At 44.2% G+C, this 130,173-nt stretch overlaps 1 protein-coding gene across 1 annotated transcript; it reads right to left on the minus strand.

Moving 5' to 3' along the window:
- Window positions 1–53,210: 53,210 nt before the first annotated feature.
- Window positions 53,211–108,139, minus strand: EEIG1 (estrogen-induced osteoclastogenesis regulator 1). The gene is made up of 12 exons (XM_073639992.1): window positions 107,994–108,139; window positions 95,594–96,371; window positions 74,775–74,895; window positions 73,450–73,479; window positions 70,286–70,402; window positions 69,065–69,111; window positions 67,541–67,683; window positions 62,354–62,458; window positions 60,925–61,114; window positions 58,897–59,018; window positions 58,304–58,373; window positions 53,211–57,282 (listed from the first exon to the last, which is right to left on the minus strand). The coding sequence occupies exons 2-12, from the start codon at window positions 95,737–95,739 to the stop codon at window positions 57,237–57,239; spliced, it is 1,137 nt and encodes a 378-aa protein (XP_073496093.1). The 5' UTR covers window positions 95,740–96,371; window positions 107,994–108,139; the 3' UTR covers window positions 53,211–57,236.
- Window positions 108,140–130,173: the final 22,034 nt, after the last annotated feature.

Below are 130,173 nucleotides of genomic sequence, written 5' to 3' on the forward strand. Positions count from 1 at the left end.
GCAAAAATAGATATTTTTATAGTGCAAATTAAATACTATGCGGATGTAGTATATTGTAGTGTGATTTGATCTCTCGGCTTGACAGCTTGACCTGACCAAGAGGGATAAAGTGTCACTTCCATCACTCCAGCTTGACGTTCCCAATGTATTTCCGTCTGTGCACTTCCAAAATAAATGGTAAAAATAGAAAGATTTTAGTAAACGTAAAAATCTGTTTCTAAGCAACTCGAGAGGAGGTGGTGGGTGTGATGTTATAATTAGGCATTTCCTGGATCATTACTGAATCACTATGGAAATAAGAATTACGTTTTACTCTAATTCTTGGAATATTTTATAATGTTTTTATCTGTTTGATTTTTTTTTATTCTTGCCAAATTCAATTTTTGTTGAAATAGAACTAATTTTATTACTCAAGTGTTGTAGTGTATAGTGGAAATGATCACAGATTCAACTGCACAAGGGGCAATAAAAAATAAAGATTAAGAATAAAAAATAAAAAAAAATATATATAAAAAATATATATGTATATACAGTACAGACCAAAAGTTTGGACACACCTCATTTAAAGATTTTTCTGTATTTTTTTTTTTTTCTCAAACATCATTTTTATTTGTTTTTTTAAAAGAACAAATCATAGAAAGACATATAAAACAAATAAATCAAAGCCAGGATGCACAAAATAAGGTACCTGTACACAGATCATGCACAATGAATAATCAATAAGTTCCGGTTAGCTGGCTTAACCCTAGAACGCATGACCATAAAAATCTACTTTTTCACATACCTGGGGCCTTTTAGGCCCGTGTGCAAATAACATGGAATAACTCAAACAAAAATGACAAACAACTATATACCTGAGGAATACCTAGAGTTTCAAAATTCTAACTAAAGTAATCTTGCAGAAAATAGAAAACGATTAACAGGGCGGGCCTGCGAGGCCCCAGGTATGCGTTCTAGGGGTAACAAATAGACATCTAAACTAAGTATTAGCAAGTTACAGTCATCTACATTCAATGGAATTAATTAAATAACGATAAATTGTGATGATTTTCTCCCCTGCTTTAGTTAACACGTACAGTAAGAGTCCTAGGTTATTATTTAGATCCTCCAGAATATACCATTCTGTAGAAGTAAATGGTTGGACAATTTTATTCTTTTCAGACAGAGAACAGCAAGTTATAATAAACTGTTCCATTTTGATAGAAATTTGCCAGCTTGCTGTTCTTTGTTACTAAGGGTATCTAATTGCTCTACTCCCATAAAATGTTTCATGTGGATTATTAGCTCTGCTATAGGGGGAATGATAGGATCCAGCCAATGTTTAAATAACAGTTTTTTTGCCAGGAAGAGTAGAGTATGAAGCAGTTTTGGGGGGCCTTTTGATTTTTGGTTAGGATTTTCTGGGTTATTCCAATGATGTAGTATGGCTACATATGGAGAGAGAGTGTATCCTGGGCCCCATATAGTTTTTATCACATCTGAGACTTGATTCCAGTATACTGTTGAATCAGGGCAGGACCATATGCCGTGCATAAGATCAGAGTATGGGTGATGACATAAGATTTTTCTGTATTTTCATAACTATGAAAATTGTACATTCACACTGAAGGCATCAAAACTATGAATTGACACATGTGGAATTATATACTTAACAAAAAAGTGTGAAACAACTGAAAATATGTCTTATATTCTAGGTTCTTCAAAGTAGCCACCTTTTGCTTTGATGACTACTTTGTACACTCTTGGCATTCTCTTGATGAGCTTCAAGAGGTAGTCACCGGAAATGATTTTCACTTTACAGGTGTGCCCTGTCAGGTTTAATAAGTGGGATTTCTTGCCTTATAAATGGGGTTGGGACCATCAGTTGTGTTGTGCAGAAGTCTGGTGGATACACAGCTGATAGTCCTACTGAATACACTGTTAGCTGCTTTTTTCTTGCCATAATACAAATTCTAAGTAAAGAAAAACGAGTGGCCATCATTACTTTAAGAAATGAAGGTCAGTCAGTCTGAAAAATTGGGCAAACTTTGAATGTGTCCCCAAGTGCAGTTGCAAAAACCATCAAGCGCTACAAAGAAACTGGCTCACATGAGGACCGCCCCAGGAAAGGAAGACCAAGAGTCACCTCTGCTTCTGAGGATAAGTTTATCCGAGTCACCAGCCTCAGAAATCGCAGGTTAACAGCAGCTCAGATTAGAGACCAGGTCAATGCCACACAGAGTTCTAGCAGCAGACACATCTCTACAACAACTGTTAACAGGAGACTTTGTGCAGCAGGCCTTCATGGTAAAATAGCTGCTAGGAAACCACTGCTAAGGACAGGCAACAAGCAGAAGAGACTTGTTTGGGCTAAAGAACACAAGGAATGGACATTAGACCAGTGGAAATCTGTGCTTTGGTCTGATGAGTCCAAATTTGAGATCTTTGGTTTCAACCACCGTGTCTTTGTGCGACGCAGAAAAGGTGAACGGATGGACTCTACATGCCTGGTTCCCACCGTGAAGCATGGAGGAGGAGGTGTGATGGTGTGGGGGTGCTTTGCTGGTGACACTGTTGGGGATTTATTCAAAATTGAAGGCATACTGAACCAGCATGGCTACCACAGCATCTTGCAGCGGCATGCTATTCCATCCGGTTTGCGTTTAGTTGGACCATCATTTATTTTTCAACAGGACAATGACCCCAAACACACCTCCAGGCTGTGTAAGGGCTATTTGACCAAGAGGGGGAGTGATGGGGTGCTACGCCAGATGACCTGGCCTCCACAGTCACCAGACCTGAACCCAATCGAGATGGTTTGGGGTGAGCTGGACCGCAGAGTGAAGGCAAAAGGGCCAACAAGTGCTAAGCATCTCTGGGAACTCCTTCAAGATTGTTGGAAGACCATTTCCGGTGACTACCTCTTGAAGCTCATCAAGAGAATGCCAAGAGTGTGCAAAGCAGTCATCAAAGCAAAAGGTGGCTACTTTGAAGAACCTAGAATATAAGACATATTTTCAGTTGTTTCACACTTTTTTATTAAGTATATAATTCCACATGTGTTAATTCATAGTTTTGATGCCTTCAGTGTGAATGTACAATTTTCAAAGTCATGAAGATACAGAAAAATCTTTAAATGAGAAGGTGTGTCCAAACTTTTGGTCTGTACTGTATGTGCAATAAAAATTATCAAAATATCGCAGGTACTTCAAAATGTTATCAATAAAAACGCCAGCTCTGCACACAAAAATACAAGCCTGAAAGTGAATATGTCAGCAGGTTTTGGCTATGCAATCTGAGAGCAGCATGGTGTAGGGGCTGAGACCCTGATTCCAGCGATGTGTCACTTGCTGGGCTGCTTGCTATCATATTGATGCAATCCCAGCTTTCTCTGCAGTAGATCTAGCAGTGCTGAGTTCTGTGTAACCCCGCCTACACCACTGATTGCCAGCTCTCTGTGTACACTGTATATTCAGAGCTGCTAATCAGTGGTGTTGGCGGGGTTACACAGAACAGGAGGCACTGATAATCTCCTGCTGATAAAACACTGATTTTATTGAAACAGCAACAAACAGACTAGTAAGTGAGACATAGCTGGAATCAGGCTCTCTGCCCCCACATCATTCTGCTCTCAGATTATAGCAAAAACCTGTACATATATATACACATATATGCTTGGTATCATCGTAATCATACTGAGCTGGACAATCATGTTGTCAGATCACTTTTTTTTATATAATTCTTTGTTTAATGAAAAGATTCAGACAAACAGATTTACAGCACAACCAAAATATTGATCAAGGATATAAAATAATTCCAATATTACAATTTAGCTGCGCTTGTAAAAACATCAGAAATAAGGCATCTGTCACTCTGAACTTCTCAAAAATGTTTCAAATATAAAGAGAGAGATAGGAAGAAGGGGAAGAAAAACGGGAAGAAACCAGTGGTCAGTAACTGACTAAGAAGGGGAGAAGAGAGGACAAAAAGAAAAGAGAAAACCCACCAATAAAAAAACACATACGAGCAGACAAGTTTTGACATTACAAGTTTGACACATGATAGGTGGACAGAGAACATACAATCAGGTCACACTAAATCACAGATCAAGGTACTAAGATGGCTGTTGGAATTCCAACCATTGAAACCAGGTATTGCGGTATTTTGTGTAGGAGTCACGTATGGAGGAAGTCAAGTCTTCCATATATAAAATCTCATTAACTTTTGCCACCCAGAGGGAGATGGGGGGGCAAGAATATTTCTTCCAAAAAATTTCCCCGGTGAAACCAGTAACTTTACGAATGACATCAAACACTCCAGACTAAAAAGGAAGGAGTATTTTATTATTATTATTTATTTATATAGCGCCATTGCTTCCATGGTGCTGTACATAAGAAGGGGTTACATACCAAACACAGATAACACTTACAGTAAACAAACTGACAATGATAGACTGGTACAGAGGGAAGGGGACCCTGCCCTTGAGGGCTTACATTCTCCAGGAATGGGGAAGGAGACAGTAGGTTGGAGTATGTTACATTCCCAAAAGATATGTAAAAATTGTAGCGCCAGTGTCCCTGCACATTGCCTCCGTCTCCTGGCAGAGACGCCGACTAACTCACTGCCACAGCCCCCGTCCCGTACTTCCTTCTCCTTCCCCCTCTGCTGCTGTCCGGGATAAACCCACAGCGTGCAGATCCCCGGGCAGTATGCTTAGGGTGCGCACTCCCTCCTTCTTAAAGGGGCTGCACGCCGTCCTAAAGTGTTCCCAGCCAATGGCTGGGAGACACTTACTATTTAAGGCACCTCCACCTGCATGGAGGTGCTTGAGCAACGTCGTTAGTCTGTTTCCAAACACACTTGCTAGTTCTCAGGTCCCCAGTGCTTGTATCTCAGTATATTTGTCCTGTATATCCACGCCTGCCGTGCATGCCTGTGTTACAGTTATATCTTCCAGCTCACCTTCCTGCCTGTATATCAGCCGTGCCCGCCAGCACCTGCCTATCTGTGTATCAGCTGTGCCCGCCAGCAGCAGCCCGCCTGTACCTGTATACCAGCCGTACCCTCCAGCACCTGCCTGCCTGTATACCAGCCGTGCCTGTCTACCTGTAAATCAACCGTGCCCATCAGCACTTGCCTGCCAGTATACAAGCCATGCCCGCCAGCACCTGCCTGCCTGTATACAAGCCGTGTCCACTAGCACCTGCCTGCCTGTATACCAGCCGTATCCGCCAGCACCTGCCTGCCAGTATATCAACCGTGTCCGCCAGCATCAGCCTGCCTGTGCGTCAGGCATGCCAGTCACTATACCTGCCGTGTCGGCCTGTACTTGCCAAGTCTATCCATTCCTGGCCGTTCCTGCCTCCTATCCCTTGGGGGTCAGCTGCCGTGCACCCGAGATCAGTCCTGGTGTAACACCTGGTTCCGCACAGTGGATCCACCACCTAGTCCGTAACAAAAATGATCCCTCAGCCACACCACTCCTCCAGCATGTGGGATCAGAAGAAGGAAAAAGTACATGGAGGCAGGATGGTACTCTGTATTATCTGGCGAGTATCTTATATCTAGCCTCCTGAAATCTAGAACTGGTAGAGGACTTATGTGTGAGGGTAAAGATACGAGATCTTTGTTTGGAGGTAAATTTAATATCAAGATCATTCTCCTTTTTTAGGATAAATAGGAGATTGGGTTGGTCTAGGAGGCAGTTCAACATGGCGCAAACTCTAGACAGAGTATGCCTAACTTGACCCGTACGAAGACAAGACAATTGAAATTGTGTTTTAATTTGCAAAAGTGTTTTCGTTGTAAACATCTCCAGTGACCCAATAGAACCGGCTCTACTAGTCCCAATAGATATTCAAAAGAGGGCCAGTCGTTGCTGCCACTGAAAAACTCTGCTCGGTCTTTCCCTACGTTAATCCATGTCTTGAAAATGGGATCTAAGTGACCCGGAGCAAAATCTGGATGGCTAAATGTCACAAACCGATCGGAGCCACGTGCCCCTGATCCTTCCTCACAACTTCCGTGAGTTCCGGGTTTAGGATAATGTGAAGCGAGCTTATAAATTTTATAGATTTATTTACTCAAAAGAGCGATGCAAGGTACAATATATCCAAGCGGTTACAAGATATATATATATGTGGCACCCCAGGGATCTGGTTTCCACAGTAACAGCAATGTTATGTCTGAGAGCAGGTGGGAGGTCTCTTGGTCAGGAATCCTATGCATGCCACACCTCCTGCCCAGTCCTGGGAGGGGAAGAACTTCCCCTATATAAACCTAGGGCTGAGGCAGGGTTAGTGAGTAGAGAAGAAGTAGAGACAGAGAAAAGAAGCAAATATAGGAACAGAACATCAGGAGCTCTGTGGGAGCAGTATTACAAGGAGTCAGGGGCTGGCAGCTACAGAGCTCGCCCTGACTGAGAAGATTTCTTACCGGACCCGGAGTCCGAGGCTGTGGGGACTAACTCCTACCCAGCAGCAGAATCCGTCAGGCAGGGGATTCCAGGTCCTCTGGCCAAGAAACCCGAAGGCCCCGAGTCACCGGCCATACGGGTGAGCACCACACGGTACACTCAGGGACGTGGGCTACTTATATCCGCCTCTAGCAAGGTAGCCAGAAGAGTACAGTTAGTTTGGGAGGCCTACAACTCCGCCTGGCCAGGGGAGATCCCATCTGCTCAAGGACTGACCAGGCCCCAATCGCTAGCCAGTACTCCGGGAGGGTCTATCTTTGTCACCAGTAAAGACCCTGAACTACACCGTACCGTCTCCGAGTGGTTCCTGCTACCCCCATCATCCACGTCGGCTGCCCTGAGGCCATACCCCTCCCGTTGGGGGTTATACTATCACGCTGCACAATCCTACCACCGGCCTCAGCGGTCTGCCCTGCAGCAGCAGCTCCTTAGCTGTACTCAACGGGTGGCGTAGTCGTCCAACATCTACCACTGACACATCGCCGCTCAGTTTGACTCCCTGGGCACGGACCGGGTCACCGCCACGAGACTACAACCCTCAACAGATCCGGCTCCGGGTAAGCTCCTGCGTGCGCAACGCAGCGCGACACAGGCCCAGGGGCGCGTCAACTTTTGGCGTAGTCGGCAGGATTTCGTGCCCGCAACCACCGGGTACTGCGTGCCTGAAAGAGACTGTTCAAACTTACCTGTGGTGAAGATTCCCGCCATCCGGCGCCATCTTCAGCCTTCTTCCCGCCATCGGTGAAGATTCCCGCCATCCGGCGCCATTTTCAGCCTTCTTCCCGCTTTCCGTGGAGTTTTCCCGCCGTTGGACGCCATCTTGAAGACGTCGCGCGGGAAGAAGAGGGGCGTGGACTCCGAAAGCGCGCGAGAACTGAAGCCCCGCCTCACGTCCGGACGTCGCGTAAGGTCCTGGAAGGAGCCCAGCAGACGCCGACGTCACAGGAGCGCGACGGAAGGTCCTCAACCCTGACGATCTACTGCGGAGCCGCGGCCTACGGAAGAGGATCATCGCAAGGTAGGCCACGGTCCACTAGGGGGGAGGAGGATGTCGGATACGGAGAAGAGCTTCACTGCCTCAACCCCCGCCAGCACCATCGCTGCTGCAGTCATGCCTTTCACCATGCCCTATATCCCGGGAGCGGCCTGGCTACCCCAGTACTCAGGGGAGTCACATACCCTGCATGACTTTAGAGAAAAGCTGGATAGCCTCTTCCAGGTGTACCCCCTCACAGAAGAGCAAAAAGTGAGCATCCTGGTGGCCCAATTAACTGGGGCAGCCCGAAGGGAGGTAAAGTCCTGGCCACCTGGGGGGAGGACTGTCGCAGGGATACTAACCCGGCTGAGGGACACCTTTGATACCCGCACCTCAGCCGAGATCAAGCTTAGATTCTACGGGTGCAAACAGCGGGCACATGAGAGTATAAGGGACTATGCCCTGAACCTACAAGAGGCCCTGAGAGCCATTAAGCAGACCGACCCTGACGGCGTGGGAGACGAGGACAGGCTGTTGACTGAACAATTTATAGAGGGTTTATATTGCAATGCCCACCGAACCCAGTTGCGGGCAATGGCCTTACAGGACCCTCATCTGGGATTTGCACAGTTCAAGGACAGAGCCATCCGGGTGCTCCGAGAACCGGCACCAGGTGGCGTTGTGACCCACAGACGCCCCACTACTACTTACCACCAGGAGGCGGCGCCCTTGTCGGCAGGGCCTGTGGGAGCTGATGCGCAGGCTTTGAGCAATGACCCGGCTCCAGACCTGCACCATCAGGTCCAAGAGCTAGCTAAAAGCGTTGCTGCGCTAACCCGAACTGTGCAGTCTTTACAGGTTTCTACTCCAGGGAAGATCCAGCTGGCATCCGGACCGGAGGACATCCCGTGGCGTCGACCAAGGAGGACCCCACCGGCCAGAGGAAGACCCAGCGACCGATACAACGAGGACGGACGACCCATCTGCCGCCGCTGTAATCAACCCGGACATATGGCAAGGTACTGTCCTTTAAACTGGCACAACCTAGGGTAGAGGGCCAACCCCTAGGAAAAAGATCATCAGGCCCATCGAACTGGCGCGACAAATATGTGGGAGGACGTCCAGTCTTGCCTGTGGTACTGGATGGCATTCCTATGAGTGCCCTACTGGACACCGGGTCACAGGTCACCACCATCCCGTACGTGCTCTTCAAGCAGTACTGGAATGACTCGGATATTACCCGCTACCCTGACGACGACTTGAGTATCATCGCCAGCAATGGTCAGCCCGTGCCACAGATCGGATTTAAAGAGGTGACCATTAAAATTGGTAGAGTTGAACTGGCAGCACAGGGACTGATCATTGTAGACATTGACAAACACGAGAGTCACCCAAAGATAACTCTAGGAACTAATGTAATTGAAAATTGTCTTGCAGAGGTGATTTTCCTTTTACAGCAGGTTGCCAAGAACGCCAGCTCCGGCGAGCAGCGAGTGCTCCAAAAAGAGATCCGGGCACTGATGCGACGGCAACAGGTGGAACTCTCCGGCGGTGAGATTGGTAGCGTGAGAATGTGTGACCCTTTCCCTATTGCCATGCCCCCAAAAAGTGAAATGATGATTTGGTGCCGGGCAGCTATTGGTCTGAGAGGTAGAGATTACCAGGCAATGGTAGAACCAGTTTACTCAGACAGTAGGCCCACCATCTTGACAGCACGGGGGGTGGTTAATGTACGCCATGGGAGGGTGCCCGTTCGCATAATCAATATCGGGAAGAGGGAAGTGTACCTGCCCCGGTATGCCACGCTAGCCAAATTATATACCATTAACCAAAATGCTATACAATCTGTGGAACCCTTGCCTCCATCTCACCCGGAGGAAGGTAACGGCTCTAAGAAAACAATGGAGGACTGGTGTCAGCAACTACATTTGGGTACTGACTCCACTCCCTCACACCAGAAACAGGGAGTCTATCGGGTGGTTCAAGAGTACGAGAGAGTGTTTAGTAAACACCCGTTAGACTTCGGGCGAGTCAAGGGGGTAGAACACCACATCCCCACGGGAGACCATCCTCCCATAAAAGAGAGGTATCGACCCGTACCCCCTGCACACTACCAACACGCCAAGGGGATGCTTAGAGACATGAAGGAGGCTGGGGTGATCAGGGATAGCTGTAGCCCCTGGGCAGCTCCACTAGTCTTAGTCAAAAAGAAAGACAACACCATGAGGATGTGTGTAGATTACCGGAAAATCAACCGTATCACACACAAGGATGCGTACCCCTTACCAAGGATAGAGGAGTCTTTGGCTGCTTTAAGATCTGCTAACTTCTTCTCTACCTTGGATCTCACTAGTGGGTACTGGCAGGTTCCTGTAGCAGAGGCGGACCGGGAGAAGACCGCATTCACCACCCCGATGGGACTTAGCGAGTTTACCTGCATGCCGTTCGGACTCTGCAACGCACCAGGAACCTTCCAACGATTAATGGAGTGCTGTCTGGGCCACAGAAACTTCGAGACGGTCCTGTTGTACCTGGACGATGTCATCGTATATTCTAAGACTTATGAGGACCACCTGAAACACCTGGCGGAAGTGTTCGAAGCTCTGGCAAGCTACGGCCTAAAGGTGAAACCCTCCAAGTGTCACCTCCTGAAACCAAAGGTGCAGTACCTGGGACACGTGGTGAGCGCTGACGGAGTGGCTCCCGACCCTGATAAGATCACCGCAATTAAGGAATGGCCAAGTCCCTCCAGTGTAAAGGAAGTGCGGCAGTTCCTCGGGTTGGTAGGCTACTACCGCAGGTTCATCCCTGGTTTCACCAAAAAGGCAGCTCCTATGCAGGACCTCCTGATAGGCCAGTCCCGGAAGGCCAAGAACCAGAAGCCGCCCTTCAGATGGGAGAAGTTGGAAGAAGAGTCCTTCCGCCAGCTGAAGATGGCCCTCACGGGGGATGAAATCCTGGCGTACCCGGATTACAGCCAGCCCTTTATCCTCTACACCGACGCAAGTAACATCGGGCTAGGAGCCGTGCTGTCCCAGATCCAGCAGGGGAAAGAGCGAGTAATCGCTTACGCCAGCCGAAAACTGCGACCCACCGAAAGAAACCCTGAGAATTACAGCTCATTTAAGCTAGAGTTCCTGGCAGTGGTGTGGGCAGTCACCGAACGCTTTAAGCACTACCTCGCTTCTTCCCGGTTCGTCGTGTACACGGATAACAACCCGTTGACACACCTGGACACGGCAAGACTCGGTGCCCTAGAGCAGAGATGGATGGCCCGCCTGTCCAACTACGAGTTCACCATCAAATACCGGGCAGGACGCTCCAATACCAACACGGACGCCCTGTCCAGGATGCCAAACCTACCGGACGTAGGAGAAGATCCAGACGGACTGGAAGAAGTCGAACTCCCCGCGTTTCACCGTCATGGGACTATCCAGTATTCCCATCGGGTAAGGAGTAAGCAAGGCGCTACGCTTAACCCCTTACCTCACTACAACTGGGCGGAAACGCAAGACAGTGACCCTGCTGTCCGGCTGGTGAAGGAGATGCTGACTCAGCCAGAGGCTCGCCTTGACCCAGACGCTCCGGAGGAAGCCAAGCAACTGTGGGCAGAAAAGAGTAGACTGTTCCTTTACAAGGGGAAGTTGTGCCGCAGGATGGTTAACTCCCGGACGCATGAACTAATCTGGCAAGTAGTGGTGCCACAACGAGACGCAGCCATGGTGATGGAGGCATACCACGATGGAGCTGGGCATTTCGGATGGAAGAAGCTGGAGTTCCTGCTGCGCGGGCGGTTCCATTGGGTAGGCATGAGGGGAACCATCGAGAGGTGGTGCAGAGACTGTGGCCCGTGCAACCTGAGGAGGAAGGACCGTGCCAGCCAGAAGACTCCCCTGCAGTCCATCGTCACCCGGCAGCCGTTGGAACTGGTAGCCTTGGATCATGTAAAACTGACCCCAAGCAGAAGTGGCTACGTCTACGCGTTAACCATCGTGGATCATTACTCCCGGTTCTTGGTTGTCGTCCCCGTCAAGGACTTAACGGCTCAAACAGCAGCTAGAGCCTTCCAGCAGCACTTCTGCCGTCCACACGGGTACCCGGACCAAGTGCTGACGGACCAGGGACCTGCCTTTGAAGCGGAGGTCTTCCAGGAATTCTGCAATCTGTATGGCTGCCGGAAGATAAGGACGACACCCTATCATCCGCAAACTAATGGACTTTGTGAGAAAATGAACCAGGTGGTAATGGATCTTCTGAAAACGTTGCCCCTGGAAGAACGCAGTCTGTGGCCTGAGAAGCTGCCCGATCTGGTGGACCTATACAACCACATCCCGGTAGGTTCCACCAACTGTACCCCGGCTTACCTAATGAGGGCGAGACCTGGTAAGTTACCTGTTGACCTGGAAATGGGAGTCCTGACACCCGAGGACACTTCACCAGAAGCAGACTGGGACACAGAGAGGCAGCAGCAGTACCGGAAAGTACAGGAGAGCGTGGAGCGAAGTCTCTGTCAGGCTAGGGAGAGACAAGAGAAAACTTACAACCAGTATGCTCCCGCTGTTCCCCTGGTGCCCGGAGAGCAGGTCTTGAAGAGGAAAAGACGGCTCCACAAGTTGGACGACCAGTGGGAGAAGGACCCGTACACCGTACTGCCCTCAAGCCACGAGAACCCGAAGGTCTGTACCATCAGTAAAGACGGAGGGGAGACCACAGCCATTGTATCCCGGGATCACCTGAAGAAGTGTCCTGAACAGCTACGGAACCCTGAAGAGGAACAAGAAGACCATCGACCCGTAGAGGAAAGGGAAGATATGGTTAGTACTGTGCTCGGAGACTTCCCTCGGTCTTGGACTCAAGTCAATGGTGCAGTTGTGGTACCCGTACTCACCTTCCTCCAACCAGCATCCCAAGCACCTACGGAGCAACAGGTAGAGCTGGAAGAACAGCCGGTCCAGGAGGCAGAAGACCCCACACCAGCAGACCAGGAGGATCAACCCTCTGCTTGCAGTGAGCCTGCCATATCCCTAGTGAGCCAAAGGGCCCGTAGACCGCTGCCCAGTTTACCCTTAACAGCTCCTACACCCTGTAGTTCAGGGCCAGACAGTCAGCTCCGTAGGTCCACTAGGGCCACTAGAGGCCAGTTACCCGCACGTTGGAGGATTTGAAGTGTATAAATTGTTTTATTTGTGGTTACCTGTTTTTCTTGTTGCTTGTGTATAATTATGTGTTTCTAGTTGTTTATAGGAGTCTTTGGTGGATTTACCGGGAATCCTGTGTACATAGTTGGAGCGTAACCCAGGACGGACTAAAGACTGTTAAGGACTCGGGGCAGGACAGACCCCTACCTGGTTACGTCTCCCTGTTTTGGTGAAATGGACACCTTGCTTTCTTCAAAGACTGCACCCGGTTACGGACATGCCGTGACCACCTTTATGTGTTTCTTTATTGTATTGTTATTGTTATATCTTGTTATGTTTTTCTAAAATATGTTTAGTCCCGGAGTACTAAATTTCACTAGGGGGGAATGTGGCACCCCAGGGATCTGGTTTCCACAGTAACAGCAATGTTATGTCTGAGAGCAGGTGGGAGGTCTCTTGGTCAGGAATCCTATGCATGCCACACCTCCTGCCCAGTCCTGGGAGGGGAAGAACTTCCCCTATATAAACCTAGGGCTGAGGCAGGGTTAGTGAGTAGAGAAGAAGTAGAGACAGAGAAAAGAAGCAAATATAGGAACAGAACATCAGGAGCTCTGTGGGAGCAGTGTTACAAGGAGTCAGGGGCTGGCAGCTGCAGAGCTCGCCCTGACTGATAAGATTTCTTACCGGACCCGGAGTCCGAGGCTGTGGGGACTAACTCCTACCCAGCAGCAGAATCCGTCAGGCAGGGGATTCCAGGTCCTCTGGCCAAGAAACCCGAAGGCCCCGAGTCACCGGCCATACGGGTGAGCACCACACGGTACACTCAGGGACGTGGGCTACTTATATCCGCCTCTAGCAAGGTAGCCAGAAGAGTACAGTTAGTTTGGGAGGCCTACAACTCCGCCTGGCCAGGGGAGATCCCATCTGCTCAAGGACTGACCAGGCCCCAATCGCTAGCCAGTACTCCGGGAGGGTCTATCTTTGTCACCAGTAAAGACCCTGAACTACACCGTACCGTCTCCGAGTGGTTCCTGCTACCCCCATCATCCACGTCGGCTGCCCTGAGGCCATACCCCTCCCGTTGGGGGTTATACTATCACGCTGCACAATCCTACCACCGGCCTCAGCGGTCTGCCCTGCAGCAGCAGCTCCTTAGCTGTACTCAACGGGTGGCGTAGTCGTCCAACATCTACCACTGACACATCGCCGCTCAGTTTGACTCCCTGGGCACGGACCGGGTCACCGCCACGAGACTACAACCCTCAACAGATCCGGCTCCGGGTAAGCTCCCGCGTGCGCAACGCAGCGCGACACAGGCCCAGGGGCGCGTCATATACAGCAGTCAGACAAATACAGTAAGGAAGCAGTAATACGATACAGTAAAATTGAAAGGAATAAAAGTGAATATACCACACTTTCATCAAAGGTCTCTGGACACGGCAGGAAGGGTGCTGTCATGGGTCCATGGCGGTTCCTTGTGTCGTTCTGCCCATCTGTAGCGACAGGTGACCCTCAACAGAAGACCCCTCCTCTCTCACAGAGGGACACATTTATACGTAACTTGGGCAGGGCAGAAAATAGGCGATTTACATGTAATCTCCTCTTCCCTTCTATCAGACATTTCATAATCCATTTCCCAGCAATATTCTCATTGTAAGGTGCGCATGGTAATTGATCTAACACAGGAGCTTCCCCTGACTTCAGAGGTAATTCAATTAGCTATTCCTCATTGCCATGATTCAATTAGCTCCCCCATACTCTTGCCAGGAATAGGCGTTTGCACTACAAAGGTATATATCCTAGCTGACCTGTATTCAATTCTCTCCTGGGGTCCTTTGAAGTCAGACAGACTAGCATTCCTGCTGAGACCTTCATAACTTGGAATATGAAGTTCCCGTCCCTGGCCTCACCACACTTAGTATTGGAAATAATGCTGAATATTTGAGGATTGCAACATTACCAACCACTACATTACTACAACAATTTAGAGTAGGGCCTATTGTCGGATGTGATTTCAAATAATTGGGAATAGAGTTAGCCAACCACGGGAGGGCACGTAGTGGAAAGGGACAAAAACTTTGCTCCATGTGAAACCTTACTTTGACCATTTCTGAACCAATCAATTATTCGCGTTAAATGACCAGCCAAATAATATAATTTAGTATCAGGAAAGCCAATACCACCTCTATCCTTAGGTCTGCAAAGGATAGAACGTTTAAGTCTGGGAGCTTTCTTAGCCCAAATGAAAGCGTTCGGTATCGAATAAATTGTTTTGAAAAATGCTTTAATGGGAAGGGCCTGCATAAGGTACTGAATTCTTGGAAGAATATTCATCTTAAAAAAATTGGCACGTAAAAGTCGATTTTGACCACCTGTCACAATCTCCTCATATAAAGTTAATCAGATCTGGGAAGTTACAATAATATAAAGATTGGAGGTTAGCAGAAAGATGTATACCCAGATACTGTAATTCAAATTTCGATGGGCCCGTCTAAAATGAAAGGAGTTTTTTAGGTCTTTTATGAGAGTCTCAGGAAGGTTGATATTCAAAGTTTCTGATTTTGGCGAATTAATCTTAAAATTAGACAACTGCAAGTATATCTGAAATTCTCACATTAGGTTAGGTAGGGAGATTTTAGGCTTGGTAATAAAAAAGAGAAGATCATCGGCATAGGCCTCAATTTTATGAAAATTTTGGTGAATTTTGATACCCTCAATGTCATTATTTGCTTTTACATGTCTGAGGAAAGGTTCAATCATTAGAATGAAGATTAAGGCTGTGTGCCCACGATGCGTTTTTTAAGCGTTTCCGCAGCGGCAAAAACGCTGCAGAAACGCTTAAAAAACGCATGGTAGAAGGCCTGCCATGTTCCCCAATGATAATCCGCATGTGCTGTGCACATGCTGCGGAAATTTCCGCTGCGGATTATCATTGCGGAAAAAAACGCAGCACTACCAATTATTTTGCGGAAGTGCTGCGTTTTCGCCGCCATTGACTTGCATTAGAACGCACCAATTCCGCAAGACTGCATCTGTACTTGCGTAATTGGCGCGTTCTAATGTGCGGATGGTACCCGGGTGTGGAGGACAGGAGACTCTCCTCCACACCCAGGTACCATTAAAAGCTGTAAAAAAAAGAATAAAATAAAAAATAAAGATTATATTCACCTTCCGACGGCCCCCGGACTCCTTCCCTGTGCTTGCCTACAGATCGCGCAGTACTGAAGGACCTGCGGTGACGTCACAGTCATGTGACGGCAGGTCCTTCAGTACAGCGTACTGCGATCTGCCGGCAGCCAGCACAGGAGCGCAGCAAGACTGCAGGGGCCATCGGAAGGTAAGTATAGGTTTATTTTTTATTTTTTGACATTCTCTCGGGTCACACTATATAAATCCATGCTGTTTGCATGGATTTATATAGTGTGACTGAGTTGTCAAGCACTTTCCAAGTGATGCTAAAATCGCTTGGAAAGCGCTTGACACCCGCATGCGGAAATGCAAGTGAAGAACGCTTCACATCCTCTTGTCCCTGACAGGAAAACGCATCTACTATCCGCATACGTTTTTTTCTGCCAGGGAGATGCAGAAACGCTCAGGAAAAAATCCTGAGCATTTCTGCATCGTGGGCACATAGCCTAACGGAGAAAGAGGGCAGCCCTGCTGAGTGCCATTGTAGATATTAAAGGAATATGAGAGAATTCCGTTCACATTAATATAACCCTGGCCGAGGGAGACGAGTATAAAGACAGGATCCGTTGAAGCATCCTATTTCCTAGGCCTGTCAGATCAGATCACTTTACACACAATGAGTATAATAAAATGAAAACTTAAAAAAAATAAAATAAAACAAAACAATGGCAAAATTGCTTTTTTCACCATTGCAACCTACTTGGAACTTTTTCCCCGTTTTTCAGTACATTTTATGCACAATTCTGTTGATGCAAAAATTATACATGCCCCCTGGGATAAGCATCATTGCATTAAAGGGACTCATGGGGGTGTCCCAACTCTCCCCTGATGACAGTATAAGGGGTGAAGATGGATCAGACATATTGGATTACAACATGCTCAATCCTTTGTTGTTACAAGAGGTAAGCCAGCACTAGGGATGTCTGACAGTGGCTTATTCCTCTCTCTCTGCTTTGGAAGTACATGAATACTCGTCGGAGTTGGTGGTCCTGACTAGTAACCATTTTTTATACATCTACTGTATATATTTCCACAAGTGTCCAGAGACCCATCACTGTCCGTGGTTTGTATTGCTATTCGATGGACTGAATGTGTTTTGTCGCCAGAAAGTGATTTATTATTGTGTCTCAAGTATTTTTAGGAAATAATATTTAATAGCATATTTGATCATTAGCGGAGTTTCCCTTTAAAATCCTGTAAATGATAATAATAGCAGAACAGGCTCCCTTAGATGCAGGGCACAAAGGGTGGAAATTACCTTCTATTTTCCCATCACAATGTACATGGTATTTTCTGATCCTTTCATTCCAGCCGACTCAGAATAGCACGACATGTCTCTACAGTCACAACCCGGTCATTATGTTTATTTCCAGTTGTGGATGGCATTTAAAGCAGAAGTGTCCGTACTATGCGATTCTTCTCTGTAATCCCGCTACACAGCACCTATTCATCTCACTTCCCTGTAATTTTGCAAAAAAAATTCACAAGTTCCCTTTATGGGGACGATAAAAATAAACATGAAAGAGTCTTTCTTCTTAGATGTGTTACAAGACTTTGGCTTGGAAGAGAGAAAATGAGAACTGTGACACCCAGGTACATTTACGAAGGTCCTATAATTTGACACCTGACGGTTCATGTGTCAGTGAGCCTTTAGGACCGGAATCTAATGGCGGGAGCTGGGGATTCAGATCAAGTAGCCCTCCAAAGCGAGCGCTGTCAATCATTGTGAGGCCACGGCCCCACTATCAGTATTTGGTCAGTATTTTTTCTCAGGAGTGGGAGCCAAAACCAGGAGTGGGTGATAAATGCAGAATTGGTGACTTGTTTCTATTATACCTTTTCTCTGATTGTTCTTCACCTGAGAAAAAATACTGACCGAATACTGACCAAATAATGATAGTGGGGCTGTGGCCTAAGGGGAGGAGTGGAGTGTAATAATTGGGGAGGGGAAGGACGCATCAAATGTAAACAGCAAACAGAGCCAGAACATCAAACCTCAAAACAGCTGATCAGTAATGTTCCCGGGTGTTGGACCGATCTGATATTGATGACTTACTGTATCCTAAGGTGATCAAAATAATAAGCTCAGACAAACCCACTCATACATACACAATACAGGCTCAGCCTCTTGGCATTTCTCCAATACAGGTTCAGCCTCTTGGCGGTTATACCATATTACCCTCACCTACTGTATCCTCACTCATCCCTTGTAGATTGTGAGCCCTCGCGGGCAGGGTCCTCGCTCCTCCTGTGCCAGTCGCCGTCACGTTTTGTTCAAGATTATTGTAATTGTTTTCGCTATGTACACCCCTTTTTTCACATGTAAAGCACCATGGAATAAATGGCGCTATAATAATAAATAATAATAATAGGTTCAGTCTCTTAGCGGTTATACCATACAGATTTAGCCTCTTGGCGGTTTTACCATACAGGTTCAGTCTCTTGGCGGTTATACCATACAGATTTAGCCTCTTGGCGGTTTTACCATACAGGTTCAGTCTCTTGGCGGTTATACCATAAAAGTTCAGTCTCTTGACGATTATAACATATAGGTTCAGTCTCTTGGCAATTTATACAATACAGATTCAGTCTCTTGGCGATTTATGCAATACAGATTCAGTCTCTTGGCGGTTTTACCATATAGGTTCAGTCTCTTGGCAGTCATACAATACAGATTCAGTCTCTTGGCGGTTATACAATACAGATTCAGTCTCTTGGTGATTATACAATACAGATTCAGTCTCTTGGTGATTATACAATACAGATTCAGTCTCTTGGTGATTATACAATACAGATTCAGTCTCTTGGCGGTTTTACCATATAGGTTCAGTCTCTTGGCGGTTATACCATACAGGTTCAGTCTTTTGGTGGTTATACGATACAGATTCAGCCTCTTGGCGGTTATACAATACAGGTCCAGTTTCTTGATGGTAACACAATACATTTTCACCGGCAACACCACAGGGATTGCTCAGCACCCCTCTGGTGTAAAATTTGATAAAGAGGGGGGAATTTATAAAAGACTGGCATTTTTATACTCCAGTCTTGAATAAAGAGCCGCTGTACTATAAGATGTGGCAACTGGTCTACAGCCAAATAGGTTCAGAGACAAAAATAGTTGAACTCAACTAATTTTGTGGCGCTGAAAAGAAATTTGATGGTTAAATTTGCTGATTGTCTCTAATTTTCAAGATCCAGAGGAGGTTGCAGTTACTTATGACACCTTTCATGCAGGCTTATAGAAAGATTGTGTCTTTATTATTTCATCATCATTTTTGCATTGTTAGTAGCTCTTCTAGTACATCATCTATTTAGTCTATTGAGCCTCCAGTATTCCATAATCTTAGGGTGACCAATCAAACAAAGCCAACTCCGCTCCGATTATGTAATCCTAATTACAGTTGTATCACCTACTTTTATAAATTCTCTGTATGTAAGGTATACAGTTTTGGAATTTCTAAGCATATTGACATGTTTCTATATGTTTTTTTCAGATATGCCACCTGACTGCTTCACTTCCTTTCCACTGACATCCCCACTATCATCATAGGCGACTTCAACATCCCCATTGACACTTCCCACTCATCTATCTCTAAGCTCCTATCCCTCACTTCCTCCTTCGGTCTTGCTCAATGGTCTGCTGCAGCCACTCACAAAGATGGCCACACACTAGACCTCATCTTCCCCCGCTTCTGTTCCCTATCTAACCTCTCTAACTCTCCTTTCCCTCTTTCTGACCACAACCTACTTACATTCTCTGCCCTCTTCTCTCCAGGTCCAATCCCCACTCCGCAAACTTGCACACCCTCGCAGAAATCTCAAACACCTTGACTTACACTCACTCTCTGAATCCCTCCTCCCTCTTAGACATAAATTCTTTACACGACGCAGATGTTGCTGCTGCTTTATATAACACCACAACAGCTGCAGCTCTCGATTCGGTCGCCCCTCTCACACATACCAAAGCTCGCACATTCAATAAGCAACCCTGGCACACCAACCTGACTAAAGAACTGTGACGGGCCTCCAGGGTTGCTGAGCGGAGATGGAAAAGGTCTCACTCCAATGAGCACTTCATCACATTCAAACAATCCCTCACTATTTTCAAGTCCGCACTCACTGCAGCAAAACAAACCTACTTCTCATCTCTCATATCCACCCTCTCCCTGTCCCACAACCCCAAACAGATATTCAACACTTTCAATTCTCTCCTCCGTCCCCCAGTGCTTCCTCCCTCTCCTCTCATCTCAGCTGAAGAGTTTGCCTCATTCTTCAAGCAGAAGATCGACAACATCAGACAAAGCTTTAGCCTAAAGTCCCCTCCGCCCCTCCTCATATCTACTCAACCCACCTCCTACAAAACCAATTTCTCCACCATTACAGAAGATCAAGTTTCCTCTTTACTCTCCAAATCACACCTCACCACCTGCAAACTTGACCCAATCCCGTCCCACCTCATCCCTAACCTTACCACAGTTTTCATCCCAACCCTAACCCACCTCTTCAACCTGTCACTAATAAACAATGTCTTCCCCTCATGTTTCAAACATGCCTCAATCACACCCATCCTCAAAAAGCCCTCCCTCGACCCATTCTCTCTGACTAGATATCGCCCCATATCAATTCTTCCCTATGCCTCGAAACTACTGGAACAACATGTCCACTGTTAGAACCTTGCTCTTAGGTTTTTTTTTCCTTTGCTGGTCACATGACCTTGTTGGCCTATTTATGCCTGCTCCGCCCTTCAGGCTTTGCTGGACTTCATTGTATAACTACTTTCTAGCTAGCCTGTGCTCTGTATCTAACTCTGTTAGTTTGCTTGGTCTACGGACCTCTATGTTCTTTATATTTTGTTTGTTCGTCTGTCTGCTACTATTTCTGTTAGGAGGTGTCCCATATTCCTCCCAGTCCTTAGTACTTGTAGGGATTCCTTCCCCACATCTATAGGTCTCCGTACAGACTAGCTTAGGACTTTAGCAGGTCTGATCGCAGGATCAGGTTCCCTGTTACATCGTAGGGATTCAGCTGAGTTCTATCGTAGGGACAGATCTCCTCTCTTTCCTTAGCTCTGGTAGCAGAACATAACAGTAAGTCCAGCCTGCAAATTCTCTAAGGAAAGATTTTTCTGTTCCATCATGGTGTCGGTTCAGGATTTGGCTCATCGCCTGCAGGGACTCTCTCTGGAGGTGGCCGAGCTCCATCAGCACGTGAGTAACTGTCCTGGAGCACATTTCTTGGAGCCTAAGGTATGTTTGCCGGATTTATTTTTTGGTGAACATCGAGAATTTTTTTCATTTAAAAATGCTTGCTTATTGTATTTTCGTTTGAGACCCAAGTCCTCTGGGGATGAATCCCAGCGCATAGGGTTCATAATGTCACTTTTGCGCAAAGAGCCTCAGGAGTGGGCCTTTTCTTTGCAACCTAGTGATACATGCTTCAGATCAGTGGATAGTTTTTTTTCTGCTTTGGGACTATTATATGATGATCCTGACCGTGTTGCATCAGCTGAGACTGAGTTGAGACGTTTGAAACAGGGATCAGGTAATGTGGAAAAATATTGTACTCATTTCCGTCGTTGGTCTACTCAAACAGGGTGGAACGATTCTGCTCTGAAAAGTCTATTTCTTGCTGGGCTCAGTGAAAGGGTTAAAGACCTGCTAATTGCTTATCCTACACCTGAAGATTTGCAACAGGCTATGCAATTAGCTATACGGGTGGATAGGAGACTGCGTGCAAGGGTTAATGAGAGCAAATCCTCTGCTATGTCAGTTTCTGGTTATGAGAATGTGTGTACTAACAGTGGTGAACCGATGGAGATTGGATCGGTGGCACCTCGTTCTCAAGAAAATGACCGTCGATTTTCTGAAGGCTTGTGTTTCTATTGCGGAAAATCTGGTCATTTGATTAAAGGCTGTGAGCTTCGTATGAAGAAAGAAAAAAAAATGGTCAGTCATGCCCGTATTGCCTGTTTAAATTCCAAGGGTGTATTTTTAGCTGCTTCCACGATTGCTCAGGAAAAATTAATGGAATTTCGGGTGTTTGTTGATTGTGGGTCTACTCTGAATGTAATTGATGGGGGATTCTTGGAAAGACTCAATTTAAAACCCGAACCTTTATCATCCCCCATTGCTGTAGTTTCTGTGGATGGTTCCCCTTTGAAGAATATTACTCTCAAGGTCTGTGAATTTCCTCTCACTATTAATGGTGTTCACCATGAGAAATTGGATTTGGTAGTTTTGAATAACTTGCCTTCTCCAGTAATATTGGGATTGCCCTGGTTAAAATTTCACAATCCTGTACTGGATTGGTCTACCAATGAAATTAAATCCTGGAGCCATAAATGTTATGACAAGTGTTGTAACGGGCGTATTGCAGCTTTGGATAGGGGAGAATTGCCTGTTCCTATTCAGGATTTTTGGAGAGTTTTTTCTGAGAAGGAATCGCAGGTTTTGCCTCCCCATAGAGACTATGATTGTTCTATTGAATTTGTCCCTGGAGCGACTCTTCCTAAAAGTCGTTTATTTAACCTTACTATTCCTGAGAGGAAGGCTTTGGAGGAATACATACAGACAAGCTTGGCCGCCGGTCACATTAGGCCCTCTAAGTCTCCTGTGGCGGTTGGATTTTTTTTTGTAAAAAAAAGGACGGCGGTTTACGTCCTTGTCTGGATTTTCGTGAGATTAACAAAATTACTGTACGCAATCCTTACCCACTGCCATTGATTCCTGATCTGTTTAACCAGTTAATGGGGGCCAAGTGGTTCTCTAAAATTGACCTTAAGGGGGCATACAATCTGTTGCGCATGAAGGAGGGTGATGAATGGAAGACTGCTTTTAACACTCCTGTGGGTCATTTTGAGAATCTGGTTATGCCTTTTGGTCTTACTAATGCTCCTGCATTTTTTCAGAATCTTATTAATGACATCCTGAGACCTTTGATCGGCAAAAATGTGGTTGTGTATTTGGATGACATTTTGATTTATTCGCCGGATCTGGAGTCTCATTGGCGGAGCGTACGTGAGGTATTACAGTTGTTAATGGACAATTCGCTTTTTGCTAAGCTGGAGAAATGTGAGTTCGCTGTACAGAGAATTAGTTTTTTGGGTTACATTATCTCCAGCGAAGGTTTTGAGATGGACCCGGTTAAAGTTCAAGCTGTACAGGAATGGCCTAGGCCTATTGGTTTGAAATCGATACAGAGGTTTTTAGGTTTCGCCAATTATTACAGAAAATTCATAAAAAATTTTTCTAGTATTGTCAAACCTCTGACCGATCTCACCAGGAAAGGTGCTGATGCGGTTCAGTGGTCTTCTGAGGCCATTGAAGCTTTTGTGTATCTCAAGGAGGGGTTCACCTCTGCTCCCATCCTTATGCAGCCTGATGTGACTAAGCCGTTTTTGGTTGAGGTGGATGCTTCCTCTGTGGGGGTTGGCGCAGTATTGTCTCAGGATAACGGGGATGGATTACATCCCTGTGCCTTTTTTTCAAAAAATTTTTCGGAGACTGAACTGAATTACGATATTGGTAATCGGGAATTATTGGCTATTAAACTCGCATTTGAACACTGGCGTCACTTCTTGGAAGGTGCGGAATTTCCCGTTCAGGTTCTTACGGATCATAAAAATCTGATATATCTTGATGCTGCCAAGCGCCTGAATGCCCGTCAGGCTAGGTGGGCACTGTTTTTCTCGCGGTTTAATTTCTCCGTTACTTACATCCCTGGTACTAAGAATGTTAAGGCGGATGCCTTGTCTCGCAGTTTTTCTCCCATAGTCGGTGCTGAGAAAGAGGAGAACATTTTACAAGAAGGTGTTGTGATAGCTGCTTTGGACTCCGTTTTGGAAGATGAGATTCTTAAAGCACAGGAGAATGCCCCATCTAACACTCCCCATGGGAGGTTGTTTGTGCCTGGGACCTTTAGGAGAGATTTATTTGTTGAGTGTCACGAATCTCGGTTGGCAGGTCATCCCGGAATCTCTGAGACCAAGAGACTGGTGAGTCGCAGTTTTTGGTGGCCTGGATGGCAGAAGGAAGTCATTAAGTGGGTGCGTCAATGTACTATATGTGCTAGATCTAAGTCCTCACATACTCCTGCTGCGGGGTTGCTTTGTCCTTTGGAGGTTCCCAGTGCTCCTTGGACACATTTGGCTATGGACTTTATAACTGACCTTCCCCCCTCTGAGGGTTTTACTGTCATCTGGGTGGTCGTGGACCGTTTTAGCAAGATGTGTCACTTGGTTCCCTTTGTCAAACTACCCTGCGCTAAAACTCTCGCTAAGGCCTTTGTCAAGGAAATTGTCAGACTTCATGGCGTTCCTACTGACATTGTTTCTGATAGGGGTCCTCAGTTCGTGGCTCGTTTTTGGCGTGCCTTTTGTGACAGGTTGGGAGTTCATTTATCGTTCTCGTCCGGATATCATCCTGAATCTAATGGCCAGACAGAAAGGAAAAACCAGGATGTTGAGCAGTTCTTGCGTTGTTTTGTGGCAGACAATCAAGAGGGGTGGTCTGAGTTTCTGCCACTTGCTGAATTTGCTCTGAACAATCATACATCTTCTTCTGCTGGTTGTTCGCCTTTTTTTTGTTGTTCTGGGAGACATCCGTCGTTTGGGTCGTTCTCCAAGTTGGGATCTGCCGTGCCTGAGGAGGAGAATTTTTCCGGTGATTTGGAGAGAGTTTGGACGGATGTGCGTGGTAATCTTCAGGAGGCCAACAGAAAATCTAAGGACTACTTTGATAGGAAACGACAGGAGGTTTTGTTCGCTGTTGGTGACATGGTTTGGTTGTCCTCTAGGAATCTGCGGTTGAGGATTCCTTCTAAGAAATTGGGTCCCAAGTTTGTAGGGCCCTTTAAGGTGCTTCAGGTTGTCAACCAATCTGCTGTTAGGTTGGAGGTTCCTACCTCCTGGAGAATTAATCCGGTATTTCATGTCTCTCTGTTGAAAAAAGCTGTTGTATCGGATTGTGACGCCTCTGCCTCTGTTCCTCCGGTGGTGGAGGACGGGGAATATGAAATTTCTCGCATCCTTAACTCTAGACTGTATAGAGGTAGTTTGCAGTATCTTGTGGCCTGGAAAGGTTTCGGACCCGAGGATAACTCTTGGGTGAGGTCGGATGATGTTTCCGCGTCCAGACTTATCAGAGCGTTTCACAGGAGATTTCCTGATAAGCCTGGTCCTAGGGGATCCGGAGGATCCTCTTAGAAGGGGGGGTACTGTTAGAACCTTGCTCTTAGGTTTTTTTTTCCTTTGCTGGTCACATGACCTTGTTGGCCTATTTATGCCTGCTCCGCCCTTCAGGCTTTGCTGGACTTCATTGTATAACTACTTTCTAGCTAGCCTGTGCTCTGTATCTAACTCTGTTAGTTTGCTTGGTCTACGGACCTCTATGTTCTTTATATTTTGTTTGTTCGTCTGTCTGCTACTATTTCTGTTAGGAGGTGTCCCATATTCCTCCCAGTCCTTAGTACTTGTAGGAATTCCTTCCCCACATCTATAGGTCTCCGTACAGACTAGCTTAGGACTTTAGCAGGTCTGATCGCAGGATCAGGTTCCCTGTTACATCGTAGGGATTCAGCTGAGTTCTATCGTAGGGACAGATCTCCTCTCTTTCCTTAGCTCTGGTAGCAGAACATAACATCCACATTGAACTGTCCTCCCACCTCTCCTCATGCTCCCTCTTCGGCTGCTTACAATCTGGCTTCCGACTGCATCACTCCACTCAAACTGCCTTGACTAAAGTCACCAATGACCTACAGTACAGACCAAAAGTTTGGACACACCTTCTCATTTAAAGATTTTTCTGTATTTTCATGACTATGAAAATTGTACATTCACACTGAAGGCATCAAAACTATGAATTAACACGTGTGGAATTATATACTTAACAAAAAAGTGTGAAACAACTGAAAATATGTCTTATATTCTAGCTTCTTCAAAGTAGCCACCTTTTGCTTTGATGACTGCTTTGCACACTCTTGGCATTCTCTTGATGAGTTTCAAGAGGTAGTCACTGGAAATGGTCTTCCAACAATCTTGAAGGAGTTCCCAGAGATGCTTATCACTTGTTGGCTCTTTTGCCTTCACTCTGGGTTCCAGCTCACCCCAAACCATCTCGATTGGGTTCAGGTCTGGTGACTATGGAGGCCAGGTCATCTGGCGTAGCACCCCATCACTCTCCTTCTTGGTGAAAGAGCCCTTACACATCCTGGAGGTGTTTTGGGGTCATTGTCCTGTTGAAAAATAAATGATGGTCCAAATAGACGCAAACAGGATGGAATAGCATGCCGCTGCAAGATGCTGTGGTAGCTATGCTGGTTCAGTATGCCTTCAATTTTGAATAAATCCCCAACAGCGTCACCAGCAAACCACCCCCCACACCATCACACCTCCTCCTCCATGCTTCACGGTTGAAACCAGGCATGTAGAGTCCATCCGTTCACCTTTTCTGTGTCGCACAAAGACACGGTAGTTGGAACCAAAGATCTCAAATTTGGACTCATCAGACCAACGCACAGATTTCCACTGGTCTAATGTCCATTCCTTGTGTTCTTTAGCCCAATCAAGTCTCTTCTGATTGTTGCCTGTCCTTAGCAGTGGTTTCCTAGCAGCTATTTTACCATGAAGGCCTGCTGCACAAAGTCTCCTCTTAACAGTTGTTGAAGAGATGTGTCTGCTGCTAGAACTCTGTGTGGCATTGACCTGGTCTCTAATCTGAGCTGCTGTTAACCTACGATTTCTGAGACTGGTGAATCGGATAAACTTGTCCTCAGAAGGAGAGGTGACTCTTGGTCTTCCTTTCCTGGGGCGGTCTTCATGTGAGCCAGTTTCTTTGTAGCGCTTGATGGCTTTTGCAAGTGCACTTGGGGACACATTCAAAGTGTGCCCAATTTTTCGGACTGACTGACCTTCATTTCTTAAAGTAATGATGGCCACTTGTTTTTCTTTACTTAGAATTTGTATTATGGCAATAAAAAAAGCAGCTAACAGTCTATTCAGTAGGACTATCAGCTGTGTATCCACCTGACTTCTGCACAACACAACTGATGGTCCCAACCCCATTTATAAGGCAAGCCATCCCACTTATTAAACCTGACAGGGCACACCTGTGAAGTGAAAACCATTTCCAGTGGCTACCTCTTGAAGCTCATCAAGAGAATACCAAGAGTGTGCAAAGCAGTCATCAAAGCAAAAGGTGGCTACTTTGAAGAACCTTGAATATAAGACATATTTTCAGTTGTTTCACACTTTTTTGTTAAGTATATAATTCCACATGTGTTAATTCATAGTTTTGATGCCTTCAGTGTGAATGTACAATTTTCAAAGTCATGAAAATACAGAAAAATCTTTAAATGAGTAGGTGTGTCCAAACTTTTGGTCTGTACTGTACTAACAGCCAAATCCAAGCGACACTACTCCGTCCTCCTACTCCTGGACCTGTCATCTGCCTTCAACACATTGGACCATTCCCTGTTACTACAGACTCTCTCATCTCTTGGCATCACGGACTTGGCCCTATCTTGGATCTCTTCATACCTAACAAACCGGACATTCAGCATCTCCCACTCACACACCACCTCCTCATCTTGCCCCCTATCTGTCAGTGTCCCATAAGGCTTAGTTCTAGGGCCCCTGCTCTTCTCCATCTACACCTTTGGCCTGGGACAGCTCATAGAGTCTCACAGCTTTCAGTATCACCTCTATGCTGATGACACACAGATCTACCTCTCTGGACCCGATATCAACTCCTCACTAACCAGAATCCTACAATTTCTGTCTGCTATTTCATCCTTCTTCTCTGCTAGATTTTTGAAACTTGACATGGATAAAACTGAATTCATCATCTTTCCCCCACCTCACTCAACCCGCCCCATCTGACCTATCCATCAAAGTTAATGGCTGCCCACTCTCCCCAGTCCCACAAGCTCGCTGCCTCGGGGTAACCCTTGACTCTGATCTCTCCTTCAAACCTCATATCCAAACCCTCTCGACTTCCTGCCGACTCCAACTCAAAAATATCTCCTGGATCCGCTCATTCCTCAGCAAAAACTCTGCAAAAACATTAGTGCATGCCCTCATCATCTCCCGCCTCGACTACTGCAACCTCCTGCTCTGTGGCCTCCCTTCTAACATTCTCGCCCCCCTCCAATCTATCCTAAACTCTGCTGCCCGACTAATCCACCTGTCCCCCCGTTATTCTCCAGCCTCTCCCCTCTGTCAATCCCTTCACTGGCTCTACATTGCCCAGAGGCTCAAGTTCAAGACCCTATCCCTGGCATACAAAGCCATCCACAACCTGTCTCCTCCATACATCTGTGACCTAGTCTCCCAATACTTATCTACACACAACCTCCGATCTTTACAAGATCTCCTTCTCTACTCCCCTTTTATCTCCTCTTCCCACAATCGCATACAAGATTTCTCCTGCGTATTCCCCTACTTTGGAACTCTCTACCCCAACACATCAGACTCTCACCTACCGTGGAAACTTTCAAGAGGAACCTGAAGACCCACCTCTTCCGACAAGCCTACAACCGGCAGTAACCATTGCTCCACCATACCTCTGCACGACCATCTGTACCCTCACCTACTGTATCCTCACCCATCCCTTGTAAATTGTGAGCCCTCGCGGGCATGGTCCTCTCTCCTCCTGTACCAGTTGCTGACTTGTATTGTTCAAGATTATTGTAATTGTTTTTGCTATGTATACCCCCATTTCACATGCAAAGCGCCATAGAATATATGGCGCTATAATAATAATAACATACCTCATTCTTGCATTAACAAAGCGGATAGTTTTTGCTACATACGCGTAGAAGTCACTTTTACGTCACAAAGGCGAAACTTGACTACTGTGATAAGGAAAGCCTACAACCTGTACTTTGGCTGCAGAATAGGAGATCAGGACAAGATTCGGGCTCCGCAGATATGCTGCAATAGATGTGCATCACATCTTACCAAGTGGTTGCATGGGAAAAGGCAATCTGTGTCTTTTACAGTCCCAATGATCTGGAGAGAGCTAACCGATCACACTACCGATTGCTATTTCTGCATGGTGCCCCCCTCCATTAGGAAAGGATTTTCAAGGAAGAAGTGGACTTTACAGAGCATCCGAACCATCCTATCTGCAATATGCCCAGTACCATATACAGAACAACTGCAGTTCCAAAAGCACCAGAAACAATTTCAGTTGAGTCAAGTGAGGAAGAAGAGGGCGCTTGGTGTCATGAAGCATCTTCCTCTCACGATCCAGACTTTTTGTCAGCAACCTCAACTGAACCGCACCTTATAACACAAAGTGAAATGACCGATCTTGTTAGAGATATGGATCTGCCCAAGAGTAAGGCTGAGCTCTTAGGTTCCCGTCTACAGCAGAGGAATCTCCTAGCCCTCGATGTTTGGATTTCTTTGTTCCCCAACTGTGATAAAGATCTTGTCCAAAACTTCTTCATGGAGGGCGATCTTGTGGCATGCAACAACACCAACAGTTTAATGGAGGCTCTGAAGATAAGTCATAATCCAGAGGAATGGAGGCTCTTTACCGATTCTTCCAAAAAGGTCTAAAAGCCGTCTTGCTGCATAATGGCAATGCGCTCCCTTCAATTCTAGTTTGTTATGCCGTCTACATGAAAGAAACCTATGACAACATGAAACAACTGCTGAGGTGCCTGAACTATGACCAACATTTGTGGCCCCTCTGTGGTGGCTTAAAGTTGGTTGCCCTCTTACTTGGTCTCCAGGGTGGATACACAAAGTACTGCTGCTTTCTGTTTGAGTAAGATAGTCGTGCTAGAGAACATCACTACAATAAAAGACTGGCCTCTCCGACATTCACTTCAGCCAGGGAGTAAAAATGTCCTGCATCCAGCACTTGTTGACCCACACAAGATTTTGTTACCACCATTGCATATCAGGTTGGTCCTAAAGAAAAACTTTGTAAAGGCAATGGATAAAAATGCGAAAGCGTTCAAGTATCTCACTGATACATTTCCAAGGTTGAGTGAAGTAAACATAAAAGAACGAGTCTTTATTGGACCTCAGATTCGTACGTTTCTTCAAGATAAGGAGTTTCTCCGTTTGTTGCAGGGCAAGAAAAAGGCTACATGGGTAGCATACGCATTAGTAGGAACAATAATAATAATAATAGTTTATTTTTATAGCGCCAACATATTCCGCAGGAACTAATTTTTTGGGAAACTCAAGAGCAGATAACTATGAAGAGTTGATGGAAAATCTCCTCAAAACGTATAAGGATCTTGGTTGTAACATGTCCTTGAAGATTAATTTCTTACATTTGCATCTAGACTTCTTTTCACCAAACTGCGGAGCAGTGACCGACGAGCCCAGTCAGAAATTTCACCAAGATATTACAGCTATGGAGAAAAGATATCAAAGAAAACAGAATCCATCAATTCTTACAGATTACTATTGGACAATTGTAAGAGATGATCTGATGCAGTAGTACAAGAGACAAGAAAAAAAGAGTCAACTAAACCTTCTCATTGTCAGATTTTAATTCAGGAGGTCAAAATCATTAAGAAATGGCTGACAACCTGACAACTTTTGAAAATGAGTAGAACAGTGTTATCAGTAAGGGGCACACCTCTCTTAGTAAATTTGGCAAATGTTTGCGCTGCCCTTATGCCAGGAAACAAACTCGATGCCAGCTACGTAGATTTCAGTTAAAATGTACACCAGTGTCCTGGGGTACAATATAATTAATTTGATGTGGGGCTGTTATCAATGCTCAGTCTCACCCTGTCACGCCAGGTGTGAGTGCAACACAGAGAGTCACGCCGGGTGTGAGTGCAACACAGAGGGGAAAGGGAGCCCAGACACTAGAGAAAGGGGGAAGAGGTGACCTCCTAATCTGAACTAGCGTCACCCTGTCTCCCCCTAACTTCCCTATACAGCCTCCGCAGCTGTCGCCGATCACGTGCCTCGCCTTACTATCCCTGGCGTAAGGCTATAGCTGGGGGTGGAAGGAGATGAGCACTAGTCAACCTCCGCTAGCACTCTAAAAACAAAAGGGGAAGACAACACAGGGGAATAAGAAGAAACTCCAACAGGGCACACGGCCTCAAGACTCCAAAGAGGACGTGATGCTGCTTCAGCCAAGTTCCAAGTAGAACTGAGTATAACTGGTGACGCCCACCTGGAGAGATCAGATATATATACACCCAGGCCAAAGGGAGGTAGTCGCTGGGTCCTAAAGACAGCCTCCTATCTAGGCAGCTGTCAGCATTGACAAATGTGGAGATCTCCTGCCAACCACTGCAGGACGACTGTCTGTCACCTCTGACACACCCATGACACAACCTCTTTTTAGAATAGTGTTGGGCATAAGCTACATTTTTGTACAAATGCCCCTTCTGTGATCCAACGCCTGGATGGGATGTGAAGGGGAGTTGCTTCACTTAGTCCCATAGTGGCATGTATTTTTTGGGCAAGAGCTGGTATCCACTTGAGCTCAACATAAGAACTGTGAAACTTGTTACAAGTGTTCTGGTGTTCAAGAGACTTAACAGTAACCACAAAGTTCCACATCTTCAGGGACTGCAACCATTAATCTTGTATATCTTCACGTAACTGTAACCACTAAGCTCTGTGCCTCTCCTTGAGAAAATATTTATATTCTTGTTTGTGTCTGTGACATGCCAGTAATGAACAGTGGACCCCTTTCAACACCTCTAAATATCACCTGTAGATACCCCCTAAACAACCCGCCAGCCACAAAAATCCAGATGCCCATCATGAAAATTGTCTGCAACAGAAGCCGAAATTTAGTGTCCGCCACAGGTGAAAACCATCAAAACTATACCATGCAATTATCTAAATAAATGCAAAACTGCATCGAGTCACCCTTCCTAACAGTGAAGTGTTAATATGTGCTGGGATCACTTGTACTATTTGCCACCTATGTGCTATAGATTTGCACTACGTGCTGCTGCGTTGATCCTCCATTATGGCTGCTGGATACATTTTGCTTCTCTTTTGCTTGGAATTAGTTTTGGGGGGCCTGAACGGTTGCATGAAAGTGAACCCCTGCAAGTGCCTAATGAAGGATGGCTCGGGGGTTGTTAATCTGGCTGCATTAGGAAATTTGGAGGGTTTTCTGATACAGGACAGGAAGGTACAACGCGAAGTGGAAGGGAAAATGATGGAACAGTCGGTGACCTTCAGTCCCTGTCATCCCTTCAGTGAACCCATGGCCCTTATGAACTGCTCCTATGTGGCCGTGTGTGTTGTGTCCAGGTAATGTACTGCAAAAGGGGATGGGGGGAGGCTATAATTTATATGTAACCTTGCAAATCTCTGTCCTGATAGCTTGTTACATTTTACCTACCCTGATACATTGTATCAGACTTGGAGGACAATTCACCATCTTGTGTCTTCATTGCAGAGCTTATACATTCCTTGACACCAAGCAGAGATCTTGAAAATAATTAATTATGAAATGATTACTATTTTCTTACATAACTATGCACAAATATGGGTGAAACCCATGGAACTATCATTCTTGATTTTTCTTTGTAGAGACCCAGAGGTAAAAGACGGAGCCCCCCAGTATACAGGATTTGGGAAGCATGACGACAATGAGTTCACTTACAGTAATGAGAGCAAAATTTTGTCAGTCACCTACAGATGTAAGTCATCTATGGCAAAATGTGGGAAAAGCAGATTTTAAGAAAAATGTTGTAATTACTGAAGTGAACATTTAACCCCTTACCACCACAGTCAGTTTTTAGTCCTTATGATAAAACAATTTTTTTTCCCATTTTTTTTAATCCAGTAATTCCAAGTGTCATTACTATTTATTTTTCAACTAAATCATTTTTTTTAAATTAGCTGTAGTTTTTATTAGGACCATTTTGGGGTACATATGATATTTTGATAATTTTTGGGAGGCAAAATGAATGAAAAACAGCAATTCAATACCTGTTTGTTTTTTTTTTATTTGTACAGGGCTTAATGTAAGTTCTAAATTCTATGTTAACTTTATTCTGAAGGTTGATCCGTTTGGTGAGAACAAGGAATTGTACTTTTTTTTTAGATTTTTTTTTACAAATAACATACCGGTAATTTTTTTTTTCTATGCATTTTTTTAACATTTTATTTAACTTATTTTTAGACTTTTTTTTAGTTCCACTAGAAGTCTTTATGAGATCAGGAGTGTAACTATAGTTGGTGCACTTGAGCTTCAGGGGGCCGAAAAGGTCTCTTTGGCCCATATGAGACCAATACTAATAAATCTATGATATTTTGGGGCTCTATTGGAGATTTTGCATTGAGGCCCATGAGTTTCCAGTTATGCCATTGTATGTGACTGCTGGTACAATGTACTGCCAGGCCTAGCAGGTGTACTAAGATGGTAGACCTGGAGGTCATTGTTAACCCCTTTACAACCCAAGGTGGTTTGCATGTTAATGACCAGGCCAATTTTTACAATTCTGACCACTGTCACTTTATGAGGTAATTACTCTGGAACGCTTCAACGGATCCCCCTGATTCTGAGATTATTTTTTCGTGACATATTGTACTTCATGATAGTGGTAAAATTTCTTCGATAACACTTGCGTTCGTTTGTGAAAAAAATGGAAATTTGGCGAAAATTTTGAAAATTTTGCAATTTTCAAAATTTGAATTTTTATGCCCTTAAATCAGAGAGATATGTCACACAAAATAGTTAATAAATAACATTTTCCACATGTCTACTTTACATCAGCACAATTTTGGAACCAAATTTTTTTTTATTGGGGAGCTATGAGGGTTAAAAGTTGACCAGCGATTTCTCATTTTTCCAACAAAATTTACAAAACCATTTTTTTAGGGACCACATCATATTTAAAGTCACTTTGAGGGGTCTTTATGACAGAAAATACCCAAAAGTGACACCATTCTAAAAACTGCACACCTCAAGGTGCTCAAAACCACATTCAATAACTTTATTAACCCTTCAGGTGCTTCACAGGAATTTTTGGAATGTGGAAGAAAAAAATTAACATTTTACTTTTTCACAAAAATGTTACTTTAGACCCAATTTTTTTATTTTCGCAGGGGTAACAGGAAAAAATGGACCCCAAAATTTGCTGTGCAATTTCCCCTGGGCATGCAGATACCCCATATGTGGGGAAAAAACACTGTTTGGGCGCACGATAGGGTTCGGAAGGAAAGGAGCACCATTTGACTTTTTGAATGTAAAATTTGCTTGAATAATTAGCGGACTCCATGTTGCATTTGGGGAGCCCCTGATGTGCCTAAACAGTGGAAACCCCCCACAAGTGACACCATTTTGGAAACTAGACCCCTCAGGGAACTTATCTAGATGTGTGGTGAGCACCTTGAACCCCCAGGTGCTTCACAGAAGTTTATAACATTGAGCCGTAAAAATAAAATTTTCACATTTTTCCCACAAAAATGTTATTCAGCCCCTACTTTTGCATTTTCATAAAGGTAACAGGAGAAATTTCACCATGCAGTTTGTTGTGCAATTTCTCCTGAGTAAGCTGATACCCCATATGTGGGGGAAAACCACTGTTTGGGCGCGTGGCAGGGTTCGGAAGGGAAGGAGCGCCATTTGACTTTTTGATTGTAAAATTTGCTTGAATAATTAGCGGATGTGCCCCTGATGTGCCTAAACAGTGGAAACCCCCCACAAGTGACACCATTTTGGAAACTAGACCCCTCAGGGAACTTATCTAGATGTGTGGTGAGCACCTTGAACCCCCAGGTGCTTCAAAGAAGTTTATAACATTGAGCCGTAAAAATAAAATTTTCATATTTTTCCCACAAAAATGTTTTTCAGCCCCCACTTTTGAATTTTCATAAAGGTAACAGAAGAAATTGCACTATGCAGTTTGTTGTGCAATTTCTCCTGAGTTAGAAGATACCCCATATGTGGGGGATAACCACTGTTTGGGCGCGTGGCAGGGTTCGGAAGGGAAGAAGCGCCATTTGACTTTTTGATTGTAAAATTTGCTTGAATAATTAGCAGATGCCATGTTGCGTTTGGAGAGCCCCTGATGTGCCTAAACAGTGGAAACACCCCATAAGTGACACCATTTTGGAAACTAGACCCCTCAGGGAACTTATCTAGATGTGTAGTGAGCACCTTGAACCCCCAAGTCCTTTACAGAAGTTTATAACATGGAGCCGTGAAAATAAAAAAATCAAACTTTTTCCACAAAAATGATGTTTTAGCCACAATTTTTTATTTTCACAAGGGTAAGAGGAGAAAATGGACCCCAAAAACTTTTGTGAAATTTCTCCTGAGTACGCTAATACCCCATATGTGGGGAAAATACAGTGTTTGGGCGCACGGCAGAGTTCAGAAGGGAAGGAGCCCTGTGTGACTTTTTGAAAGCAAAATCGCCTGCAATCGAGAGCGGATGCCATGTCGCGTTTGGAGAGCCCCTGATGTGCCTAAATAGTAGAAACCCCCCACAAGTGACCTCATTTTGGAAACTCCATCCCTCAAGGATTTTATCAAGGGGTACAGTTAACATTTTGAACCCAGAGGTACGACACAGAATTTGATAACATTAGGTCATCATATTGAATAAGTTGTCATTAGTCTTGAGCGCAAGTGCTCACTACTTGAGTTTGCATCGGGTACTCAGGCATGCACCATGTATCACGGGTGCTCAAGTGAAATGCTCGAGTCCCCGCCCGCATGTTTCACGGTTATTAGACACCCCCAAAAAAACATGCAGGGATCACTCGTGCATGGCAGGCAATCCCCGCAAGGTTTTTTTGGCCGCGAAGACTCGAGCACCCGCGATACTCAATGCATACCCGAGCACCCGATGCAAACTCAAGCAGCGAGCACTTGCGTTCAACACTAGTTGCCATATCGTCATTTTTTTTTTAAATTTTTTTACTTTTGAAAAAAAGCAACAACCCTAACCCCAACCCTAACCCCAACCCAAACCCTAACATTAGCACAACCCTAACCCCAACCCCAGCCCTAGCGTTTATTTTTTACGCCGTTCCTAGTGCGGTATAAGTGATTAGACGACTTTATTCTTCGGGTCGGTGCGACTACAGAAGTACCAGAATCATATCAAGTTTTTATGATTGACAGCTGTTACACACTAAAAGACACATATTTTGTAAAATCTAGTTTTTGCATCGCCATATTTTGAGAGATATAATTTTTCCATATTTTGGCAGACAGAGTCATGTGATGGCTTGTTTTTTGCGGGATGAGTTGACGTTTTTATTGGTACCAATTTCAGGCACGTGACATTTTTTGATCGCTTTCTATTCCAGCTTTTGGGAGGCAGAATAAACAAAAAACAACAATTCAGGAATTGTTTTTTTTTTTTTTTATTCTACTCCGCGTGTGGTAAAATTGATAAGGTAGCTTTATTCTTTGGATCAGTACGTTTACAGCGGTACCACATTTATATCGTTTTTCTGTGTTTTGGCGCTTTTACACAATAAAAGCTATTTTATAGAAAAAATTATTTTTTTGCATCGCTTTATTCTGAGAGCTATAACTTTTTGATTTGTTGGATGATAGAGCTGTATGGCAGCTTGTTTTTTTGCGGGACAAGATGATGTTTTCAGCGGTACCATTTTTATTTATATTCGTCATTTTGATCGCGTGTTATTCCATTTTTTGTTTGGCGGTATGATAAAGCATTGTTTTTTTCTTCGTTTTTTTTTTTTTTTTTACCGTGTTTACTGAAGGGGTTAACTAGTGGGACAGTTTTTTAGGTCAGGTCGTTCCGGACGCGGCGATACCAAATATGTGTACTTTTATTGTTTTTTTTTTTCATAATAATATTTATTGATACATTATATTTTGATTTTTGGTGGATTATTTTTTTTTAATCATTTTTTTTACAATTTTTTTTTTTTGTAATTTTCACTTTGTGACAGTTTTTTTATTTGTATACTTTGTCCCACTATGGGACTTTCACTTTTTTTATTCTGATCGCCTGCATAGCATAGGGATGGAGCACCATCCCTGTGCTATGCAGGCTGTCAGCGCTGCGCAGGGAGAAGATAGTTTGGTCATGTACTGCGCATGACCAAAAAATCTTCCTGCAGTCTGGTGACCCGGATGTTGTCATGACGACTTCGATCGCAGCATTGCGGGGGTTAATGTGCCGGGAGCGGTGCGGGACTGCTCCCTGCATATAGTACCGGGTGTCAGCTGTGACAATCAGCTAACACCCGGCGGCAATCGCGCCCGCACAGCCTGTGTGCGCGCGCGATCGCCATAACGTACTAATACGGGTCAGGCTCTTAAGTCCCAGGGCACAGACGCGTATTAGTACGTCATGGGCTTTAAAGGGGTTAAAGGGAATCTTTCAGCACTTTTTTGCTATGTAATCTGACAGCAGAATGAAGTAGGGACAGAGATCCTGATTCCAGCAATGTATCTCTTAGTTTGCAAGCTGCAGCAGTTGTGATACAATCACAATTTTCTCTGTTGCAGATCTAGCAGAGCTTGGAATGTTGAGATGTGTATAACCTCACCCACACCACTGATTGGCCGCTTTCTGTGTACACTGTACATTGACAGCTACTTATCGGTGGTGGGGGGACACCTAGTCCTGTAGTCATGTTTTCCTGCTAATAAAACATTGATTTTATTGAAACAGCAAACCACAGCCCAGTAAGTGACACATCGCTGGAATCAGGGTCTTAGCCCATACATCAGATTACACAGCAAAAGCTTACTGAAATATTCCCTTTAAGCCCCCAACTTCCATAGTGTCTCAATGGCTCCCTGCGATCACATTGCGGAGAGGCGATTGGACTGACAGTCACCTCCCTTTGTCCAACCCCTGAGATAACAAGGCTACTTTTGACTGTGACTTCTAGGGGAGGCAAGTCTTGATCTTATCTACAATGCTGGCTATTAGCCATTTGTTACAGCTGCGTGAAGTACTTCCGAACATCACTGTGCATGTATGGTGGATTTGAGGAAGGGGTTAAAGTGGAACTCCACCATATCCCCTCTTTATGCGGTGATTCACCTGATAATGTATTTCATGCTTGTAAGCTGTAATAATTCTGTCCTTACAGTAGTGGAAATTACATATCCTTGCACTGACTAATGTAGTGCTGCAGTGTAAAGTATGGGGGAACAGACAGAGCAATTGTGACAATCCCAATAGACAATGCCGCTGAATTTCAAGAACTAAGCTTCTCACTGAAGATACAGTAGAGGGCGCTGTGTCACTACAGGAGGGTTTATAGAGCTCCACCAGACACTTATGGCAGCATTTTACTGCGTTCATGCTTTGTGCATGTGTTCGGTTCTTATATGGGAGTATCTTGATGCCACCCCTAGGCAATAAATAAACTTCCAGTTCTGTGCCCGCCTCAGTACAATTCAACAGTGCAGATTTTCCAAAATTGAAGTTTTTGAGTCATCGGTTCTCATTTCTTACACTTGATGGGGGTGGACGACGTCCTGCCTACTAGACAGGGTAGTAAACTGTACAGGATTTGCGTAAGTTCCAGAGATCATCCGGGGCTTGTAATTCCTTCAGATGCCATAATGCAGGTTAAGACATGATTACAAGGATTTTTTTGGTTAAGTATTTTCTTTTGCAAGGCGGTAAGATAAAACAATGCCCGCCTGTCTGGTATTTAAAGGAGCTTATCCTATTATATGACGCGCCCCCTGGGCCAGTGCTGTTAGGGATACCCGGAGCCGGATCAGATGGGGGTTGTAGTCTCCGAGTGGCTGTGACCCGGTCCGTGCCCAGGGTGTCAAGCTCAGTGTGTGGCAGTCCTTACTGATGTTACTAAAGTTCTTTATGTGTCGACTACGCCACCCGTTGAATTGCGGTCAATACGGCCGCCGCTGCAGCAGGGTCCGCTGAGGCTGGTGATGTATGTGCAGCTCAGGTAGTATAACCCCCAACGGGAGGGGTATAGCCTCAGGGGGTCAGGTGCAGAGGATGGTGGTTGTGGAAGTGCAGGGAAGATGGTAATGAGAGTCAGAGTCGGGTTGTGCAGTTCAGGGTTCTTTACTTACTGCTGTTCTTGTACTGGTCACTCCGGCCTTGAGTGACCACCCGAGCCGTGCTGCGTCCACCAGGTCCTGGACTCGGCCAACCCCCAAGTAGTTCTGGAGCGTGGTTCTGAGCTCCCTTTCTGTCCTGCCCTCGTCTCTGTCCTTCCCCACCAGGGATCCACCTATGTCCGGCTCCCTCGGGCCTCTTGTTGGCGAACCCTTGCCTCTGGGTTCCCTGACCCTATGCGTGGTCTGCCTTCCGGGTGGATTTGGTGGGTGGCCGTGGCAGATGCTGCCCACGGCCTCCGGTCTCTGGCTGAGGTATGCTGTAGCCCCCACCAGTTTGGGATCCGGTACCCTGTTGCCAACTCTTCACCCTGTGGTTGTATTTGGGCTCTCAGAGTTCCTTCTTTCTCCCCCTCTGGGTCTTTCGTTCTCTCCTCTCTCACTCTGGGCCTGGGGCTGCTCTGCTCCTCTGCTTTCTTCCACTGCTCTGCAAAGTCTGATGTCTCACTGACTTCTCACAGACTGACTGACTGACTGACCCTGATCTTAGATGGTGCCCACCTTAAATACTCCCTCTATGTGTGAGCTCAGGTGACCAGCACCCAATGAGCTCCTAACTTTACCCAGGCTGCTCCCCCTATCTGCCCCTACACTACTGGGATGTACCACCCCCCTCCCACTCCAGCCAAGGACAGACTCGGTCGTACCTGCACATTTCTAAGTGGGAGTACCGTTGGTCTGCCCTCCGGAAATGGGATGTGTGTAGTGCATGCAGCCTTCTGAGCTCAGCTCCACACTCCATCCTTACCCGGGAGTGGAATATCACACCTCTGGGTTGAGGTGCAATACCCCTGTAGCAGCCGAATCCTCAGGGTGCTACATTCCCCCCTGGTAAATCACAGCACGTCCTCGGGCTGTAAGATATAAAAAACACTAAAACATACAATTTTTTCATAAACACAAACATATAAAACATATCAGCAGCATAAACTTTTCATATAAACTTTTCATAAAAACATTCTTGTCTCTGGTTCCTCCGGTCACGGTGCAACTTGTGACCGGGTAAAGTGCGACAGTCTCTTGAAGAAAAACAGTTTTCCCATAAAACCGGTAGGGGGCGCTTTAGGAAGCGCAACTATATACAAGGGGATATGGCCGCTCTCAGTCCTCGGCCAGGTATTAGGGAGGATTGACCGCTCTCAGTCCTCGGTCAGTGGGAATAGGGACACACGGGGTTAACAGTTCACTCATGGCTGGTCCCAACGGGGACTATATTTTAACTAGAACAGTTCTTATACCCTGACGGGTAACTTTATACAGTCTCTCTCTACCGTACTTCAACGACGGCGTCCTCCTGCTCTTTCTTTGTGGACAGTTTCAGTTTCAGACCCGTCCGGGTCCTCTTGCTCCTCCTCACACCGCAGCTCCTCCTCCGTCAGGCGATGCACATGGAGGGCGTAGGGTCCTTTGGCACACTTGTGCCGGGTGAAGGTGACCTCGTCCCCTAAATACAGGTCACGACCTCTGTGTCCCTCCGGTAGGTGGGACTCAACGTCTCTTCTGGTCACGAAGACGTCGCCTGGGGTGCGGTGATCCCTGATGAAACCCCACCCATGCTGCAGATTGAACTTTATCACAGTCCCGATGGTACGGGGACCATGCGCTGCACGGGGGTCTCTCCTGGTCCGGCTCTTCTGCTCCGCGCTCCTTATTTGGGCTTGTTGTTCCCGGACCCGCCTCTCTCTCCGCTCCCTCTCAAAGACCTCGAGCTGCTGGCGGCAGCACTCTGCACGCTCCGCTGCGGCTGCCCGAGTCTCCTGAGTGAACCCCATGAGGTCTTCTCCGGTGGGATCCCACTCAAACTGGGTCTCTTCTAGCGGGGGCGAGATCCTCTTTACAGGCTTCGGAACCGGAATCAGGGGTTCGTCTAGGGGTCTCTCTTTCCGGAGTCGGGGATGGTGAAACTCCGGTGGCCATATGAAGGGCTGCCCATCCGGGCACGTATGCTGGGCGAACAGGTCCTCACCCAGGTGCGGTACTTTAGGTGTTATGGGCGCCGTGGTGGTAGCGGCGCCCGGGTTAACCAGGCCTTGCGACCAGGCCTGGGGCACCTTGAAAGTAAAGGGCACCGTAAGAACGGCGGCGCCCTGTGTTACTTGGCCCTGCGACCAGGCCGGGGGCTCCGCGGAGGTAGGGGGCGCTGTTAGTATTGCGTCGCCCGGGGGTACTAGGCCTTGCGACCAGGCCGATGGTACTTCCTGCTTGGTCACGCTCGGGGTCGAGGCGTGTGACATCACAGGGGTCGCGGCTCCCGTTTGAGGCCTAGTCTGCGGCGGTGACGTTGCAGCGACGGGCACGGCAGGGGATACTTCGGGCTCTGCGACGTGGAGTTGGGGCAGGTACGCGGTTTCCCGGCTCGGGGTAGTGACGTCCCCTTTACCTGCCTCCATTCGTTCGACTCCCTTCTCGGCGCCGTCTCCGGCCTTCAGTCCTCCTGCGCCATCCTCAGAGGCAGTCTGTCTCCTCGTCTCGGGTGGCGTGCTCCGCTGACGGGTTCTTGTCTGCTGGGCCATCTCACGGCTCCATTCTGCTAACGTCTCTCGCTGCACCCGGGCCATCCTCCGTGCGAGGCCCTCCAACGTGGTCTGTGCACACTCCCGGTCTCGGGGGAGCTGTGCCAAGACCTCCACTAAGCCTAGTGGAGTCGTTGCTTCTAGCAGGCTCCTGACCAACGGGTCGGTGCTGCTCTGCTCTCCTCCCGTTGTCTCCAGCCGGCCTTCTGGAATGGCGACCGGCAACAGGCTCCTGACCACTGGGTCGGTGCTGCCTGGAGTGGCGGCCCGCATCAGGCTCCTGACCGCTGGGTCGGTGCTGCCTGGCTCTCCCTCCATCTCCGGGTAGGCTCTCTCTAGACTGCTCCAGGCTGCACCCATCTTCGTTCTCTTCTTCTGTCTCCGCCCACATCGAGGGTGGTCCCGGGGCAACTTCAGTTCCAGGGGCAGTTCTCTCACGCTGATGGACACTTCCAGCATCACAGTCTCTGTTGGTGGGGGCGGTTTCCGCTTTTGGCGCCATTCTTCAACCTGGCCCACGATGGGAGGTGGCCTCTTGCCACCCTCTGGCACGCCCATAATGGCGTCCGCTCTTCCAAGGCGGGAAATCCTTGGAAATGGCGGGAATCGTCTCCCAGTGGCGGGAAACTCCATGGATGGCGGGAAAAAGCTGCAAATGGCGGACAACCGGCGGGAAACGACCTGTGATGGGGCCCGATGGCGGGGACCCTCCGGAACCGGCAGGAGACTTCTTTTTAAGGTAACGATGTACTTTTCTTCAGGCACGCAGTACCCGGTTGTTGCGGGCACGTTATCCTGCCGACTACGCCAAAGTTGACGCGCCCCCTGGGCCAGTGCTGTTAGGGATACCCGGAGCCGGATCAGATGGGGGTTGTAGTCTCCGAGTGGCTGTGACCCGGTCCGTGCCCAGGGTGTCAAGCTCAGTGTGTGGCAGTCCTTACTGATGTTACTAAAGTTCTTTATGTGTCGACTACGCCACCCGTTGAATTGCGGTCAATACGGCCGCCGCTGCAGCAGGGTCCGCTGAGGCTGGTGATGTATGTGCAGCTCAGGTAGTATAACCCCCAACGGGAGGGGTATAGCCTCAGGGGGTCAGGTGCAGAGGATGGTGGTTGTGGAAGTGCAGGGAAGATGGTAATGAGAGTCAGAGTCGGGTTGTGCAGTTCAGGGTTCTTTACTTACTGCTGTTCTTGTACTGGTCACTCCGGCCTTGAGTGACCACCCGAGCCGTGCTGCGTCCACCAGGTCCTGGACTCGGCCAACCCCCAAGTAGTTCTGGAGCGTGGTTCTGAGCTCCCTTTCTGTCCTGCCCTCGTCTCTGGCCTTCCCCACCAGGGATCCACCTATGTCCGGCTCCCTCGGGCCTCTTGTTGGCGAACCCTTGCCTCTGGGTTCCCTGACCCTATGCGTGGTCTGCCTTCCGGGTGGATTTGGTGGGTGGCCGTGGCAGATGCTGCCCACGGCCTCCGGTCTCTGGCTGAGGTATGCTGTAGCCCCCACCAGTTTGGGATCCGGTACCCTGTTGCCAACTCTTCACCCTGTGGTTGTATTTGGGCTCTCAGAGTTCCTTCTTTCTCCCCCTCTGGGTCTTTCGTTCTCTCCTCTCTCACTCTGGGCCTGGGGCTGCTCTGCTCCTCTGCTTTCTTCCACTGCTCTGCAAAGTCTGATGTCTCACTGACTTCTCACAGACTGACTGACTGACTGACCCTGATCTTAGATGGTGCCCACCTTAAATACTCCCTCTATGTGTGAGCTCAGGTGACCAGCACCCAATGAGCTCCTAACTTTACCCAGGCTGCTCCCCCTATCTGCCCCTACACTACTGGGATGTACCACCCCCCTCCCACTCCAGCCAAGGACAGACTCGGTCGTACCTGCACATTTCTAAGTGGGAGTACCGTTGGTCTGCCCTCCGGAAATGGGATGTGTGTAGTGCATGCAGCCTTCTGAGCTCAGCTCCACACTCCATCCTTACCCGGGAGTGGAATATCACACCTCTGGGTTGAGGTGCAATACCCCTGTAGCAGCCGAATCCTCAGGGTGCTACATATACATGCTAGAAACAAGAGGGGATATTGTGCCATATTGTCACAAAGAAAGTCAGCAATCAAAATGTCTCATGAATGCCTAGATAAATGTATCAGAACAATCTTTAGCCAAGTCTGACTATATTACAGTGTTTCTTGTCATGGCTACGACTTCATGAACTTTAAGGGGATGTTCATACATACTGTATACGCCGCAGATTTTTATAGTATCCCACAACTGCAGATGCTTTTCTGGTGCACACTGATAGATACAGGACATTAAATTAAATGTCATTAAATGTAACTTGCACCCCCTGATATAGTAAGAGGCTAAGAGGATTTAAGTCTGACTGGCATCCTGCTGAAAAGGACATATGGAAGGAGAATTATGAACAGGTGTTTCTTAGTCACCACCTTTCAGCCAATCAGATTCGTTCCTAATGCTGTTTGTCTAAGAGCAGCTCTCACAGCACAGTATTCTCCATAAATGTCCTTTTCAGAGGAATACCAGGCCGCATAATTTACAAACTTTTGCTTTGGGAGCCACATCATGGACGTTTTTAGCGCCCACCCTTGTATCTCATAACTACATGAATTTTAAGTTAAACTTTTACATATTTTTTTTAGATTTTATAGCTCCTGTTCAATAGTATTGATTGATGGGGGCTCATTAGACTGAAGCTAAGGAACTATAGACTTTCTGTTAAAACTGTTCTACTCATGGTTTTCAACCCAATGGTTTGAGCAATCAATGGGGGTGTCGGGACCCAAACCCCCACTGATCAACATTATTAAATAACGGCTGCTACATGTAAAAAAAAATTGTAAATCTTAGTTACCTATTAAAGAGGACCTAAAAAGTTAAAAGTGGTCACTTGTTGCTCTTATTTTTTTCCTGCTGCTCCCGAGTCTTCTATTCTATTTTTTTTTTATTTGCCATACGGTTCCAGAGTTATGGGCCTTTTTATTTAGTGTTCATTTTTGTAATCTTTACAAGGGGGCATGGCTCACAGCATCCTCTGGGGCGTGTCTTTACAGTGCTGTGTATATTTACCCTGTTAGCCACACCATAAAAATTATTGCTAAATAAAAAAGCCCCATATCTCTGAAGTCATATGGCTGATGTGACGCTGAGTCACTACCCACAGACAAGCTGTGAGACAGGGTAGTCAGGAGGTCCGAGGTGGTCAAGTCACAGTCCAGGGTCAATTGCCAGGAGGGTACGTCAAAATAAAGGGATAAGAGAAATGGCTAGTCAGAGGCCGAGTCCGGGGTCAGGTACCTGAGGTCAGAGAGCATCAAGAATAGTCACGAATAGTCAAGACAAATCCAAGGTTTGGCAACAAGATCAGGAAATCAGATTTACCTTACATTTACACCTAATGTTAAAGAGTAACCGTCGGTTTAATTTTTATCTCATAAATCAAGAGTAGACATGAACATAAGCAACTTTTCTAATGTGTCTTATTTAGGAATTTTACTTCTTTGACCTCCCAGATTTATCTTTCACTCTCAATTCATGGGTAAACTCTGTATTCAGTGAAGACCGATTTCCCCATTACTGAGTTAGGAGATCACAGTTGGTGCTTATAAAGTTCTATGGAGAGGGGAGGAGATGTATAGACATATATTGTGCAGCAAGTTCTCATGAAACAACAGTTACAGTTCTCCATAAAATATTATGAGCACCAACTGTCATCACCTTTTCAGTAATGGGAAAATCTGTATTCGCTGAGGGCACATTTTACCCATGAATTGAAAGTTTTTAGAATAAAGGATCAATCCAGGGTGTGAAAAAAAAAAGATTTCTCTGATAAGATATATTTCAAAGTTTATTATTTTCATGTGTAATATTGATTTATGGGAGAAAACAAATGAAAACGACGGTTACTCTTTTGCAAGCGATAAACTGAGAACTCAAGAAATAAGAATTCATCTAAATCCCCTCCAGAACATTGTGATTGTGTCTCTTCCTGTAAAACATGAATCCATTATGGAATCTTCCAAAAAAGTCTCCGCTTGTGCTGCGATATTAAACGTGAAATCCCAAGTCCATTTATAGCAATGTCCTGATGCTGCAGTATAAATAATAATAAGGCAATAAGTACCTGGTATCTGTCCCATTTACTTTTTTATTGCAGATTGCTTGGCAAAACGACAGGCCTGGCAACAAGAACCGCTGGCTCGCCAGAATGTATTAACGGTCTGCTCTGCTTTCTCCATTTTAATAGCTACTTAGCCCAATTCAGCGACATAATCGAGTGATGATGAAGTCTAGACACGGATTGCAGCGTTGTGCTGTGCCACTAACACAATAATGAGATTCTCAGTGAAGGTCACTCCAACCACATTACCCCGATCAGCTTTGTATAGCTGGTACCGACATATTACCTCCAATAATGTGCAATGTAGATATACCAATCTGCAGCTCGCTAGCTGTTCAAGACTGTGACCGACTTTATGACTGGCAATCAGTGGTGTAACTAGAGTCCGAGAGGTGTAAAATTTGGACCTGCATGTTGGTCAGATGTATGGGCCCTTGTATCGTTCTAAATCCTCTAAGAGCATACGTGTTGCCCACATTATGTAGTAATGTCCCCCATCCTGGGCCCATTCGGGTATATATGTTCCCCATCCTGGTATATATGTCCCTCATCCTGGCCCCATCCTGTTATATATTTATATATGTCCCCCATCCTACACCCTTCCTGGTATATATGATTCTCATCCTACACCCATCCTGGTATATATGATTCTCATCCTACGCCCATCCTGGTATATATGTTCCCCATCCTAGGCCCATCCTGGTATATATCACTTCCATCCTGATATATATATCCCCCGTTTTTGCGCTGTTCTTTAACGCATACAAAATAAACAATTATACTCACCTTGCCCCAACTCCAACACCGAGTAGTGTCCTCTTCTGTAGCCGGCAGCTGACTTCAGCGTACAAGTGATGGGCAGCACATGACGTCACTGCTATGCACCCACAGTCATGGGCACGCCGGCATCAGCTGCTGCTTCTGATTGGCCAGCAGCTTGTACTACAGCCCAGGGACCCGATGGATCTCTGCGCTGCAATGTGTTTCAGTTGAATGTGCCCCCTCTCACACAGGCCCAGTGTTGGTCGCACCCTCTGCGACCGCGATCGTTACACCCACGCTAACAATCTATATGACTCCACTGTAAAAAAAAGGATATAGTGTGGCATATGTTTTTAGTTACTGTATACCTTTGTAAGGAATTGGGTAATCCAAAAATGAAGATAGACCAACATAAAGTATGTTCACCCGGCATAGGTCGAAAGGTCGCTCTTTTGGTGTTTGTTGAGATTCGTTTTGCATGCCTTATGGGAGCTTTTCAAACGTGGGCTCTTAAAGGGTTATTCCAAAGACATGAAGTAATCCGTTATCCATAGGTTAGGGCATAACTTACTCATCGCAGGGGATCTAGCTGTTGGAACCCACCGTGATCCCTAGATCGAGATTCTGGAATCCGGGATTCGGGCTCTTCAGATCATCACCTTGAATGGAGCGGAGATGTGCATGCTTAAACAACCAGCTGGAGTGGAGGTAATCTCCCACAGTCCATGAATGGAGCAGAGATGTTCATGCTTTACCTCCACTCCAGGTGGTTGTTTATCTCCCACAGTCTATTAGACAATGAATGGAGCAGAGATGTTCATGCTTGACCTCCCCTAGAGGTGGTTATTTATCTCTGGAAGTCCCATAGACAATGAATGGAGCAGAGATGTGCATGCTTGACCTCCCCTCAAGGTGGTTATTTATCTATGGCAGTCCCATAGACAATGAATGGAGCAGAGATGTTCATGCTTGACCTCCCCTCAAGGTGGTTATTTATCTCTGGCAGTCCCATGGACAATGCATGGAGCAGAGATGTTCATGCTTGACCTCCCCTCAAGGTGGTTATTTATCTCTGGCAGTCCCATAGACAATGAATGGAGCAGAGATGTTCATGCTTGACCTCCCCTCAAGGTGGTTATTTATCTCAGCCAGTCCCATGGACAATGAATGGAGCAGAGATGTTCATGCTTGACCTCCCCTCAAGGTGGTTATTTATCTCTGGCAGTCCCATAGACAATGAATGGAGCAGAGATGTGCATGCTTGACCTCCACTCCAGGTGGTTACTTGTGTCCCATAGACAATAAATGGAGCGGAGGTGGAGAATGTGCATCTCTGCTCTATTTAAGGTGGGGCTCTGCAGAGTTAGTTTTCCGGGTTCCAGAGGCTCAATCTCAGGATCGCTGGTGGAAAGGATCATGACTGGCTGCTCCTCTACAAGACCTTCGATGTCCTCCCATATAATATTTTATACTTGTGTGTGTCTGCTCCAGGGCATAGACTAGAGCCAATGAAAAAAAAAAGGGGGACTGGGGACAATAATAGAAAATAGAATAGAAATACCCAGTGCGCTTGTCCACTCCAAAGATTTGCAGACATGACTGGTGCGAGTTGTAGAATGGCCATCTGAACCCGGCCTAATGCGGGGGAGACATGGGAGACCCAAGGAGGTAATGTGCTTAAGACACACCTGCATATTTGAATGAGTCATTAGCTGGAAGGACGTCGGTCCTACAAGGCTCCCACATTTTTTAGAAGGAGTTAAGGGTACCCTGCCACAATGCAGTTAGCTTCTTATTAATCATGCAATAGTCCATGTGCCATTTGAAATGAAGAATTGGTTGCCTCTTGGCTAATACTATGGTCCATTCAGTGGCAGGAAAAAAAAAAATGTTTGCTTTGCCAACGGCACTTTTTCGTTACTATGATGTTGGATCCCCTCCCACAGGTTTCTTATTAGGTTAAAGAGTAATGGCCGTGTTCTTTTTTTTTTTCACAAATCAATAGTGCACTTGAAAATCTGTATTCAGTGAAGACAGATTTTTCCATTATTGAGATAGACATTATGCTGCAAGTTCTCCTGAAATGACAGTTACACTTTAAATCTATGGTAAAAAAATGAAAGTGTAACTGTCATTTCAGGAGAACTTGCAGCAGAACATCTCTGTCTGCCCCTCCCCTCTTCATAGAATTTTATGAGCACCAACTGTCATCTCGTATCTCAGTAATGGGAACAATTATATTCACTGAAGACAGATTGAATTGAGAATTTTGAGAATTAAATATCAGCACAGGAGGAAAAAGAAGCAGATTTCTCTAATAAGATATCTTACAAAGTCTTTTATTCTCACATGCACTAATGATTGATAAAAAAAAAACATTTACTCTTTAATGTCAGTGACAATGTGGAGGAAAAGATAAAGCCATATCCAAAACCTGCTGACTTTTAGGCAAGTCCACTCATTCAAGAGGATGTTCCTTAAGGTATTTTAAAACCAAAAACTAGTAAAAGTATTATGAGAACTATGAATAATAGTGTCACACTGATACAAATAAGCAGAATGGAGACGTCACAGTGTAACATAGAACAATCCTCTTCCTCAGCCTCACAAGAGAGTCCGTTGAGAGCAGTTGTCCACTACAACTGCAGCTCGGTCTCTTTGGTCACCTTCCCCCCGGTGGAGGACATTACTGAGGTTCTGGAGATCTCTGTGCAGAGTCCATGCGCCTGTCCAAGCAGCTGCCAGGCTGAAGACGTAGGCCCGGGGAACATCATCCTCATCATTTTTGCTGTGTCACTAATATCATACTTTTTGTTTGGTGAGTATACAGTGTTATACAAACTCTAATAGGCGACCATCAGAGTCTAGCCAAATACAGCATGGAATAGGGATGAGCAGCGCATTAGCCTGTCTGTAACTTGCCTAGTGTCAAAATCGATATCTCCAGCTTTAGGCACAGGCAAGGTTAGAATTAAAAGGGTTGTCCATGATTAGAATTTTTTTTCTTCAGAGAGAGCGCCACATTTGTTTATAGACTACATCTGGTATTGCAACCTTTGCCACATTCACTTGGATGTCCAGACCAGCAATGTAAAAAGTAGTGCAGCTCACTTTCTGGGCACTTGGACCGCAAGATACAGGAGGCAAATCCAGCAATCTAACAAGCATTGTGTTGTTTCTGGAAAATATTAGACCTTTTTTTTTTTTCTTATTCTGGACAACTCCTTGAAATTTTTGCATGCATTGTAAGACTTTGCTTAAAGAAATCAGCTGATCAGCACATGTCCCGCTTCCCTCACTCCTGACAAAGTGTCTATTGATAATTTCTTTCTGTAGGTGCTTCTTCCCTGCGCTCCATGCAAACTCAAGAAGGAAGTCAAATCACCCCTGAACCTCGGATCTGGTGTGGGATTTGTTGCTGGTCTAGGAGAAAGCAGGAAACCATCTTGATAGACAATTGTCGTGAAGACGACTCAATAGATGTATAAATAATACTTCATATATATGTTTTTTTTTATTATTGCAGCTGCAATACCAAACGCGGCCTGCGAAACAGAGTGGCGCTGTTTGTAATCTTATATAGGAAATAATTACTGGATTGCTGACAAATAGTGAATATGATGGTAATGGAAATAAAGTGTGAGTGTGTCAGATTCGTTGACCTTCTTGGATTTCCTCTATTATGACCCCAGGTATCATTTGACCCAGACAGGACAGGTCTTTGTGATAATTACAGCCCTCCGGTCCTTGGCGACTGACTTCCTTTAAACCTTTAATTTACATATTGATAACTCCTTTTACAAATGTGATAGTGATGACCCTTAAATTACAGGGGCACTGCTGTTGTGCTAACAGAACAGGTTCATGGCCCGGGGATGTGCATTGCCGGAAGCTATTTAGGATCACTTTGTACCTGTTCTCCCATGGGCGGGGTGTGTGACCGGCATGTTATCGCTGCCGTCTTCTGCAGTTGCTAACAACATTAGGGCAGGTAGTACAGAAAGCGAAGAGAACAGAACAGCCCGTGGTACAATATTAGCACAACGCACATGGCGGGTTTACATAAAGGGTGCTGTTCTAGTGGGTGAAAAGAATACACGGTGCTTAAAGATGGTCACGTACCTCTGTGATTAAGCATTTTTTTCATAAATAGCGGTGATTCTCCAGCTTTTTTTTTTTTTTTTTTTTAAAGCTGCAACTCCCTGCGTGCCCTGCGTGCAGGTTTCCATGCTGGGAGTTTTCTTAAAGGAGTATTTTAAGACTAATAAATAAATAGATCTATCTATTAAGAACAAGGTCCCCGGACATTTGCCGCCACTGTGAATGAAGAGTTGGTCGTGCATGCGCATCTTTTTTTTCTACTTTAAAAAAAAAAAAAAAAAATGGCCAGGCTTTCACCTCCAACTAATCGTCCAAAGTGCCTGGTAGATGGAAGACAGGGAACCTCGTTCTCATGATTGAAGCACGTCCCACCTCTGGGACCCCCACCTATACCTAGGACAAGGTTTCCTGTCCTCTATCGATGAGCACATCGCTCATTTTTTACTAAGATGGGAGTCAAGAAAATAGCCAAGCATGCTCGGACACCGCTCCATTCACAGTGCCTGCTAGACAAAGGTCAAGGAACCTCGTTCTTATGATTGATGCAGGTCCCTCAACTATCTCTAGAATGAGATTTCCTGTCCCCCATTTTGCAGCCACTGTGAATGTAGAAGTGGCCGCGAATGTGCATCTCTCATTTTTAACTAATACTGGAGTCAAGAAAATAGCCAAGCGTGCTGAGATACCGCTCCATTCACAGTGCCTGCTAGACAAAGGTCAAGGAACCTCATTCTTATGATTGATGCAGGTCACTCACCTATCTCTAGGATGAGGTTTCCTGTCCTCCATCTCGCATCTACTGTGGACGGAGAGGTGGCCATGCATGTGCCGTTCTCTTCTTTAGTTTCTAAGGAAGTCAAGAAAATAATAATAATAATAATAGCTAAGCGTTTGCGGCCACCGCTCCACTCACAGTGGCTGCTAGACAGAGGTCAGGGAACCTCATTCTTACGATTGATGCAGGTCGCTCACCTAAATTTAGGATGAGGTTTCTGTCCTAAGTCTCGCAGCCAATGGAAATCGAGAGGTGGCCGTGCATGCACAGACTTCTTCTTTCACTTCTATGGGAGTCAACAAATAGCTAAGCATGGGTGGCAATCTCACCATTTACAGTTGTAGCGATGTAGATCACTCCTTTGAGACCCACATGATTTTCAAGGACAAGGTTTCCTATCCTTGGTTTAGTGGGCACTGTAAATGTTGAGGAGGCCACGCATCTCACTTCATTCACTTCTATGGCAATCGAGAGTATAGCTGAGCATGACCAGCCACCTTTACATTCAAAGAGGTTAACAGACAGAGGTCAGGGAACCTTGCTTTTGAGAAAGGTGCAAGTCCTAGAAGTGGGACCTTCATCTATCAGACATTTATGGTATATTCTTTGCAGATCAGAATAGTAATGCACCTTTATTTATGAGTGTGGAGTATGTGCATTTCTATTGTTCCAATTAATCTAGAAAAAAATTCAGCCAAGTAGTAATGAAAAATGTGTTAACGTTTTGGGTATTCAGCTCCTATGCAGATCTATGCATCTCCATGGCTGCAAATTAGTGTAGTTTACTCTGATTCTAAAGTCATTTTAGTCTACTACTTCTGTCCCATTTTCTCATTAAAACACACAGACGGTGGAAGAAGTGCTTGGGGGTAGTGGGCAGAATTATCTCTCCTGGTTGATACTGATAAATATCCAAAAGTCGGATCTGCCCCAATTCCTACAGGTGCTCATATACATTTTAGAACTTTTGGCCAAGAGCTACATCTCCGGACTCCCCCATACAAAAATGTATTTGGTAGGATTGTCCGTGCTCCATGAATGCTGCCTTCTACCCACAAATGGATGTTTTGATTCCCTTATGTTTGTACCTACATATAGCAAAGCCCCTGCATGACTGATTATTTCTATATACAGCTGCAGATCGCCCCTTGGAGTACTGGAGACCATGACTTGCTTCTATTCATGTACTGAAACCACTTTGGGTGGAGAGCAAATTGTAACCGACCTCAATTCATGAGAACTTTACTAAGCATGCCAGGTGTTTGAAAAAGTGTTATATAACTTGGGCCAAGCCCTGTTTAGCACTCAGTGCCATATGCTCTAAACATAGAATAATTAGATGGTTGGTACTGACACTGTCAAATTGTATAATTTAAAATAAAAAATAAAGATTATACTTACCTTCTGATGGCCTTTGGTGTTTTCTCCGCTCCGTCTGGTCTGTTGTATGGGTCGCGGTGGTGTGAAAGGACCTGCGGTGACATCATTGAGTCATGTGACAGGTCACGCGACCGCCGACGTCAGCGGTCGCGTGACCTGTCACATAACTAAATGACGTCATGGCAGGTCCTTTCACACCACCGCGACCCATACAACAGACCAGACGGAGCGGAGAAAACACCAAAGGCCATCAGAAGGTAAGTATAATCTTTATTTTTTATTTTAAATTATTTTTTTAACAGTTTCTATGATACCAGAGTCTGGAGGAGAGCACATAGAATCGCATAATATCCGTATGTGCAAATGTGCTGAGACGGATAATATGCGTTTCAGTGCAAGTCAATGGCGGTAATTACGCTGCGTGTCCGCAAAATTAATGGACATGCTGCGTATTTTTCCGCAATGATAATCCACAGTGGAAATTTCCGCAGCATGTGCACAGCACATGCGGATTATCATTGGGGACCATGGGGCACGTATTACCAAGCAATTTTTAAGCGTTTTCGCTGCGGAAATTCCGCGGCAAAAACGCTTGAAAAACGCATAGTGGGCACGCAGCCTAATTATATCTTGATATAAGCAGACAACCCCTTGAAGCTGCCCAGAAAGTTTAACTTTTATTTTTTTTCCATTTGAGTATCACTTTTTTAACCAATCTATGCCTTTTTTAAAAACACAATAAAACAAAAGAAATGTGTTAACCAAACAGAACTTTATTTTACCCAATTCTCTCCCGAATTACACTGATCACAGGGATTTACCACTGGATTCAGAAGAACAGTTACAATGTAACAATCGAAACAGGCGAGATGTAAAAACAATGAAATGTGCTGAGTTTTAGCTCAAACTCTGGAGTACAAAATAATAAAAAAAGAAAAAAATAGAAGCAGAAATTATCACTTTTTGCCTTTATGAAAAACTATAGATTCTTTCTCCAGGCCGATAGATTCTGAATTATGTGTGCCCTTGGACCTTTTCTTAGCAAAAATAGCTTTACACTTTGTTTTATATATCTCTGCATTATAACTTTATTATCTGAGTACAAAACAAAATAGTCTTAGAATTTCTCATTATCCGAATTAAATTCGAAAAATGTAAGAAAAATAGTGGTTATATTATCTAGCGGTAAGAAATACCCTTCAGGAGCAGTTTGGGGTAAGCCAACATTCACATCTAGATTAGAGGGCTTTCATATTCTTTGTTATATATATGTATGTAAAAAAACTAGCTCAATCTCCAAAAAGATGGATTTTGCACTGTGGTAATTTATCTAAGAAAAAATATGTTTAATTTATTTAGAGGCTCCTTTTTTATGTGTGCGCAGTACATCTTTTGACCAGTTCAACGAGTAGCGCTGTTGCTAAGCGGGATACACAGTTCATTTTCCTAATGTTACACGGCTTAAACTGTAAAGTTTTCCTCTATGGAAAAGAATGTGAATAGTGTTCCTTTAGAGCATTTTTCTTTACCTGTTGTTAAAGGGTTGTCCACCTTTGTAAACATTTTTTTTATTTAAATAGATGCATTTCGGCCTAAAAATAATTTTTGCAATTTTTTTAAGATTGTACCATTCGGCTTTTCCAGGCTCTTTGTTTGCCTGTGCGTTCCAAACTTTGATGTGATCTGTGGTCATATAATCAGCTGAGAGGAGCTCAGGAAAAAAAAGAGACTTACAAACTCTACTGTACGAGCTCACTGAAGTATTCTCAGTCTACAACCAAACAATGCTTTTTAATACTATTTATTTCTACAGGAGCGATTGGACCAAAATCTGCTCAGTCCCACTTTAATGGTCATGTGAAACTTTATAACCAAGTAAAATTGTTTATGTCACGTTATTGACTGACGGATTCCACATGGCAATTAAATGGGGCGTCTAGTCAAAAGAGTCCACGTGGTCAAATGTTGCCCTAGCCTGAATTACAATAATTTTTGGATTTTTTGTTTTCTCTAAGAATAGGTAAAAAAAATGTGCAAAAAAATGTTGATAATGTTAGATCAAACCATTAATATGTGAATGTTGGCTCTGCCCCAAACCCTCGTCCTGGTAGCAAGTCCTGAGACTAATTTTGTGTAGTAGAAAGCCATATTAGTCCTATACAAGACTAGCTCCACTGCAAACCGGTGCTGGGTCCACCACTCGACATCGGGGTGCCCGCGACTCAGACCGCACTGCATATGTAAATCAGAAGAACTACTTTGGCACATTAATTTTCGAAGCGTTTCCCCCCAAAAAGCATGCAGGGAAGTATAGATTAATAAAATCATAGCTCGGCTGGAGTGAGCCACAGGCGGCCTAACCCCTGTCACTAGGAAAACTGGTGGTGAAGTAATTGCAAATCACCACACCCTAATAATTATACTATTTTTATCACAGAAGAGTTTGATAAATGACTCAGTAATCCAATACCAAATCTGAGCATTAATCCTTCTGCCGGTCACGGAATAGTAGTAGTATCGAGAAAATGGTGGTTAGTGATTTGACCCCTCATGCGCTTAGGATTCAATTAAGGAATAAATTGCATTTAAATTGGTAAAAAAGTAAAAACAAAATAATAAAAAAAAAATTTACATTAATCTCGAAATTCTACAAAATTTCTGTTCCGTAGAAAAAAAAAAATAGTAGATTTTTTTTTATTTTCCATGACCCCAGGATAAGAAGGGAGTTAATTAAAACACAGACATTTATATTCCCTGCACCATGCCCAAAACAATCATTAAAGTGCCCAAAACATTAGCAGTCGCTTGTGCAGAACGGTCACGACGGCGTTAGCAGCGGAGGGCGCCACTTCTGCGGAACGTTCCGTTAACGACTCGTGTTCAGAAAAAGGTAAAGAACGGGATGATTCCGAAGAAGATGAATGCGGCATTCGAGATGTCGGAGATAAAAATAAAAATGAAATAAAAAAAAAATACAAGAAAAAAAAAAAAAAAAAAAAAAACACACTGCCCTGAGCACCAGATGACTCCACAGAAGAAAAATTTCACATTGAAAAATCTAGAATAGCTACAGGAACGAAATGGAGCACCAGCCTGATGGCTCCGGATATCATTGTGCCGTCTGCACCATGCGACAGTGTGTACAGGTGAAGCGGAAACCGACCAGGACTGGCGCTCCGGAGAGAGACGGGAGCTGCGGCCCGCACAGCTGCCCCCTGGTGACAACTGGCTCTTGGGTATCTCATTTATTGGAATGTTTAGAAGAAAGGTGTCAGAGCAGAATACAGCACCCCCCCCCTCAAACTTTTTAAGGGATTCACCATCCAGCTGTGTCTCCCCTAAAAAAATAGTTTCCTGTGCGTATCTTTACAGCCCTGCTGCTTTACACGTACGTCTTCAAGTATTTCCACAGCTCAGCTGCGGTGGTGACTCCTACCCGAGGAGTCCTAATTACAGACCAGCTGTGTGCCATGACCCCTGCCAGAGGGTGTCTACAGTCCAGCTGCATTGTGTGGCCCCTTCCTGAGGGTGCCCCATTACAGCCCAGCTGTTTTATATGACCTCGTGTGTGGGGGGCAAGCCTCTGTTCTGCACAGACACCTTTCTCCTGAGGAAGGGGAAGATGGAGAATAACCCAGGAGGAAATCAACATAGCTTTACATGACAATAATGGTACCATAATAGTAAAGGTGGAGGAGGTTAATATCACCTGCCTGTGAGGTTGAAATCCGGGATTTTTGCAGCATTATTAATACATTTGATGACATATTATGCGGTTTCTTTCCTATTTCCTGCATACTAAACAACTGGTAGAAATCGAAGTCCAACCCCGCCATGATATTTAGTATGACACCATTTCAATAAATGGAACCTGCTAGAAAGTAGCTTGCAGCATATCCCCCAACTCATATGTCTTCATTGTTAAGTAAGAACTGTAAAGAACCCCCCCCCCCACCTATACTTCAAGAAGCTAATCTAAACCTATAGGGGTAATAAAGTCAAATGCATTGATCACCTATCAAATGGATAATTGCGGGTCCACCATTGGGACCCCCCCCCCTCCCCAAATAGCCAGAACAGTGGACCCTGGTTCTTCATTCTTTCCAACACTTGGCTTTGAATGGAGCAGCACAGCGCAGCTTTGGCTTTGCAGCTGGGAGGAAAAATATGGTATCTTGTGCCCCATTCAGGAGATCACTGGTCAGACCCTCACGATCAATGGATAGGCAGAAAATGCATTAAGCTGGATTACCCCATGGTGCAAGGTTCCCTTTAAATTTTCTCCTGATGCAGAAAAACAGGACCAGTCCTCAGCTTGGATTTTGCACAGGACCGTTTCCCAGGATTACAGCCTCACAATGCAGATATGGCTGCTGAATGTTAGACCCTTACAGCACAGACGTGGTCGACACGAAGATTACACAGACAAGAAACATGCAAAAATAGAATATGGCTGCAGTTGTCACACGGTAAGAAGGGTGTCATGTCTCCTTCCCCGCTGTCACATCGCTGGAATGCCTAGAGTCTGGACCGTCCTCGCCAGAAGCCTGGACAGATTCTGAGTGATGGGAAGCAGACGAAAACATTGTCACATGCTGGAGCGCTCAAACACGATGGGTGTGTGCACACGACAACTGGACACGTGCCAGGATGAGTCGAGAACGGAGGGGACCAGGAGAGAAGTCTGATGAGGGCTTCCAGACCCCTCATGTGGGGACAGTCTCAGCCTTGTAGCCTGGAATGGTACTTTTGGCTCCTAACTCTTGTGTATTTAGTGGATTTCAATGACCACCGGCTCAAACATTCCTGCAGAGACTCTGAAAAGATGAAAGAAAGATGATTACGTAATGTCAAGTATAGGGAATGGCACAAAAATAAGACTTGTGGCCTACAAAACGGAAAGTCGCTGATACTATATGGGCCAACTATTCAATGCAGTTTATAAAAACAGCAGCTCCTATCAATTACACATATGTGTAGAATGCCTCTGGAGATGGCTGATAACAGAGAACAACATATTACATTCATCAATAGGAGAGACTTCGGTCTGGAGGAAGCGTTCCAGCATATATGCCTAATATACGTCTCCATTTGCCATAAAGCCTTCATTGGACTGGTATATGTCCGTATAACTCTATTTTTAGAGTGTAAAAATGCTAAATATTAGACATACGCATTCCCTACTATTGCCACGTTTAAACAGGCCAGAAATCATCCGGCGAATGACAAAACGATTGTTCGTTGTGTACAATGAGTTTAATATTTGCTTAAAAGACTAAAGGCTGCCATACACATTAGATGGCTGTCAACCAATCGTTCAGCCGACAACCATGTCTCCCTTACACAGGAGCGCTCATATGAGAAAACCGCCAACAGAAATATCTGCTAGCGGCTTACCACCGGGAGAACTAAGCGATCGACAGTCCGAAATTGGACATGTGCAGATCGGACATGCGCAACAGACATCTCCCCTGATGATCAGTCAGCCGATGCCCCCATATGTATAACCTACTGATATTGACAAGTTCGACCGACATTAGTCTAATGTGTATGGGGGGCTTTAGTTATAGAGAGTATGTCGCCCCATGTAAACATGTGATCTGCTGTCGATAACATGATATTCTGTGGGCACAGAACGATCGTGATCAATCTGTGACCGTAGAATGTTCGTCAGCCGATATCACCAGGGCAGTAAATGACTGCCTGGCTGCCTGCATACAGCGGATCAGAGGTCATTTAAAGGCCTGGATACCCCCGTATAAAGGAGGCTTTACATAAATATGATTGATAAGGATAGATGTAAGATCATATAATAAACAGACATAAAATTACAGATACCTGTTAGCCATCTGTATTCCGCTAAGAGTAGTTGAGCCATCTCTGCTGACAAACAGCCTCAGGTGACTGTCTGCAAATAGATAACAGAGCGTTATTGGTCATGACGTCTATAGGAGCACAGGGACGCAGTGCATAATGAGAGAAATGTACGCCTGGGGAATGTAGAGGGGATTAGGTGAGGAGAAAACTTAACACGGGATTTATATTCTGTCCTGAAGGTAAAATCATGGCCACGCTTAATCCCCCACAAGTAAGTGCACAATCACTATTGTGGAATATGCAAGTAAGCACTGCCTGCATCTGCGGGGCAGGCACATTAACAGGGCTAGCCGTGTTACGACATGAATTAATATTTAATACGAAAAATAATTGATTATATCTGTGTTCTAAGGAAGATTTTTTTGCATATGCACCTGGTCACGTAAGCATAAGAAAATGAGATGGAACGGAAAAGTGTTGAACGTCACAGAGTAAGTAGAAATACATCGTGGAGGTGGAAGCCGGCATTGTACGCAGCATTTTTGGAGTTCATAGACTAGTACACACTTGTATATCATACATCCCCCCTCACTGGGTACATTCCTCTCCTTTACCTTCATTGTTACTGACGTCCGTGAAGTCCTGACTCTGCATAATCTTCTCCACAATATCACCAGCATCGATCCTGGTGTCGTCCACCCAGGTGGGATGACTTTCCACAGAGTCCTTCTTTCTCCTGAAAGGAAAGGGAAGGGGGATAAGACATCAACACGGAGGAGATGGGAAAGACCCAGACATTGCAACACAATTAGACTTAAGCCCCCGTCTCACATAGCGATATCGCTAGCGATATCGCTGCTGTGTCACGGTTTTGGTGACTCACCAGCGACCTCACCAGCGATGTCGCTGTGTGTGACACTTTGCAACGATCAGGCCCCTGCTGTGAGGTCGCTGATCGTTGCAAAGTGTCCTGGACCATTTTTTGGTCGTTGGCCTCCCGCTGGCCAGCACACATCGCTGTGTGTGACCAGCGGGACCAACGATCTGGCTGGTAACTATGGTAAACATCGGGTTACTAGGGGCACGCGCGCACTTAGTAACCCGCTGTTTACCATGGATACCACTCTGCTACGGTGCGCGGAGGCTCCCGCGCACCGTAGCAGAGTGGTATCCATGGTAAACAGCGGGTTACTAGGGGCACACGCGCACTTAGTAACCCGATGTTTACCATAGTTACCAGCCTGCTCCTGCTTGCAGCAGGCTGGTAACGGGAGCAGGACATCGTGGAACGATTCTTTCCACGATGTCGCTGCTCCCCTCATCGCTGGTGAGCCTGCCTGTTTGACAGCTCACCAGCGATGTATTAGCGATGCAGCAACGATTCCTGACAGGCCGTATCGTTGTCGGGATCGCTGCTGCATCGCTTAGTGTGACGGGGCCCTTAAGACGATGCAAAGCTAGCTACACAACAGAAGACAGGAAGGATTCAGAAGGATATAGATAAGCTTGAACAATGGGAAGTGACTAATAGAATGGTTTTTAACAGGGAGAAATGCAAGATTCTACGTCTGGGCAAGAAAAATTTAAATTACATCTACAGAATGGGAGGAATAGAACTAAGCAACAGCACGTGTGAAAAAGACTTGGGTATACTAATAGATCACAGACTGCACGAGTCAAAGGTGTGATACAGCAGCAAAAAAGGCAAACAGTTCTGAGATGTATTAAGAGAAGCATAGAGTCTAGATCACGTGAAGTAATTATTGGCAGGTGCAGGTGAATAAAGTTACATCATTAGCCACAAGGTCAAGACGCAAAAAATCCAAATTTTTTGCTTGTCGCGGTTGCGGTACAACATGGGTTGCAATGCAACCCCACTTGCCTACATTCTGCTGCGATGAAGCAGCGGCACATAGAAATATTTGGCCCTAAAACCTGTGTTGTGGCCAAAGTCGCAAGTAGTCTCAGCTTTATCTTTAAGTCGCAAGTAGCCCCAGCCTCTCTGAAATATTGCGACATGCTTGTCGGGGATTGCGGTACAACTTGGGCTGGAATGCGACCCCATTGTCCTGCGATGGACAGGCAGAATAAAGTGATTTGAGACCCGATTCACCTGCATTTTGCTGCAATGAAGCAGCGCCTCTTTGGCCGTGGAACCTGTGTCATGGCTAAAGTAGCCAAATATCCCCAGCCTTAAAGTTATATCTCACTGAATGAGCCTTGTAACATGGGGAAGAATAGTCCAAACAGTCACAAATGGGAATTATCTTTAGATTACCAAACAAATCCATTGGCAGAAGCCAAGTAGGAAAATCACGAGTGCAGCAGCGTGTCAGAGGAGCTGGCTGTGGAGTCTGGAGAGACCCGAGCCAACGCTCCAGACTGAGTCAGTCCCGGCTGAGTCACATCACATATTCCATCCCGACATTGGAGAGAGACACTCACAACTCTGTCACAAACTTGACATTTCCAAGACAGAAGTGTTTTTGTTTTGTCGTCTGTTCTCTGAGCTACTGAATAAGAACATCTGTAATGTACCGCATGGACTCTCCCAAAATTAAACCGAGACATCTGCCATTTAAGGGGGACCCCACCACATGTCCACCTGCCCAAAAGTCATGGTGTTGATGCTTTAACTTTACCTGGAGTGTCTTTCCAGATGAAGGGGAGGTCGGATTGGCCTTGGGGGCTTCTCTGGTTTGCTCTCCTTTTCAGCATCGGGCGTGTCTGCAGTAATGCTGATTCCCCCGGAGGCGCTGCTGCTAGTCGATGTGTTGCGTCTATGTGTCAGATCTGACATACTTGAACATCGGGAGTGTTCGGAGCTGTGACCTGCACAAGAAAAAACACAAAACAAATGAGAAGATGAAAGGGATGATGTACTGCACTAATAGAGGCCACACACGTCAACTTTGGTCGTGTGACATGTTGCATACCAAAAAGCGTGCCACGTGCAAGACAGGATTTGCATTTTTTGGTAATATGGTGTCGCAGGTGACATGTGTAGTAACGCAACCACATTCTCTCTCATTATTTGAGATGCTGCAAGGAGACCTTATGCTTTTGGCGTCATGTAGCCCCAACGTAAAGACATATAATAAACTATATTTAAGAATGGCCTTTACGCAATAGTCAAGAGGGTATCTATCGTGTGAGAAAGTCTGTATATCCACATACAATAAAGGGGTTCTCTGTAATTTTGCCACTGATGACATATCCTTATAGGAGTTTTCCACCTTTGGGGTCAATTTTTTTTACGTAAATGCATATATTTTTTGTCTAAAAATCATTTTTGCAATTGGGTTTCATAAAAACTTTTGCACCGTTTGTCTTCTATAGTCTCTGTGTTGCACTGCTGGAGAATGAGCCAACTGAGAATCCATAAGTCAGCACTGCTATGACTGTCTAATGGGGAATTTGTAACTCTTTTATCTGACTTTCTTGAGCTCATCTTAGCTGATTTATGACCACATGAAAGTTGAATGTGCAGTCAAACAAAGACTGAAGAAGCCAAACGATGCAAAACTTTTAATAAAACCCAATTGCAAAAATTATTTTTAGCCAAAAATACATGCATATAAGTAAAAAAAAAAACATCAGCATAGGAAGAAATATCAGATTACCAAGGATCTGTCTTATACCCTCGCTCTCTACCAATCAGGTGATCGTAGGGGCCGCACGTCCTTCAATCTTTACCAGACACAGCGCCATACAGTTTGTAGTGGCTGTGTCTGGTATTGCAGCTCAGCCCCATTCACTTGAATGGGACAGGACAATTCTAGGTATAATAGCAGAAACAGCCACTACAAAAATATAGAAAAATTGAAGAATTACAGCATGTCCATTAACTAATCAGCCATTTATGTAATGCATGGACATGAGTCCTCACAAGTCCTCAAGCTTTTGTCTGCAATGAGCCATGAATAAAAAATGCATTTTTTTTTTTAAATCAGAATTTCCTAAAATAATATTCCATAAAGGTTTTTCTAAACTCTTCAGCGCGTTGACGTGTTCTCATGAATAGTGAAAGCTTCAGAGATGGGTATGTAGTAATACTGGAGGAAGGCCTACCGGATGCCTTGGACTGCTGGCTGGCTTGGCTGGAGTTCCTCGAGTGGCCCGAATGAGAAGTTTCTTCAGGGCTTGAGAGATTTTGATCCGCTTCTTCGAAGACCCCTGGAATGTTTAGGAGAATGAAAAGGCTTAGAAAAGCTTCGGGGAAAGTAAACCGTTCTAGAAGGAAACCAGCTGCTAAATCTGGTTTCTAACCCACTGTCTCTTCCCATGAGAACTAAAACAGATAGCGGGATATTTCCCTGCCAGCTGGAAAACTGTACCTCCATAGTTGAGGTGTGTAACACGGAGCGACGTGTGCTCCTTTTCTCTCATACTATTCATGCATTTCTAGCAAGCTTCTACAAAATCTCTTGCTACACAAGTTGCTTTATGCAGTAATCCTCCTATCTAGGCGTGTTTCTCTTTGCTGATTTTGCCACCACTTTCAACATAAGAAATGTCACAAGTACAAGTGGGTCTTGTTTAACCCCTTAAGCCCCGCGGGTGGTTTGCACGTTAATGACCGGGCCAATTTTTACAATTCTGACCACTGTCACTTTATGAGGTAATTACTCTGGAACGCTTCAACGGATCCCCCTGATTCTGAGATTGTTTTTTCGTGACATATTGTACTTCATGATTGTGGAAAAATTTCTTCGATATCACTTGCGTTTATTTGTGAAAAAAACAGAAATTTGGCGAAAATTTTGAAAATTTTGCAATTTTCAAAATTTGAATTTTTAAGCCCTGAAATCAGAGCGATATGTCACACAAAAGAGTTAATAAATAACATTTCCCACATGTCTACTTTACATCAGCACAATTTTGGAACCAAAATTTTTTTTTGTTAGGGAGCTATAAGGGTTTCTCATTTTTCCAACAAAATTTACAAAACCATTTTTTTAGGGACCACATCATATTTGAAGTCACTTTGAGAGGTCTTTATGACAGAAAATACCCAAAAGTGACACCACTCTAAAAACTGCACCCCTCAAGGTGCTCAAAACCACATTCAAGAACTTTATTAACCCTTCAGGTGCTTCAAAGGAATTTTTTGAATGTGGAAGAAAAAAATGAACATTTAACTTTTTTCACAAAAATGTTACTTTAGACCCAATTTTTTTTATTTTCACAGGGGTAACAAGAAAAAATGGACCGCAAAATTTGTTGTGCAATTTCCCCTGGGCACGCAGATACCCAATATTTGGGGAAAAAACACTGTTTGGGCGCACTGTAGGGCTCGGAAGGGAAGGAACGCCATTTGACTTTTTGATTGTAAAATTTGCTTGAATAATTAGCGGACACCATGTTGCGTTTAGAGAGCCCCTGTGTGCCCAAACATTGGAGCTCCCCCACAAGTGACCCCATTTTGGAAACTAGACCCCTCAAGGCACCTATCTAGATGCATAGTGAGCAGTTGGAACCCCCAGGTGCTTCACAAATTGATTCGTAAAAATGAAAAAGTGAAAAAAAAAACTTTTTCATTGTTACGAATCAATTTGTGAAGCACCTGGGGGTTCCAACTGCTCACTATGCATTGAGATAGGTGCCTTGGGGGGTCTAGTTTCCAAAATGGGGTCACTTGTGGGGGAGCTCCAATGTTTGGGCACACAGGGACTCTCTAAATGCAACATGGTATCCGCTAACAAATTGAATGGAAAATCGGCTCAAATTGTTAGCGGACACCACATTGCGTTTGGAGAGCCCCTCTGTGCCCAAACTTTGGAGCTCCCCCACAAGTGACCCCATTTTGGAAACTAGACCCCCCAAGGCACCTTTCTAGATGCATAGTGAGCACTTGGAACCCCCAGGTGCTTCACAAATTGATTCGTAATAATGAAAAAGTGAAAAAAAAACACTTTTTCATTATTACGAATCAATTTGTGAAGCACCTGGGGGTTCCAAGTGCTCACTATGCATCTAGAAAGGTGCCTTGGGGGGTCTAGTTTCCAAAATGGGGTCACTTGTGGGGGAGCTCCAAAGTTTGGGCACAGAGGGGCTCTCCAAACGCAATGTGGTGTCCGCTAACAATTTGAGCCGATTTTCCATTCAATTTGTTAGCGGATACCATGTTGCATTTAGAGAGTCCCTGCGTGCCCAAACATTGGAGCTCCCCCACAAGTGACCCCATTTTGGAAACTAGACCCCCCAAGGCACCTATCTAGATTCATAGTGAGCACTTGAAACCCCAGGTGCTTCACAAATTGATTCATAAAAATGAAAAAGTGTTTTTTTTTTCACTTTTTCATTTTTACGAATCAATTTGTGAAGCACCTGGGGATTCCAAGTGCTCACTATGCATCTAGATAGGTGCCTTGGGGGGTCTAGTTTCCAAAATGGGGTCACTTGTGGGGGAGCTCCAATGTCTGGGCACACAGGGGCTCTCCAAACGCAACATGGAGTCCGCTAACAATTTGAGCCGATTTTCCATTCAATTTGTTAGCGGACACCATGTCGCATTTGGAGAGCCCGTGATGTGCCTAAACAGTGGAGCTCCCCCACAAGTGTCCCCATTTTGGAAACTATACCCCTCAAGGATTTTATTAAGGTGTATAGTGAACATTTTGAACCCAGAGGTACGGCACAGAATTTGTTTACATTAGGTCATCATATTGAATAAGTTGTCATTATTCTTGAGCGCAAGTGCTCGCTACTTGAATTTGCATCGGGTACTCAGGTATGCACCATGTACAGCGTGTGCTCGAGTGACATGCTCGAGTCCCTGCTCCGCATGTTTCACGGTTATTAGACACCCAAAAAAAAACATGCGGGGATCGCTCGTGCATGGCAGGCAATCCCCGTAAAGTTTTTTGGCCGCGAAGCATATGGGGCAGAGACTCGAGCATGTCACTCAAATACCCACGATACTCAATGCATACCAGAGCACCCGATGCAAACTCAAGTAGCGAGCACTTGCTCTCAACACTAGTCGCCATATCGTCATCTTTTTTTCTTACTTTTGAAAAAAATCCCAACCCCAGCCCTAACCCTAGCACAACCCTAGCCCCAGCACAACCCTAGCCCCAGCACAACCCTAGCCCCAGCACAACCCTAGCCCCAAACCTAACCCAAGAGTTTATTTCTGACGCCGTTCCTTGTGCGGTATAAGTGATTAGACGACTTTATTCTTCGGGTCGGTGTGATTACAGCAATGCCAGAATCATATGGGGTTTTTATGACTGACAGCTGTCACACACTAAAAGACGCATTTTTTGTAAAATCTAGTTTTTGCATCGCCATATTTTGAGAGCTATAATTTTTCCAGATTTTGGCAGACAGTCATGTGACGGCTCGTTTTTTTGCGGGATGACTTGACGTTGTTATTGGTGCCATTTTCAGGCACGTGACATTTTTTGATCGCTTTCTATTCCGATTTTTGGGAGGCAGAATAAACAAAAACCAACAATTCAGGAATTTTTTTTTTTTTTTATTCTGTTCCACGTGTGGTAAAATTGATGAGGTAGCTTTATTCTTCGGGTCAGTACGTTTACAGCGGTACCACATTTGTATCATTTTTCTATGATTTGGCGCTTATACACAATAAAAGCTATTTTATAGAAAAAAATATTTTTTAGTATCGCTTTATTCTGAGAGCTATAACTTTTTTATTTTTCGGCTGATGGAGCTGTATGGCAGCTTGTTTTTTGCGGGACGAGATGACGTTTTCAGCGGTATCATTTTTATTTATATGCGTCTTTTTGATCGCGTGTTATTCCACTTTTTGTTTGGCGGTATGGTGATAAAGCATTGTTTTTTGCTTCTTTTTTTTTTTTTTTTTTTACCGTGTTCACTGAAGGGGTTAACTAGTGGGACAGTTTTATAGGTCAGGTTTTTCCGGACGCGGCGATACCAAATATGTGTACTTTTATTGTTTTTTTTTTTTTTTTTTTTATAATAATATTTATTGATGGGTACATTATATTTTTATTTTTGGTGTATTTTTTTTTTTATAATATTTTTGCACATTTTTTTTTTTTTTTCCACTTTCACACAGTTTATACACTTTATTACTTTGTCCCACTCTGGGACTTTCACTTTTTTTTTTCTGATCGTCTGCATGGCACAGGAATGGAGCACCATCCCTATGCCATGAAGGCTGTCAGAAATGCACAGTGTGAAGATTGCTTGGAGATGCACTGCGCATGTCCAAGCAATCTTCCTGCTCTCTGGTGACCCGGATGTTGTCATGACGACATCGGGTCGTCATGGCAACACCTGGGAAGCCTTTGCAGACTGCGCTGGAAGCCGGAAGAGGAGGTGAGTATCGCCGATCACCTCCCCTTGCCCCCGCAATGCCGCGATCGACTTCGATCGCAGCATCGCGGGGGTTAATGTGCTGGGAGCGGTGCAGGACCGCTCCCTGCACATAGTACCGGGTGTCAGCTGTGACAATCAGCTGACACCCGGCGGCGATCGTGCCCGCACAACCTGTGTGCGCGCGCGATCGCGATGACGTACTAATACGGGTCTGGCTCTTAAGTCCCAGGGCACAGACGCGTATTAGTACGTCAGATGTTATTAAGGGGTTAATGAGAAAAGAACAAGCTGGCCAAACCAAATAGCCTGCAATTAGTAAGTCATACAGATAAATAACAGCCTTTTCATAAGCTGCATTACTTATCCTGTACTGTTCCCGAGTTACACCCTGTATTACACTCCAGAGCTGCACTCACTATTCTGCTGGTGCAGTCACTGTGTACATACATTACATTACTGATCCTGTACTGTTACCGAGTTACATCCTGTATTATACCCCAGAGCTGCACTCACTATTATGCTGGTGCAGTCACTGTGCACATACATTACATTATTGATCCGGAGTTACATCCCGTATTATACGCCAGAGCTGCACTCACTGTTCTGCTGGTGCAGTCACTGTGTACATACATTACTTATCCAGTACTGATCCTGAGTTACATCCTGTATTGTACACTCCAGAGCAGCACTCACTATTCTGCTGGTGCAGTCACTGTGTACATACATTACATTACTTATCCTATACTGATCCTGAGATACATCCTGTATTATACTCCAGAGCTGCACTCACTATTCTGCTGGTGAAGTCACTGTACATACATTACATTACTGATCCTGTACTGTTCCCAAGTGACATCCTGTATTATACTCCAGAGCTGCACTCACTGTGTACATACATTACATTAATGTAGGAGATACAAAGAAGGTACAATGTGGTTCTGATACCTGAACTAAGAAGTGCCTGACGGCTCCGGTTCTTGCGTATTGATGTGCCACTGGTGGAACGTACAGTCCCCTCGCCCTTACAGGTCAATTGCAGAGAGGAATCCTGTCCAGGGGGGGAGACGGTCTTGGCGGTGGATGGAGCACTGCAAGACAAAGAGCAACACACAAGTTACTTACTCCGGCACTGCTAAACCCACAAGACTTAAAAGAACCTAAGCATTTACTTAAGAAAGAAAGAGAGAAATAAAAAGAAAAAAAAAGAAATGGAGAAAGAAAAGCGAAATTAAGAATTAGAGAAAGAAAAAGAAAGAAAGAAAAGAGTAATAAAGAGACAAAGAGAAAGAAATAAAGAGAGAAAGGAAGAAATAAAAAGAAAGTAATGGGGAAAGAAAAAGAGAAAAAAAGAGAAAGAAAGAATCAGACAAAAAGAAAGAAAGAAAGAAAAGAGATAAAGAGAACAAAAAAGAAAGAAAGTGAGGAAGAGAGCAAGAGAAATAAAAAGAAGAAGAAATGGAGACAAAAAAGAGAAATTAAGAGAAAGAAAGAGAAAGAAAGAAAAGGGAGAGAGAATCAGAGAAATAAAAAGAAAGAAAAGAGAGAAATAAACAGAAATAAATAAAAAAGAGGGAAAGAAAGTGGGAAAGAAAGCGGGAAAGAAAGTGGGAAAGAAAGCGGGAAAGAAAGTGGGAAAGAAAGTGGGAAAGAAAGTGGGAAAGAAAGTGGGAAAGAAAGTGGGAAAGAAAGTGGGAAAGAAAGTGGGAAAGATAGAGTGAGAGAAATAAAAAGAAGGAAATGGAGAACGAAAAGAGAAATTAAGAGAAAAATAAAGAGAGAAAGAAAGAAAAGAGTAATTAAAAGAAAGAAAGAAATAGAGAAAGAAAGAAAGAACAAACAAAAGAGGTGATCCCTGCAGGACATTTAAACACCGACAGAACCCTGTCCGACAATGTTACCAGGACCAGAGCCTGTAAGCATGTGCAGTAGCGGCTCCGCTGCTGTGACCTGCAGATGGCAGTACACTATAGTCAGGTTACAGCAGCGGAGCCCCTCCTGCTCATGCTCACAGGCTCTGGTAACATTCTAGGACAGGGTTCTGTCAATGGAACAAGACAGCGGCCGTTTTAAATATACTACATTGTTTACCTTCCTAGACTAAACAAATGTGGTTTACTAATTAAAAAGAAATTTAATCTTTTATTCATAATTACGTTTTGTTTCTAGCACAAAGAAACTCCTTTAAGGTTCTGTTCACATCCATTTTGATCAATTTCGCTATGTTACCCTGTCATTGTAGCAGAAAAACAGAAGTTGACAGCAGTTCTGGACTCGTCACATGACCATGAACAATTGCGTCCAGTAGACCCCGCTAACTAAAATGGGGTCTGTAATTTTACAATAAAAAAATGACACCGCATGCTGCGCTATTTTTCTGGTAAATAAGACACAGAAGCCCCAACGCAGATGTGACCCGAGTATATTAAGTGTTCTTGTCATCATATAAATAAGTTTATGAAAAACACTTACGTTTTGAAGCATGGGTCTCCAGAAAGGAGGGACATTGCAATACTGACCTGCCAAGAAAAGATGCAGAATTATAATGATTCTAATAAAAAAAAAAAATTGTACAGACCCCAATCTGTGGAGAAAAATTGGGCTGAGCACTAAACTTAGAAAGGTCCTGTCAACTTTGAACCAATTAATTAAATCTAAAAAAACCAAAAACAATAAAACCCTTTGTTTTTTTTGTATGCAGTCCCTTTGCAGACCTATGTAAAATGAAATGCAGCAGTTATACATCTTGCTTGCCAGTATCAGACAACGCAGGGTTTCTTTGTAGTCTGTAACTATGGAAACACACCAGTCTGCAAGGAGGCTGTATACACAAAATGGTAAAAACACTTCAAAGAAGACTAATCACTAAGTCAAAAGGGGCTGTTTTATGTTCTTATCTTATTTCCGATGTTCCCCTGAGTAATACGTTTTTTACTTTCTTTTAAATCCACCATACGGTTTCAGAGATACTAATTTCTACTGTCTCTACAGAGGAGGCGTGGCTCGCGGGGTGAGCCTAAAGACACGCCCCCAGAGAATCTCTTGAGTCACGCCCTCTTAGTAAAGACCATAAATATTAGCACTAAATAAAAAGGCCTATATCTCTGGAAAAGTATGGCGGATTTAAAAAAAGAAAAAAAACAAAATACTCAGGGGAGTGGCGGGAATAAAATAAAAAGCAAAAACTGACGCGGTGACAGGTCCCTTTAAGATACACTTGCATGTATCATGTAGCAGACATTATTTTCAAAAGTTCAAAAATATTACAGTCAGGCTAAAGCATCTTATAACAGAAAACAATAGAAAAAAAGAATCAAAGTTCAATTTCTTACTCAATCTGGTTTGTATAATGGGTGAAATGAGGGTGAATTTAATTGCAGGAAAGAGGAAATACGGGATGACAGAGTATAATGGAGGCTGAGACGGTGTGGACAAGCCAACATTGAGACTACAGGTTCATTAGAAATGAAGGCCATCAAAACTTGAGGCACATGATACCACATGCTTCAATATTTCCTGGTAACCTAATATCATAGTGACAGGAAATTATTCCGAATGTCTCCTTAGGTTGATCATTATATGGGATCGTAAATTACTTTAATTCTGGTAATCACTGATTAGTGGGAAATAAACAGGAAAGGGAAAATGAGATTAATACTCAGGTAGATCACTGTAGATATTGAATGCTATTACCTTCAGGATAGAATTATCCTGCCTGGTATTCCGTGTATCATATCCCTCCAGAAGACAGCAGCGTACTGTGGATCCGGAACCGGCAAACTCGGCCAGGTTCAGGTCAGCAAAGCCCAGCTGGAAAGCAGATTAAACCCAGGTTGAAAATATGCACAGACATATAGATGTGTTTAAAGTGGGTTTGTCTACCTTTTTTTCCTACTTAAATGCACATATTTAGGCCTAAAAATCATTTTTACAATTGGGTTTACTTAAACATTTTGCACAGTTTGCCTTCTATAGCCTCTGGGTGGCAATGACCATTGTTGGCTGCATAATGAGCTAACTGAAAATCCATTAGTGAGCTCACTGTGAAGGACAAATGGGAGAGTTTCTCACTCTTTTTTTAGCTCCTCTTGGCCATAGACCACATCAAAGTTGAATGTGCAGGGAAACGAGGAGCTTGTAAAAACAGAACGATGCAACATTTTGAATGAAACCCAATTGCAAAATATTTAGCCCCAAATACATGCTTTTAAGTAAAATAAAAAAATTGTCCTCACAGGTAGACAACCCAATATCTGACTTGCTAGGAAAGCCCTTGGCAGGCTGCACTTCACGTCACAACCATAGGTTGACGACACAGACACATACAATATAAACATCTCCCAACAGAGCATCACAAAATCATGTTTTTTTTTATGCTCCTCACTGCCACTCATCTCGGGATATGTTAAGCCAAAAGGAAAGGTTAGGAAGGATACATTCACATGTAAAGCGCCATGGAATAAAGGGCACTATAATAATAAATAATAAAAATACCGCAACATATGCATCACCCAGTCATGCCAGATATGGTTGCCAAGAAAATTGGCATATATGTACGACAGGCTAGACCCGTCCTACAGGATTCCCTCCACATATTTAAAAAATGAAGCGTGACTTTTCAAAATAAGACTTCGTCATCTTGTTTGACATCTAAGATGTCGTAAATTTAAGCTCAAAGCTGATGATGGGGTTTTGGGGTTGCTCCTACATCTGCTTAAAGGGGCTCTCCACTTTAGACAATCCCTATTTGTTGGAATGGTCAATACAGTGATCACAAGTGTCCTCCTACTGGGATCCTAGTGATCAGATGAAACCTGGCAATAAGTGCTTAATTTCCCAGCAGTGCCTCCAAAGGGAAAATTAGGTATTACACATGTCCATTCATATCAATGGATTGTCTGTGTAATGCAGGACAGGACGCGTCCTCCAGAGAGAGAGATGCTCTTTGTAGCTGCTCTCCACTCCAATAAAGGAGTTTTCTTGATCAGATCCCAAATTGGATATATGACTATCGAGTATAGGTTTTATAAACAGGACAAGCCCTTTAAAATAAAGGGCTAGAAGTTGCTTCCAGATTTGTAGACTATTGTCGCCATGTCGGCAAACAGACTACTTATTGTAAAGACGCATTGCAAGCATCCCACACTCTTCCACTTATCCCTGCAAATCACCAGCTGCTTAACCCCCTCTCAGCTAGCTTTGGAAGATCTTTATCCTGGGATTCGTGTTTGTCGTCCTTCCTTACTGCTTTCCCACTGCATCTAGTGTGCGTCACGTACTGTTATTGGCAGGGGGTCCCAACATCCCACCATGATGGCAGGAAACCCGTAGAGGAAGGGGTTTCAAATGAAAGGATGCTCAGCCCAAAGAGACCCCTCACCGGCTTCCTCCTAATATTGCTGACCACGCTATTTGTCCGAACACTCCAGATCTTTGCCATTTAGCGAAATGACAATGTGATATCAACCTGATTGATGTCCCAGCTAATTGTCATGTGAACGACCGTAGGAATCTTGCCCAGTAATCCTCCCTACTTGGCTTCCCTAGCAAAATCCATATACATTGCTAATCCTCATGGCGTGAAGCATACCTGAATATCTGTGACTAACTGTCTAATTATAAACAACATCCAGAGCTGTCACATTCATAGTAACCATCACACATACTAAAAATGTTCAGGATGTTTTTATAAATGTCTACAGGAAATTTTCCTACAGGTTGTAAGTTATGGACATCTTTGTATCCTTTTTTTCTAACTGCACTGCATTGTAAGAAGAAAAAAAAAACATTTCCGCAATTGGTTGTCATTAAAAATTGGAACCGATAAGCTTTTGATGCTTGCATCTATTGCAATACATTGCAAGCTGCTCAATGCTGTTCAGTGTCAGTCCTGATAACTGGGCTCCCTGTTGTCTCAGTCTCCAGTCTATTGGACCCAAATGTAACGTTTGTTTAGTAAGCACCTATTCCACCTGATTTCATTCTCTCCCCCCCCCCACCACCAAACATTTAAGCTAAATTCTGCTGAGTGTGCATATGTTTTAATGGGTACAGGGGGGGGTACAAGACCCTTCCAGACACCTCTCGTCCACCAGTCCAGCAAAAATCAGCGGTAATCTAATGTGCATGGGGGCCTTAAAGGAGTTACTACAATTCATCCACTGGATAGATCAGTGGTGGTCTGACCACTGATCGCTATGATCAGTAAAGTCCCATTTGAATGGAGGGGAGGTCGAGCTTGACCGCTGTTAAGCTATTCAAACTTGATTTATAGACCGGAGATAGTCAAGCACAGTACTTGGTATTTGGAGCAGTCCCATAGAGATCGAATGGCGTTGTAGAAAACAAAAGTTACCACCATTCTATTTAAAAAAAATCTCTCTGTTCTGGCAATCAGTTGGGGTCTGACTGCTGAGACATAGATCTAGCAGTTAACATCCCCAAATTTGATATGATAAAAAATGAAATTAGAAAGTCATTCAGAAGTAGATTGTTGCAGTTGAAGACTGATCAAAGTCTATCTGTCAGGATGAGCAATTAACAGCATTGAGCAGCTTGCAATGTGCTTGCATGCAAGCTGCAGAAACATTTTTATTAAAAGCAACTAGAGAAAATTTCTATTCTACATGAAATGCAAAAAAATGCAAAGGTGTCCATTTCCTTTAATACTTATAACTGATTGCATGTCAATAGGATATGTTCTCAATATGTTTGTTTTTTTTCTTTCTGCCCAATTTTAATGATGCCATGCTGCCTGTTTTTTAATTTGCAGCCCTTGAAGGACTTTGTCAACTAAGTGGTCAGAACTGGGGTTAGGGAAATGGTGTGTGGTGACTGAATTATGTCCTCCGTCTTACCTTTGAATATGTTTTTCCACCCTTTAGTTCCTGTAACAGGAAAAGACAGATTATTATTTCCAGTGTGACACTATCAACAAACCACATAACCAGCATGTGAGAATCGGCTGCACTGGCGTGATAGTACTAGCCCGGATCTGCAGTAATAACATACACGAGGGTCATGATGTCAGAGGGTTAAAGTAAATCCCACATCTGACATGAGCGCGTCACATACGGAGTGAATAACAATGTAGAAATCGAACCATCCACATGGTTACACAGTGCTACAAATAAGAGTGACAGTCATTATGCACAAAGGTAAAAGCCAAAGGAAGGCAAAATACTTTCTATACATAATTTACTAATAATGTATATGACAGACTATTACCTTTAAAAAGAATGCAAATCTCCATTAAAAAAAACAAGATATTGGCCACTAGGGGCACTGTTTCATTTCCACATGTATTTAACTTTCCTAGAATTAAAGGGGTATTCCAGTGCAAACAATTATTTTGTGATAATTGCTAGATCAGTGCGAGTTTGACTGCTGGGACCCATGACCAGTTGTGAATGGAGCAGTAGGGTGCATGCAGAACCAGTGGTCTATTCAACCCCTACTAGCTGGGGGGTCTTGTGAATGGGAGGGAAACAGGGGACTCTACTCTCCACATTGAAAACACATGTATGCTCTGCTGGATGGAATATGCATGTGAATTGTGGTTGAATGGAGCAGTAGGGGCATGCAAAATTAGCGTTTTATGCAATACACTGGGCTTTTGGTTTTGGTGATCGGTGGGAGTCTCAGAGTTTGGATTTCCATTCTTAGAATGAACAAGTCATATTTTATTCATATCGGAATATACCTTTTAATGCCTGCAGTAGTGTTCAGTACAGGGTTGCTTGGTTGATAATCCTAAGGTGGCCATACTCATTAATGCCGGATAAACAAGCTGATTTCGGTGACACCGACCAACCATCTAATGTATATGGGGGTCTCCCGGCTCTTAGTCAGTAACGTCCAAGAGTATCATCATGTACTTTAGACAAAGGCTGACCTCAAAAACATCAAAATACTGTCCCTCTTTATTGGCATTTGCAGGCGATGGACCCGCTTCCAATAAAACTGCATGCTATTACAACTGTATATCTACAGATGAGATCATTCTGCCAATCCAATCCCATATCCCCTCCGTGCATAATTATATGGCCTCAGCATCGTACTAAATCCATAGGCTGCACGCTCAGATTATAAGGCTTAGCAGACATAATAGTCTCTTTAAGCAAAAGCCACCTAACCACCCCCCAACAAATCCCAATTTATGTCACTAATGTCATCTGCTTACTTTCCGGACAGAGACTCTGCAGATACACGGGTCCAGCACACCAGTTGCAGGGTTGGCACTCATTTTACAGACAAAGGTCAGCTTTTTCTTCCAGCGAACACAGTTTTCTTGTACTTCCTCCCTGTGATAAGAGACAGAAGGGGATACATTTAGTCAAAACTATGGACAAGGCCTCGCAAAGGCAGAAAAAGATACCTCTACATTTCTAGTCCATAGACAAGACAATAAAATAAAAGGAGCATAAAATGTCATAGTTAAACCAGGACGCATTGCCAATCCCAAATTGTAGCTAAATGTCTCTAAATTAGGAACTTTTGCAACTTTTCATTATATATCACATCTGAAAGTTGCCCTGATCTGTAATCATCTGCGCCAATCCTAAGCCCTCTTCTGAGTTATGCATTTTTTGTACTATTATTATATCCTATGCTCATTACAAAGCCAAGCCAGCCCCCTTCCTTTGTCTATGCATCAGAGGTGATACTGAAGGGGGCTGGCTTAGCTATTGAAATGAGCATAGGATATAATAAACGGATGATAGATGTGGGACCCGAGGACGGGTTCTGCACCGGCATCAGTGCACGGCTCTCTGCACCAATTTGTATGGGAGTTCTCAAAATTGCATGGATTGGGGGGGAGCTCCTAACAAGCAAACAAGGGGGGGGCCTCCTAACAAGCAAAGCTTAATATGGTCTCCTGACTTTCTGAATAGTAAATCGGTAATTTGCACTCAACACCAGATAGCGCTGCACAGTCAGACATATAGGTTTTCGCTTTTTAGGGGAACGGCTCTCAATCATCACAGATGTCGGTTTCTCACTTCCGTAGCCAAAGCCACAACTGTCTGACAAATGTGAGAAGTCTGTTCTTTCATCTTGTGAGCACCTCAGCGGTTTCCTTTGCAGAACCTGCACCCACACTGAATGGAAGCATCAATCAGATTACCCTGCAAATGAGCCGTCACGGCACACAACCACGCTGGGTGCTAAATAATTTATAATCACCACAGCTCAAAAAAAACACCCCCAAAACATCAAATCAAGGAGCAGTCGCCTCCCAATTACGGTATATGCATCACATCAAGGATCTATATCAGTGTTCATCCTGCGCTTCCTGCTTCATGGAAATAATGTCAGAATTTTTCTTTTTATGGTCCAAGCCTCGAAGGAGGTGTTACAACACGGTATGGCTGCAGAACAATACCGATTCGTATGCTATACAACCCCATGTGCATTATTTGGGTGCATTTTGTGCAGCAATCGGATCCCACGAGCTTGGCACGACTAATATGAGCCTGAAAATAAAGTTAATAGGCCATAATAAGCTGTGAGTTATTCTGGGCCCAGACATCGCTTTCAGCATTTTGACAAATCTGACAACCACGCAGGTAAAAATTTTGCAGCAATTATACTGATTGAAACCCAGCGATGTGCGATTGCAGCTGATGGGCGGCCAAGCTGCCATAGCTAGCAGAACTTCCTTTACTTCACAGCCGGCTGCACAGGCCAAGATAAAAAAAAAAAAAGAAAAAGCGATGAGACCCATTAGAATGAGCCCAGAAGCTAAGAGCAGGGGAGGGGGAGAGACGGCAGCCTCCGGTCTAGGAGCAGGCTCAGTAATTGCTATTCCTTTTCAGCAGATGATAACCTTCTGTCAAGTCTTCCAGAGATTTTCAATGGCAGGTGACTGCAGGCCCTTGGTGTAGCTGGGGGTCCTCTGGACAGAACCTGCATTGGGGGGTGGGGGGTGTTTTCAGGTCTGTTGCAGAATCTGCACAACTAATGAATATTAATATCCAATACTGAATATAATTAATTATAATTAGGAATATTTGCCATTAAAAGACACTGTGGCGTCTTGTTTTCCTACAATTAGAACCCTGGCACTGGCAGCATATCCGAGCAATACACCATCAATCTCACTAGGGGATGGGATGGCGGCCATATTGGTTATCAACCAGAAAGTAAAGTTTGCCAAACTTGCTGAGGATGTACGAAATCCCTCCAAATGGCATACATCAGGGAAAAAAGGATTGGGCATGTTGCATTTTAATATGCTCATTCCTTTTAATCTTGAATTAATGAATTGTAAAAAAAAATGGGTGGAAATAAAAACCCCAAGATATTTACCTACCAGACCAGAATTAATCCTCAATACTCTGTGTCCTGGCAGTGAGGGGCATCACTTGCGCACTGCAGTCAATCAGCAGCCGGTGATCGGCTGCAGCTTTCACATTCCATTGAAGCCAGAAGAGAATTAGTTTATTTTCAAGCTCAGATTGACTGTGAAGGCTGCAGACGATCAAAGCGTCTAATTAGCAGCAGCAGTCACAATACCCTTCTACCCCTACCAGAAGAAGCTATGAGACCGGCGGGAGTGCAGAGTACAGAGGAGTTGCGCTGGTCCTTTAGAGGAATATCCATTTTTTTTGTTTTTCCAACACCCTGGCCCATGTTGAAATAGTTGACAACTAGGATATATAGCAATAGTTGAATATAGGTATTCAGTATCATATATAGCAAAACCCAAATTCGTAATGTCAACACCACTGACGGGAAACATGGAAGGACAGCCGTGGGTTATCTTCCTGCTAAGAGGCAGAACATATAAGCTCGCAGTAATCTTGCTTTACTCCCTTATCAGACACTAGGGAGAGGGATATCTGGCGCAGCTCATGATAGAGATAAACAGATGCAAGCGGCGGCTGGGGACCCGGTGAAGCCGTAAACACCAGTTAACATGAGTGACAGAACCTCCCTCCGCACAGCGAGGACAGGAGATGCTAAATCATCTGTACTGTGGTAAGGTCACATTTCCTGCAAAAAATAAAAAAAGTGTTCAAAACCGATGCGGTCTTAAGGTATGGCGGAAGGAAATGGCTTTTTACGAAAATAAAAATGTACGTTCTTATAACAGGGGGTGGAGGGGACGTAAGTGATTAATTAAAGAGAACACAGGAACTCAATCTATTATAACCAGTGGAATGGCAGCAATACTTTTCTCAACAAGAGTTTATAATCATGTTTCACAGCTTAATTACTGGGGTTGTCAAGGAGAGAATGTCCCTAGCAACCAGTCTGTCTCAAACAATCATATCTTCAAGCTCTTAATCTATTATAAACAGTGGAATAGACGCATTTGTTTTCTCAACAAGTGTCTATAATAATGTTTGATGGCTAAAATGACTTGGGTTGTCAAGAAGAGTGTCCCTAGCAACCAATATGTCTCAGATTAATCAGGTTTTCAACCTTAGGCCTACATGGACATGGAGCTCAGTTCATAGTAAGAGCAAGGAAACTTTGCTTTATCCTTTTCGGACACCTTTTCTGATGGACATCCTATGGTACTCGCTCAGGAAATCTTAGGCCGGGTTTACATGAGTGTATTTCACAGTCCGTCTATTCTGGTGCCTGGTCTCCCGACCCGAACCTAAAGGTGCATATGCATCTATGAGGCTGTAAATTACAGTTGGGAGACCTGCGGCCAGTCCTGGCATTGCATTCAGTATACAGACCATGAAATACGCTTGTGTGAACTCTGTCTAAGATTTCCCGAGTAAGTACCATAGGATGTCCATCAGAAAAAGGTGGAATGGAAGTGTTCATTTTCTCAAAAACAGACTATAATGATGTCTTGACAGCTAAATTATTGGGGTTGTTAAGCACAGAGTCCCTAGCAACCAGGCTTGCACTGTCATTGAGCCAATTCTGAGAAAAGACCAGGAGACTTTACTCAATCCCTTACCACCCAGGAGTCTTCTGGTGGACATCTACCGTACGTGCTTTACCCTAACTCAGATTCATACTACTCCACTGGATACCTCTGAACACCCTAATCTTTAGTGAGGATTTATGTTAATTGTCCTCTGTGAAACACAAAATTAAGTCCAGCTTTATTCTCTTAATATCACTTTCCAGGTTGGGATGAATACATTATAACATGTCTCGGGAAAGGGGTCCTACAGACAGAACTGGGCTTTGTCACACAATTGGGACAAGCCTAAGAAAAAACAAAAATACCAGGTGAACTAAACATTATCTTGGATGTTAACAGTTTGTGTAATATAATTTTAATCGTGAACACATCTAAAACTTTCAAAACTTGTTGAGAAGCCACATAAAGCCAAAAAGATTACTAATGCCTCGAAAATTGGAACCAATTAGCCTCATAACTCACTAAATGAATGACGTTACAAGTTTAGCTGTCGGTGTTGACACTACACAGTTCTTGGACTTCAGTCGACTTTGGCTCAAGGTTACTTTAAAATAATTTTTCGAGTATTGTAGCAGAATAATAAGAAACTATTAGGGAGGGAACTTCTTGAAAGTGTCCCATAAAGTCCTGAAGATTACAGGTCAAGATTCAATGGCCAACAGGAGAAACTCAACACGTTTCTGTATCGGTTGGACTCACTCTAGTGTTTTTTGCCACCATACACTGTTATGCCTAAATGTTTGTGCGATTGGGGTGATTCTGTACTTTGTTTCAACAGTCGGACCCCCTCCTCTGCTTTCTAATTGATATTTCAATAATGGGTATGGCAGGAAATATCCTTCGAAGCCCCAAACGTGTCAGCAAGAACACGCAATTTCCACATTCTTATCTTTAGAGATACAACATGTAATAACGGTTTCTGGAATATGTCCGGGTCTAAGATTTCACAACATGCCAGTAAACCATCGAGGGGTAAAAAAAAACAAAAAAAAAAACTTGAATTGCCAGTCTTATCTCTAGTGATAAACATAAGCAAAGGCAACTAGTCTGATGTACGACATAGGTGGACCAACCGGATTCCTGGACCTGCAGGCAGGAACAAGTTTTCCAATCAACACATTCCTAAAATTCTTCAGGGATCACGGAAGGTCAAAGTCCAACCTCACAGCACGAGAAGGTAGAAACGAGACCCAAGAATTTGACACATGCAGTACACTTTCTATTAAGGAAAAAAAACAGAATTGGTCTCATCCCTGATATTAAGCCGTATACCATGTAAAGGCTTTTCGCAGAGAATAATACAACTATGATTATACTGCATCTCATGTGTCGTTTCCGGAGCCCACTCTTGTAGTTAATGCAATTTCATTAATTTTTTTCCCCCCAAAACAACATGGAAGAGAAGAAAACCGCGCCACCTAATGGTCAACTATCCGAGAAAAATAAATAAAGTTTAATATGTTTAAGAACAACTTCATTTAATTTTCTCTCATCTATAAAGAAAGGATCATAGAGCCAGTCAAAACCAAAATTTGCGTACCCTATTTCTGCAAGTTATATTGTACGATGCAAATACTTTATCCCATTTATTGGTTTGGATTAATAAACCCCACACCATAGCGGCAGATTTCAGAAGACTTAATAGATGAGCATTCCCATGTCAGAGAGTTCACTCTTCCCCACCGTCTGTACAGCAGCGCCTGTGCTGGGGGTTATTTCTCCCGGCTTGTTTGTAAAAACAAAGACACATTATAGAGCGGCAGGGATGGAATTTCTCCAAACTCTGGCATAACAATGGCTGTGCCCTCCTCCCCCCTTAAAAGGCACAAAAGGACAATAAGATGTTGCCACAATCCCTTCTGTGTAACACTATAGACCTGTGGGTCAGCTGCCTGGTACTGAACCAAAGGGAGCAGCAAAAGAGGGGGCCCGCAGCACCTGCGGGTAGACCACTGCTGGAAACCGCTTTCTGTACCTTTATACCGCAGCAGGTGCACTTTCATCGTATGTGTTACAGGCTCACCAAAAATTTACTATAAATTACATCTTGCCCAAAGTAATTTCTGTAAATGTGGAAATGGATTCTGGCAAGTGAAGAAGCAAAAAAAATCCTTAAACATAAAAACAAAAATGCTTGATCCGGGATCACCTAATAAAAGGAACTACTGTATGATATCCATATGTCCTATATGCATAAACTGGGAATTATACAACCCCAAAAAAAACGTTATAGGGGATGGATATCCGCAATGCATAGTGAAATTCGCAACAAAAAACATATTTTGCGGCCAATTTGTATAGCACAATTTAGCATCCTAGACTTGACAGGCTACAATCTTAGGTGCTCTGAGTTCGAATCAGACCAGGTCAATATAAAGTTTACATGCTTCTTCCAAGTGTTATGGAAAAATTAGATTGTAAGCCTTATGGGCAAACGCAGGATTCTGTTTTCCTGCTGCCGGTGTTAGTGGGACCTCAGGTGTACGTAACTGATACAGCATCTCCTTTTGTCTGGTCACATAGCTTATGTAAGAAAACAAGAACTGCTGAGGCAACAGGAGATGATAGGTTTAGTTCATTACTGACAAAGGCACGGAGAGAATTACAGGTTTGTGCCAAAGGCTGGGTCAGGGTTGTAATTACTAAACCACAGGGACAAGTTGCTGTTGTCACAAAAAGAAGGTCTGACGAGATTCTTCCTGTTGGCGGAACAGAAAAGCTTTACTGTATCACCTGAGACATAAGAATCACACTGTCCCCCTGCTGCCCCTTCAGCACGTCCTCACAGCTCGCCTGTATACCTATAATACTAAAGTGCTCAGATACACAACAGCACGGGCACTGGCTGTAATCACGAAGAGTTGACAGATGGGCACAAAGGAACGCCATGAATGCAAAAAGGATGTTCTTACATTTGAAGAATTAGAGATTACTGTGCTGTAATACAATAGCACAAGTACTGGGCTCGGCCAACTTAACTCTTTAGTCTTCATTTACGGAGTCCCTTCGGTTTTCCTGGCTAGGAAGGTGTTAAAAGGGGTGTGATCAAGATCGGATTTTTCCCGTTTCCATAGCAATGTGGGATATAGTGGAACCGTGCGTGCCGTGTAGTTAACTTTTTCTTTGATTGACTGGAACCAAAATAGCTGAAAATAACAATGCGCCGAGCCCACGCTATAGGAGCGGGGGATTGGATATCTCGCATGGTGTTCCCAGGAGAGAAAAAAATAAAAATTTGGAAGGAGCGGTGGTTTACAAGGTGCAGGGCAGTCTGCCTTAATTGCATTCAGATGTTCTGTTCTACCTCCGGCCTAACATTTTCCCCTACAAGACCCCCAAATGGCTAGTATCAGATTTCAGCGGACACAATGGAAGAATTTAGCAAACACTTTACTGTTGTCAATTCGTTTTTTTTTGCAACAGGGGGGAGGTGGGGAGAAAGAAATTTACTAGCCCACCCTTCTCTCTGCCAGGCTCATGCATGTTTGTTTAGCCACTATCCGCTCTGGTATAGTCCCCGACACGACATGAATGGTTATCACACTTGCTATTCACCAGCTGTACCTTTCCCATGTATGAGAATGAAGAGGGCAGCCTCCATGATTCAGACAAAGGGCTCCTTTTATAAGCAGGCACCAATGCCCTTAAGTAACAAAGACCTCCTTTAGTACCTGTCTATGAATACAGTTCAGCCCGTTCCTCTTTTAATAACAGAACAGACTCAAAACTACGGTTATTAGACATTATTTACAGGTGGAAAACTTAAGAATCTGTTCACACTTAACAGATATATTCAAAATAACTGGCCGGGCAGTAAAGTGCTGCTGAAAAATATCTTCAAAAGAAACTGAGGTGCGATTTTATTTAATTAATTACATGCATATCTACCTTTAACACAACATCACAAAAACTCAAAACAGATTTTTTTTCTTCGATCACACCAAGGGTATCTTCACGGATCGGCTTCAAAACCGCCATAAATAATACACCTCAAGTATTCCTTGATTTCAGTGGGAAATCCACATGGATGTTCATTCAACTTGTTGTTTTTTTTCTGTCTAGGTGGGGAAAAAAAAAAAAGTGACAAGTCACCTGATGCGGATTCCTCCTGGAATCTGTTCCAAACTTGACAACTGCAAGTCAAAAAACTGCAAAAATAAACATGAATATTAGGGTTAAACAAACTTCAAAAACCTCCCCAAAATCCACAGGAGATCTGAAAACCTCAACAAAAAAAAAAACTAGATGAATTCCAGATGTGGATTTTTGCTGAAAACCATGTCAGATTTGTCCACCTCAAAAAAAGAAAAACTCAGTGTGAACATACCCTAAGGTTTAGTGCCCACGATGCAGAAACGAAGCAGAAATTTTCCTGAGCATTTCTGCATCTCCTTGGCAGAAAAACGCATGCGTATTTGCCATACGTTTTTCCAATGCATTGTATAGGCAAATACGCATGCAGAAACGCACAAGAATTGGTCATGTCCGTATTCTTTCTGCGAGCAAAATCTGTGCAGAACTTGCAGAATGTCATAGGAAGTCATGGGATAAGGTATGCAATGTGTTTTCTGGAGCAATTACGCGCTGCAAATACGCACCAAAAACGCATCGTGGGCACACAGCCTTAGGGTAAATGCGCATGGGACGGATTCCGTGTGGATTTGAGCATAGAAACTTTGTAAGGGAATAATAGAAAAAAGCAGTGAAGTACTGTACTTGCTGTGGAAATTGATCTGTGGTGCTAATTTTTACATTGTCAAGAATTTCTGGCAAATTTTCTGTACTGATGTCAATGGGCAAGTTAAAATCTGCAAGGAAAGATACTGATGAGGATTTCAATGTCAATTACCTGCGAGTCAGCTAACAAAATCTGCCATTGTGGTGACTTCCAATTTCTGTTCAGAATGGGATAGGAAAATCCACTGTAACAAATCTGAACCAAAGTGTGCATGAGTTTCCTGTGGATCTGCTGCAGAAAGCAGAGCTGCCCCTTAAATGCACTTTCATGCTATATTCTCATTATACTGGATCTGATCCATAAAGTTCATAGAATGGAGCGGAGTAACCTATGTACTCATTGGTATGCAGATGAGCATTGTTACTTGGAACAGGAATCCTATAATTAAAAATGCCCTCATTGTTTAGTTCGGTCAGTGATGCAATACCCTTAAATCACTGACTCCGATCTCTGATATTACCAAGTTGCAACCTGCAGCCAAATGCATTATATAATATATATTTATACACAGCTAACAAAGATTGAGGTTGTGTTAGGGTATGTTCACATGTTGTGTATTTGCAGTGTTTTTTCTGCACCAAAAAAAGTAGTGGCAGGAAAAACATTTTTTTAAGCAGTTTTACATGAGTTTTTAAATCTTCACCCATTCATTTGAAATAGTGAAAAACTCTGCAAAATCCTTGAAAGAATTGGCATGCTGCGTCTTGGCAAAAAACACTGCAGAGCTCAAAATCCGCGAAAAAAAAAAGCAGAGTGTGCATGAGATTTTAGAGATCTCATTAATTAGGTGGGTACTGTAAAATGCCAAATATGCTGCGTAAAAAAAGGTACAAAAAAGCCCCATGTAAACATACCGATTGGGTTTTATACTGATCATTGCCACGTTGTGGGTTGATTGAAAATTCAGAACAAATTAATTCACTCCAAAAAACTTCTCCGAGCGCTGGAAACGCTTTGTGACTCAGTTATGTCACAATCCTTCAGACGAGGGACATATAAAAAGCTATTTAAAGCTTCAAATGCATTAGTACAGACTCTAAACAACATCTAAGGCAACTAGAGCAGCGATCGCTCCGCTGTAATAATCACGGCAATTGTCTTTTTCTATTACCTTACATGTCCTATATATCATCCTCATATGTCTCATCTATAGCGCCCATAAAGCTTCAAGTATTCCTTCACCGTAAGAACACGCAGTCGTCTCACCAGCCGTATACATTGTATTACAGGCCGATCTTGGGAGTAAACAGGTCCTGACTTGCAGAGATTTAATGTCTGTATTGTGTACCGACTGCAATGTATTGTGTTTGGTATATACCAAAAGTCCAAAACCGCTTAAAAAAAGACAGAGAAAAACACGAGAAAAACTTGCAAACTTCATGAAGATGTTGTCCTTGATCAAATTCAAACCGAGGACCTCAGCGCTGCAAGACAAAAGTGCCAACGATTGAGCTGGGGTCCTGGGAACAAGTCCGGCCAATGATTCAAACCCAAGACCACTGACTGCAACATATCTGTGTTGAGATGGCCATGCAAAATCCTTCTTTCTGAAATCAGAAAGGAGTCAAGAGCCACCATACACATCAGATGGTTGGCTGATCTTGCCAAAATCAAGTGGAGAGGGGAGATTTGGCTGATGTCCGTCACCTACAGATATTGCAAGGTGACCTGTGAAAATCAATAGAGGTAACTGGATATCTATAGCTCTAAGCTTTAGCGGAAGCAGGGTCCTGATTAGGGAAACATCCTCTACGATTTAGGTGGTCGGTATCTTGAGGTATGCAGGGAACTGTAGTATTACTAAAGGGGACTTGTGTTTAATATCATGGTGCTCAACTATAACCTCGGATTATAAAGCCGTGGACTCGGGGCTATCAGAATAATTATTACTGTTGTGCAAACTCAGACAGTTCTTCTTTCAGGATTGGAAGTCACATTTTAACCACAATGCAACTCCTACACCCACAATCGTTTGGGTTTTGGTCAGACTTTGGATTGATAACCTTTGACGGAAGCTATTTAAGGGCATGAGCAGATTCGGCAATGGCTGGTGGAGCTCTTTGAGATCACAGACACTCAATCAAGCCTATACCATAACTGGGTTACAAGTCTAGATCATGACCGGGTCACAAGCCGAGACTATATCATGACTGGGTTATAAGCTAAACTTACACCACAACTGGGTTACAAGTCAAGTGTATATAGCATGATTGGTTTACAAAGCCAAGCCTATAGCGTAACTTGGTCATGCTAAAGGCTTGTTTTGTAATTCAATCAATCATGGTATAGGCTCTGCTTTCAACCCGGTCATGGTATAGGCTTGGCTTGTAACTCAGTCATGGTATACGCTTAAGCTAATAACCCAGTCATGGAATAGGCTTGGTTTGTAAATTGGTCATTGTATAGGCTTGATTTGTAACCTGGCCATGGTATTGGCTTGCCTTGAGACCCTGTCATGTTATAGGCTTGGCTAGTGACTCTGTCATAGTAAAGGTTTGTGACCTGGCCATAAAATAGGTTTAGCTTGTAACCTGATTATGAGTATAGGCTTGGATTGTAACCCAGTCAGGGTATAGGCTTGAATTGTAACCCAGTCATGGTATAGGCTTGGATTGTAACCCAGTCACGGTATAGGCTTTGCTTCTGACCCGGTCATGGCATAGCTTGTGATCCGGTCATGCTAAAGGTTTGACTTGTGACCTGGGTTACAAGCTGTGTGCCTTGTATCAGGAGTAAGGGGGGCTTCATGTTGCAATCTGAATACTCTTTCCTTACTCTGGCATGTGGGAGAAGTGAGATTGATATATAACTTGTCAGAGACCGGTCTGTAAGCAGTTAAAGGGTGAGTCCGGCTGATATGACCCGTGCATTCCGCAGATAAGCGGCAGCAGGGCCTGGGACCCCGAGCTGTGGAGCAGGAAGGATTTTTTATGATAAACTTGCAACTTCCTAAACAACAGGATTTGAGAGAGGAAGGACATCGGGACAGAGATGTTATGGACATGTTCCCAGTGGATATGATACTTCTGTAATAATATATAGGATACATGGGACATAACACATCATACTGCAAGTCCTCATCCATACATCCGCTATATAGTGCATGCCTACTTCAGGATCCCCATACTGTCCACTAAAGGTACTTGATTTTATCAGACTTTTCCACTACCACTTGTGAAATGGTCATCCACTAAGCAAAGTGCTCAATTCAAGACCGTCCAAGAGGCACATTACTAGTTCTATGGGTAGTAAATTGCACCTCATGTTATTACAATCATGAAGAGTTTAATTGAACTCATGTAATCTGTCTCATTAGAACAGGTCTTTCTTTCTGTGAGGGTGTTGGCGGCAATCTCGGTGGGTGATGAGGGTGGCGGCAGGAATTCTCTCTTTTGTGAAGGGAGCCGCGAATATCTTCATGCAAAGGTCGATGGGGAATTATTTCTCAACCGAAGGAAAGTTTAGAGGAAAAAAAAAGAAGGAAAATATATTGTTTGATCAAGGTTGGGCTATGTCTAGAATCATAGATAACGCTACTTTGAACTGCAGCATTGTACTGATGGACAGATGGGAACTGTAGGTTATTAACCTAAGTAATAAAATTAGATATAGTACCGGGTTTTAGTAAAGCAGGTGAGGGCGGTTATTCAGTAACATGAAGGTGCCATTAAGATATAAGCCAGTTGTACACAGAACAAAGGCTCCGATGTGGCTGTGATGTCAGCTTTATACTAGTTTGATGAGGATCCCGAACAAAAGACCCATCCCAAATTTAAATGGGTTTTCTAAATTGGCCAATAGGTCGGTGTGTTGCCGTCAGTGATGTGGTAAGAACAAGGATGTCACTGTGGTATCTTTTTGACATTCTCAATATTTGGCAGAATGACTGAATAAATAAATGTCCAAATATTCTGACAACGTATTGGGTAAATAATAGTCGAGGAGCCGACGGTACCTGGCAGTCACTGAATGCACATACAAGCTTTTGTGGGTAATGGTTATTAGGTGTAATTGTCTTGGATGTTTGTTTTGGACCCAACACGTACAGTGGTGGTCAGAACAATATCTGCTCACGTGGGCAACTTACATTAAACCACGTGTCAAAAAAATGCAATATGGGACATCAGTATGTGAAATCTTCCGTAGTTATCCTATTATGGACCATCAGTCCAGAAGACAGGCCCATTAGGGTATGGGTTGATGGGCCCAGACTGAAAGCTCAGCAGAAGACAACCTAATTTGGACCACTTACTGGGGTCTACTTATGACAAGATCCACAAATAAAGTAGATCAGTCAAAATTACAATATAGTTTAAAGGGATTTTCTGGGGCCACTCACTTCTGCATCATCAGGAGGTGAGCACCACTCATGAAATCACCTGCCAGAATGCATTATCAGCAAGTATCAAGCATGAGTCCAATTTTAATGAATATCCTAGGCGCAGGACACCTACCGATTGTGCCCACATCCTGGCATGTAATGATGACACATCATCAGCATAACTCACCTCCTGATGCGGAAGTGCGTGGCACCGGAGAATGCTTTAGTAGCTGGTCAGGCAGGCATCGTGTGAGGAGACCCCCACATATTGCTAAAACTAAGGGGCAGAAGAGCTCAGCCAAGCATTTGTTTTCTCGTAAAAGTGGGGGTAGCTGAACAGGGGCTCATAGAAAGTCCAGCGCTTGGCTCAGTGCCGGCAGAATGTTTCCGCCCTGCCATTTTAGTGATGGGGGGGGGGTTCCAGCATCCGAGTCTCCGCTTATTAAAAACTTCTATATTTTCCTTTTAAAAGGTGCATTTATTCCTTAAAGTGGCCTGGCAAATGTTTTGTACGTATAGAGGGTGGTGGTATAGTAACCCCAAGAAACTCAAGTCCGATGCTGCTGGTAGCAAAAGTATCATAGATGATTAGAATGGAAAGTTTGCTGAATATAAGGCTGATGCGATTCGGCAGCCACTTACCTTTACAGGATTATCATCACTGACCTTTTCTATTCTTAGTTGCATGTTTACCAGCCTGTGCATTTCTAGATGACACAACACTTCACATTCACGTATACTGACAATACTAGAAACCTGCCTGAATCATCCGGGATCAATGACTCCAGGCCGAGACTACGCCGTAGATAGAAATTTGGAGAGAAAATAACCCGATATACTGCTTCAAATCATAAAGGTGAATGAATTGTACCTGCTACACCCTTCACTAAAATGCAGGAGGCATGTAGGTTTAAAAAATAAGCCTATCTGGTGTCATTCTCCAAGGACTTGATGTTTTTCAAGAGGAACTAAAACAATTCCAGGGCAGTGACAAACACGTCAGGAGGAACGTCAGGCATTCAGCGCTGCGATCCGAGAGCATAGCACCTATTGTGTGTTTTCTATGCAGTTGCCAACACACCTTGTAAGTTCAGCACACACTGGTCCTAGCAACGCGCCGTCACGGTGCCATCTCCCTGCACGCTGGGCAGAGGTCGCAGCTCCGGGAGGGACGCAGCCAGTTACATCTCTAATTAACGTGATCTGCACCTGCTCCAGGTATTGACCCTATAGCAATATATTCCTATGCCTGTATTCTGCTGCCATCACTACCTAGCAGAAACCATCAGCAGGGGTATTGCCACTTGCTGATGGATCCATCCACCAGCAGAATCTACCTAAAGCCTGGTGACCCCTACAGTTGAGAGAGACCAATGTTTGATCCCACCTCTCACCCTATACAACATGAAATGCTGGCAAACAAAGGCGAAAGTAGCGTTAAAGGGATTACTCCCCAAAAAATCAAGTGATCCTTCCTCCATAGCATAGGGGTCAACTTGCTAACTACTGTGGGTTTGACCGCTGAGACCCACCGAGATCCTGAAAACGGGGCTCTAGCATCCAGAGAAGTTAGCTCTGCACTCCATCGTGAATTTAGCGGAGGTGCACAAACTCGGCCTCCGCTCTATTATCTATGGAACTGCCGGAAATAGCCGAGCGCTGTGCTCAGAAATCCTATAGACAATGAATGGATCGAAGGCCGAGCAGGTGCATCTTTGCTAAATTTAGGGTTGAGCTTCAGAGTCCCATTCTCGGGATCGCAGGGGGTTCGAGAAGTTGTGACCTAACCTATAGGTATATTTTGGAAGAAACGGACAGACAACCATCTAATATGAATAGGTGTGTCCCCCGACACAACCCATATAGTGGCAAATGTTGAGTAAAGGAAGGATTGGGCAAGGTATATTTCTGGGCCAAGACAAGTGTGCATGTATAAGGGGTTTTGCAGTAGTAATAGCAAGTTATATGGCTTGGATTACTTATATTTTGTGCATTCAAAATAGCAGAAAGCAAAACATAAGTGATAGAGGATGACTTAAGCCAGAGCTCGGCTTTATATGACTTAACATTTAGCAATATGAAGAGAGTCTTTATTTCTCAAGGATTTTTAGAAACAGCGCTCGCTTTGATGAGAAGTTAAAGAAGTTGACCTCATCGAACAATGAGTTATACGACCACTCGATTCGGGTCCGTCACACTTCTTCTGGATGGTCTTGGCCGTCTTATCAGGAAGGTCCATCCTGTAAATCAGCGTTTCATTATTAAGGTGTTTCGATCACAACATTACTTTGATGCATTATGGGGCCGAACGTAAAAAAGACTGCAAACAACTGCAGATCAAGAGTTGATTAAAGGACAAGACTACAAGAAATCACATTGCAGAATTTGGGTCGGAACCTAAAAGGCAAAGTGCTACCAGTAAGACGCTGAGTTCAGATGTAGCACACTGCAAGACACATAATGCCTATGACTGTGTGTCTATGACATATCAGCCACCGTAGGGAGCGATATTCATGCTCAATGCAGAATTTCCACTGACTACCACAAAGTAAAAATCCCCAAACTGCACGAAAAGGCCCCACTGGACTCAAGTCCCGGCTAACTCATGTCATGCCAATAATCCTACCAATTTGATATAAGACTCATATATACAACACTCTAATACGGAGGCAACATATCCAATATCTCTGCATGTAATATGGGGGCATATAGAGGTACAGACTAGTCCATATACTTCTATAAGTGCCATATTACTACTATTACAACTCAGCAACTGCCAATCCAACACTCCTGATAGAAAGATAGATGAACACAAGGTCAATTATCTCTTTTATTACCACTGTGTCATCAGTGAAGATATACTAGGGTCCTATCACAAGTGCACAATCTAGGTGTCGTCCTGTACCTGCAACTATTGCTACAGCAGGGGAACCAGCAATAAAGTGCATACAGTATCTGTAGCAGTGGTGGAACCAGCAGTAAAGTGCACACAGTATCTGTAGCAGCGGTGGAACCGGCAGTAAAGTGAATACAGTATCTGTAGCAGCGGTGGAACCGGCAGTAAAGTGCATACAGTACCTGTAGCAGAGGCGGAACCAACAGTAAAGTGCACACAGTACCTGTAGCAGCGGCAGAACCAGCAGTAAAGTGCGCACAGTACCTGTAGCAGCGGTGGAACCGGCAGTAAAGTGCATACAGTATCTGTAGCAGCGGTGCAACAGTCAGTAAACCATGTATAGTACCTGTTGCTCTGATGACACCCTTAGAGTAAGGCCACACAAACTGTGCCACCATGCGGTTTTACTAAATTTTGGAAAGGCTTTCGACAGTTGTATTACCAGCAAAACCATTACACTATTATTCAATATGAAAAAGGTGTTGATTTGTGGAAAAAACAAATGTCGGTGGGATTACTGCTTTAGGTGAGATTATCCTTAGACATTAGGAACCCACAGCCGGGAGTGCGGCACGATACCACACACGCACACAACTGTAGATCTAAACCCAATGCAATCAATGACCAGTTCTAATAGGACAATCTCCTGCGAGTGCTGGCAGCAATCACCGCTCAAGGAGGCCAGATGTCAACTTCTTTCCAATTTAGCAAGAGATATTACGGAACAAAACATAATGAGGAGCAGATCAGAAGGGCAAAGGCGCGGACAGGAGCGGTGATCCTACTGTCCAAGAATGGAATAATAGAGCTGTCTGCAATCAGAATGATGTTGTAGAGGAATCCAGGAAAAGATCCCAGTGAGAGGAGAGGTATAAGGTGCCAAATTCTTCTTGAAAAAATGGTCGAACTTGTCAACCCTGAAAAAATGTTGTGCGGTCATAGCCTAAGGCGACAATAACACATCCGTGTGAGATGCCCCAGTGCTGTCAGGTCTTTTACTTGACAAGGACCCATAGAGTTCCATTGATAGATACACACATCACTGATCTGTGTGTCTGATCACGGAGAATCAGAGCATGTCCTGTTATCATTTGTTTTGCAGATCCCTATAAAAATGGATGGAACATGGAACACAGACTCTTTACTTCAAAGTTCCATCTGAGTTCAATGCGTTTAACTGACCCGTTGCTAAGAATGAATGAATACAAAAAGTTCAGTCTCCCTGTTTCAGTCTGTAAAAACAGATGGGGAAAAAAATGGACGCAAAATGAGGGCAACCATTCGCATCTCATGGATGTAGACACAGACATGGATTTGTGATCGTAGCCTAAATTGCAGCGGACTCGAAGGGTGGGTTCTGCAGCGCAAATCTGTAACGGCTGGCCCAATCCTAAAGGTCAATTGTATAACGCCCCTAAACTAAAAACTTTGGTATAAGCCGAGCCAAATTTGTTTCTGCAGTTTGATAAAAAAAACAACTAAGCTTGTGATGAATACAGCCAAATGACAACCTCAGCTCTGCTATATCTCCAAACTGAAGAACCACTGTAATACACAGGCCCCCAAAAACTGCAGCCAGTGATGGGTAATATTTCCTTGCGTGTCTTTTACATGGAAAGGGTCAATAAACTTCTGTGCGATATTTGTCAATTCCCAGGAATTTCCCTTAATATTGCGGTTCAGCGTTTCCCATGCCCTTGCGCCTCCTGACGTCACCGGGTATTTGGCTTATCCAGAATTATCTGTGGGTTACGTTCACAAAAACCCTGATATCACTGTTTGCAATGCAAAGGGTTATAATTTCGCCTGCAGGTGTGACTATGGGTCAAAGGGTAAAATGAAAGATTAACTCCTACACTGCCCCGACTCATCTATGGGGAACAGGGTAAAGTAGGAGCATCCCGAAGGCACGCCAATAACTAAATAGTGCATGAATAGACTCGCTCCTCCCAGCTAAAAGCAAGACGCTGTCTAATCCCAGAACCTGATAAATTATACATAGTCAGAAATGGCCAAATCTGATCGTTTAGACGCCGGCGGTTCCACGTGACTTTGGGTGGATAAAGAGTTATCTGGAAATTTAAAGTGACAGGTCTATCAATCATTTAGGAAACACCAACATGTACAAGAGTCACATTCCAGATCATGTGCTCCATGGTCAGCGACTAACTTGCAGGTCAGATTCCACAGTGAAGCTGCGATTATGTCATCTGCCTGTTTGTTACGTTGTGTGCCAGGCCGAAAGATCAGATACACAGGAGAGGGAAAAGTGGTAATGTAGATGAACCGACATTCACATGTTAATGACCCCAATGCAAGTGGAGTGCCAGAGCTATGGGGGCAGGGGCTGCAGTCACACCAGGGTCCCCATGCTTAGGGAGCTCCTAAAGCCTCCCTGCCACATAAAGGGACAGCGGTTCTAAAAATGGCATGTGAAGGGGGTACAGATTTTGCATTTGGTTAATTGGAAGTATCCTATAACATTCACCAGTAATCACAGTGGTTGCCCAGGTCCCAGAGGCCTCAGTCCTGTTCATGGTGCTTACACTAGTCAGTGCCAGGACGTCGCGTGCATACAATGTCCTAACACAAGCTGAAGCCAGGTCCTTGTGCGCCAAAAAGGAAAAAAAAGACAGATTTTTTTTTTTTTTACTTTCCTGAACCCATGTCTGATTTTGTGATCTGGTCTAAGCAGGGGGTCGTCTAGCAGCAACCCAGCACTTTTAACCCTGAGGGTAAGTCCATGCGGGAGTTATACGCTGCTGCAAAAAATCCACAAAGGCAAAAAAATGTTTTCCAATTCAATCTATATATGGAAAATTTGCACTGTAATTTCACACGTTGTGGATGAAAAACCTGCTCCGCAGGTTAATTAATGCTTCAGATTTTTTTTTTTCATGCACATGGATGAGCGTTTGTAAAATCTCATCCACAGCGCTTGCACTGTAGGACACTGAGGATTTTACATCCTGCAAATCCTGGTAGAAAACCTGCAACAGTTTGTGCAAGCCTACAACTCTTTATCACTATACCTGGAAAATGTTAAAGCACTGCAAGTTACAGGATGCCCCATCAGTGACCACCAGGCACACCGTGCTGGGATGTGTTAGGACCTAAGTGTTTCGTGCAGTGCTACCCAGGCCCTGTTCAATCAGGGATTATGTAAGAAGTGTAAAGGGCAGGTTGGGACCAGCAGGTACCAGCCTCACCTGTACAAACACAGACACGGCTCAGCCTTGTGCGCACGTGTGAGGTTCCTACCTGTAAAGAGCTGCGTCATGGAAAGCTACGTATGCCTGCATGGAAAGGTACAGCAATAATAAAAAATTGTATATAAGGGTCTCGGCTCATTTTTCAGGCACATCGGAGGTATATGCAAGGAGCAGTCCCGGAAATTTACTCCAAAGCACCTACAGGTTCCCCTGCACAAGTGCATGCCCAAGACCAAGTTCACATGTAGCGGTGTTGCTGCATCGCAAATTGTCAGCAATTTATAGTAAAGAACAAGTAAATGTTTGTTTTTTTAAATCCCATTCACACATTGGGGAAAAAAACAGCATGAAAATAAAAGCATGGAGTGGAAATGAAATCTGCAGTGTACTAATTTTCACTGCAGATTTCACCCTATTCGCGGCTTAGTGATGGAGTAAGGTGAAGTCCGCAAGTAACACGTTCTGACCAAATCCGCAGCAGAAATTTTCCGAAACGTGTGAACATGTCTGTTTCACACACACACTGGTCCAATATGTGAAGGCATCCTGTAAGATGAGAGCCTTAAAGGGATGCACACTATTTATTTCCTAAATGACCAAGAAATAATTACGCCATACATGATACTAAAATATTTAATATTGCCATTTTTCACAATTATTGGGGTATCTCCCCTAGAAATAAGTGAAAATCCCCAAGTCGTGCTCTTCTGTCAAGTCTTTACAATTCTATTCAGCCATTTCTCAATTACATCTGTTTCTTCCTTTTCTGAAAGTGACAATAGCCTGTCATTACAGCTCCCGTGGGGGCTATTACCCCACGTTTCCCAGGCTCCTGAATACCATTCTGCCTTGCTATACTGCGATGCCTCCTGCACTTCCATACTGCCACCTATCAGGGTACACATGTCATTCAGGAGTCTCGGAAAGCTGGGGGTAAAAACGTAAATTCAGCTCTGCTGCTTCATTAACTTAACCATATAGTGTCTTGCTAGGGGTGTTACTACCACCACAAAAATAAATTCACATGAATGTCGAAGGTTCAGTAGGATCAAACTATGTATACCTCCGAAGAACGCCACTGTACAGCCATAGAGTACTGTACATCATGCAATGGCTATCACCTAGTGTGGCAGCTCTCATTATTACCCCCCCCCCCCAGTGTGGCGGCTCTCGTTATTACCCCCTAGTGTGGCGGCTCTCGTTATTACCCCCTAGTGTGGCGGCTCTCGTTATTACCCCCTAGTGTGGCGGCTCTCATTATTACCCCCTAGTGTGGCGGCTCTCATTATTACCCCCTAGTGTGGCGGCTCTCATTATTACCCCCTAGTGTGGCGGCTCTCATTATTACCCCCTAGTGTGGCGGCTCTCATTATTACCCCCTAGTGTGGCGGCTCTCATTATTACCCCCTAGTGTGGCAGCTCTCATTATTACCCCCTAGTGTGGCAGCTCTCATTATTACCCCCTAGTGTGGCGGCTCTCATTATTACCCCCTAGTGTGGCGGCTCTCATTATTACCCCCTAGTGTGGCGGCTCTCATTATTACCCCCTAGTGTGGCAGCTCTCATTATTACCCCCTAGTGTGGCGGCTCTCATTATTACCCCCTAGTGTGGCGGCTCTCATTATTACCCCCTAGTGTGGCAGCTCTCATTATTACCCCCTAGTGTGGCAGCTCTCATTATTACCCCCTAGTGTGGCAGCTCTCACACACTTGTGCACCTTATATATGCTTAGCCCCTTATGTGGCCGGTCACATACCTTTACCCTTTGTATCACAGATAATTAGTATTTGATCAGTAGCACAAAAGTGTCATCAGGAATCTAGGACCCACTAAAACCCTATAAGAATGCTAAACACATCCCTAACAAAAGACACAAACAAGAGGATTGAAGGCTCAGTTTCTGGCTATTGTCCCCGGTCACCTTTCCATACACTTACCTGCTAGACAAGTTGACAAAGTCCCCTCCATCCAGTAGCCTGACCTTACAGAAGAGGACCCCATTCACGAATGGCACGGCAGTCAGCTCATCCAGGGTGAAGAGGGTCTGGAACTTAAACTTTTTCTTCTTGGTCAGGAAAGCCATGAGTGACCCCACCGAGACCAGGAAAGTCTTAGGTTAAGAGAAAGCAGATGGAAGAGTTGGGGAAGGAGGAGGGGTGGGTTAGGAAGGAATGTTTTTCCCTTGTTTCGCAGAAAAGAACAAGCTTCAAAGTCTATTATCGCCCGTCAACTTCTATGTATCTGTGATTGGGGTGTCCGGCCCTTCTTCGGGAATGGATGGCCCAAGAACTGACTGAGAAGAGGAATGGTCTTTGGAGCATCTCCAGGGGTGGTAGGACTGGACCCGCAAACTCCAAACCTGCAGAGAAGGGGGTCCTTTTAAATTTCTTCCCGCTGTCGTTCTTGGAGGGGAACGAGGTTTCTTCCTGGCGGTCGCTGCAGACAAGAGGGTGTGAAATCAGAATGTGGCTTCACTTCTCTTCAATAAGACGTGCACTTTGGTAGCAGGGAGAGCTCGCTGCTCGTTCCTCCTGAGGCTGTGGAGGTTCAGCCAGTGATCGGCAGGAATCTGAACTCAGCACTGAGCTGCTAAAGACTCCTCCTCTACCGGCTCAGCGGGATGTGGAGGGGAGGAGAGCCGCCTCTGTCTCTGGATCCAGCAGCACCCTTACACTTCTTCTCATAGGCAGATCATCACCCTCATCATCCGCAGCGCTGCAACGAAAACAAACACATCACTGTCTGAGAAAGACAAGGACAGAAAAACAATCCGTAGGCTACAGAGATGTCAGCTGGAATCTGCACCGGGTCTCGGGATAAGAACGAGACTCAAGGACTAATATCACTTATATCATTTATTTATGATACGGTACTTAGTGACCTAGTCCACAGCGCCCGCATACGTTTGGCGGTCATGATAAAAAGAAAAAAAAAAATCATTAAATTTTTGTGGTTACAAAAAAAAAAATAATAATTTTGGATCACATTTTGTGCTTATATTAATTGGGCTCTATTTAGGCTAGGAATATAGGGCTACATGTCTGGTGCGACGCCAAAATCTAGGTGTCGCATTGAGTCACCACATCCAACGATTTCCTAGAAATGTTTCCAAACGTGTTGGATTATCTGTCTGGATTATTATTGTAATTTGCATGCGACTTGTCTGTGATTTGTTTTTGTTTTTTTTTTATACAGAAAAATCTCAGCTATAAAAAAAATTGTCGCAAGTCGTTCGGAGAGTATTGGTCGAGACACTTGTTGCAATAAACAAGTCTTACCCGTCGCAGGCCATGAGAGTGTCCCATTTGCCTTCCGTTGCACCAGTATTGCATATTTTTCCATTCCGAGGGGTACAGGGGTATCACCCTATTAGCAATGTATCCCATTATCTGCCTACATATTCATAAACACTGCCGACTTCCCGAAATACAAGTAAGAGCTGCTTCCAGCTGGCTGGGGCTATACAACGACTTTGGTCGCGTCAAAGATTATTCAAGTGATTTGGGGGACACAAGCAAACTGCAAGGTACAGCGACAAGCGAGATGCAGAAATTCAGAATCGGTTGCAGTTTTTCCGGGTCGTTTGCATTATGCTGCGATGTAGCAGCGGCGTACAGCGATCTGCAGCCAAAGTCACAGTGTGGCCCCAGCCGAGCCGTCCCTGGGAGTCACAGCGGAGAGTATCCAACTAAAATGCAAACAGGATAATGCAAAGTATGTGAAAGAAAACCAGAAAACCTGGGCGGATGCTTATACATGCCGTCGTCTTTTCCTTCTGAGTGGGTTTTGCTACAAGTGCTCATTGTTCTATGTATAGGGCATGGCTGCCCACACAACGCAGAAACGCGCAGTCATGGGTGCCGGCATATGTGACGACAAGACACGCAGCCCGAAGTCAGACGTGATCACAGAATAACAAACTATATACAGGCAATCGCTTAAAAGGCAATTCTCAGCAAATAGGAGGAATTGCTAATCAAGCAGGCAAATCTTCGCTTACAAGATTTTCCAAGAATATTAAAAAAGGGAAAATAAACAATGGCTGCTTTCTTCCAGCCCCAAACATATCCATAAAATGTGTCTTGTATTACAGCTAAGCTCTACTGAATTGAGCAGGGCTAAGCTGTAATACCACGTACAACCTGTGAACACGTGGGGTACTGTTTCAAGAAATAAAAATAGCCAAGTTTTTCTGATCCTGGACAACCCCTTTAACAATTAAAGGGGTATTCTAACTTTTAAAGGCAAAACAATGCTTTTTAAATCAGTAGAAATATACTGCGTTGACCCCATGGTTACTAAAACAAGGGGTCAAATTCTTTTGGATATATCAATATCTTCCATAGACTGTAATCTATGGTCTATAATCTCCCATGAGACATGGGACCCCCATTATGGTAATTAACCAGAGTCTGGAATATATTACGAAATGTCCATGTTCGGAATACCCCTTTAAGACATTGAATAGTTTTTATTTGGCCTTTTCAACAAAATTTTAATTTTTTACTTTGCACTATACTCATACTTGGGATGAAAATGGCACTAGAGCGCCTCCTATGGCAGCTGAATAAACAGCAGTTAAATGGAAATTGTACTCAGTAAGTATGGCATTTGCATTCACATTTTTTGGGGTAGAGTTCACTACTTAATACAATAAACCTAAAATGGAGAGGCCCCGCCGAGGTCTGGGCAACAACCTGCCCTCCTCGGTCACATACATACACAGGTACTATTGAGAAGCGAATGCACAAGCGCCACAAGTGTAGACATCAGTGCCGGACTGACGAGAAGTTCAAGGTGTTCCACTTTGTATTGTCCGGCTCTTATATCTGTCCATGTGACAGAGAGGAGACAGAAGGAAATAACTGTCCGTGTTCCTGACTCCCTCATAAATTATTTGGTGTTTTCCCATTTAGTGGAAATCTTAAAGGGAAACTCCAAAGCCAAAGAAATGTTGTTGCACAGTAATAGCAGTGCATGCCCCAGGTGACAACTGCAGATCCTCATAAAGTTTGATGATGTGCAATTGTCACAGTGGTGTTGACGGTAGCAGCCATTATTGATGAACAATGCCTCTTGCTCAACTTCTACTTTTTTATATTTTGACCCCTATGTCCTCACTTTAACATCCTGAAACCCCATTGACACAAAGAGCAAAGGGGGATGTAGAACTGGTTCAATGCTGCATCCCCTTCTAAAGGCGACCATATACATTGGACCAAAGTCTGTCGAAACTAAGTTCAGCAGGTCAATCAGATTAGGTGTTTGCCCAAGATTCGTTTGGCACATGTCGGGGATAAAATAGATCGGGCATGCTACATTTCAACGTTCATGCCCAATGAAATGGTAAGAAGTCTAGTCACGGCCGACTCCACTTTCCCCATTGAGAAACTGAAAGTGCATGTGTATGGGGGAGCTCCGGAGGGATAGACAACAGCCAAATTGGTGCTCAGTCGACAGCAAACCAAGATGGGCAGCTAAAAGAGCGAGGCTCTATTCACGTATCCATTTTGGGATTTATGTTCATCTGTTCTGTTTTTAGGAGTAGAGAAATGGAATTCATGCCCAAAATTGATCCAAATGGAAGAAAAGAAGGACCCCATTGATTATTATGGGATCGGTCTGGCTTGGTGAAGAAAAAGAGCAACATGCAGAACTTTTTCTTCTGTTGCAAAAAAACAAAACAAAAGGAAACCCATAATAATCAATGGGTTCCCTCTCTGCTTCCAGTTGCATCAGTTAGCGAACGGATCAGTCTTTTTGGCATGGAACACAGCCTAAGGCTCGATGCACACTGGCATTCGCAATTTTCTTAGTGCTTTTCTTCTGGGGCAAAATGACAGATGGAGACAAGTATAAAGGAACGTAAACTAGCACTGAGACCCCTTCATTCTCTGGATTTTAGAGATTGTCTTATAGGTCATTGGTGGTCCAATGACATATCCTAGGGATATGCCATCATTTTATTGGATGGGAAAACCTTTTAATTGCATCTCAGCCTGAACAGGGAAATTCAGCCGGGACTGGCAGAGTGACGCTACGGGTCTTAGCTCGCCCAAAGTTCCTGACAAGTCCTTTATTTCTCAAACCCCGAGATCAGTCATTGATTTCTTTCCTTCTTTTTCAGACTCAGCAGGAACTCAGCAACATATGCAAATGACAAGGGACAAAAGGTATAAAATATATATAGGCAAATTATTTTATGATAGGGCTGAGTACAGCTTCCAGGATGGCACTGGCAGATTTGCTCAACATCAATCGCCCCTCCTGCGCACCACAAAGGGAAATTCAGGTGCTCACGCTCCTTATTCCCTTCCTGACCAGGCGATTTTTCATTTTTTGCGCATTCGTCTTTCCTCCCTCCTCTTCCAAGAGTAAAAACTTTTTATTAAATTTTTTTTCTTTACAACATTTACTATACGGGTTAATTCATTTTATTTAAAAGCTTGGACTATTATGTATACGGCGATAGCAAATAAGGTAAGTTTTTTTATTTCTTTAATGGGGAAAAAAAAGTGGGGAGTGATTCAAACTTTTATATACATTTATCTATGTAATAAAACATTTTTTCTTAATTAGCACTATTTTTTAGTACCCTTTAGGGGACTTGAACTTGCGATAGTTTGATCTCTTGTACTATATACTGCTTTATTAGAGTACGAAAATGGTAGCAAAGCGTGCCCCTGCCTGCCATGGAAATTCACTGGTGCCCGGTAATTAAGTCATGAGAGAGGGCGCAATGGGCGCCAAAAAATGATCACATGACGCGATTGCTCCAAATTAGTCGCCTAAGGCTTTAAAGGGTTATTTCTCAACTTTGTCGAATAGTGCTTGTAAATACCAGCAATTTTGCAATTTATTGCTTATTAAAAATTTTAGCCGTTCTTGAGATATTAACACTTTTCTTTTGCTTACAGCGTGTTGCCTTGAAGACAGACCACCACTTTTAGACAGTAGAACATGCACAGTGCTTACAAGCCCTTTTCTATTGAGCTTGTAAAAAAGCCTGTTTTGAAGCTGGCCAGGATCACTGAAAAGCGCATAGCTGGTTACTCCCAGGAAAATGTCAGCGCACTGCTTACAAGCAAGAAAGCAGCAGGGGTCGGTTTCCAATGCAACAAGTTGTAATCAAAAGAAAAAGTGTTAAGATCTCAAGAACGGATGAAAATTTTAATAAGCAATAAATTGCAAAAAGGCTTGTCTTTACAAGCACTATCCAACAATATCCATTGATGAAGATGAGAATAAACCTTTAAGTGGTTTAACAGCTGCAATTGTAGCTAACTGGAGACTGGGGAAGACTATATGGCTAGCATTCACATTGTATGGAGTGAGCGCAGCTCCTGAGCCCGCTCTATACACCTGCCCCAGATGTATGATACAAACACACATACGGTACATGTCGGGAAGGGGTTAAAGACGTTGATTCTCCAACTTTTTACCATTGGAGGCAGCTATAGTACCCCCCTCTTAAAATAAATATCATAAGTATTACGGAGATTGCATGATGGCGATAAGTTTGCAGAATTTAATTTCTCCTGTGAACAGAGCTAGATCTGGCCGGGCTGGGATTAAGCTGAGCTCTGCTGAATTACGTCGGGAGCGCAGTCCGGGCTATTTTTGTTTATGTCTAAATCCTCGGTGGGAAAGACTATACGTCTTCCAATTATCTCTCCATAGACCTTGTACTAATCCACCCAAATGTGACCAGTCTAACAACAGCTCCTAGTTCTTAAAGTCACATGAACCAACAAACATTTATGTGACTTTAACTCCACTCCTTCCCCACCCTACTACCATTTACTACCGTCCTTGAAACCCTAACATAAGAGGAGAGAAATCACTGCGCCTTTTTGCCAAAGCATGACTGATTTGAATGGACATTGTGTAATGCTTAATTTCCCCTGTGGAGGCGCTGCAGGGAAATTTAACAGTTACCGTCAAGGTTTACCCACAGATTAAGTGATCACGGATTTTCGAAAAGGAATTATTCAAGGAGTACAATCCATTAAAAGTGGTTTCCTTGTAAAACAAGAGACTAAGTTTAGCCATCTCTATCTGATCGGTAGTAGCCTAACTGCTGAGACCAACGCCTAAGGCGGCGACTTGTCTCCTGGGAAGAAAAAAGGCTTAAGCATTGAAATTCAACAAGACTGATTCTTCTCTCCATCAACATCATCTAGCCCAGGACTAATATATTGATGACATCATGCCATGGAAGTGAATGGAATCTGTTGACAGCTAACGCTGACTTTGGGAGCTGGTTCTTTACTGTAAGAGCATTAATTATATAAACAGCCAACCTAAAAATCTGATGAAAGCAGGGACTGTCCATGGTTTAAAAAAAAAAAAAAAAAAGGCTCAGATGCTTTTTTTTTAGGAGAATATAACAAAAACTTATGAACACATGTAAAATTCTTGTACTGAATGTTGACCCAGTCGATCAACACCTGAAACCAGGAGGGGAAAAACTTGCTCTTTTTAGGGCCAACTGAATCATATGGATTTCCTTATAGCCCTTCATTTTGTCCTTTTCCACTCCTCGGTTGAACTTGATGGACAAGTCTTTTTTCAACTTGATATCTAAAGAATAAATGTTATTTTTTGTGTATCGAAAATTAGCTCTTTTGATGCATTTTTTTTTCTTTGCGTTTTTTGACCTGTGATTCATTTTTTTAAACAACAAAGAATGTCAATTCTATCAGTGTTTTTACTGAAGTTTTCTTCATTGACATCAAATCTGGTTTAGCATCCAAAACAAAACATTTTTTTAGCCATATTCTGCATTTTTCATGCAGAAAAAAAATGCACTTGTGAATGTACCCTAAGGCTATGTTCACATGTTGGGTTTTTCAGTGTCACAAATCTGCAGCAAAACCCAATCTCTAGCAGAAAATCACCTGCATCAAAAACGCAGGTTTTATGTGTTTTTTTCACTGTCCTTCTGTCTCTATGAATGTACATAAAGTTCTGAGGAAAAAAAAGAACCCTATTCTACTTTGCCATCAAAAACAATGAAAAAACGCTGATGCAAATTTTGGTGCGTTTTTTTTCACCACCCATTACTTCCTACAGGTGAAAAAACACTTAAAGAAGTGACATGCTCTATTTTCCAAAAACCCAACCAAGGAACAAAGTACACAACAAAAAAAAACAAGATGCGTGAAACATTCTGGTTTCTCATAGACTTTGCTGGTACTGCAAAACACAGCTGAAAATTTGCATAAAAACACAACATGTGTGAACATAGCCTAATAGTTCAAACAAAATAGATGATTTCATGAAAATTTATTCCCAAAGTGTGGTTCTAAAGTTTCGCAGGGTTTTTTTGGCGCTTTTTTTTCCCCCTATAGACTTGTATCGGAAGAATAAAAGAAAAAGAAAAAAATAATTAAATAAATTAGAAAAAAGAGAAATGCATAAAAAAAAAAAGCACTAAACACACGATAATGAGAGCAGATTGGTCATCTGTATTTTGCTGTGGAAGCCTACGGTAAAAACACTAACTTTCTTTTCTTTTTGCTATGTCGGTGCTTGTAAAAAAAACTAGTTAACAGACTAGCTCAGATTTTAATGGATCGGAATAGGCATTTTTATTTTTGCCCAGTCATATAAAACATCAAAGTTTCTGAAGAATTATAGGGAGTGAGCTGAACCCTGCCCAACAACCCTCGTGACTCCTCTACAATTTACCGTATATCTCTAGTCAAGGACGGGTCCTGGTACAGGCTGTGATCTTCACTCTGTGTAAATACCATAACCATGGCTTTCTTGGCATATCGTCACCATAATGGTCATTCTAGCATTTATATAAATAGGCTAGAGTTGAAAGAGTAATTCTCCCTGTAGACTAGGCTACTTATTGCCAGAAACGGCACCACTCTTGGTCACAGTCTGTGCCTGGTATTGCAGTTCAGCTCTATTTACTTAAACAGGACTGAGCTGCAATGTTCCAATCATGGACGAGAGTGGCGCTGTTTCTAGGAAAAAAAAAGCATCCCATATAATTCCTTTAAGAACATTCAGCTTTTTCTGTGAAAAACTGTTAACACAGAAGGCATCTGACTGCTCCAGTGGTCCCTGCCAGTCTTTAAATAATTTTCTGCAGTAATCACATGCTGTATCTCGTGTAGTTTATGCAAGTTTTTCAAAGGTTATGCACACACATTCCAAAATATTTTTTTTTATTTTTCTTTTGCTTCGTAAATGCAAACTTTCTAAATAGTCTTCCAATTAAAAATGTTCTATCATTTTGCTGCTGATGTCTGTAAGTCCTTGATCCGACTGAAAGATCTGCAAAAATGTCACAAATTGGCTGTCTGCTCCCCTATCCCTTCTCTCAGTGTTAGTGATCGCAAGGGGGGTTGTACACAGAGCAGCAGGGGACAACTGAGAGAGTATCTTGGAGGACACAGAAAAAAAAAAAAAAAAGCTATAGACAAGGAAAGCACATGGAAAGGAAATAAGCACTGGATAGAAGCTGTGCTGATACAGGAAAGCAAGGGAAGGCATCAGCACCCTGGATACACACAGACCTCACATCCAGCCTGTATTACTGGGAGGTACGCTCCCACAAGAAAAACAGCTGAAACTTGGATCAGGATGTAAAATGCATATCAGAAGGGATCTGAAAATGAATGAAGATTTCAGCATGAAAGTTAGTGCAATTCTATTAATTAAAGGTACCCATGACTACTCGAACATTCCGTTTATCTGTTCTGTTCTTGGAATGGACAAACAAAATGTTCGAACAGACATGTAAAAGTCTTTTTTTTTTTCATGCCATAGGTGTCCATAGCCTTTAAAGTAGTTGGCACACAAAAAAAAAAAACATTAATTTATCAATCCACAGGATCTGTATGACATCTTGGATCCCTGTACTAGAATTGAGGAGTGGTCATGTATGCAAACTACCACTCCAATCAATATCCATGGGACTGACAGTGATAGTCGACTCAGTATTTTCGCCACCGATACAAATAGCTTCACTCTCATAACCCTACATGATCCAGAAGGGAGATGAAACTCGTAAAAAAATAGAAATACCTTGGTTATTAATAATGAAGCTCATATGAAAGGACGGGATGAGGACTGAGTCAGGAAAGATGTCAGTGACAGCTCGTCGGAACACGACACCTACATAGTGTGACTCTGACTTTCACCCGCTGACACAGTGCTGCGAGATGTGCATTACGCCGGTGTTTTTGGATACTGTTCCCAGAGCGAAGGTCCTTTTTAATATAAATCAGCGTCACTCACATTACTAAAGAGGTCATAAACGTCCTGATATGTGACCCTCCCACCGAAATATGACAAGAGATAGCGAGGATTATTAATAGCTATGGAGCAGTCCAAGAACATCACGGCTCAACTCCAAGGAGATTTCAAGATACTTCCCGGTCCATAAGGAGTGACACCCAACTGTAACAACATTTATGTATCCACTGTGCTGCCGAAAATGATGATTCTTGAGCCGGCTGAAAAATCATCTCCCCTGACGAAGAAGCCTTTTGCATCTATCATGTATGCCACTAGGAATGCAGAGGCAGCTAGGATGCTGAAGTTGGTTTCTAATTCTGCAGTTTCCTATTCAACAAATTTTTTTTTTTTCGGTTTTTAAACAGGTATAACGACAAAAAAAAAATCACAATAATAAAATACAACGCAGCAAGGTGCCCTGATGTGAATAAGTTGAAGAGCAGCTACAAAAGTCATAAAACTGGCACAAAAATGGGCAAAAGTGGGCACTGAAGGGTGTTATTGAAAGGGTTAAATTACTTTGGGGCACTGATCTCACACTGCAAACAAACAGATAGTGATGCCTCACATCAAATTTAGATTGGTCCATCCTGTCCCAAATGGGTTCTGGGAATAAGAACTGGCTTCAGAGTGGGCAAATATTCAAATCAGTGAAAATTGTCTAAGTAACTGGTGTTTTTCAGGGGTTAAATGACTTTGGGCCACTTTATCTCACACCACCTATACACAGATAGTGATGGCCCGCATCAAATTCAGGTCACTCCAGCCTGGCCCAAATGGGTTCTGGGCATCAGAACAGGCATTAAAGCGGGCAAATAGTCAATTTTCACAGATTTGAATAAGTAACTGGAGTTTTTCAGGGGTTAAATGACTGGGCCAGGCTAGAGTGAACTGAATTTGATGCAGGCCATCACTATGAATGTAATGGTAATGTGAGATGAGTGGCCCAAAGTCATTTAACCCCTTAGAAACACCAGTTACTTATTCAAATCTGTGAAAATTGGCTATTTGCCCATTTTGATGCCCAGGACCCGTTTCGGCCAGGCTGGAGTGACCTGAATTTCACGTGGGCCATCACTATCTGTGTGTCTGCAGTGTGAGATCAGGGGCCCAAAGCCATTTAACCCTTTCAATAACACCCTTCAGTGCCCACCTTGATGCCCATTTTTGTGCCAGTTTTATGACTTCTGTAGCTTCTTTTAAGCTTATTCACATCAGGGCATCACTGGGCACGAGGATTTTATGAAGTGGGGATGGGGCCGTTGTTGGGAGGAATAGCGGTTAGCCAAAAAACTGTTTTGCTGGATTTACAGCATGTTTAGACAGACTGACCACACAGAACTAGTGCCAATATACGATCGTTCTCGGCAGCACATTTCCTGTTTACATAGGACAATGTGCTGCTGAGAACAATGATTTATATTTTCGCTACTTAGTTGGGTGATTGCTGGCCAGCACAGAAGGCCTGATAGCTCGCTCCTAGGAACACTTGCTCCCCCATTATCATCCCATCAAAAAGTAGTATTTTACTGACAGCTATCAAGTGTACGGCCAACCTTAAAAAACCAAAATCACTGATAATTGATGTAATTAAGATTAGGCGTAAACAACACTTAATCCAAAAACGACAGATCACTGGTTAATAGGTAACAGGTAGACAATAGATGAGGTCACTAGATCACAAGCAGACGTTTGTATATTTATTAAAGGGGCTGTCCATTGTATCAACCGTAGGGTGGTCGCTCTATTAGGCTTAACCTTTTCCCGACATTCACCGGTGGGGATATATGGAAAAGGCGAATGTATAGGAGCACACGCCACACACAGCTAGCCCCAGCCTCTAAGGCCACGTTCACACGTTCAGTATTTGGGTGCCAAAACCAGGAGTGGAAAATAAATGGAAAAGTGGTGGTCCTCTGATTGTTCCACCCCTGATTTTGGCTTAGAAATACTGAAAGGTAAAAAACAACAACTCACCAAATACTCAACGTGTGCACAAGGCCTAATAGTAGCGATCAGAGCTGCTCCGAATGCTGCTGTCTAACCACCTAAATGACAATTTCTAAAAGCAGCATTTAGGCGGTGTGCTGATTTATTCAGCCATCGCAGCCCCCCTACGAAAGTATTGCAGTGTGCCCATATGTTATTATGCAAGTTACAGGCCTATTGAACTCCATCCCCCACACCTATGAAGCCCAGTCGTTAAATTCACCATATATTGCATTACTGGGCTATTGTAGTATACAGTACAAGCAATCAAACAATTTCAGGTTTAAGGGGACAAAGAAAAAAAAAATTTTTTTTTTTAAATATTAAATTAAAACAAAAGTTTGAATTACCCTTTTTTCAATGCAAAAAAAAAAAACCTCATTTGGCATCGTCAAGATGTCTGCAAAACTCTTAGCCATCGAAATATCAACATCAGCTTGGCGCGCAAAAAACATCAATGAAAGAAAAAAAAGAAATGATGAGAGTTGTGTTGTTTCTTTTTACAAAGATTTGCATTTTTTTTTAAAGACTAAAATAACAATAATAATAATAATAATAATAATAATATACCATACAAGCTTGGTATCGCTGTAATCGTACCGAGCTGGAGAATCATGTTATTGCACAATGAACGCTCTAAAAATAAAGTTGTTTTTTTTATTTTAATTTCCCCCCCCCCCATGTTTCATTTTTATTATACGATAAAATGAAGGGCGTCATTCAAAACTACAACTCGTCCAGGAAAATAAAAAATCATGGCTCTCGTGGAGGAAGAGTAGGAAAAAAAAAATAAATAAATAAATAAATAAATTGCCTAAGAAGAAAAGGGATTAGATTTTTGGTTGCTAGAGGCAACATTATCACTTTGCACCAATTTTTATAAATGCACCAAGGCATTAGGTGAGCACCAGCAGTGATAGGGTTACCATGCAGCCGTCAGTAACTACAACAATCTAGGCAGTGCCATTTAGACAGATTTTAGCACTGCAAGAGCTGCCCTAAAGGATGCCCCCTAATTCCTGCCCCATGCAGACCCCCCCCCTGCAGCGTTTCCCGGTACCTGGCACCAGTCCGGGCTGCATTATTTACCTGGAGCGGTGCTCAGCTCTCCTCACGTCTCTTCCTGCCGTCCGCTTACCACAGTCTACTTTACGCTATGAACGTAAGAAGCGCCACGCTCCGCACACCGTCCGCATAAACAACACATTCTACTTACGCAAGCAACGTAACAACCGCCAACTCTTCACCTTCCAGAATACAGAGAACACAGCAGTAGTGACGCGTCCTGTTGGAAGACGCTCAGTGATTGGAAGGTTTTTACAGCCCGGAGAGATTCTATTGGCGGGTTACAAGCGGCGCTGAATTTGATTGGCCACGGTTTGGGTGAGCGCGTTCTGTGATTGGAGGAGAGGTCAATTGAAGTAGCCGAAGCTTGTGTTTTGGGCTCAGAGACAGGAGCTTGATGTGCCTGGAGCTGACAGCTGCGGGAATTACAATGGAGTGGCTGCTAAATAAATTCAGAGGCTCCGTGAGAGAAATAACACAGAGTCTGAGCTCATAAAATACACACTTTGGGATCTAGTAAAAATAAAATAAAGGAAAATGTCTGGCCCAATTCGTATTCACTTTTTACCTCAGGGTGTTACGAAAAGAGGGACAAAATATGGAAGCATCATTATGAACCCTTATTATTGATTTATTAAAGGTACAGGCCCAAAAGCCAGAGACTGTGGTACTGAGATGGGCTGGTCTCCATGACAACCATACTTCTGACAGAAATAAGAAGGGGACATGCCGCTTTCACACCTTGGTGTTTTGCGGTTTGGGTACGGACCGGCCGTGGGTCATACGACGCTGATGATTTGAAGTTGAGACACGCACGGCTGGTCTGTACCCAGAGCAGGAGACCGGCATCTCCCCTTCTTATTTCTGTCAGAAGTATGGTTGTCATAGAAACCGGATGTAGAACAATCAACAATGACATCAATGTTTACATCAGAGACTGGTTATATATTGATAATGTATCCTTAGGATAGATAATATCCGATCAGCACCCCCACAGATTAGCGGCTGCTATAAAATGGCCGTTCTCTGGCACTGCAGCTCAGGTCCCATTCACTTCAGTGGCACTGCCACCTTCTTCCATTGCTCCATGGCCCACTTCTGATGCCCATTCTGTAGTGGATCAGTATGGTCACTCTGACCGGCATGCGGCTACACAGCCCCATACATGGCAAGTTGCGATGCTCTGCGTGATCTGACACCTTTCCCCCATAGTCTGCCGAACTTTTTAAAGGGGACCTGATAGCTGACTCATGCTGCCCAATCTACAACTACTCCATAATTTCAAGCAGACATGTTTTATTCTGAATTGATGCAGTGTTTCAAAGAAAACACCGACGGTGTAAAGTGACTAATCCGAGGCTGGTCTCTGGCGGCATTTACCCCCAGCTCTCCTTGAGTGACAGATCTCTCCCTGTGTGTAGAGAGACATGTCACTAAGCCGCCGGGTACCTGCCTTGGAGTAGTCAACTGAGCCTCATGGCCAGGGGCATAACTATAATAAGTGCAGGGGTTGAAAATGCACCCGGGGGCCCAAAAGTTCCCTTTGGCCTATATAAAAAGACCAATGCCATTAAAGTCTTGCAATAATTGGGGGCCCCGTTGGAGCTTTTGCATTAGGGCCCCTGAGCTTCAAGTTACGCCACTGCTCATCGCTTCTAAATGCACCATAAGTTTTCTCTGAAGCGTCCCAGTAAAACATGCCTCCCTGAATTGCAAGAGCCAGCGCCTGATCGATGGGCTTCATTCCCTACCCACATGAGAGTCTTGTGTGCCCACCACTTTAACCAGTTCACCGTTCTCCTTCCTTGGACTATATTTGGTAGCTACTTACCACTGCGTCCCGGTTACACACCACAAGTCCTACCATTTTGGAGATGCGGTGACCCAGTCGTCTACCATCACAAGATTTGTCTCCTGAAGGAAAGCACTTGCTGTCCACTGGCACCTACAACATTTTCAGCAGCCATAGCGCCTACTTGGCTGTGCAAATGAATGTTGTTTTAGTTTTTGTAGCCTATAAAAATTTCCTTTGAAGAAAAATGGTAAAACAATAAGATTTCAAAGGACACTGTGTAATAATTCATATTTCCTGTGGTGGCACTGCAGGTGAGTTACACACCTGCCAGGCTCGTCCACAGATTACTGCTGATTACTGGGGGTCCCAGTAACATGGCGCACATAAATCAGCTTATCTTGGGTGGGGCCCATCTAATAAAAATATATTTTCCGAAGTACATAACCCTTTAAGTAAAACTTGTCACTTGCTATAAATATATGATTTTCTTACTTGGTGTAAATGACTCTACTCTCCTGAATCTACCGTTATTTTTCTTTTGTTCCTGCGCCTCTCCATTCCTGAGTTATGGCCCTCTTTTCGGTGTATATAAGTCCATTTTTATATACAACTGGGTGTGATTATTAATAGGACGCCCACAAGAGTTGATGATCACACCCACTTGACGCAGAAACACAAGAAAAACAATGCCGGATTCAAGACAACAGCGGTATTTACACCAGGTTAAAAAAAATTACATATTTATGGCAAGTGACAGGTCCTCTTTAAATTTTAGGTGGGTATAAACTGTTTGTAAAATGTAGAAACCATTTTGCTTTTATGGAACCAATTTTTTTTTTCCCAAGAGAGACTCTCAGCACCGGGCTCTCCACCAGACAGTATTTCCCCTACATGTAGAGCAAGATGCGCTAATCTGTCAGACAGAATGTTGAGTTGTCAAAGAAATCTACATCTCATTTCGGATTCCTTCCCTACACATCACTGCACTGCTTCAAAGGAACCTGCCAAGATGGAGATAAGAGTGCCAGGGAAAAATCCTCTGCCCTAAGAAAACTAAGTTCTATATTAAGACTGTGGCTATGCTGCCAACTTTGCGGGATGTATCTGGGGTGTAATTCTGGCAACGTCATTGGAGTGTCAAAACAATGGACTTTTTTTATGTCATGGTGTCGAGTTAAAAATGCTAGATGACAGTGTCCTTGTATTAAGGTAATGGCCATGAGGGACTGGGCAGGCAAATCTAAGAAAATACTATGGGTTCGTTCAGATGCGTTAGCTAGGGGTTCTGCTCAGGAAGGGACGAAACATCTGAGTGGGCATCAGAGAAGATGGCTTCCCGTCATGCATAGCGCCTCTGAAGCCGGGAAGCGTACACCTGGCTACAGAGGCGCAGTGACTCTGCCGAAATTAGCCACGCGCATGCGCGAGATGTGCAGGAGCTGGTGATGACGCTGGCACCCCACAGGGGTGTGATAGCAAGGAAAAGGAGCTGATTAGCCTGGGGCAACTAACGCCCCATCGACTAGTCAAAGCCCTCATTAGCATAGGAAAAGCAGACATTGTAAATGTTTTTTTTAAAACATTGATTTAACTGAATAACATTATACAGGGCTAGTTAGGCAGGGAATTAGTCAGACATATGTGAATGCTGCTTGGTTGGAGGGTATAGGGGACCTGACAGGTTCTCCTTAAAAGTATTCTTTATTAATAATGATTAAAAGAGAATCAAAATATTGCCTGACCTTTTAACCTTACAAGTGGTGGTGGGTGAGGTTTGTTTGTGGGTTTTATTGATTATCTGAATAAAACTTTGGAATTTTTTACCGCATCTGCTGCTGCTGGAATTCTTCTCTTCTCAACCAAAAAATATTGTCCCAAACTTTGGAAAGATATTATTCTCTTTTAATCATTATTAATAAAGAATAATTTTAACTTCACATGTAAAGCGCCATGAGACAATAATAATAATAATAATAATAATAATAAAAAATAATAATGATGATAATAATAACTTTTTTTTTATGTTAGATACCAGTGCTGCAGAACACATAACTGATTACAGTGCAGTTATAGATAGTGAATTACAGCTGATGCTCTCTCTGATGGGGTCGTTCACTTTTCCTGTCTTTTCCATTTGGCCCAGACCGACATAACGACTTCTCCAGCCAGAACTCGTCTGCAGAGATTACAACAAAGACACATTCAACTTCTCACATTTCCAGCACCGTCCCCATCTATTCCCAACTTGCACAAACTTCTCATCCTAGTGATACCCCAATGATGAGCTGCTGCTGCCGTGTCCCTATTACTGCACCTCCTCTGTGGTACAATAACAGCTCCTCATACTAAACCACATAGTAATGTCCACTACTGTGCCCCTTACATAGTAATAATGCCTCCTTGGTGCCCTCTAGATGATAAAATAGTCCCCTAGAAAATATTAATGCCCTGTGCAAATACCCTAGAAAACAGTGTTCACATTTTACCCCTTTGATAGCCACAATATTCTAAGTGCCCCTATAACAATAATGCTTCTTAAGTGCCCACAGTACACAGTATGGGGGGCCCACATCTCCATTATATACAGTATGGTGGGCTGACAGCTCCGTTATACAGTATGATGTCTCCGTAGCCTCACTATATATCGTATGATAGGCCCAAAGCTCTCCTATACACGGTATGATGGGCCCACAGCTCCCCTATACACAATATAAATAATAATAATATTTTTTATTTATATAGCGCCAACATATTCCGCAGCACTTTACAATTAAGCGGGGACATGTACAAACAATAAATTCAATACAAGGTGAGACAGTTTAAACAGTTACATCAGGAGTGAGGTCCCTGCTCGCAAGCTTACATTCTAGAAGGTAATGGGGGGACACAATAGGTGGAAAGTGCTTGTTATTTCAGGTCTGGCAATTATAATAAGTCGGGATTATCATATAAAGCTGTATGATCCGGTCATCAGCCTGTATGTTCAAGTGCAATACTCAATTAGCGGGTGCCGTTATCGTGTGCATGGAGGGTGTAGAGACAGATAAACAGTAGGGAGCAGATTCTGAATAGTATTTAGGAGGGAACAGGGGAAAGTTAGTTTACTGGGTATTTGAGGTGGTAGGCTTGTTTAAAGAGATGGGTTTTTAAAGCACGCTTGAAGACATCAGGGCTAGGCATCAATCGGATCGTCTGGGGTAGAGCATTCCAGAGAACTGGCGCAGCACGAGAGAAGTCTTGGAGACGGAGGTGCGAGGTTCGGATAATGGGGGATATTAGTCTTAGGTCATTTGTGGAACAGAGGGCACGTGTAGGACGATAGACTGAGATGAGAGAGGAGATATAAGGTGGTGCAGAACTGTGGAGAGCTTTGTGGGTGAGAGCAATGAGTTTATATTGGACCCTGTAGCGAATGGGTAACCAGTGTAATGACTGGCACAAGGTGGAGGCATCGGTGAAGCGGCTGGACAGAAATACGACCCTGGCTGCCGCATTCAGGACAGATTGGAGAGTGGAAATTTTGGTAAAAGGGAGACCGATCAGAAGAGAGTTGCAGTAGTCCAGACGAGAGTGAATAAGAGCGACAGTAAGAGTTTTAGCAGTTTCAAAAGTGAGAAAAGATCGGATTCTGGAAATGTTTTTAAGATGCAGGTGTAAAGAGAGAGTGAGTGATCGGATATAGGGAGTAAAGGAAAGGTTAGTGTCGAATATGACCCCGATGCAGTGGGCGTGCTGCTTGGGAGTTATGGTTGAACCCTCCAAGGTAATTTCGATGTTAGGTAGAGTTAGGTTAGTAGAGGGGGGAAACACAAGAAGTTCAGTTTTGGAGAGATTCCGTTTAAGATAGAGGGAGGACATGATGTTAGACACAGCAGACAAACAATCCTTGGTATTTTGTATTAGGGTAGGGGTGATGTCAGGGGAAGAAGTGTATAATTGGGTGTCGTCACCATAGAGATGATACTGGAACCCAAATCTGCTGATTGTTTGTCCAATAGGGGCAGTGTATAGAGAGAAGAGGAGGTGGCCTAGGACTGAGCCCTGCGGAACCCCGATAGTAAGGGGACGAGGAGAGGAAGAGGAGCCGGCAAAAGATACAGTGTAGGAGCAGTCAGAGAGATAGGAGGAGAACCAGGAGAGAACGGTTTCCTTGAGGCCTATAGAGCGGAGCATAGTGAGGAGGAGCTGGTGATCCACAGTGTCAAATGCTGCAGAGAGATCCAGGAGAATCAGCAGGGAGCAGTGACCTTTGGATTTGGCTGTTAGTAGATCATTAGAGACTTTAGTGAGGGCAGTTTCAGTGGAGTGTAAGGAGCGGAAACCAGATTGTAGAGGGTCGAGGAGAGAGTTATCTGAGAGATAGTGGATTAGACGGGAGTGGACCAAGCGTTCCAGGAGTTTAGAGATGAAAGGAAGGTTAGAGACAGGTCTGTAGTTAGCAGTGCAGTGCTGGTCCAGGGATGGCTTTTTAAGTAAAGAGGTTATGATGGCATGTTTAAATGAGGAGGGAAAGATACCTGAAGAATGAGAGAGGTTAAATATTTTAGTCAGGTGAGTGGTGACCAGCGGTGAGAGGGACTGCAGGAAATGTGAAGGAGTGGGGTCACTGTTGCAGGTTGTAGGCCAAGAAGAAGCGAGGAGCTGGGTAACTTCTTCTGTAACAGGCCCTAAGATGGCTAGTGAGCTTGAAGTGCGGCAGGGAAGGGAATACAGGCACTGAGGAGATTGGGCTGAGGTGTCCTGATGGATGTGGTTGATTTTTTCAAAGAAATAAGTGGCCATATCCTCCCCGCTGAGGTTGGTGGTGGGGGCCTGTGGTTTAGGTTTCAGGAGGGAGTTTAAGGTTTTGAAAAGTCGTTTTGGATTGTTGGACATTGAAGTGATGAGGGTGGTGAAGTAGGATTGTTTGGCCAGATGAAATGCAGAGATATAGGTTTTGAGCATGAATTTATAGTGGATGAAGTCCTCTGCTAAAAGAGATTTTCTCCACTGACGCTCAGCACACCTTGAGCAACGTTGAAGAAAATGTGTTTGCATTGTGTGCCGGGGCTGCCGTTGTCTGTGTCAGGTCTTTCTGCGTGTAGAAGGTGCTGCTTCATCTAGGGCACTCTTCAGTGTATTATTATAGTGTGACAATGCTAAGTCTGGACAGGAGAAGGAGGAGATGGGGGCTAAAGATGTGTGGAGATTGTCCATAAGCTGCTGGGTATTAACGGTACGTGTATTCCTATAAGTGTGGTAAGTGGGGGTGTCCCGGGTGAGGAAACAATTCTTAACAGAGAAGGAAAGAAGGTTGTGGTCTGAGAGCGGGAGAGGGGAGTTGGTAAAGTCATCCAGCGAGCAGAGACTGGAAAAAAACAGGTCCAGAGTATTTCCATCTTCATGGGTAGGAGAATTAGTAAACTGTGAGAGACGGAATGAAGAGGTTAGAGAAAGTAGATGAGAGGCAGATTGGGAAAGGGGATCATCGATGGGGATGTTAAAGTCACCCATGATGAGGGTGGGGATGTCACAGGATAGAAAGTGAGGAAGCCAGGTGGCAAAGTGATCCAAGAACTAGCAGGAGGAGCCTGGAGGGCGATACACAACTGCCACTCGCAGGGAAAAGGGTTTAAAGAGTCTGATGGTGTGGACTTCAAAGGAAGGAAACATAAGTGAGGGAACCGGGGGGGGGGGGGGGGGGTGACCTGGAAGGCACATTGTGAGGAAAGGAGCAGACCAACACCTCCACCCTGTCTGTTGCCAGGTCTGGCGGTATGTGAAAATTTCAGCCCACCAAACGAGAGAGCAGCAGCAGCGGTGGTGTCTGGCTGCTGAATCCAGGTTTCTGTGATAGCCAGAAGGTTAAGGGAATTAGAGAGGAAAAAATCATGGATGTAAGTTAGTTTGTTACACACAGACCGTGCATTCCAGAGAGCACAATGGAAATCGATAGGAGAGGGCATGCACTGAACGTTAATAAGATTAGCAGGGTTTCTATATGCAGCTGGAGCAGAGTAATGTATGCTAGTGGAGGGGGGCCCAGGGTTGGGGGAGATGTCGCCTGCGACTAGTAAAAGGAGAAAGAAGAGAAAGAGCAGGCGGTGCAATGATTAGTATGAACGTTTTGAGTGCTGTATGGAGGTAGAGGATGGTTTGCAGTGGGTGAGAAATGTCAGTAGAGCCTCAGAGTTATACATGGTAGAGGGGAGAAGGGAGGGGTTGATATAGAGAGAGTGCACAGAATGTGTTAAAGGGCGGGCGAGTTGTGAGAAAGCAGAAGTGAAAACAAATAAAAAGCAGATTGATAAGACTAATGCATAATGCAGTATGACTGACCGAGAAGCGTGTTTGTATGAATATCTTATGCACCTTACCTGTCTCCTGCCCTGTCCAACTGCCATTGTATAACTGCACTTTTAACTATTGCACTTAAAATCTATTGCACGCGTGACCCAGCACGCGTGCTATCCCGAGCCAGAGCTGAATATATCTGAACTGAAATGTCTACTAAAGTCCAGCACCAGTTGGTCATACTGAGTAATTAGTCAACTAGCAAAAGTCCAGAGCTGGCAATGCAATGCAGGGTAATAAACACCCAATGTTAAACAAAGAGGCCATAAAACAGTGAAATACAAAGCTTTGAACACTAAAATAGCAACAGGAAAAATAAAAAAAACATGGAGCAATTAAATACCATGGAAAAAATCTTGCTAGACAATATGACGCTGTTCACACTTCTCATCAGACAGCACACAAAAATCCCCACTGCTCCCCCAAAACATGGTATAATGACTCTCACACTGTATAATGGCCCCCACAGTAGCACCCCCACTGTATAATGTTTATGAAGACCCCCACAGATGTCTCTACAATGTATGAGAGACTCCACACTGTCTGAAGGCCACCCCACAGTAGTCCTCCCACTGTAGGATTGCCCACACAGTACTCCTCAAACAGTATAATGGCCCCACATTAGCTTAGCCCCTAAACTGTATAATGGCCTGCAAATTAGCCCCCAAACTGTATAATGACCCCACATTAGCTCTTCAACTGTATAATGGCACCGCATTAGCTCTTACACTGTACATGTATAATGGTTCCTGCATTAGCCTCCAAATTGTATAATGGCCCTCACATTAGCCCTCAAACTGTATAATGATGTATAATGACCCCCCCATTAGCCCCCAAACTGTATAATGACACCCACATTAGCCCCCAAACTGTATAATGGCACCATATTAGCTCTTACACTGTATACTGGTCCCTGCATTAGCCAGAAAATGTTATAATGGCCCCCACATTAACCCCCAAACTGTATTTTGGCCCCACATTAGCTCTTACACTGTATAATGGTCCCTGCATTAGCCCCAAATTGTATAATGGTCCCCGCGTTAACCCCCAAACTGTATAATGGCCGCCATATTAGCTCCTACACTGTATAATGGCACCACATTAGCTCTTACACTGTATAATGCTCCCTGCATTATCCCCCAAACTGTATTATGGCCCTACATTAGCTCCTACACTGTATAATGAGCCACCACAGTTTATAAGGGCCCCCTCACAGTAGTCCCTATAATGTGTGAGGACCCCCCACTGTTTCAGGGTCCCCCATTGTGTATGAAGCCCACAAGAGTTTTAATCAAAATAAAAAAAATCATATACTCATCTAATCCCGGATCCTCACAAGTCCATCAATGAGGCTCGGGTGGATCAATGCACTGTCATAGTACCGACGCATGCACAGGACTTCAGCGCGATGCCATCACCATGCTGGAACTCTGATGTGCTGCCGATACAGTTAAAGATAGTGTAGCTCCGGGTGGGCCCCTCTGAGCACGGGGCCGAGGGCAAGCGCACCCTCTGCCCCCCGATAGCTACACTACTGGTTCCGATTAATCATTTAAAGTTTTTTTCAAGTCACTTTTCTATATTATATTTGTGCCTTTTTTTGTCTAGTTTTTGTAGTTTTTTGCCTGTTTTTTAAGTTTTGCTTTATTCTTCTTTTAATTTTTGCCTTTTTTTTAAAGTTTATTTTACATATGTTTGCCTCTTTTTTATGCTCGTCATTTTGATGCGTTGGCTGATTGATCAATTTGTTCTTTTAAATTGATGAATCTTTCAAAAACATCTGTAAAGCCCAAACCCCACCTACAACAATAAACATAACTTATTGCAACACCCCATTTGGCTCCCTAGTGAAGGTTCCGCCAAAATGCGCGTTGGGGTGGGTGTGCGTCTATCTAGAGTTCTCTTGCCCTCTTGGCTGTATTCTCTTGAGGTAAATGATATATGTACACAATGTAGTGCCGGCGTCCCTGCCCTCTGCTAGGCAGGGACGCTGTTCCCCTCACCGCTCTGCTCCGTGCCCGGCGTCCCTCTCCCGCTCTGCTGGCAGCGCGCGCTCCTTCCCGGCCACTGCGCTTAGGGCGCGCGCGCGCGCCCCCCCTCCCTCTTAAAGGGGCCGCGCGCGCCGTCCTAAGGAGTCCCCGGCCAATGGCCGGAGGACTTTACCATATATAAGGCACCTCCTCCAAAATGGAGGTGCCCGAGCAATGTTGTTGCACCGTTCTACTCTGCTTCAGCCCTCAGGTCCCGTTGCCAGTTACCTGCCAGTTACCTGCCAGATTCCTGCCAGCTTGCTGTCCTAATCCTGCCTGATTTCCTGTTACCTGCCTGCCTGCCTGAGGTCCGACAGTCTGCCTTACAACTCCGGTCAGTCTGTCTAAGGACCAACTTGCCCGCTCACCTGGGAGCGCACATCAGCTACCTGCCTGCTTGCCTGAGGTCCGACGGTCTGCCTTACAACTCCGGTCAGTCTGTCTATGGACCAGCTTGCCCGCTCACCTGGGAGCGCTTCTCCGCTACCTGCCTGCTTGCCTGCCCGGAGGCTCCGCTGTCACGTGCTGTGACCACCAGCTATTCCAGACTCTTGCCCGCTCACCTGGGAGCGCTTCTCCGCTACCTGCCTGCTTGCCTACCTGGAGGCTCCGCCGTCACGTGCTGTGACCACCTGCTATTCCAGAGACTCTCGCTTGCTCACCTGGGAGCACACATCCTCCATCTGCCTTGCTAGCCTACCTGGAGGTTCAGCCATCACAGGTCGTACCTACCCCTTACCTAGAGACTGCCCCGGTCACTTGCCGTGACCTCCAGCCCGTTCTTCCAGAGACTGCCCCGGTCACTTGCCGTGACCTCCAGCCCGTTCTTCCAGAGACTGCCCTGATCACTTGCCGTGACCTCCTGCCCGTACACCCAGAGACTGTCCCGGTCACCTGCTGTGACTGCCTGCCTGGTCGCCACCCGCTCCCTTACAAGGACCGCTCCCTTGTATAGTAGCCCAGAGGTTCCGCCTCCCAGACCCGTTACACACAATTTCTATTTTTGTACTACTCAGTATGTTTTGTATATAATCACTGAGGCCAAATGGGGTGTTGCCATAAGTAATCATCTTTATGGGTATACAATGCTCAAAAAATAAAGGGAACACTTAAACAACAGAATATGACTCCAAGTAAATCAAACTTCTGTGAAATCAAACTGTCCACTTAGGAAGCAACACTGATTGACAATCAATTTCACATGCTGTTGTGCAAATGGAATAGACAATAGATGGAAATTATTGGCAATTATCAAGACACACTCAATAAAGGAGTGGTTCTGCAGGTGGGGACCACAGACCACATCTCAGTACCAATGCTTTCTGGCTGATGTTTTGGTCACTTTTGAATGTTGGTTGTGCATTCACACTCGTGGTAGCATGAGACGGACTCTACAACCCACAGAAGCTGCTCGGGTAGTGCAACTCATCCAGGATGGCACATCAATGCGAGCTGTGGCAAGAAGGTTTTCTGTGTCTGTCAGCGTAGTGTCCAGAGGCTGGAGGTGCTACCAGGAGACAGGCCAGTACACCAGGAGACGTGGAGGGGGCTGTAGGAGGGCAACAACCCAGCAGCAGGACCGCTACCTCTGCCTTTGTGCAAGGAGGAACAGGAGGAGCACTGCCAGAGCCCTGCAAAATGACCTCCAGCAGGCCACAAGTGTGCATGTGTCTGCACAAACGTTTGGTTGTATGAGGGCCCGACGTCCACAGATGGGGGTTGTGCTCACAGTCCAACATCGTGCAGGACGCTTGACATTTGCCACAGAACACCAAGATTGGCAAAGTCGCCACTGGCGCCCAGTGCTCTTCACAGATGAAAGCAGGTTCACACTGAGCACATGTGACAGACGTGACAGAGTCTGGAGACGCCGTGGAGAGCGATCTGCTGCCTGCAACATCCTTCAGCATGACCGGTTTGGCAGTGGGTCAGTAATGGTGTGGGGTGGCATTTCTTTGGAGGGTCGCACAGCCCTCCATGTGCCCGCCAGAGGTAGCCTGACTGCCATTAGGTACAGAGATGAGAGTCTCAGACCCCTTGTGAGACCATATGCTGGTGCGGTTGGCCCTGGGTTCCTCCTAATGCAGGTCAATGCCAGACCTCATGTGGCTAGAGTGTGTCAGCAGATCCTGCAAGATGAAGGCATTGAAGCTATGGACTGGCCCGCCCGTTCCCCAGACCTGAATCCGATTGAGCACATCCGGGACATCATGTCTTGCTCCATCCACCAACGTCACGCTGCACCACAGACTGTCCAGGAGTTGGCGGATGCTTCAGTCCAGGTCTGGGAGGAGATACCACAGGAGACCATCCGCAACCTCATCAGGAGCATGCCCAGGCGTTGTAGGGAGGTCATACAGGCACGTGGAGGCCACACACAATACTGAGACTCATTTTGACTTGTTTTAAGGACATCAAAGTTGGATCAGCCTGTGGTGTGTTTTTCCACTTTAATTTTGGGGGTGACTCCAAATCCAGGCCTCCATTGGTTAATAAATGTGCTTTCCATTGATGATTTTTGTGTGATTTTGTTGTCAGCACATTCAACTTTGTACAGAACAAAGTATTCAATGAGAATATTTAATTCATTCAGATCTAGGATGTGTTATTTCAGTGTTCCCTTTATTTTTTTGAGCAGTGTATTATGGTGACTATACTGAGATAAATTAAATTTTTTTGGGTGATTCCTATATAAGACGTGTGCCCCTTATGTGTAGGTATATAATCCGTCCTTTTTCTCTTTGTATCTGATTCCTTATGAATAAAGTTTTGTACATTTTTCTATTACTCGGGATGTTTGATCGTTTCTTTTTGTTTTGCCCTGCTACTACTGCTAAACAGCAGAACATGAGCGGTGCTTACAAGCTCTTTTCTATTGAGCTTTGAAGCGCTATTTTGAAACTGTAATAAGGAGAAGGGTATACGCTACTCCTGAATAGTGCCAACAGGGTGCAAATCAATAATATAATAATTAGAGTAACATCCTCCCCTGTTTCAGGTTATTTCCATATTATTACCCATGAATATTGTCTCCATTTCTTTTCCTTTCCTGCCTCACGTTGGGGGCATTTTTATCTTACCATATTCCAATTTTTATCTTACCATATTCCATTTGTTATCATATTTCATTTTTCTTCCCAGTTGAGTTCTTGTGTTTTCATTCTGATTTTATTTATTTTATTTATCATTCTACTATTTATATGGTATCTTTTGCATTTTATCTTATTTTTCTGCTTTTTTCTTCTTTTCTTTCTTTCATTTTTTTATTTCTCCACTCCCCTTCTTTCCTTCTCCTTTTCTCCCCCCCCTCTTTCCCTTTTTTTTCCTTCCCTCTCCTCCCCTCTTTTCTCCCTTCTTTTTCCCTTCTCCTTTCTTTCTCCCTTTTTTAGTTTTCTTATGGTTTTGCTCTTTCTTTTTCGTTCTCTCTTTCTTGGCTTCTCTCTTCTCTTTTCTTTTTTTATTTTCCTTTCCTCCTTGCCTTATTCTCTACTTTTTCCTATACCAAAAGACCTCTGAACCTGATACTATACTTAACTTTATCTCCTTATTCATATTACTTGATTCGTTAGCAGAACGATTCCCACCTGGACAGGATGGCCCCTATTTCTTTCCAGTTTCATCAGCATTGTATTTGCGTTTATGTATACTTGTTATCACAACATGTGGTGTTTGATTCTGTAAATACATTGATAGCAGAAACGTTGGTTTGAAGTCTGTCTTATATTTTTGGCAATAAATTTGGAAAACTCCATAAAATTATTGACTGCGGACTTTACATTGTGCCGAGGTGTTACTCTATTTTGAAGCTGGCCAGGATCACTGGAGCACGCTGTGACCTCCTAATCCAGGCCAGCTTCAGTGCAGTCCTTACAAGTTAGACAGCAGCGATGGTCGGTCTCCTAGGTAACCAGCTGTAAACAAAAAAAAGTGTTATTATCCCAAGACCGGCTGTAAATTTTAATATGCAGTAAATTGCAAAAGTATTTGTTTTTACAAGCTCTATCTGACATTATCCTTCTATTAATCCTTTCCTCACCCTGGAGGGGCTTATAGATGGTGATAACAAGAATAATATAGCCTTTGTGCTACATATATATCGAGCATGGTGGATGAAGGGAGCCTACACGTCACTTTGGGATCTGTGATTGATGAGGACATTCTCATGCATATTATTGTAAAAATAAATGTTCAAATAAGGAATTTTTAAAGAGACTCCAAACATCCCCTTTAAGAGTAAATTATATATTACTGTAAATGGTGAGAGTACCCATGATAGATCCCTGCACTCATTTGATCATCATTTCTTCATGAATGTAATTACTTATAAGCTTTTAAGGCCTCAGAAGTTGCTATGTATGCAAAACACTTGCTCCAAGCAAAATCCATTATGAATGAATCTATTTAAAAATGTATTTAAAGTATTACAATCAGATCTACAAGGCATTGTATGGAGAATTAATGGTATGTTATGTGAATGCGCCAAATATGGGCAATTATCAGCTATAGTATTACTTATCCTTTTAAGGAAAGGGAGAAAGAACTTAGTAAAAGATGGTATAAAACAGCTGGAATACATGTATTTAGAACTGTTCCAATCTTATGCTGCCCCCTGCTGGTCCAAAACGAACTATCTCTTAAGAAAATCTTCAAGTCCTACACTGCCACCAGGTGGCAGATACTTGAATTGCAACTTATGTAAATACTTCTTGGGTGCTTGTTTTATTTTTTAGAGGCATCTAACCACAGTTAATAATCACCTACACCATGTTTTACAGCAGAGATAAATTACATGTTGCATTGTTTTCCTATGACATCTTGTAATCAGAGCTACATGTTGTATAAAGGTGATCTGTCATTTAAAGGTGTTTTCTCATCAAAAGAACGCGTACTTTTTGGCTATGTTACTACACTGCCACCATGACATGTCTGAAACTGTGCCAACATGTGGCTTTACTATAAATTTTCATGTTTCATAAATTGTTATTGGACATGTGTTTTTTTTTGGTTAAAACTGCTGTTTTGAATTTGAAAACTTTGACAATTTCTGGTAAAATGTCTCTGCTGTCTCAGTTGCATCATGGCAGCAAAATTACTGCAGTGTGCAAACTCAGCCTAAGGCCCCATTCATACATCTGTGTTTTCCACAGATATTCTTACGGGAATCATTACGGGCAGGTCAAAGGCAGCAGGCCTTAAAGATGACCTGTGACCAGGTCAAAAGTGCCCAGTTTTTGTTCTTATTTTATTCCTGCTGCTCCCCTGAGTTTTCCACTTTTTTTGGTTTAAATCGGCTATACGGTCCCAGAGATGAACGGCCTTTTTATTTTGTACAAATTTTTATGGTCTTTATCAGAGGGTGTGGCTCACAGGTAACTAAAAGACACGCCCCAGAGGATCATGCGAGCCACGCCCCAGAGGATTGTGTGAGCCACGCCCCAGAGGATTGTGTGAGCCACGCCCCATATAATCCTGTGAGCCACGCCCCAGAGGATCGTGTGAGCCACGCCCCAGAGGATTGTGTGAGCCACGCCCCATATAATCCTGTGAGCCACGCCCCAGAGGATCGTGTGAGCCACGCCCCAGAGGATTGTGTGAGCCACGCCCCATATAATCCTGTGAGCCACGCTCCAGAGGATCGTGTGAGCCACGCCCCCTCGTAAAGACCATAACAATTAGCACTAAATAAAAAGACCAATATCTCTGGAACCATATGGCAGAGTTTAGAAAAACAAAAAACGTAATACTCAGGGGTGCAGCGGGAATAAAAGCACTTAATAATAACAAAAACTGACCACTTTTGATCTGATGAGCGATCCACTTTAAAGGTTAATTCCCAAAGAATCAAATTACCCACTATCCATAGAACAGGGAATATTTTGCTGATCTCTGGTGGTATGAATGATCCTGAGATCGGGTCTCTGGAATCTTAAAAATGGTGATCTGCAGTCCTCTCCTAAATGGAGCAGAGATCCCATACTCAACCTCAGCTCCTTTCTTTGTCTACAGGGTTGCCGTGCGTTGCACTTGACTATTTCTGTTCTTAGGCCACGGCCCCACTATCAGTATTTGGTGAGTGTTCGGTCAGTATTTTTTCTCAGGAGTGGGAGCCAAAACCAGGAGTGGGTGATAAATGCAGAATTGGTGACTTGTTTCTATTATACCTTTTCTCTGATTGTTCCTCACCTGGTTTTGGCTCCCACTCCTGAGAAAAAATACTGACCGAACACTCACCAAATACTGATAGTGGGGCTGTGGCCTTAGAGCCATAACAGGAGTTATAACTTGAGAATAGCTCCTGATGAATTGCTGACAATATTTGGCGAAGCCAAGGGATCTTGAAGCCAGTCCAGAAAAACAGAGACTTTCTCAGGGTGCACACGCAGTCCGCCAAAAGAGATCATATAGTCCAAAAATGGTAATTCATGGAGCTCAAAAAGGCATTTTTCAAATTTGTAAATCCAGATCTTTGGAAAAAAATAAGATGTCATCCAAGTAGACAAGAACATACTAGGCTAGAATGACACAGAAGATTTCATTAGCCATATGCTGAAATATGACTGAAATTTTCCCCATCCAAACAGCACAACGAGGTGTTAATGATGACCATCCCAGGTGTTTTCCATTTGTCACCCTCCTTTATATGGATCAGGCTCTAGGCTCCAGGTAGATCAAATTTAGTGAAGATATGGCAACGGTTGTTTGAGGAGATTATATTTACCCCAGATAGTGTATGCACGGTCTAATAGACTCCTCATCTCCAGACGGATGAATCCCCTCTCCAAACTTTCTTTAGTGTTAGCAGACTGTGAGGGGTGTGTGGAGAATTCCTACTCCACTCCCCTATAGAACTGTACTGTTTTAATAACTCTGTGTATTTTTTAGTCAACTGAAAAACTGTTGTTTTCAGGTACGGCCATTAGATGGCAGCAGAGATACTGTTTGAGATTACATTACCCTTATGTCAGTGGGTCACAGGGTTAACTAGTTTGGGGGCCGCCCTCAGTGACAAGCTAGGGACTGAGGGATCTCTGGGAGATTAGATTCGGCCTTCTTACTTAGTTAAGAAGTAACAGTGAGTAAGTACAGACGCGCTGAGAGTACAGAGAAGAAGAGAGACGGGTGTATGTGGGAGAAACCAGGAGGATTAACTGGAACGGGCACACCACAGCCTAATCTATACTCTAAAGGTCAATTTGTGGATCCTGGCCTCTTCCAGCCGATAGGCAGTAACGGACGTGCCTGGACTAGGGAGCCTCAGAAGCAAGGTAGTCCCTGCTAGAGTCAGGTATTGGGAGCCGTGGAGTGAAGTAGGACCTTCTCCATGAGAAAGTTCAGAGGCAGGTTCCCCTAGGTCTGAGTCACACCATGATTAGCACTGTGTGGGGATTGAGGCTGTGTTTTACCATCTGTGAATGCTGTGTTTTGCAACAAGTGTTGTACCTGTAATCCCCTGTTTCTAAGGCCGCTGAAGAAGTAAATTGGGCTGTTTTGTTTTTAAAAGAACAGTGTCGTCTTTTATTCACATCGCAGAGGATCTGCACCTGTCCGAACCCAGGATGAAAGTGAGTAAAGACTTCTACAGCATACAGCCCAAAGTGCAGCACACCATACACAGCCAGGGACAAGCACGTCCCCATATTTCTGTAGCAGGCCGGGGTGATGAAGAAAACACTGCGACACTCGCCCATGACTACCACACTGCCCCCCGTTACAAGACATTGCTTCAATCTTTGGAAGACATAAAGTATATACTTTTCTTCTGGCTGGATCAGTCCCAGGGCAAAAAGGACTGGCATAGTCAAGAGGCCAAACGAGGAGGTAAAGTTTCAGCCAATTTTTTTTTCTTTCTACTAAAGGCATCAGTGAAGTCTTGATAGGGAATCCACAGATTGGAGGAGATGGTGGTAGAGGTAGAACTTTGAGTTCATTTTGAAGACAAGATCATTTCCACCATTTGGTCAATTGTCCAATCAATAACCAGAGCATGAAGCCTAAAGGCACCAAGACACATTAGATGGCGGTCAGCATTTGTTCTGTCAGCAGCCATCTTGGCTGGCTCTTCCATACAGAGGAGCACTCCAGTGTTCTCTCCGGGAGGATCAAATGTCACGCAAGGTGTGGGAAAGACTAAGTGCAACACGAAGGGAAGAAGGGGAGGAAGCCCAAACACTAGGGAAAGGGGGAGTGGAGACTCCTATGCAGATCTAATATCACCCTGCCTACCCTACCATCGCTATATAGGTTCCACACCTATCGCCAAGCAGGACCCCAAACCCTGGATGACCCTAGAGCTTGGCCCTAGATAAAGAGGGAGGGGTGAGCACTGGTCAGGCCCCACTACAAACTAAAGACAACAAGGTAGACAAAGACAAAGAGGATTAACTTAGTTTGAGCAGACACCAGAGGAGTAACACCAACTGTCCTCCAAGGGCCCCAGGGAAGACGCCAGCCGACTGCTAGTGCTCCAAGTCTGTTCGTATAAGTGTCACCGGCGATTGCCTAGAGCACACTGAGGGTTTTTAACTCCCATGCAAGGGTGTGTCAATCATCAGCAGGAGAGGAGTCGCTGCTGCGTCTTAAAGGAAGAAGGTTTAAGAAGGTGTCTGCAATGCCAAGCGCAGTGACCTTCTACAGATAGATCCAGAGCGTCTGAGGACTCAAGAGGTTCTACAAATTTCTTGAGCAGAGACCTGTGAAAGACATTGTGGGTCTGAAGGGCCTGAGGTAGCTCAAGACGAAACGCTGCTGGGTTAATGACGGCAATTATTTTATAGGGGCCAATAAATATAGGTCCCAGCTTCCAGGAAGGAACCTTCAACTTGATATTCCTGGTAGACAACCACACAAAGTCATTCACACTCAGGTAAGGACCTGGCGAGCGTTTCCTGTCAGCCATATGTTTGTACCTGTCTCCCATGATCTTCAAATTACTCAGAACCCCCCCTTTCCCCGATACACAGAGGTGAACGATGAAGCACAACGTTCCTCCTCAGTAACTCCCAAAGCCCCATCCCCACTAAAAGTACCAAACTGTGAATGGAAACCGTATGCACCAAAAAACGGTGACCCGCCAGTAGATTCTTGGCAGTGATTATTAATAGCAAATTCTGCCAGCGGTAAGTAAGATGCCCAATCATCCTAGTTTTCGGAGACAAAACACCTGAGGTAAGTCTCCAGATTCTGGTTAATTCGTTCGGTCTGCCCATTCGACTGAGGATGGAAGGCAGAGGAAAAGGACAGTTGCAACCCCAGTCGAGAACAGAAAGCTTTCCAGAACTTGTAAAAAAAATGGGTCCCCTGATCTGACACCACATCGGAGGGAACACCGTGAAGCTTCACCATCTCACTTATAAACACCTGAGCAAGAGTTTTGGCATTCGAAAGTGCCGGTAATGCGACAAAGTGAACCATTTTACTGAACCTATCTATAACCACCAAAACCACATTTTTGCCTGCAGATACCAGTAGGTCAGTAATAAAATCCATGGACAAGTGTGTCCTTGGCCTGCTAGGAATAGGTACCAGACAGACAGGTATGCGATATTTTAGAAAGCGTGCAAATACTACAAGCAGACACGTGTTCAACCACATCCTGATGCAACCCCAGCCACTAAAAACTACAAGAGAGGAGGTCCGAAGTTGCCTTACCACCTGGATGACCAGCAAGCACAGAGTTGTGATGTTCCCTTATTACTTTGCGGCACAGATTAGATGGTACAAATAACCCCCCCCGAAGCGTCCCCCTGAGCCTCCAACACCTCACCCTCCAGTTCAGGGTACACAGTGCCGAAATGACTACCCCCTTCTGCAAAATCAGGGCATGGTCAGACTCACCACCACCAGGGGAACTGCGGGACAAAGCATCAGCCTTGACACTTTTGACCCCTGGACGGAAAGTGACAACAAAATTGAACCTAGTTAAAAACAGGGACCATCTCGCTTGCCTAGAGTGAGAAGTTTAGCCGATTGAAGATAAGACAGGTTCTTATGGTTTTTGATAACAGTAATAGGATGGACAGTCCCCTCCAACCAATGTCGCCATTCTTCGAACACCAATTTATTCACCAAAAGTTCCCTATTACCCACATCAAAATTTCTTTCAGCCGAAGATAATTTCTTAGAAATGAAAGCATATGGACGCAATTTACCAAGGGATGGACCCTGAGACAACACATCCCCAACCCCCACCTCCAAGGCATCAACTTCCTCAATAAAGGATTGGGAAACATCGGGTTGACTGAGTATAGGTGCATTGGCAAAACAGCTCTTTAGGGAGGCAAAAGCCTGCAGGGCAGCATCTGACCATTTAGAAAGATCAGACCCCTTCCTTGTCATGTCAGTGAGGGGTTTCACAATTGCCGAATAATTTTGGATACATTTCTTGTAAAAATTTGTAAAGCCCAGAAAACGCTTTAGAGCCTTCAGGTTCTCGGGATGGTCCCAATCAAGGACAGCATGGTTCTTCTCTGGATCCATCCAAAAACCCGAAGATGACAACAGGTACCCCAAAAACTGCACCTCCTGGATGGCGAAAATATACTTTTCTAGTTTGGCATATAGTTTGTTATCCCTTAAAATCTGAAGCACCTGTTTAACATGTCATTGAAGTATCTCAAAATCAGCTGAGTAAACCAAAATATCCAGTTAGACCACCACAAACCTGCCCACCAAATGATGAAAACTATCATTAATGAAATGTTGGAACACCGCAGGTGCATTGGTCAAACCGAAAGGCATAACCAGACTCTTGAAATGCCCTTTAGTGGTATTGAATGCTGTTTTCTATTCATCCCCCTCTCTGATTTTAACCAGATTGTAGGCTCCCCTTAAATCCAATTTGGAGAATACCTTAGCTCCCACAACCTGGCTGAACATATCTGGAATCAGAGGAAGAGGGTATGGATCTCGGATGGTAATTTGATTTAATTTCTGGAAATCTAAGCAGGGACGTAGACCGCCATCTTTTTTTCTTCACAAAGAAAAACTCTGCCGCTACGGACAAAGATGAGGGTCTGATATGTCCCTTCTCCAGACTTTACGCAATGAAATCCTTCATGGCTTGTCTCTCAGGGCCAGAAAGATTATACAGTCTGGACTTTGGTAGTTTAGCTCCGGGAGTCAAGTTAATAGGACAGTCATATGCATGATGAGGAAGCAAATCCTGACACCCCCTCTCAGAAAAAAACGTCCTCAAAACCAGACAAAAATGCAGGAAAGGTCTCTGTAGAGACTGTAGAAAGGGAAATGTTTAAACAGTTCTCATGGCAATAATCTCCTCACTCAATGATCTCTCTGGATTACCAATCCACCAACGGATTATGTTTCACCAAGCTGGGTAGACCCAGTACAATTGGAGTGGGAAGACTGTCTAGGACATAGCAAGGGATTATCTCACAATGAACTGACTCCATCCTCAGTCTTACATTAAGTACAATCTGAGTTAGAGCTTTTTGTGCAAGTGGCGCTGAGTCGATGGCGAAGAAGGAAATAGGCTTAGCTAAAGTACCACAAGCAAGACCATGAGTTCTCACAAACTCAGCATTAACCATGCTGACTCCAGCTCCACTGTCAACAAACACAGAAATGTTCTCAGTCTTGCTCTCTAGCACCACCTCTGCTGTCGGGACAAACCGAGAACTGCAGGTTGATGATAAACACACCCCTTGATTATCCAACTCCAGACTACCAAGGGTTAATCAGGTCTCCTTTAGCTTAGGAATCAAGGAACAGGCCCCAATAAAATGTCCCTTTTTTCCACAAAAAAAACACGCCCTTTTTTTAGCGAATCTCAGGGGAAACGTACGATGGAGAGGCACCCCCTAACTGAATGGGTTCCTCCACCTTCCGCAGTACTGGATCACCCCCAGACCGCTCCACCGGCATTACCCCAAAAAGAAGGCCCGGAGAAGGTGGTCTCACCCACCTATCCCAAAGTCGTCTATTAACACGTATGGCCAAAGACATGGCAGCCTCCAAGGACTCTGGGGTTTCGTACACTGCCAAAGCATCTTTCAACCTTTCAGTAAGGCCGTGACAAAATTGGCTT

Source organism: Phyllobates terribilis, unplaced genomic scaffold, assembly GCF_046119375.1.
Source record: "Phyllobates terribilis strain yellow unplaced genomic scaffold, ASM4611937v1 Scaffold_7__3_contigs__length_470593459, whole genome shotgun sequence".
In the NCBI taxonomy this organism is placed as follows: Eukaryota; Metazoa; Chordata; class Amphibia; order Anura; family Dendrobatidae; genus Phyllobates; species Phyllobates terribilis.

What these genes read in the sequence shown, in the direction of transcription:
- EEIG1 (XM_073639992.1), bottom strand. Translation starts at nt 95,739, where the DNA reads ATGGCTTTCCTGACCAAGAAGAAAAAGTTTAAGTTCCAGACCCTCTTC. An exon ending in GTGGAAAAACATATTCAAAG is followed by an intron (nt 70,403 to 73,449) that starts GTAAGACGGAGG and finishes TCTGCTTTCCAG; the next exon opens with CTGGGCTTTGCTGACCTGAA. An exon ending in AGGATAATTCTATCCTGAAG is followed by an intron (nt 69,112 to 70,285) that starts GTAATAGCATTC and finishes TTTTCTTGGCAG; the next exon opens with GTCAGTATTGCAATGTCCCT.